At 45.9% G+C, this 142,215-nt stretch overlaps 4 protein-coding genes across 20 annotated transcripts in view; all 4 read left to right on the top strand.

The window, feature by feature from the left end:
* Mmp17 (matrix metallopeptidase 17) overlaps positions 1-24,053 on the top strand; it is a 39,382-nt gene extending 15,329 nt beyond the window's left edge. Inside the window, exons 4-10 of the mRNA XM_004668889.2 lie at positions 2,189-2,472; positions 3,084-3,260; positions 6,886-6,985; positions 13,352-13,434; positions 13,563-13,715; positions 21,153-21,410; positions 22,059-24,053. Coding sequence (XP_004668946.2) covers positions 2,189-2,472; positions 3,084-3,260; positions 6,886-6,985; positions 13,352-13,434; positions 13,563-13,715; positions 21,153-21,410; positions 22,059-22,351 — 1,348 coding nt within the window. The 3' untranslated portion in view covers positions 22,352-24,053. The remainder of the gene's footprint in view (positions 1-2,188; positions 2,473-3,083; positions 3,261-6,885; positions 6,986-13,351; positions 13,435-13,562; positions 13,716-21,152; positions 21,411-22,058) is intronic.
* A 35,573-nt stretch (positions 24,054-59,626) lies between these two features.
* Ulk1 (unc-51 like autophagy activating kinase 1) lies at positions 59,627-87,075 on the top strand. Its single transcript, XM_004668890.2, has 28 exons — positions 59,627-59,751; positions 60,128-60,220; positions 60,304-60,345; positions 70,044-70,076; positions 70,505-70,541; positions 73,546-73,719; positions 73,822-73,895; positions 74,251-74,352; positions 75,331-75,389; positions 75,473-75,555; positions 75,874-75,924; positions 76,281-76,369; positions 77,091-77,238; positions 77,750-77,804; positions 78,007-78,096; positions 78,423-78,548; positions 79,897-80,042; positions 80,202-80,288; positions 80,641-80,909; positions 81,619-81,812; positions 82,057-82,166; positions 82,253-82,396; positions 83,100-83,290; positions 83,454-83,626; positions 83,699-83,817; positions 84,182-84,339; positions 85,038-85,173; positions 85,267-87,075. Exons 1-28 carry the CDS (start codon positions 59,641-59,643, stop codon positions 85,320-85,322), a joined length of 3,150 nt encoding a protein of 1,049 aa, XP_004668947.1. The 5' UTR covers positions 59,627-59,640; the 3' UTR covers positions 85,323-87,075.
* A 17,072-nt stretch (positions 87,076-104,147) lies between these two features.
* Pus1 (pseudouridine synthase 1) lies at positions 104,148-118,110 on the top strand. 4 transcript variants are annotated; one of them, XM_045156658.1, is made up of 6 exons: positions 104,148-104,188; positions 104,711-104,918; positions 106,381-106,518; positions 110,966-111,068; positions 113,485-114,176; positions 117,803-118,110. In XM_045156658.1, the coding sequence occupies exons 2-6, from the start codon at positions 104,721-104,723 to the stop codon at positions 117,848-117,850; spliced, it is 1,179 nt and encodes a 392-aa protein (XP_045012593.1). In that variant the 5' UTR covers positions 104,148-104,188; positions 104,711-104,720; the 3' UTR covers positions 117,851-118,110. The 4 variants fall into 4 exon arrangements, with proteins under 4 accessions (XP_045012593.1, XP_045012592.1, XP_045012591.1 ...); XM_045156657.1 differs by having other exon boundaries at positions 104,181-104,233; XM_045156656.1 differs by lacking the exon at positions 104,148-104,188 and adding an exon at positions 104,195-104,488 and having other exon boundaries at positions 106,444-106,518.
* Positions 118,111-121,573: 3,463 nt separating this feature from the next.
* Positions 121,574-142,215, top strand: part of Ep400 (E1A binding protein p400) — a 209,566-nt gene continuing 188,924 nt past the window's right edge. For 7 of the 14 annotated variants that reach the window (XM_045156098.1, XM_045156097.1, XM_045156102.1 and 4 more), the window contains exon 1: positions 121,966-122,085. The gene's annotated coding sequence lies outside the window, so the exon portion shown is untranslated. Of the gene's footprint in view, positions 121,664-121,965; positions 122,086-142,215 lie in introns of those variants that run through there. The other 7 variants (XM_045156099.1, XM_045156101.1, XM_045156096.1 and 4 more) reach the window with 3 other exon arrangements.

Here is a 142,215-nt window from a genome sequence, read left to right as displayed (position 1 = left end):
GGTTCCCCAGGTCCCACGTTAGCCAGATGCACAAGGGGGCGCACGCGTCTGGAGTCCATTTGCAGTGGCTGGAGGCCCTGGTGCACCCATTCTCTGTCTTTCTCTCTGTCACTCTCAAAATAAATAAAATAAACAAAAAATATTTAAAAAATAGTTAAGGTGAAGAGTGATCAAGAAAGGCATTGATACTGATCTTTGACCTACACACAAATATGTATGTTCCCATAAACACTCAAAAAGTACTCATGCCAAGCAGGGTGTGGTGGCACACACCTTTAATCCCAGCCCTTAGGAAACAGAGGTAGGAGGATACATAGTGAATTCTAGGTCAGCCTGGGCTAGAGTGAAACCCTACCTCAAAAAAAGAAACGAAAACAAAAGTACTCATGCCAGGCAGGGAGACACACACCTTTAATCCCAGCACTTGGGGGGCAGAGGTAAGAGGATCACCATGAGTTTGAGGCCAACCTAGAGCAACAGAGTAAGTTACAGGTCAGCCTGGGATAGAGTAAGACACTGCCTAAAAAAAGGAGGAACTGGAGAGATAGTTTAGCCATTAAGGCACTTGTCTGCAAAGCCTAATGACCCATGTAAAGCCAAATGCACAAAGTGGCACATGGCATCTGGAATTCATTTGCAGCAGCTAGAAGCCCTGGTGTACCCTTTCTCCCTCTCTCTCTCTCTCTCTCTCTCTCTCTCTCTCTCTCTCTCTCTCTCTCTCTCTCTCTCTCTGCTTGCAAATAAATAAATATATTTTAAAAAATACTCAGGGAGCTGGATAGATGGCTTAGCAGTTAAGCACTTGCCTGTGAGGCCTAAGGACCCCAGTTTGAGGCTCAATTCCCCGGTATCCACATAAGCCAGATGCACAAGGTGGCACAAGCATCTGGAGTTTGTTTGCAGTGGCTGGAGGCCCTGGTACACCCATTCTTTCTCTCTCTCTGCCTCTTTTTCTGTCTGTTGCTCTCAAATAAATAAAATAAACAATTTTTTTTTTAATGATACTCAGGGCTGGAAAGATGACTTAGTAATTAAGAAGCCTAAGGACCCAGGTTCAATTCTCCAGGTCCCACATAAGCCAGATGCACAAGATGGCACATGCATCTGGAGTTTGTTTGCAGTGGCTGTAGGCCCTGGTGTGCCCATTCTCTCTCTTATCTCTCTCTCCCTCTCTCTGACTCTAATAAATAAATAAATAATTTAATAATAATTTACTTTTTTTTTCCATTTTTGTTGGTAGGGTTTCACTCTAGTCCAGACTGACCTGGAATTCACTATGTAGTCTCAGGGTGGCCTCAAACTCACAGAGATCCTCCTACCTCTGTCTCCCAAGTGCTAGGATTAATGGCATGCACCACCACACCCAGCTATTTATTTATTTGAGAGCAACAGACAGAGAAAGAGGCAGAGAGAGAGAATGGGTGTACCAGGGCCTACAGCCACTGCAAATGAACTCCAGATGCATGGGCCACCTTGTGCATCTGGCTTATGTGGGTCCTTGGGAATCAAGCCTCAAACCAGGGTCCTTAGGCTTCACAGGCAAATGCTTAACCGCTAAACAACCCCTCGAGCCCCTTAAAAAATATTTTAAAAAAGAAGATACTGGCTGATCCAGGCATGGTGGCGCACACCTTTAATCCCAGCACTCAGGTGGCAGAGGTAGGAGTATCGCTGTAAGTTCGAGGCCACCCTGAGACGACAGTGAATTCCAGGTCAGCCTGGACTAGTGTGAGACCCTACCTCAAAAAACCAAAAAAAAAAAAAAAAAAGATACTGACTGGATTTAAGGCTAACAATACCCATCTACTCCCTGCCTTAATGATGGCTGCAGAGGATGTGGTTCAATGGGACACTAATTGGCCCAGTACACTTGTACTGGCCACTTCCATAGTCCCTTGGGCCAGACCAGTTCAGAGGGGCCCTGACCAGTGTGTGGACTGTGATCCAGAATGCAAACAGACCTCAAGCACCTATGGGAAGCTGACACTGGTTTGTCACCTGAATACCCCTACCTCCATCTCTTTGTCTGTAAGATTAAGTTCCTGGGGTCTTTGTAGAGGCCTCAGACTTGCCTCCTGGGGTCAGGGGGAAGGCAGAAGATGGTGCAGCACCCAGGGCAGAAAGAGGCAATGCTTTATGCTCTGGGGACATCTGGACTCTACTCTGACCCCCCCCCCCCCAATCCTAGAGTGCGGACATTTCCACGAGACTCACCCCTGGGCCGGGACACAGTGCGTGCGCTCATGTATTACGCCCTCAAAGTCTGGAGTGATATCACACCCTTGAACTTCCATGAGGTGGCAGGCAACACAGCTGACATCCAAATCGACTTCTCCAAGGCCAACCACAATGATGACTACCCCTTCGATGGCCCTGGAGGCACCATAGCTCATGCCTTCTTCCCAGGAGATCACCACACTGCAGGAGACACCCACTTTGACGACGACGAGGCATGGACCTTCCGCTCCTCAGGTGAGAGTGGGACTGACTGAATAGTGGTTCTTCATGTCTAGGAAGCCTCCGCAGAGACCTCCCCCACACACCCCACAATGACCCAAGGAGCTGCCTTGATCTTGGAATAGCAAAACCCAGCCATAGCCCCCAGAACTAATCATAGTCTTGGGGCTTAAGTGGTGTACCCCTGCTCAGCTCCTGAGTTAACCAGCTCCTGCCCAACCATTCTGGTTACACCAGGTGACCTCTGCATCTATGGTCAGCATGGACAAGCCCTCACCTGTCCATGGGCATGTACTAGCTCGCTCCAGCTGGGCCCTGCATTGTGAACAGGAACCCAATACTCTCGTATAAAGGTTGGAGAAGTTCTGCAAATCCTGTGGAGTCTCCTTTGTGTCCCAAAACAAAAAGGGACAGATTCTTACAAGTAAGGGTGTATGAAACCTGGGCAAGTCCCTACAGGCTCTACAGAGCCTCCATAGGAGCCTAGCATGACTTCAGAGGCCCTATAGCTGGAACCCAAAGCCCAGCCAGGACTCATGCACCCCTTGGGCACCATTTCTGCATGGCAGCCTCACTGCTCATGAGCAGTCCCAGGTCCCCTACTCCTGTGACTCCTATGTCCCTAGATGCCCACGGAATGGACCTGTTTGCAGTGGCCGTCCATGAGTTTGGCCATGCCATTGGGCTGAACCATGTAGCTGCCTCCAGCTCCATCATGCAACCATACTACCAGGGCCCTGTGGGTGACCCACTGCGCTATGGACTCCCCTATGAGGACAGAGTGCGCATCTGGCAGCTCTATGGTGAGTGTCCTTGAAACCCTACATGGGCCACCTGGAGGATGAAGGCAGGAGGCTGTAATCTGCACTCACGCTCTTCATTTGGGACCATGAATGCACACATCTGCTGTCAGGAATGGAGTGATGAACAGGGGCCAGGGCATGCACACAGGCTTTCCCTCAGAACTAATCCCTGGACTACTTACAGCCTCTAGGAAGGTCCATCTATGTCTGCCAAGTGATTGCAGAGTCCTGGTGGCAGCAACTATGGCCTTGGCCTGTAGAGCACTGTGTGTGTGCTAAAGAAACTGACATCCTTATAATTATTAAACTGATTATTTTTCTTACCTCAAACAAAAAAAAGAAAGAAAGAAACTGTCCAATCTCTCAATCCCTGAGGGAGGAGCAACCATCCCCACCACAGACAAGAAAATAAAGGCCCTATGATGAAAGCAGCTTGCCCAGGGTAATCCCACAGTACATAGCCAAAACAGGAGCAAGGTCTAGCCCAGGAGCCCTCCTGCCAGAACCCATCAGGAAATAGGCAAAGGACACACTATCCCTACTCTGATTTGAATGTTGGTACCTGGGGAGGCACTTTTTGCCCCCTGATATCTGTATGGGTTTCTTTTTTCTTTTGCTTTCTTTCTCTCTCTCTTTCTTTCTTTCATTTTGTTTTGTTTTGTTTTGTTTTGTTTTGTTTCATTTTCCCAAGATAGGGTCTCACTCTAGCTCAGGCTAACCTGAAATTCATTAACTAGTTTCAGGCTGGCCTCAAACTCACAGTGATTCTCCTACCTCTATCTCACAGATGCTGGAATCAAAGGCGTACACCACCACACCTGGCTCACCTATATTAATTTATTTTGTTTGTTTGTTTTTTCAAGGTAGTGTCTCACTCCAGCCCAGGCTAACCTGGAATTCACTATGTAGTCTCAAAGTGACCTCAAACTCACAGCAATCCTCCTACCTCTGCTTCCCAAGTGCTTGGATTAAAGGCATGTGCCACCACACCTGGCTCACCTATGTTTTTAACCCACTGGAATTCTCCATCTCCAAGGACATTCTCTTGTGGGTTTTTTTTTTAAATAATTTTAATATATTTTATTTATTTATTTGAGAGAGAAAGAGGTACAGAGTAAGAGAGAGAATGGGTGCGCCAGGGCCTCCAGCTACTGTAAATGAACTCCAGAAGCATGCGCCCCCTTGTGCATCTGCTTTACATGGGTCCTGGAGAATCAAACTGGGATCCTTTGGCTTCACAGACAAGTGCCTTAACCATTTAGCCATCTTTCCACCCCTTGTTTTTTTTTAATATCTTATTTATTTACTTATTTGCAAACAGAAAGAGATAGAAGAGAGACAGAGAGAATGGGTACACCAGGGCCTCCTGCTGCTACAAGTGAACTCCAGACACATGCACCACTTTGTGCATCTGGCTGTACATGGGTAAAAGGTCATTAGGCTTTATAGGCAGGTGCCTTATTCCCTGAGCCATCTCTCCAGCCCTTCTCTAGTGTTTTAATAGTCACACACCTGTGCAGGAACTGCCCCTTCTAGGTCCAAAACTCTCTTAGCACCCACACCAGCTCTAAAGGAGACCTTGTATCTTTAATTTTTTAAGTTTATTTATTTGAGAGAGTCAAAGAGAGAAAGGGAGCGGGCACGCCAGGGTCTCCAGACACTGCAAACAAACTCCAGACACATGTGCCACCTTGTGCATCTGGCTTGCGTGGGCCCTGGGGAATCGAATCTGGGTCCTTTGGCTTTGCAGGCAAATGCCTTAACCACTAAGAAATCCCTCCAGCTCCCTTGTATCTTTAATAGCCCTCCCTGGGAAATCAAGAATCCACATTTGGGGTTGAGAGTTGGCTTAGTGATTAAGGCATTTGCCTGTGAAGCCTAAGAACCCAGGTTCGATTTTCCAGGTCTCACATAAGCCAGATGCACATGGTGGCACATGTATCCAGAGTTTGTTTACAATTCTGGCGCACCCATTTTCTCCCTCCCTCTCCCTTCCTCCCTGCCTCTCTCTCTCTGTCTCTAATAAATAAATAAACAAAAATAAAATCAGGGAAAAAAGAATTCACATTTTTTTAAATTTTTATGTATTTATTTATTTATTGGTTTTGCAAGGTAGGGTCTCACTAACTCAGGCTGACCTGGAATTCACTGTGTAGTCTCAGGGTGGCCTCAAGTTCACGGCAATCATCCTACCTCTGCTTCCCAAGTGCTGGGACCAAAGGTGTGTGCCACCATGCCTTGCTTAATTTTTTTTTAATTTTTGTTTTTATTTTTATTTATTCAAAAGAGACAGAGAGAGAATGGGTGCACCAGGGCCTCCAGCCACTGTAAACAAACTCCAAATGCATGCACTACCTTGTGCATCTGGCTCGCATGAGTCCTGGAGAATTGGGCCTCAAACTAGGGTTCTTGGGCATCACAGGCAAGCACTTAACCACTAAGCCATCTCTCCAACCCCAGAATTTTTTTGTTTATTTTTATTTATTTATTTGATAGTGACACAGAGAGAAAGAGGCAGATAGGGAGAGAAGAGAGAGAGTGGGCATGCCAGGGCCTCCAGCCACTGCAAACGAACTCCAGACGCATGTACCCCCTTGTGCATCTGGCTAACGTGGGTCCTGGGGAATCGAGCCTCAAACCAGGATCCTTAGGCTTCACAGCAAGCACTTAACTGCTAAGCCATTTCTCCAGCCCCCAGAATATTTTTTTAATGAGAGAAAGCAAAAGATAAAGGAGAAAGAATTGGCACACCAGGGCCTCCAGCCACTGCATTTGAACTCCAGATACATGTACCACTTTGTGTGCATGTACAACCTTGTGCATTTGCATCACCTTGTGCATCTGGCTTACATGGGACCTGAAGAGTCAAACATTAGTCTTTAGGCTTCACAGGCAAGCACCTTAACAGCTAAACCATTTCTCCAGCCCAAGTATCCATTTTCTATTTCTGAGGATAGCCTGTGGCAGATGCTTTGTTCAATGTGGGGCCATCTTTGGCAGGCCTTTTTGCCAAGTGTTCTCTGGTAGTCAGACATGGCTCCTTTCTAAAGCTGAATGAACATAGCTACCACTCCCATCAGTGGCTTACTCTTACTTCAGACTCTTATGGATGTTCCACACAAGTCCTTGCTACTGTATCTTCTCCCCCTCTCCCTTTGCCCCCCCACACACACAGGATCTCACTCTAGCTGAGGCTAACTTTAGAACTCACCCTGTAACCCCAGGCTGGCCTTGAACTTAGGATGATCCTCCTACCTCAATCTCCCCAGTGCTGTGATTAAGGGCATGTACCATCACACCTGGCTACAAAGTCCTTTCTGGATTGCCTGGCCTCTGACCTTGTGGGTGCCCACCCAGGAGTTGGGTCATGAGGTTTCTTAACACTCTCACTGTGCTTTAGGGATATCCATACAGTTCATAGACATGCTGTGATGGTTGGTATTTCCTACCTGGATGTCCCTTCATGAAAAGGATACCATGCCATTTCCTCCAGCAGGACAGGGGATGCTGGGTGCCCACTAGCCCCTCAGTTTAGTCTGTCTGTCTCCAGAGTTCCTGGTGGGATGGCCTGGTGGGATGAAAAGGGGCATGTCCCAGGTTCAATGCCATTTTCCTATCTCTACAGGTGTGCGGGAGTCTGTTTCTCCCACGGCACAGCTGGACACCCCAGAGCCTGAGGAGCCGCCCCTCCTGCCAGCACCCCCAGACAATCGGTCCAGCACCCTGTAAGCCAGGGTCTTCATCACCACACACTGGTCTGCCTGCCCCTATAGAATGCTGCCTTTCAGGCCCATGGTACCCAGGGTCCTGAGAAAAGTGCTGCTGTGTGTGTGCTCTGACAAGGCCAAGAAAAAGGGGGTGGAGAGGGAACCTCCTCCTGTAGGTTCCTGAATGCTGGAAGACTGAGTAGTGGCAGCTGCTCTATCACCCCATGGATTCTCTGGGGACATAGAGGACCAGACATCTTGTCTCAACATCAGTGCCTTGGTACGGCAGTTTGTAGCCTGTCCCCAGGACTTGGGCTTACAACATGGTGGCTGAATTCCTTCAGACAGGGAATGTTCTGAGAGCTAAGCACAGTCAGAACCCCATCACCAGCTGTGGCTTTTTGTTACCCAGCCCTGAAGTCAAACCTGCCTCTGCCCCTTGTCCCTGAGCCCACACCCTCACTGCAGCACTGCCACCTGGTTATCTCACTCATTGACCCCTGTGATAGGGCCTCCTTAGTTTATTTGGTTTGGTTTTGGTGTCCAGGATATTGGCCCAGCATTTCTAGCTGCTGTACACCATGACTTGCCTTTGCCATCAAGACATATTACTCCAGCATTCTCTGTTCTTTTCTGCTGATTGTTGAGACAAGGTCTCTGTCACTCCATAGCCCAGGCTATCCTGGAACTCACTATTAGCTCAGACTAGCCCCAAATTCCTGGTAATCCTGCCTCAGGCTCCCAAGTGCTGGGATTATAGGATTACAAACATGGACCAACATGCTCAGCCCTAGTTGTTTCTTATCTGTAGAGGGTTGAAGGAGTATGGAGGGGGGGTTAGGGTTTTGTGCATGCTAGAAAAGTGAGTGATACTCTCAATTTTAGGTTAGTTGGCTCTGGTTTGGGTTAGTTCTTTAAAAAAAGTTGAAGGTGGGCTGGAGAAATGGCTTAGTGTTTAAGGTGCTTGCCTGCTAAGCCAAAGGACCCAGGTTTGATTCTCCAGGCCCAATGTAAGCCAGATGCACAAGGAGGCACATGCATCTAGAGTTCATTTGCAGCAGTTGGAGGCCCTAGTGCACCCATTCTTTCTCTCTCTCTCCCTGCCTATTTCTTTCTCTCTAATAAATAAAAAATAAATAAAATTATAAAAAGAAAAGAAATTGAATGACTGGAGAGATGGCTTAGAAGTTAAGGCGTTTACCTATGAAGCCTAGGGATCCAGGTTCGGACCACATAAGCCAGATGCCCAAGGTGACACATGCATCTGGAGATTGTTTGCAATGGCTAAAGGCCCTGGCACACTCATTTTCTCTCTTTCTCTCTCACACACACATACACATAAATAAATAAAAATAAAATATTTTTTTAATTGTATTTATTTGAGAGAGAGTGAATATGGGCACGTAAGGCCTCTTGCTGCTACAAATGAACTCCAGATGTAGGCACCACTGGGTGTATCTGGCTTTACATGGGAATTGAACCTGGGATGGTAAGTAGGTGCCTGTAACAACTGAGCTATTGTCCCAACCCTGGCTTCGGTTTTATTTTTGTTTTCCAGGGCTTCACTCAAGCCCACGCTGTCTGAGAATTCACTATGTAGTCTTCTGGTGACCTTGAACTCAAGGTGATCCTCCTACCTCTGCCTCCTGAGTGCTGGGATTGAAGGCATGCACCACCACTCCAGGTTCTGGGTTAGTTCTTTTGAGACATGCCTCACTATGTAGCCCTGGCTTATTGGAACTCATGAATGAAACCCAGGCTGACCACCTGGAACTTGTAGATCTTCCTGCCTCTATCTCTCTGCTGCTCTGATGACAGTCCTTTAAGACTATGCTTGGATTTTTTTTCTAGATAGGGTTTTTCTCTAGCCCAGGCTGACCTGGAATTCACTATGTCGTCTCTTTGCTGTTCTAAAGGCTTCCTGTATTTGTATTGGCATTACTTTTCCTATTTGGGGAAGTTTTCTTCTATAATTTTGTTGAAAATATTTGTTATGCCTTTTGGAGTGAAATTCTTCTCCTTCTACTATGCCCTGAATTCTTATGTTTGATCTCTTCATAGTGTCCCAAATGTCTTGAAATTCCCATTCGTGCCTTCCTATTAGTTTGTCTTTCTCTTTGTTGGACTGTATTAGATCTGCCACCTGGTCTTCTAGTTTAGATATTCTGTCCTCTCCTTGATCCATCCTACTAGTGCGACTTTCTACAGAGTTTGCTATTTGACTTACTCTGTTTTTCATTTCTAATATTTCTGACTGGTACTCTCATTATTTCTATTTCGTTATTCATGTCTTGTATTGACTTCCTTATTTCATTAAGTTGGTTTCCTATATTCCCCTTCAGGAGTTGGTTTTCTTCTTTGATTTCTTTGAGTACAGATATAATATTTTTTTTTGAATGTGAAGCAAGGTTTTATTGGGTAAAAAGAAAGAAAGAGAAGAAAGCTGGTGCATCAGGTCTGCATCCCAGAGTTCGGCATCTCAAGATGCAGCCCTGATCTCTTCACAGTGTCAGCTTTTATTGGAAATAACCATATGATGTCTATAGTAGATTGGGAGTTAAACCACAAAATTACATACTGTTAAGCAAGGGGGGTGCTATTACAAGAAGTCACAAGGTTACATAGATCACATAGGCAGAACTGAGGCAAGAAGCATTCTATGCTATGTAATCACAAAGATATTTAGAAACAAAGAGATACAGAGAGGTCATCGTACATTGCACAGAGGGATCAGCCCACCTTTCACATTCCATTTTCCATTTCCCCCTCTGGTCTGACACTAAGTCAAATCCTTGACTCGTGAAGAACAGTGTCTAGGGTGTTTTCATCTAAGGAGGTGTATTGTGTCCACCATACCATGAGCTTAACAGAATTTATTCTACTCTTTATATATCTACTTACAGCATTAATAATATAGGGTCCTAAGGTAAGGCCTAAGAGCAGTAGTATCAGGGGGCCAGCAATAGAAGAGACAAGGGAAGTTAGCCATGGAGACCAACTAAACACAGACTGAAACCAATTACTACTGGCTTGTCTCTGAAGTTCTCCTTCTTTGAGATTTTCTCTAACTAAAGCCAGTGTATTTCAGATTATTCCTGACTGATTGGCATAAAAGTAACAAGTCTTACCTAAAGCCATACATAGGCCCCCTTGTTTCATAAAAAGTAAGTCTAAGCCTTTTATATTTTGTCCCTTCCACTTTCATGGCTGTTGGAGTGGTTAGGATGACCTGGTGGGGGCCCTTCCAACTTCCCAATATGGAATCTCTTTTTTTTTAATTTTTAAATTTTTATTAACATTTTCCATGATTATAAAAAAATATATCCCATGGTAATTCCCTCCCTCCCCCCTGACACTTTCCCCTTTGTAAGTATAATAATTTTTTAAAATCATTGTTCAGGCATTTCATCTAAAACAGTCTCACTGAGGGTAATTTCTGATAGATTTATTGTTTTGGTGGGATTGTATTGTCTTGATTTTTTGTGTTTCTTGTATTATAATGTAGAGATTTTTGCATCTTGATTTAATTTGATGCTTGGGTTTTCTGATTATCTGCAATGTTCCGAGCCATGTAAATCCGACTTTATATATCTCCAGGGTAGAGGTATAAGGTGCCAAGTGTAGCTCTTGTACTCCAAGAGAAGCAACAGGTGACCCTAAGTGTTGAGTTTGCCTGCTCTTCAAATATTCTAGTAGACTGGATGGGGCAAATTCTAAAATTCAACTAAGCAATATACACATTCAATCCAAGCAAGCACAGAGTATTTATGCAAGAGTAGAGATTAAAACAGATAATCTAATAAAGCCCAAGTCCCTATGAGTGAGTGTTGCCCCACACCTTTAATCCTGTCAACTGGAAGGTTGAGATTTCTGGTCTGAAAATGGGTTCCAGGTCAGCCTGGGTCTGAATTAGACCCTGCCCCCAATAATGACAGGTGAAAGAGACAAAGGTCCTCTAAATCAGGGAACATCAAAGGCAACAACAATCAATACCAAAATACAACTTATTTTAGAATGATAAAGCCAACCAAGAATATGTAACACATAACCTGTTCTGACATGGAGAGAGAGATCAGCACTTCCAGTGCAGGCCTGTGTACCTGCCTTTGTGTCAGTAGGCCCTGTTACCTTTGGGATGGCTTCCATTCTCACCCATGCCGAGTGCCAACCTCGATCCCTCTCTGTTTAGCTGTAGATCTAGTATTTTGATGGACTGTGCTGGTTACTGTGCAGACGGGGTAAATGAGTTCTCCAGAGGTTCACAGCACTGACAGCTGGGGAATGAGAGGCTACACAAGATGCCTGGAGTTGTACCAGAGCTGCTCAACTTGTTCCATTTGTGTTCTCCTTCAGCAACTGTTCAGCTGGTCCCTCTGTCTTCTCCTTCAGGTTTCTTGACTTTGCAAGGAGGCTGATGTGAGTGGAAAGTCCCTCTACCTGGTTTCTGCTCCTGTGCCGCTAGGGCAGGCCGGTGCTCAGGCTGGGGCCGCTGGCGCCTCAGTGGGATTCTGGCCAGTTTCCTCCTTTCTGGAAGATCTTGGTCTCACCTGCTTCTCTGTTATGGTTGATAATAATTTATACACCTTCACTTTTTTGGTAAAAGTGTATTTTTCTGCTTTTTCCCTCCCTAGGCTGCTTTGGCATGGTTACTATGCTGCCATGTTACTGAGACCGGGGGTTGTTTTTTCCATTATGTAGTCTCAGGGTGTCCTTGAACTCTTGGCAATCCCCCTACCTCTACTTCCAGAGTGCTGGGATTGAAGGTGTGTGCCACCAAATCTGAGGCGCTCCCCCTCTCTCAATCTCTCTCTCTCTCTCTTTTTCTTTTCTTTTCTTTTTTTATTTTATTTTATTTATTTATTTTTGGGGGGGGGATTTGAGGTATGGTCTCACTCTGGCCCAGGCTGACCGAGAATTCACTATGTAGTCTCAGGGTGGCCTTGAACTCATGGTGATCCTCCTACCTCTGCCTCTGCCTCCCAAGTGCTGGATTAAAGGTGTGCACCACCACGCCTGGCCTTTATTCTTTTTTTATATACAATATTTTTATTTGAGAGACAGTGAGTATCTGCACACAAGGGCCTCCTGCTATTGCAAGTAAACTTCAGTCACCTGTGCCATAGTGTGCATCTGGATTTACATGGGCACTGGGGAATCGAACATAGCATATCAGGCTTTGCAAGCAAGTACTTTTAATCACTGAGCCATTCTCCAGCCCCTTTTTTGTTGTCCTTATGCACTTCTTTAAGGACTAGATAACAAGACCAGGTTACAAACTCAAAGGTGTATCTTTATTCCCTTTCCCCTTCTCTTCCCTCACCCTCTCCCTCTCTCCTTCGCTCTCTCTCTCTCCTTTCCTTTGTATGTATGGACATGCCACAGCATTTGTTTGGAGGTCAGAGGACAACCTCCAGGTATCTCTGCTCTTCCACCTTCTTTGAGACTGGGTCTCAAATGAACATAAGATTAACTGGCCTGTGAGCTTCGGGTTCTCCTGACTCTGCCTCCCATTGTCACAGGCATGTTGGGACAATGGATCCATGTTCCACGGTGTGTCCCTTTATGAGTACTGGGGAGGATCAGCCACATCAACAGGCTTGCAGGCTAGCATCTTTAACCATTGAACTATCTCCCAACTCCAGGAGTCATTTTCCTTCCTACTGACCCCTGCCCAGTCCTCACTGGATGGATACTTGTGTACATCCCCTATAGGAGGGTTCTGTGCTAAGACAAAGCATGAGTGCCCAAGTGCATGTGTAAGCTCATCCATGCACACACTGCCTGTTGATGTGCAGTTGATGTCCTGTGAGGCCTTCTTGTATGAGCCCAAGGACTGCCTACTTCTCATTGAAAACTGAGTGTCCCACGCTAAGACCACAAATATTTTATTTTATTTTATTTATTTGAGAGGAGAGAGAGAGAGATTGGGCACATCAGGGTTTTTAGCCACTGCAAATAAACTCCAGATGCATATGCCACCTAGTGCATATGGCTTTACGTGGGTACTGGTATATCAAACCTGGGTCCTTAGGCTTTGCAGGCAAGTGCTGTAACTGCTAAGCCATTTCTCCAGTCCTGTTAGTTCATTTTTATTTATTTGGGGGGGGCAGGATTAGCAAGGATCTTTAGCCACTGAGCCGTCTCCCCAGCCCTTGTGTGTGTGTTTTTCAAGAGAGGCTCACATAGCCCAGGCTATGCAGCTGAGCCCTGTTAGGCTATCATTCTCTATTTTTTTTTTTCCTGGCAGACACTGCATACTACAATGATGCAGGAATACTATAGCTCCTTCTAGGATGCCCATCCCCATGGTTCTGGGGGTGCAGCTCAACTAACTGCTCAGGTTGGGTGCACAGCCTCCCAGCCCACCAGTTTTCTGCCCTGCAGGCCTCGAAAGGATGTGCCTCACAGATGCACAGCCCATTTTGATGCTGTGGCCCAGATCCGTGGCGAGGCTTTCTTCTTCAAAGGTAATCCTGGGATCCTGTGGTATAGAAGAACACCCCAAACACACAAGCACACACACACCAGTCCAGACCAGCCCCTGAAGCGACTTTCCCTTCTGTTCCCCACCCTACTCCCTCCCCTCCACCCCAAGGCAAGTACTTCTGGCGGCTGACTCGAGACCGGCACCTGGTGTCCCTGCAACCAGCTCAAATGCACCGCTTCTGGCGGGGTCTGCCACTGCACCTGGACAGTGTGGATGCTGTGTATGAGCGCACCAGTGATCACAAGATCGTCTTCTTTAAAGGTGAGGCCTCCTTTGTGTTCTGTAGCTTGCCTCTGACCTCCCTGGGGGCTCAAGGCCTGCCTCTGCCTCCCTGCACCCAGCCCGGTTCACCAGCAGCAGCTTCCACATCATGCTGACCCTGCATCTCCAAGCTGGCCCCAGGGTTTGCTCCACTGGCCAGAGGGAGCCCCTGGTTCATTGTGTACTCTGTGGATGTGTATTGAGTACCTACTGTCTACCTACTGGTCCTACGGGGTCCTTGCAGACACATGGAGGACAAAGAAAAGCAGTCACACCAATGATCAAGTTCACATGAGGCAGAAAAAGAAGGTGAGGATGAGCAACCGGAAGCACATGAATATGCTATAGAACAGTGTAGTAGACAGCCTCAGGTTCGCTGAGATGAACTTCCAAACCAGGCACAGTTAGGAAGAAAGAAATATTTATTGAAGCTTACAGATAGATCCAGGAGAAGTTCCATAATAGCAGAAAAAGCTGGCCTTACTTTCACAGATCCAAGCAGAGAGAAGCCACAAAGCAAAAAACCCAAAAGTCCACCACAGACAAGCCTGAAAGCCACACCACAAACAAACACACTTCAGGAACTCCAGACACTTTGCATATCTTTAGACTGGAAATGCAAATCTACCACCACACCTTAGGGCTGAACCCTAAAAGCTGCCCAGTGACAGGACACACGGCCTCCAGCCAGGTGGCTTCAGATCCAAACTACAAACTAATAAAACACTGAATAAATATATTGAGGGTCATCTATTCAAACTACCACAAACAGAAACTCCAAGAACAAAGTGAGAGCCAGGAAAACAGCCAGTGGAAAGCTCCTGAGGGAGAAACAGCCTTACTGTGTGCAAAGAAATAAGAAGTCAGCATGAGCCAGGCTTAATGGTGCACACCTTTAATCCCAGCACTTGGGAGGCAGAAGTAGGAGGATCACCGTGAGTTCAAGAGCACCCTGAGACTACAGAGTGAATTCCAGGTCATCCTGAGCTAGAGTGAGATCCTACCTCAAAAAAAAAAAAAAAAAAAAAAAAAAGAAGAAGAAGAGGGGCTGGAGAAATGGCTTAGCAGTTAAGGCATTTCCCTGCAAAGCCAAAGGACCTCAGTTCAATTCCCCAGGACCCACGTAAGCCAGATGCACAAGGGGGTGCAAGCGTCTAGAGCTCATTTGCAATGGCTGAAGACCCTGGCATACCCATTCTCTCTCTCTCTCTCTCTCTCCCCCCTCAATAAATAAATAGTAAATAAAGTTAAAATATTTTTAAAAATTATACTAAGTGAGGTAACCCAGGCCCAGAAAGCCAAGCGCCACATGTTCTCCCTCATATGTGGATCCTAGCTACAGATGATTGGGCTTCTGCATGAGAAGGAAAAAACTCAATAGCAGAGGCCAGTAAGTTAAAAAGGAGATATAAAGGGAAGAGAAAGGAAGGGAGGAGGGTACTTAATAGGTTGGTATTGTATATATGTTAGTAGGATGATTGAGATGGGGAGGGGATATGATGGAGAATGGAATTTCAAAGGGGAAAGCGGGGGGGAGGGTATTACCATGGGATTTTTTTTATAATCATGGAAAATGTTAATAAAAATTGAGAAAAAAAAAAAGGAGGAGGAGAAAGGAAGAAGAAAAGTACTGGTGGTGGCTAGAGAGATTGCTCATTGGTTAAAGGTACTTGCTTGCAAAGCCTAAAACCTGGGTTAAGTTTCACAGTACCCACATAAAACGAGATGCACAAAAATGGTGCATGCTGGAATCAGTTTGCAATGGCAAGAAACCCTGGAACACATGCTCTTTTCATTCTCTCTTTCCTTGCATATATATATATATATATCATTTGTTTGGTTGGCTTGGTTTTCCAGGCAGAGTTTCACTCTAGCTGCCCAGGCTGACTTGGAATACACTATGTAGTCTCAAGTTGGCCTCAAACGCACAGGAATCCTCCTACCTCTGTCACTCAAATGCTGGAATTAAAAGCATGTGACAGGCTGGAGAGATGGCTTAGCTGTTAAGCGCTTGCCTGTGAAGCCTAAGGACCCTGGTTAGGGGCTCAATTCCCCAGGACCCATGTTAGCCAGATGCACAAGGGGGCGCATGCATCTGGAGTTCATTTGCAATGGCTGGAGGCCCAGGCATGCTCATTCTCTCTCTCTCTCTCTCTCTCTCTCTCTCTCTCTCTCTCTCTCTCTCTCTCTCTGCTTCTTTCTTTCTCTGTCTGTCACTCTCAAATAAATAAAATCAACAAAAATAAAAATAAAAAAAAGCATGTGCCACCACACCAGGCTGTAAATAAAAAAAATTTTTTTTAAGTAAAAAGACTGGAGAGAGGGCTTAGCAGTTAAGGCACTTATCTGCAAAGCCAAAGGATCCAGGTTCAATTCCTCAGTACCCATGTAATCTAGATGCACAAGGTAGCACATGCATCTGGAGTTCATTTGCAGTGATTAGAGGGCCCAGTGCACCCAGTCTCTTTCTGTCTGTCTGCCTTGTTCTTTCTCTTTCTCAAATAATAAATACATAAATAAGTAAATAAAAGATTTAAAAATTATTTTTTATGTGGCCTGGAGAGATGGCTCAGTGGTTAAGGTGCTTTCCTGCAAAGCCAACGGACTTCAGTTCAATTCTCCAGTACCCACATAAGCTAGATGCACAAGGTGGCATATGCATCTGTAGTTCATTTGCAGTAGCTGGGAGCCCTGGCACGTCCATTCTGTCCCTCCCTCCCTCCCTCCCTTTCTCCTTCCCTCATCCTTTCCCTCTCTCAAATAATTTTTTTAAATTTTTTTATGTATTTGAGAGAGAGAGAAAAAATAGGTAGATAAAGAGAGAGAGAATGGATATGCAAGGCCTCTAACCACTACAAACAAACTCCAGATATATGTACCACCTTGTTCACCTGGCTTATATGGGTACTGGTGATTCAAACCTGGGCCCTTAGGCTTCACAGGCAAGCATTTTAACTGCTAAGCCATCTCTCCAGCGCCCAAAATGTTTGTTTGCAGTGGCCAGAGGCCATAGTACACTCATTCTCTCTCTCTCTCTTTCTCTCTCAGATAAATAAATAAAATATTTTAAAATTAAAGAAAAAACTCCAGACATGTGCCACCATGTGCATGTGGCTTTATGGGGGTACTGGAGAATCAAACCTAGGTTTGTTTGTTTGTAATAGGCTCTCATTCTAGCCCAGATTGACCTGAAACTCACTCTGTAGTCCCAAACTGGCCTTGAACTCACAGCAATGCTCATACCTCTGTCTCCCAAGTGCTGGGATTGAAGAAGGCATGTGCCACCATGCTCAGAGCAAAATAAAAAAGGGGAGGGATGGTAGGGGGGAGTTGAGAGGTAGGGTTTCACTCTAGCCCAGAATGACCTGACACTCACTATGTAGTCTCAGAGTGGCCTGAAACTCATAGCAGTCCTCCTACCTCTGCCTCCTGAGTTCTGGGATTAAAGATGTGTGCCACCACACTGGGGGAAAAAAAAAGTTTTTAAAAAAAATTTTAAAAAGGGGCTGGAGAAATGGCTCAGTAGTTAAAGCACTTGCCTGCAAAGCCTAAGCACCCAGGTGTGATTCCCCAGTATCCACATAAAGCCAAATGCCGTGGCGCATGTGTCTGGAGTTTGTTTCAGTGGCTAGATGCCATAGTACACTCATTCTCTTCTCTTCCAGCTTCCAGCCATGTCATTCCATTTTACGTGTCAACCGCATATGGTGTCTTCAGCAGTAGGGTCTTACCACTAACCTTTGGTGGGTCATCAAGTACTCTGACAGAGATCTATCTTTCTTTTAGGAAACCTTGTAGGTCCCTCTGATCAAAAGCTCATTTTGCATGATAGCCACGTGCTGGTAGTGAGAGTTACAGGTCAGTGCCTACTAAGAAAAGGAAGAAAAAGATAACTAATATAAAAGAGTTAGAAGAGAGAGAGCGAGAAGCTGTAGAAGATTAAGGTCAGTCTTCATCATACCTCTCCAGTATATTATGGCTCAGGTGTTCTCTCTAAGGGCCTGTTGAAGGTTCAACCATTTGGTCTGCCTTTTAGGATGTAGAATTTTATAGTACCATTGCCATTTGGGTCCAGATTTGTGTCTCATATCCCCTCCCTTGCCTTCCTCTCCCTCCCCACTCACCTTATTGTCTAGTCCTCGAGATGTTCGCTGGGTTTGTCAGCATCTTGGGTAGAGATTCAGGTTAGGTGCTGTAGATGAGTGAGACTATACAGCAATTATCTTTCTGTGATTAGGTAAGTTCACTGAGAATGATCTATTCCAGGTTCAACCATTTTTCCTCAAATTTCATTGTGTCATTCTTTGTTACTGCTGTGTAGAATTCCATTCTGTAGATATAATACATCTTAGTTATCCATTCTTCTAGTGATGGACATCTGGGTTGATTCCAGCTCTTAGCTATTAAATAAATAATATATTAAATAAGAAAAAGTCAGCAGCCTCACCAGGGGCCAGGAGGAGATGAGAGTGGAACATGGGGTCCACAGGCCCCTGGCAGTGACATCTGTCTAGGCCATCCCACTTTTTCCCCAGCACTGAAGAAAGCCTCCGAGCATTGGTCACTGGATTTGTATGTCAAATTTCTCTTGTATCCACATCTATATCAAGGGAAAGAAAGCCAGGCCAGTCATGGTAGCTTGTACCTATAATCTCCGCACTTGGAGGTTGAGGGTAGGAGGTTTGCCATGAATTTAAGGCTAGCCTGGGTTATATAGTGATACTCTCTGTCTCAAGAAAACAACAAATGTATTAGTTACTCTTCTCATTGCTGTGAATAAACACCTGACAGAAGCAATTTAAGTAAAGAATGTTTATTCTGGCTCAATTTGAGGGCACAGCCCACCATGGGGCAGGACTGTGCAGTAGCTGGTCACATGGTATCCACAATCAAGAAGCTCAGCTTGCTTTTTCTTTCTTCTTATTTATTTAGTTATGTATTTGAGAGAGAGAGAATAGGAACACCAGGGCCTCCAGCCACTGCAAATGAACTCTGGATGCTTGTGCCACCTTTTGCACCTGGCTTTATGTGGGTCCTGGGGAATAAAACCTAGATCCTTTGACTTTTCAGGCAAGCACTTTAACTGGTAAACCATCTCTCCAGCCCTTGCTTCTTCCCCCCACCCCTGAGGTAGGGTCTCACTCTAGCTCAGGCTGACCTGGAATTCACTATGTAGTCTCAGGGTAGCCTGAACTCATGGGGATCCTCTTACCTTTGACTTCCAAGGGCTGGGATTAAAAGTGAGCACCGGGAGCCGGGCGTGGTGGCGCATGCCTTTAATCCCGGCACTTGGGAAGCAGAGGTAGAAGGATCACCACAAGTTCGAGGCCACCCTGAGACTACACAGTGAATTCCAGGTCAGCCTGAGTAGAGTGAGACCCTACCTCAAAAAAAAAAAAAAATTAAAATGTCAAGTTTCTGGGCTGGAGAGATGGCGTAGCGGTTAAGCACTTGCCTGTGAAGCTTAAGGACCCCGGTTCGAGGCTCGGCTCCCCAGGTCCCACGTTAGCCAGATGCACAAGGGGGTGCACGCGTCTGGAGTTCGTTTGCAGAGGCTGGAAGCCCTGGCGCGCCCATTCTCTCTCTCTCCCTCTACCTGTCTTTCTCTCTGTGTCTGTCGCTCTCAAATAAATAAATAAAATTTAAAAAAAAAAGTGAGCACCGGGGCTAGAAAGACGAGTTAGTGGTTAAATCGTTTGCCTGCAAAGCTAAAGGATCCCTATTCAACTCTCCAGGACTCAGGTAAGCCAGATGCACAAGGGGCACATGCATCTGGAGTTTGTTTGCAGTGGCTGGCTGTAGACCCTGGCTCACCCATTCTCTCTCTCTCTCTGCCTCTTTCTCTCTCTCAAATAAATAAACAAATAAATTACATATATATATATATATATATATATATATATATATATATATATATATATATATATTATTTTTTTTGAGGTAGGGTCTCATTCTAGCCCAGACTAACCTGTTATTCACTATGTAGGCTCAGGGAGGCCTCAAATTCACAGTGATCCTTCTACCACTGCCTCCTGAGTGCTCAGATTAAAGGCATGCACCACCATGCCCGGCAAAATAAAATATATTTTAAAAGTGAGCACCACCACACCTGGCTTGCTTTTGCTTTTTAATATTTATTTATTTATTTATTTGAGAGAGAGGATGGCCATATCAGGGCCTCCTGCAAAAAACACACTCTAGATGCATGCGCTACTTTGTGCATTTGGCTTTACTTGGGTACTGGGGAATCAAATCTTGGTCATTAGGCTTTACAAGCAGGTGCCTTTAGCTACTGAGCCACTGCTCCAACCCTTTGGCCCACCTTTTTCCCTTTTTTCTCGAGGTAGAGTCTTGCTCTAGCCCAGGCTGACCTGGAATTTACAACTTAATCTCAGGGTGGCCTCCAACTCACTGTAATCCTCCTACTTCTGCCTCCCAAATGCTGGGATTAAAGGTGTTCACTAACACACCCAGCTCCTTCAGTTTATTTTTAAGAGACTCTCACAGACATGCTTAGAGGTTTGTCTTCTAGATGATACTAGATCCTGTCAAGTTAATACTAACAATCACAGAAGGGAAGGAGGGAGGAGAGGAGAGCTGAGAGGCAATCCAGGGCAGAGGGAAGGTATGAGGGTGTGAGTCTTCTGGGCCACCTCACAGTGGCAATGGGAATCTTTCTCTCATGCTATGGGATAGCAGGCTGGAATTAGTGTAAGCAGATGCCTTCCCTTTGTTCCCGGGACCTCTGCCTCTCCAGCAGTGTCTAGTCCCAGGGCCACTTCTCCCAACTTTTCATGTTCTGAGCCCTTCCTGTCTGGTGACATTTGCTAATGGCCTAGGCAAAGTAAAAATACAGGCTTTCTCCTTTATGTTACCATTACTCTGTGTAGTTACCTCAAATTCTTGAGGACTGACCAGAGGCTACATGAGCATCTTGTTCTCAGTTGGTTCCCACATACCGATGTCCCTGGATGGAGCGTGCCTGGTTCCCCAAGACTGCCTGGTCCAGCTGACACATCTTCCCTTATCCTTGCTCCCAATGAGCCAAAGCATTCTTCACTTACTTGCTTCTGTATAAAGTCTCACAAAGTTGTGCCCCCCCCACACTTATAGTCAGGGCTCTAACAGAATGCCATGTTAGTCTTTGCCTTATAGATGTCCCCTAACTCCTAAGAAGTGAGAGGTATCTTGGGGATAGTGACTGACTCAAAGTCTGTTTCCTGTTCCTTAGTGACCACCAAAGCAGGATCTGACTCACAGGAACTGGCTTCCTGAACAATCTATGCGAGCTTCACAGTAGGTGCTCAGTAAATGTCCAGAAGGGCTCTTCGGCATTGTGACTTGGGGTGACTGAATGGCACCCTTATTGGGTGAAGCTTAGAAACATTCAGGGGCAAGGCCCTTGCCCTTGCCCACAGCTCTTTCTCTCACCCCTAGGAGACAGATACTGGGTGTTTAAGGACAATAACGTAGAGGAAGGATACCCGCGGCCTGTCTCCGACTTCAGCCTCCCACCGGGCGGCATCGATGCAGTCTTCTCCTGGGCCCACAATGACAGGACTTATTTCTTTAAGGACCAACTCTACTGGCGCTACAATGATCACACACGGCGCATGGACCCTGGCTACCCCGCCCAGGGCCCCCTGTGGAAGGGTGTCCCCAGCATGCTGGATGACGCCATGCGCTGGTCCGATGGTGAGCGCTAGGTGGGGAAAAGCCAATCCAGCCTGTTTCCTCATCTGCAGAGCAGGGATCATAATGGGTTTGAGGGGAATTCCCTGAGCTGATGTACACCTTCTGATTGCCTGCCTTAGCTTTGAGGAGTTCTGGCCTTCCAGGAAGTTAGTGAACACCACATCTGTTTCCTGCTATGGACCACCCACCCTGGACTTATCACCTGTCCCCAGTCCTGCTTACTCACTGCTTCCTGCTTCCACCTGGCCATTACACTGGTAGTGTGCTGGAGTACTCTGCATAGATCCCCCTACACACACCCACACTCACTCTCTCTCTCTCTCTCTCTCTCTGTCTCCAAACCTCAGCCCAGCTGAGAGCTTTCCTGGGCATCATCCAGACCAGCTCCATCAGGCTAGGTTACAGAATCTTCCATCTTCAATGCTGCATCCCCAGTAGTAGAACAGCTATGAACTGGGCTGATGACAAGTAAACCCCAGCAAGGGAGAGGAGAGATCACCAGTGCATCCCACAGGCTTCCTCCCGCTGTCCAGGCATGGCTCAGACAGACCAGCTGTCTAAGATGTCCTGGGTCCTACCCACTCTACTGCTGTCCAGTGTGCAGTCTGTGACAGGCACAGGCTCAGCCTACCTCTTCTTATTTCACAGGTGCATCTTACTTCTTCCGTGGCCAGGAGTACTGGAAGGTACTGGATGGTGAGCTGGAGGTGGCACCTGGGTATCCACAGTCCACAGCCCGTGACTGGCTTGTGTGTGGGGAGCCACTGGTTGGTGCAAAAGATGCAGGTCCAGAGCCACAGAGCGGCAGCAGAGCACAGGATGGCCTGGCTGTGTGCTCCTGCACCTCAAATGCATGCAGATCTGCACTGCCATCTCTACTACTGCTGCTGCTGTCAGCATGGCAGCTGCTGTGGACTGAGGCCCCTGCCCAGGTGCCCTGAGGGCAGTGCTAACCTTGAGAGACCAAGCAGCCAGGGAGGGCAAGGATACACCAGCCACTGGACAGTAGGGGACACACCAAGTGGCCCAGCCATGAGAGAATAACCACCCCATCAGTAGAGTCCCTCTGCCTTTCCCTCCTGGAGCAGCCATGGAATGGCGCTTCTTCCATCTGCTCACCATGCCACTGCTGAACCTTGGGCGGCTAACCAGCCAAGTATGACTCACAGCCTTGGGATGCCTCACCTACTCTGGAGCAGCTCTGACACCTCATTCGGGCTGATGGGGAATGAAAACCATCCTCCCAGTGTCTACAGGGTCACTGTCCGTTTTATAGCTAGGAAAGTTAATGATCAATTAGGAGACAAGCACCTACCCAGATGTCTAAGCCAGTGCCACCTGTAGCAGCCTGCCTGTCTGTCCTCATGCTGGGGACCACTCATACTCAGGACCTGTCTGGAGGTGCACAGACACCCAGCAGAAGTCACCCCCCCCTGGCTCCCAGACAGGCAGGAAATGGAGGCTGTGTCCTGTCCCCTCTGCTCCCTCTTCCTACTCAGAGGGACTCATGGATCTCCCTAAGATAGCACTGGACAGGAGTGTGTCTGTGAAAACTTCCCTCAGCTGCCCTGCTGGTGCCTATGGCTGCAGCATGACATTCTGTGGAGCCCCTGACTGAGGCCCTGGGGGTGATATTCATAGCCATCCCCTCCCCCAACTGTGGATGGGGCTTCAAACACTTGTAGCAAAGATGTGGTTCAATTAGGTAAGGATAGCGTGGTGAGCCATGGGCCCGAGGTGGTGGCACCATGTGCATGACAGGTGGAACACAAGGGAACTGGCAGTGCTGCTTAGGGATCCTTAGGCCACGTCAGCACCTTCAGTGTCCCTAGGAGCTGTGTCACTGTCACCTCCTGGCCCTGTCCGGGACTTGGTAGAAGTAGGAACTGTGGAGGAGGGACCATTCTGAGTGACAGGCCTTTGAGAGATTGGTCCAGAAAAGCTCCCTGAGCAAGGAGGGAGGTGGATCCTGTGATGCAGTGATCTCAAAGAGGGAAACCCCATTGGGAAGAGCTAGCTAGTGCAAAGGTCTAGGAGTGAGATGCCTTCAGGCAGGGTCATCTGTGTGGGCTCCATGGCACAGTAAGGCACTGGGGTTCACTCCACAATACACATGGCAAGTTACTGATTCCACACATTCCTTCCCAGCTGACCTTGTCCCGTTTCACAGGTAAGAAAGACTTTTTACACACTTGGGTCATACTTTCCATACCTGGAGCTGGTGTCGTTCGCCTGATCCCAGGCTAGGCTTGAATGCTCAGAATGAGTGAGCAACCAAGGTCAACAGAAATCTAGCTCCTAGCAAGACCTGTGCTTTCCTCCCCTCCCCAAGCCTGGCTGCATCCTGCACCCACCTGCTTACCATCTTCTGGAGCTGGGCATAGGCTAGTGGGCTGATAGTCCCTAGACATCAGCCCCCCCCACCAAAAAAAAAAAAAACTGCCTTGTGTCAAGCACGTTCCTGTGGTGTCTTGTGTCCATCAGCCTGCAAAGTCCAGCCATCTCTTGCTGTAGGAGAGATGGCCTAGCCAAGGTTCTGAGGTCCTTTGTCATAGCACTAGAACCAGGCCTGCAGAATGGGCCGTCTGTCTGCTGGTATCTCACTCATTTTAAAGCCCAAACTAATAAAACTTTTCTACATTGGCTGGATTGCAGCTTGAGGTAGAGCATTTGCCTAGCATGTGAAAGATCTTGGGTTTGATATTCCCCCAAAATTATCCATACCTCACCCGCCTGAGGCAAGGAGGTACAAGAGGCACAGGCTTCTCTGGACCTCCGTCTCTGGGCAGCTCCCAGTGGGCTTGAGGCTGAGGGTCAGGCCAGTGCCACAGCACTGGTTTCGCAAGAGCTCTGCACCAACGATGGCAGCCAGAGCAAGGGGACATACACTACTGAGTCCCTCACGCCCATACATACATATTTTGTAACTTGATACACACTTGGTAACATACAAAAGAATAATAGAGGGCTGGAGGGATGGCTTAGTGGTTAAGGCATTTGCCTGTAAAGCCAAAGGACCCAGGTTCGATTACCCAGGACCCACGTTAGTCAGATGCACAAGGGGGTGCAAGCGTCTGGAGTTCGTTTACAGTGGCTGGAAGCCCTGACGCTCCCATTCTCTCTCTCTCCTTTGATAAATTAAAAAAATGTTTTTTTTTAAAAAAAAAAAAGAATGGCAATACCTGAGCACTATTTTATGCTTCCTACAAACAAAGACCCTTCAAGGCCCAGAGGGAAACTTAAGAATGTTGGAGCCAGGTATGATGGCACACACCTTTAAACCTAGCACAGGCAGAGATAGGAGGACCACTATGAGTTCAATCACACCCTGAGACTACATAGTGAATTCCAGGTCAGCCTAGGCTAGAGTGAGACCCTACCTCAAAAAAACAAAGAAAGGGCTGGAGAGATGGCTTAGCGGTTAAGCGCTTGCCTGTGAAACCTAAGGACCCCGGTTCAAGGCTCAGTTCCCCAGGTCCCACGTTAGCCAGATGCACAAGGGGGCGCACGCGTCTGGAGTTCGTTTGCAGAGGCTGGAAGCCCTGGCACGCCCATTCTCTCTCTCTCCCTCTATCTGTCTTTCTCCCTGTGTCTGTCGCTCTCAAATAAATAAATAAATAAAGTGAACAAAAAAAAATATTAAAAAAAAACAAAACAAAGAAAAAAAAGAGGCCACCTGGTTCTCAGCCCCCCTCCATTTTCCCCATTCATCCCAACCATGCCCCTTCCATGGAAGGCATCTATTCATTGCCACAAGGCTTGTTTGATTTCTCATCATCCATTTGACCTTGACTCCTCTCTATCCATGTCAGCCTGCCTGAAGTTTCCTGGCACCAAGTTTCTGGTTCACCAACAGGTGAACTGGTGGCTGATGTGAAACCTGTGGCCTTTCTAGACCATTTACCATTGAACCCACATTTCACAGGAGGCTCTTGTTTGTGGTTTAGCAGCTCCAGGATTAGCCTGTGATCCCTACATGGTCAACCACAGTGAGACCCTCAGGCGGTCAAAGTGCTCATGCCACTCAGTGCTCAGGACCCCCCTGAGGCTAGCCACAAAATCTGGCTTCTGGAGTTCTGTATGACCTTGTAAGCAAATATACGTGAGCAAGAAACTAACAAAACATGCCTATGCATGTGGCCATAGAGTCCAGGCAATGGCCACTCCAGCTCTCATTTTACAGGTGGAGAAAATAAGACACAGGGCCTTAGTCTGACCAACCTATGTATCCCTAAATTCTGGGAGCTGGGTCCTTTCAGGACCCTCTCCTTGTTGTGCTCTCCTGTGACCAAGAGAGGGAGCTCTAGGTCCTTTGACAAGACACCATCCTGGTTTTTTTTTGTTTGGTTTGGTTTGGTTTTCAAGGTGAGGTGTCACTATAGCCCAGGCTGACCTGGAATTCACTATGTAGTCTCAGGGTGGCCGTGAACTCATGACGATGCTCCTACCTCTGCCTTCTGAGTGCTGGGATTAAAGGTGTGCGTCCCCACACCCTGCTGACACCATCCTGTCCTAAAGGCTTATGTTCTCACCTAACCCTAAACACTTTCCAAAGACCCCACCTCCCAGGACTACCATTTTAGGGTCACCCTAAATGGTAAATTAATCGGGGGAGAGCAGTCCATTTGAGATGTGTGGGCCATAGCTCTGAGATACACAGCAAATGTACCAGGAATGGGACCAGAGCCACATACCTCAGCCTTCCCTGGGATACTTGGTCACTCCAAAGAACAGCCATAGTAATGGCTGATTCTGGGCACTGGCCATAGCCTCACCAAGATGCACTCCTCTGACTGCAGGGGAGGAGAGGCATCTACTTTGTCATTCCAGATGAGAAAACAGCCTGAGAGGCAGTGAGTAGAGAAGTCCAGGTGAGGCCAAGGCTGTGGATAATAGCAAGAAGCCTGACGAGCAGGCTAGGAGCTGCGCTGCAACAGTCTCCTAGCCACCTGATCCTGGGAAGGTGAGAGCTCAGTGGCAAGACAAAGGGCACTGGCAGTATCCTCCAGTGCTGCCCTCAAGGTGCCCTGTGATGTGTGGGCAGGGTTCACTCTGGGCCTCTGTCCTCAACTCAACTTGGTTCCTAATACCTATGCAATCCTTACCCTGATGTAAGTCCAGGAAGGCCAAGCAAGACCTGGCCACATCAGAAAACATAGGGAAAGAGTCCAGGAGACAGGCCCCAATGCCATCTGCCTGCTTTGCTCAAACCAGCTAGAAATATCAGGTTCCTTCCACCAGGACTGCAGGGTGCACACCAGAGTTCAGTGGCCGAAGTCATGGCTCCTCTGCTCCCCTCTCTGTCTCTCCCTGTTGTAATCTCTCTTTATCAGTCTCTCCCCTGCCACTGTCTGTCTTTGTCTCTGTCTCTCCTTGTGTCTGTCTCCCTTTCCATCTGTCTCACAGTGTCTTTTTTTAAAATATTTTTGTTTGTTTGTTTGAGAGAAAGAGAGGGAGGCAGATAGAGAGAGAATGGGTGCACCAAGCTCTGTAGCCACTACCAACAAACTCCAGACACATGTGCCACCTTGTGCATATGGCTTACATAGGTACTTGGGAATCTAACCTGGGTCCTTAGGCTTCTCAGGCAAGCACTTTAACTGCCAAGCCATCTCTCAAGCTCTGTCTCACTCTATCCATCTCCTTGCCCATCCCTGTTTGCCTCTCTCCTGTCTCATTCTCTTCTAGGATCTCCTGCTACAAAGCTGGCAGTCTCTGGCTTCTACATCCATTACTGCTCTCTGGGCTAAAGTCTCCACATGGCCTGGGCTTCCTCCCCACTGTGGGTAGGTGGCTGCCTGCATCCATAGCTTCCCTGACATTGAGTTGTTCACTCAACAAGCCAGACAGAACACAAGTAGTATCTAAAAGCATAAAAGTAGTATCTAAAAGCAGCTGGGAACTTTTCTTTCTACCTAAATAAATAGGTGAGGAGGCATTGTTCCAGTGCTAGATGTTATGGGCCCTCAAAGTTGGGGCAGGAGTAGAGACCCAGAGGCTCACAGCTCCTAGCTGTGAGAGTCAGGGGCCTACTCTTCAAGCAGTAGAAGGCAGAGTCTTACAGGACACTACTTAGGCTCATTGCTCTGGGCTTTAACCACCACAGGCCTCAGCACTTAGCAGTTACTCTAATCCTCAGCCTCCAGCCACAGTGACAAGCAGTTCCTGTTGCTCCTGAATAGGCCTCAGGCACTGGGATCCTCAGCTCCTACAGCAACTAGAATTAAGCTCTAGAATCTATGATAGCGAGACCCTCTGTGTATGACAGCAGCTAATATTATAGCCAAAGGTGTATGAGATCCTTGGCCTTTAAGGCGTGTTGCAGTCCAGTTCGCATTGCTGGTAAAAAATCACCCAACCAAGAGAAGCTTCTGGGAAAAAGAGATTTATTTTAGCTTACAGGCTCAAGGGGAAGCTCCACGATGGCAGGGGAAAACGTTGGCATGAGCAGAGGGTGGACATCACCCCCTAGCCAACATAAGGTGGACCACAGCAACAGGAGGGTGTGCCAAACACTGGCAAGGGGAAACTGGATATAACACCCATAAGCCCGCCCCCAACAATACACTCCCTCCAGGAGGCATTAATTCCCAAATCTCCATCAGCTGGGAACCTAACATTCAGAACACCTAAGTTTATGGATGACACCTGAATCAAACCATCACAGCATGATAGCTCCCAGGAACAAATTTTTGCAACTGGGACCCATAGTTTCTCCTCTCTGGCTCTTCCTGTAGCCTTCCATCTTTCTTGAGCTTCAGCTCTCTGCTATCTCTTGCCCCAGCTGCCTCCTCTTTGTCACTAGCTCAGCCTGCCCATCTACTGATAAAGGAAAAGGCTTTTATTGGGCCTAACAGTACAACATCAGATAGCTGCTCAAGAAGATGACTTTTCGCTGACTGGAAAAGTGAGCCAACAGACTAATGAAAATGGAGTGTGGCAGAGGTATTTACAGCAATCAATGCAGGCCTTCATGAAAATGAAGGACCCTGTTTGTACTAACCACAGACCTTATCTTGGCCCACTTGGGAAAGTGCTCCCATTCAGGCCCGGATGACGTGGCTACAGGGTCATCTAGAGTTCACTGAGTTTTTCTTGCTCACCGTGATGAATTCCAAGGACAGTGGGGCTGTCTGGAATGGTCATGACTAGAGCATGTCTTCAGTAGTGGTTGTAGGGTCTTCTATAGCTAGGCCTAGCTATAGGCTTGGTGTACCAAACAGTTGCCATGAGGACAGTTTGTGCCTGGTTACCCATAAAGGGGCTGCTTGCCTGACAGGTTCCCGCTTAAGACTACCAGGCACAGGGTAAGGCCTATTAAATGCCAGTTTTTGGTAGGTTTAAATTTTTGGGTTTTTTTTTTTTTGTTGTTGTTGTTGTTGTTCAGAGAAGGGGAGCAAGGGGGCAGTGGACTTTATTTTATTTATTTATTTATTTATTTTGGTTTTTCGAGGTAGGGTCTCACTCTGGCTCAGGCTGACCTGGAATTCACTCACTATGGAGTCTCAGGGTGACCTCAAACTCACGGTGATTCTCCTACCTCTGCCTCCCGAGTGCTGGGATTAAAGGCGTGTGCCACCACGCCCGGCAATATTTATTTATTTTTCAGGTGGGTCTCTCTGTAGTCCAGACTGACCTGGAATTCACTATGTACTCTCAGGCCTTGAACTCTCAGCAATCCTCCCACCTCTGCCATCTGAGAGCTGGGATTAAAGGCATGTGCCAGTACTCCTGGTTTAGAACTAACATTCCAATAGTACTTAGAATTTATGGCAGGTGAGATGGCACACATCTGTAATCCCAGCATTTAGGAGTCTGCAATAGGAGGATTGTCACAAATTAAAGGCCATCTTTTTTTTTGTTTTGTTTTGTTTTTTGTTTTTTAAGACAGGGTCTCACTCTAGCCCAGGCTGACCTGGAATTCACTATGGAGTCTCAGGGTGGCCTTGAACTCACGGGGATCCTCCTATCTCTGCCTCCCAAGTGCTGGGATTAAAGGCGTGCGCCACCACGCCCAGCTTAAGGCTATCTTGAGCTACAGAGTTCTAGGACTGCCTGGGCTGTAGAGTCAGATCCTTTCCCAAAACAACAACCTCATTCCCTCTTAACACAGCCAGAGGAGAAGACTCGTTCTTCACCTTGACGGGGCCCCAGGTGGCAGCCCTGTAGCAGATACTGCAGCCCTCACCAGTAAGCACAGACAGGGCCAGAGAGCTATATCACAAGGTGATCCATAGGGCTGGGGTATGAGGAAAAGTAAGCCTATAAACCGGGCATGATGTTACGAGCCTTTAGTCCCAGCACTCAGAAGCCAGAAGTAGGAGGATCGCCATGAATTCAAAGCCAGCCTGAGACTTCATAGTGAATTCCAGGTCGGCCTAGGCTAGAGCAAGACCCTACCTCAGGAAAACCAAAAAAAAAAAAAAAAAAAAAATAGTGAGCATGCAAAGGACTCAAAGTGTGACCTAGCCAAAGCCTGTGCTGGCCAGGGCTGAGAGCTCAACCTGGGACTAGACTGTCTAGTGTGGAATCCGGACCCAACACTATTAATGCTTAGGGAGGCAGCCTTTAGATTATATCATCCAGAGAGGCCATGGGGCCCACTCTGGCCCAACTGGACTCTGGCTACCATAGGCCACTTCCCTCCTCCTGGCCTCCCTTCTTGGCCTCTACAAGCATGAGCTCCACTTAAGCCCTAAAGTTGTAGTGCCCAATGACTCCATCCCTGTCTTTAGCCTCCCTTCTAGATCTGTCAAACAGCCTCTGGGGCTAGGAAAGCAGGTGGTGAATTTGCTGAGGGTCCCAGCCAGGCTGCAAGATAACTAATCCCAGCACTTAGGAGGTCCTGGCAGGAGGATCGCTTCTTGAGTATTCTGGGTTTTTTGGTTTGTTTGTTTGTTTACACAAGGCCTCAATCTAGCCCAGGCTGACCTGGAGCTCACTCTGTAGCACAGACTGGCCTCAAATTTACTGCCATCTTCTTTCCTCAGCTGGGATTAAAAGCATGAGCCACCATGATAGGCTGTAATTGAGCTTTTTATTTATTCACCTTTCCTCCTTCCCTCCCTTCTCCCTCTCTTCTTTCCTTCCTTCCTTTCTTTTTTTTCTGAGATGAGATTTTGCTAATCAAACTCCAGACACATGCACCACATCATGCTTTACGTGGGTGCTGGGATTTTGAACCCAGGTTATTAGGCTTTGTAGGCAAGTACCTTAACTGCTAAGCCATCTCTACAGCCCCTTTTTTGGCTTTTTGAGACAGGGTCCCATATAGCTCAAGTTTGCTTTTTTATTTATTTTATTTTTTGTTTGTTTTGTTTTTGAGGTAGGATCTCACTCTATCTCAGGCTGACCTGGAATTCACTATGTAGTCTCAGTAGCCTCAAACTCCTAGCGATCCTCCTACCTCTGCCTCTCAAGTGCTGGGATTAAAGATGAGTGCCACCACGCCCAGCAAACTTGCCTTTTATTTTATTGAATTATTTGTAAGCAGAGAGATAGACAGAGACAATGCCAGGACTTCCAGACACTGCAAATGAACTTGAGATGTATGTGCCACTTTGCACATCTGGCTTTATGTGGGTACTGGGGAGTCAAACCCAAGTTTACATTTTTGCAGGCAAGCACCTTAACCGCTGAGCCATCTCTCCAACCCCCAAGCTTACCTTTAACTTGCTTTATAGCCAAAGATGACATTGAACTCCTCGTTCTCCTGTTTCCACTTCCAGAATGCTAAAATTTTAGGTGCATAACTTCATGCCTTGCTAACTCTTGTACCTCTTTTTTGTCTTGCTTTGCTTTACTGGTTGTTTAAAAATTATTTTTAGAAAAAAATTATTTTTCGGCCTGGCATGGTGGTGCACACCTTTAATCCCAACACTTTATATGGGTACTGGGGAATTGAATCTGGGTCATCAGGTTTTGCAAGCAAGCACCTTTAACCACTGAGCAATATTTCCAGCCCCAGGCTAATTTTTATTTTATTTTGTTCTGTTTTTTGAGGTAGGATTTCATTCTAGTCCAGGCTGACCTGGAATTCACTATGTAGTCTCAGGGTGGCCTCAAACTCACAATGATCATCCTACCTCTGCCTCCTGAGTGCTGGGATTAAAGGCATGTGCCACCACACCTGACTTGTGGCCCTTACATTTTTATGTTTATTATGTTATGTTGTATTATATTTATTTTTGGAACTCACAGTGATCCTCCTTATCTCAGCCACCCAAGTGCTAACCTACAGGTTTAGGTCACCATGCCTGGCTGACTTACATTCTTTCCACCACCTTTTCCACAATGGTCCCTGAGCCTTGGGAGGTGTGATAGAGATGTCTCTTTTAGTGCTGAACATTCAACTGTCAAATTTTCTCAGCTCTTTGGTGAGTTTTTGAGTCTTCTCAGTGATCACCACCATCTGAAAAGAGAAGCTTCTCTAACCAAAAATGAGAGTAGCATTAATATATGAACATAAACATAAATATTTAGACAGCAATATTTAGTGGGCATAATATATCCATTTAGCCAGACAATGGTAGTAGGTTCCTTTCTAGGGCTATGGCCTTCCCAGCCACAGATGTTTGACTAGATAATTCAGTAGCAGGCAAAAATTGCCCCCTGTGGAGGAGGCCTTAAATCCAGTCATAGAACAGTTGATTACCCCCATAACAGACATGTCACTATTGCACTAATAGCACATCTTACCCAGCTAGCCAGTTGTAGAGCATGCAGCATCCACTGCTAGTTAAGAATGGTGGTGACATTTCTCTCTCAGCAGACTGAATACCACTTTCCAGCACTATGACAACTAATCAGCAGCAAAAAGGCTTACAGTTCAGTTCCAACTTGATTTCTCAGTATTTACAACCAAAGCACATGACACTTTTTTCTTTTCTTTTTTTTTTTTTTTCTGAGGTAGGGTCTCACTCTAGCCCAGGCTGACCTGGAACTTACTATGGCATCTCAGGGTGGCCTTGAACTCATGGCGATCCTCCTACCTCTGCCTCCCAAGTGCTGGAAATAAAGCTGTGCACCACCACTCCTAGTTTGCATGTGGCACTTTTTAAAAAATATTTTTTATTTTATTTTTACTTATTTATTGAGATAATTAGAGAATAAGAATGGGTGTGCCAGTGCCTCTAGCCACTGCACACAAACTCCAGACACATGTGCCACCATGTGCAGCTGGTTTACATGGGTTCTGGGGAGTCAAACCTGGATCCTTAGGCTTCACAGGCAAGTACCTTAAACACTAAGCCATCTCTGCAGCCCAAAACATTTCTTTCTTTATTTATTCAATAGAGAGAGAAGCAGATATATATAAAGAGAATGGGTGCACCAGGATCTCAACTCACTGTGAACAAATTCCAGATGCATGTGCCACCTTATACATCTGGCTTTACATGGGTACTAGGGAATCAAACCTGAGTCCTTTGGCTTTGCAGACAAATACCCTAGCTGCTAAGCCATCACTCCAATCCCTGTATGTGGCACTTTAAAAAATAGGTTGTTAGCCGGGTGTGGTGGCGCATGCCTTTAATCCCAGCACTCGGGAGGCAGAGGTAGGAGGATTGCCAAGAGTTCAAGGCCACCCTGAGAGTACACAGTGAATTCCAAGTCAGCTTGAGCTAGAGTGAGACCCTACCTTGAAAAAAACAAACAAACAAAAAAATAGGTTCTTCCTGGCATGGTGTCATATACCTTTAATCCCAGCACTTGGAAGGCAGAGGTGGATCTAGGGAAATCGAATCTGGATCCCTTGGGTTTGTTGGCAAGCGCCTTAACCACAAAGCAATCTCCAGTGCACATCTTTTTTTCTTAATTATTTAATGTTTGTGTGCTGTGTTGGGCATTCCAGGGTCTCCTGTTGCAAATACCATACACTTAGGCCACTTGACATGGATATTTGGGGAATTGAATTTGAACTAGCAGGTTTCACAAACACCTTTAATGACTGAGTCATCATCCCAACCCTACACTCATCTTTCTGGGTAAGTGCTTTGCCACTGAGCTATATTCCCAGCCAACCTTTTTGTTTTGTTTTATTTTGGTTTTAGTTTTTCTAGATAGGGTCTTGTCCTGGAATTCACTATGTTGTTTTGTTATTGTTATTGTTCTGTTTTGTTTAAGTTCCCCCCCCCCCCAGGTTTTTTGTTTTGTTTTGTTTAGTTTTTGAGGTAGGGTCTTGCTCTAATCCAGGCTGGCCTAGAATTCATTCTGTAATTTTTTTTTTTTTTTGAGGTAGGGTCTCACTGTAGCCCAGGCTGACTTGGAATTCACTATGTAGTCTCAGGGTGGCCTTGAACTCACGGCAATCCTCCTACCTCTGCCTCCCGAGTGCTGGGATTAAAGGCATGCGCCACCACACCCAGCTCATTCTGTAATCTTAGGGTGGCCTCAAACTCATGGCGATCCTCCTACCTCTGCCTTCCAAATGCTGGGATTAAAGGCATGCACCACCATGCCCAGTCCTTTCTTCTTTTAATATAGTCCTTGAAGCCAGGTGGTGCACGTCTTTAATGCGAGCACTTGGGAGATAGAGGTAGGAGGATCACTGTGAGTTCCAGACTACATAGTGAGCCTCAGACTACATAGTGAATTCCAGGTAACCCTAGGCTAGAGAGTGAGATCCTACCTCAAAAAAGGAAAGGAAAGGAAAGAAAAGAAAAAGGAAATAGAAGAATAGCTCAGAAGCTCTCCAGCTCACCATACACACTGCATGGCACATGAACAGCCATGCTTACATCCATAACCCCCCCCCCACACACACACACACTTAAACAGAATACTGAAGTAAATAAACAAGAGGCAGTAGGATTGCTGCTGGGCTATTTAGTGAAATTCTGTCTCAATAAACAGAGAAACAAGCTATGTGTAATAGCTCTTGCCTCCTATCCCATAACTGAGTTTGAGGTCAGCTTGGGCTAGAATGAAATCATACCTCAAAAGGGGGATTATGCTGGTGTGATGCCTTAGCCATTAAGGTGCTGGGATTAAAGGCATGCCCAGCCCTAACTAAAAAAAAAAAAAAAAATTTTTTTTTGAGGTTGGGTCTCGCTCCAGCCCAGGCATTCATCATGTAGTCTCAGGGTGGCCTCGAACTCATGGTGATCCTCCTACCTCTGCCTCCCAAGTGCTGGGATTAAAGACATGCGCCACCATGCCCAGCAGTAAATAAGAATTCTTAAAGGTGGTTTTGGGGGGTGCTGGAGAGAAGGCTTAGCAGTTAAGTGCTTGCCTGTGAAGCCTAAGGACCCAGTTCGAGGCTTGGCTCCCCAGGTCCCACGTTAGCCAGATGCACAAGGGGGCGCACGCGTCTGGAGTTCGTTTGCAGAGGCTGGAAGCTCTGGCGCGCCCATTCTCTCTCTCTCCCTCTATCTGTCTTTCTCTCTGTGTCTGTCACTCTCAAATAAATAAATTTTTAAAAAAATTTTTAAAAAAGGTGGTTTTGGGGATGGGAGATAACTTGGAGGTTAATAAAGGCACTTGCTTGCAGAGCCTGCCATTCTGGGTTTGATTCCCCAGCACACATGAAAGCCAGACCCAAAGTGGTTCATGCATCTGTCATTTATTTGCACACATGTGCACACACCCACAAATAATTTAAAAGGAAAGAAGGAAAAAGGAATCTGGATGGGTAGGGTTGCACACACCTGTAATCTCAGTACTCAGGAAGCTGAGGCAAGATGATCTTGAGTTTGAAGCCAATCTGAGATTTTCTCTCTCTCTCTCTCTCTCTCTCTCTTTCCAAGATAGGGGTTCACTCTAGCACAGGCTGACCTGGATTTCACTCTGTAGTCCCATATTGGCCTCAAACTCACAGTGATCCTCCTACTTCTACCTCCCAAGTGCACCACCACACCCAGCTATTGAGGCCAATCTGACTACATAGCCAGTCTCTGCTTCTAAATAAATAAATAAAGAAGAAAGGCAGTTACATAAGCATCCATAAACAACATCTAGACTTAATCATTGTTAGCATTTTCCCAGGTTGGCTCTGTTTTCACTTTTCTGCAATAATTTTAAAACAAACCACAGACATCACAAATACATTCACATTTTGCAAGTCTCTCTGAGAACGAAGACATAATATCACTGTCATACTTCCCAATGATCCATTAATATCATTCAAATTGGCCTACGTGTTGTCCTAGCACTCTTTCAGAACTGTGAACTGCTTTCGGAAACCATCTAACTGCAGCAGCCCACCCTCCAATTCTTTGGCAAGGCCTTTAATTTAATGAATAGCAAGGGCCAACTGTCCTGTGATGGGTACTTTAAATCAAGTAGACCAAAGTGAAAAGACAGATTAGCAACTCCGCTAGATGGTTAGGGAGAGCTTCTTGGAGAGGGAACATCTGGGCTGAATTCTGATAGACACAAAAAGTTAGCTACACAAAGCTCTAGGAAAAGAACATACCCAGAAGGTATGAGGCACCAGCCTGGCATGTCTGTAAGGAGCTCCAGGCCCTCGCGGATGGGGCTGTGAGCAAGTGAGGATGCTTAGGAATTAAATCAGAGCACTAACAGGAGCTGGACCATGAAGGAGTCAAATGAGTGAATGAATAAACACTCACCCAGACATTCTGGTTGGGTCACTGCCGGATCCCTGAGTCACTGGTTGGGTGTGAGCTACATGTTTGGTCCTGCTCTAAGAGCTTGAACTTGGCAACTCCATCAATTCCAGGACAGCCCAGTGTTGTAGGTAGGTAGACATTAGCAGACTTGGAGGTCTTCAAAAGGAGAAATCTTACCTCCCTCATGATATGAAAGGAATGATGATGAATGTATCAGAGCTATGATTTCCTCACTTGGGAGTTATTCCAGACCAGGTGTGGTGGCATACGCCTTTAATCCCAGCACTCAGGAAGCTGAGGTAAGATAATCGCTGTGATCTTGAGTCCAGCCTGGAGCTACAGAGGTTTTCTGTTTTGCTTTTGTTTTTTGAGGTAAGGTCTCACTGTAGCTCAGGCTAACCTGGAATTTACTATGTAGTCTCAGGCTGCCCTGGAAGTCACAGCTATCCTCCTACTTCTGCCTCCTGAGTGCTGGGAGTAAAAGCGTGAGTCACCAAGCCTGGCCTGACCTGCAGAGTTCTAAGTCAGCCTGGGCTAGAGTGGGAAACTACCTCAAGAAAACAAAGTTAATCCAGAGACAATGGGCACACCAAGGCCTCTAGTCACTACAGATGAACTCTAAACACATGCACCACCTGGTGCATCTGGCTTTCATGTGTACTGGGGAATCAAACCTCAGTCCTTAGACTTTCAAGGCAAGCACCTTAACCACTAAGCCATCTCTCCAGCCCTCTGTCCCAATGTTTTTTTTTTGTTTTTTTTTTTTTTTTTGGTTTTCTGAGGTAGTGTCTTACTCTAGCTCAGGCTGACCTGGAATTCACTATATAGTCTTATGATGGCCTTGAACTCATGGCAATCCTCTTACCGCTGCCTCCCAAATGCTGGGATTAAATGTGCACCACTACTCCTGGGCTGGCCCACTTCTGATCTTTTTCTTTCTTTCTTCCTTTTTTGAGGTAGGGTCTTACTTTAGTCCAGGCCGACCTGGACCTGGAACTCACTATGTAACCCAATTTGGCTTAAAATTCACCATGATCTTCCTACGTTAGCCTCCTGAGTGCTGAGATTAAAGGTGTTGGCCAAGGAGACAGACACTGAGGGTACTCAAAACGTACCAAAGCAGAAATCCAGAAGCTACTATAGTAAAGTAGACTTAAAACACACTCACCACAGCTCAGAGAATTTTGCAGAAGGTTGGGGGGGGTCAGAAAAATTGTAAGAGCCACAGGGTGTGGCCCCTCCCACAGTGTCTGACTGCTGTTCTCACAACTCCATGATGAATACTAGCAGTCCCACAGAAGAGGACCCTTAGTGGAATGGGGCCATGGAAGAGAGAAGTGATGTTACTAACACATGATCTGTCCATTCAAAGATTCTACTTAATAAAAAAAGGAGGGCTGTGTCTTCCCAAAGGAAACGACTTGGCCAGTATGGCCCTGGCTCATCCTAACCGAAAACACCAATGAGCTATAAGGCTACTCCTGGGTCCCTAAAGTCTCTGTTGCAGTCAAGTTCACATTATTGGTAGAAATCACACAACCAAGAGCAGCTTGTGGGGGAAAACGAGGTTTATTTTGGCTTACAGGCTCAAGGGAAACCTCCATGATGGCAGGGAAAATGAGGACATGAGCAGCGGTAGACATCACCCTCACCAACATCAGGTAGACAATAGCAACAGGAGAATGTGCCAAACACTGGCATGGGGAAACTGGCTATAACACCCATGGGCCTGCTGCAAATAACACGCTGCCTGCAGGAGTCTTTAGTTTCCAATTGCCATCATTTGTGGAGACTAGCATTCAGTATACCTAAGTTTATGGGGGACACCTAATCAAACCACCACAGTCTCCTTTGGAAAGCCATTAGTGACCTCCAAAATTAATCCTTAATTAAATTTTGGCTATCTGCTTAGTCTTAAACACTCAGAAACGTATAACCAAAGATAAAGGGATACCTCAAATATATGAATAGCCTATTAAGTAATACAAGAACTTTCCAAGAAGGGAAACAAACAAGGCCTTAAGACATGTTGTTCCCAGTTCTAATAGTTCTCATTCTATAATAAGGAAAAATAACCATAGATGTCAAAAGGATTATTTTGAAATATGGAATATATATAGAGAGATAATTCCGACCAAAGATCACTTAATTCAAAAGATTTCCTTACACTGGGAACAATGGTAAATCTCTTCGAACTTTGCCAGGACATCCTTAAACAAGTCCTGAGACCAAAAATATATTTGTACAGCCTCTAATGGCACCCAATGGCTCTGGTACCAACCTTTGTCCCTGGCTACCCTCAGGACAAATTTGAAAATGTACACTCTGGAAGGCTATTATACAAAATATGGCATCAATGTTAAATGTTTTGTATATGTTTCTGATAACTGCGCTAATATCTTCTCTGTTTTAGAAGCCATACAGAAACAGATTTAGGCCATTTCAGACACTACTGTGCCATCTGATGAACAATTCTGGGAGAAAATCTCAGCTATCTGATGTACAAATGATCCTGAGACAATCCAACTCCAGCTACCTGGGTTTCCTCGAATGCTCCCTAAGGCCTAGAAGTCCATAAGAAGGATAACCCTAAATCCAACCAGTTTGCTGTATGCTCACTTCTCATTAACTCCTTACTTTTGTTCTTTCTCCCCAACATTCTCTTCTAAGACTATCTTCCTGCACTCATCAATACACTCCAAAGGTCCTTTAGAATAGTTCCCCTCTCTGGAAGAAGCTTTCTAACTGCCACAACTTTGTGCCCCATTCATTCAGCAGGAAGTAGTTAACAATCTGACAAGTCTAATAGCAGTTAGTGTCTTCTCATGAGAAGGGGGAACTAAAGGGCGTAAAGTTAGGGTGAGTGGATCCCTGAAGGTTAAAAAGGTGGGCAGGAAAGTTTTTCTTATCTCTTGCCTAGTTCTAAAGAACTGTTTTTCTTGGGATAGAGGTTTTTCATAGCATTTAAATACTATGGTTGGTCAAATTCAGCCCCTGGAGTTTATCTCTGAGACAGCCCCTAGCCCTAACCAAAAGACAGCACTCCACCCTAAGGTTATAAATACCTTTGCAAGGGGAGGGCAGGCTCTCTGGCTCTTTGATCACTTAGGATTTTAGCTGTGGGTGGTTTTTTCCCTTGGCTGGCCAGGCCCAGCTGGGAGGCCCCAGCCCTCACTCTCTGCATGGGTCCTTTATCCTCTCCAGCTCCCCACGTGGCAGGAGCTCCATGAACTTTCTTTTCTCTTTTCACACTTTTTCCCCCAGATCCCTATCTGGTCACATGGACTCCTGAGCTACATGTGGCCCACATGGTTTTGGGATCCATGTACTGTACTTCTCTTCATCCTGTAGTCCCAGGATGTGCTGGGATTAAAGGCATGTACCACTATACCTGTTTTTTTTTTTTTTTTAATTTTTTTTTGGTTCATTTTTTATTTATTTATTTGAGAGCGACAGACAGAGAGAGAAAGACAGATGGAGGGAAAGAGAGAGAGAATGGGCGCGCCAGGGCTTCCAGCCTCTGCAAACGAACTCCAGACGCGTGCGCCCCCTTGTGCATCTGGCTAACGTGGGACCTGGGGAACCGAGCCTCGAACCGGGGTCCTTAGGCTTCACAGGCAAGCGCTTAACCGCTAAGCCATCTCTCCAGCCCTATACCTGATTTTTTGTTGTTTGTTTGTTTGTTTTTTTGTGTTTTACACAATAGATGGTTTTAGTCCCAAGTTATTTTCTTTTAAGGCAAGACAAAAGAATAGAAAAATAAGCTGGGTGTGGTGGCACACACCTTTAATCCCAGCACTCTGGAGGTAGAGGTAGGAGGATCACTGTAAATTCAAGGACAGTTTGGGACTACATAGTACATTCCAGCTCATCCTGGGCTCGAGTGAAACCCTACCTCAAAAGCCAATGGGGTTATAGAGATGGCTTAACAGTTAAGTTTCTTGCTTGAGAAGCCAAAGGACCCAGGTTCAATTCCCCAGTACCCATGTAAGCAAGATGCACAAGGTGATGCATGTATCTGGAGTTTGTTTGCAGGGGCTAGAGTCCTTGGTGTGCCCAGTCTCTCTCTATAATAAATTAATAAGTTTATTTATTTAAATTAAAATAAAATCTCTAGATAAATAAATAACATTAAAAACAAATAAACAAAAATGTTGTGATCTTCCTGCCTTCACCTCCTGAATACACCACCACACTTGGTTATATCCTGTATTTTGAGGAACTCAGTACAAAGGCCCAGTTGTCACCAAGTGGAGGTCATGAAGAGGGAATATGGTGCTGTCCAGTTATGGGGTCTTGGGCTGGTACAGGAGGTAAATGATAATGGCTTGGACTCAATGGCTCTGAAGATGGAGGATTGAACTGAGGGGCAGAATATAAGTGGTTGACTGGGTGCTAAGTAGGAGGAAAGTGGCTGGTGAGGACACTGACTAGGTGTGGCCTCGGCCATGGGGCTATTCACTGAGACTGGAGAACAGTTTGCTAGGTGGGAAGACAAGATATCTGAGAGTTCTGGCTTTGGAGCTGAAGGCCTGGAGGATTCCCTGGACTACTCTATGGTGCTGTAACATGCTCTGTAGCATGCCCATAAGAGCTGCTACCTGCCCATCATGGCTCTGCATATCTTTTTGTATTTTTATTTTTATCTTTTTTTGTTTTATTTTTATTTATTTATTTGAGAGCAACAGACAGAGAGAGAAAGAGGCAGGCAGAGAGAGAGAGAGAGAGTGGGCATGCCAGGGCCTCCAGCCACTGCAAACGAACTCCAGATGCCTGCACCCCCTTGTGCATTCGGCTTATGTGGGTCCTGGGTAATCGATCCTCCAACCAGGGTCCTCCGGCTTCACAGGCAAGCGCTTAAACACTAAGCCATTTCTCCAGCCCCTTTTTTATTTTTTTTTAAGATGCAAAACAAGAACACTATAATATTGGCCAGTCATACATTAAAAACGTAGAATACAAACCGGGGGTGGTGGTGCATGCCTTTAATTCCAGCACTCAGGTGGCAGAGGTAGGAGGATCTCCATGAGTTTGAGACCACCTGAGACTACATAGTGAATTCCAGGTCAGCCTGGATGAGAGTGAGACCCTACCTCAAAAAAAAGAAGAAGAAAAAAAAAAGCATAGCATACAGAAAGTTGCTCTAGTAATAATTTCAATCTTTCAGCCTCTTAATGCTGCTTTCACACACCTGGCAAACAAGACAAAACTAGGAGGTTCTTGACAGTTATTTTTTTAAAGTATTTTGTTTATTTGACAGAGAAGAGAGAGAGAGAGAGAGAAGAGGAGAGAGAGAGAATGGGTGCGCCAGGGCCTCCAGCCACTGCTAATGAACTCCAGACATTTGTGCATCTGGCTAATGTGGGTCCTTTGGCTTTGCAGGCAAATACCTTAACTGCTAAGCCATCCCTCCAGACCATTTTGGTTTTTTATTACACACCAGACATGAACTAATCAGATCAGAATGATTACCTACACTCTCTTTAAAAAAAAGGAAATACTGGCTGGAGAGATGGCTTAGCAGTTAAGGCACTTGCCTGTAAAGCCAAAGAACCTAGGTTTGACTCCCCAGGACCCACAAAAGCCAGATGCACAAGGGGCGCACACATCTGGAGTTTGTTTGCGTGGCTGGAGGCCCTGGTGCACCCATTCTCTCTCTTTCTCTACCTGCCTATGTCTGAATCTCTCTCAAATAAATAAACAAAAAATAAATTTTTACAAAAAGAAATATATTTATATTTCTTCCAGAAGGTACTGGAATTACTTTGGGACAAAGTAAAAATCAACCATTGGAAGCTAATTCTCCAAAACTAGTAGTGATGTTCAGGTTAAGATAACGTGTCTGTACAGCTTTCATCCTAAATAATCAGCAACATTTTTTTGAAGGGGGGACCAAAAAAAAAAAAGTCAGAGATGTATTCCTTTTTGAACTTGGAAAAGTTAATTTATTTTAACCTCTATGCCAGTCTAAGGTAAAACTACACTAATTGTTCTAGTACAAAGATGAAGGAATCTATTATAAAATACAGCTTACTAACATTCCCACCAGGAACCATTTTGAATTTGAGAATAGAAGAGTCTTCAGGTTAGTGTTTGTCATGACAAAATAGGTGTTAATAACACACTGGACTTGAATTTCAGCATTTTTTTTAATGAACATAGGTTTATTAGTCGTTTTGGTGGAACTGTAGGTGATGAACCAGCTCTCAGATGTTCAGGCTGATCTTGACATAAGACTCTGGCTCACAGCCCAATGTAGACAGCAATGTTTATCTGCCACCACAGTTAATAGGCCCAGCACAACTTCAGATGAACCCTTGTACCTGCAGACTCCACAGCGACAGTGGGCTTGTCAGACTCAAGACAGATCAAGACTAGAGGAGAGCCCAAGAATGCAGGCCTCGGGTCAGCATGCCATCTCTGTGTAGACGTAGGCTCCAGAACTCAGTCACGTCCGGCGGGCTCCAGGTCAGCAGGACGCGCCACGGGGCCGCGCCGCAGTGCGGTCCGCGGGGCCCGGGGAGCCCGCGACTCGGGCCCATGGCGGAGGGCGGCTGCGAGGCGCCGGCAGCCACCTGCGCCGCGAGCCCGCCGCGCACAGAGCGAATTTCAGCATTTTTAATCCACAAGATGAATTCCAGATTATGTGGTATGTGGCCTATTGATGGACCATCTTTGAAATGTTTCCTGGAAAGAAAGCATACCCTTGTCACTGTCTTTTTTTTTTTTTTTTTGAGGTAGGGTCTCAATTCACTCTGAGTTCTCAGGGTGGCCTCGAACTCATGGGGATCCTCCTACCTTTGCCTCCCAAGTGTTACAATTAAAGGCATGCACCACCATGCCTGGCTTTCACTGTCACATTGGTTGGTTGGTTGTTTTTGTTTTTTTTTTTTTAATTTTAATTTTTATAAAATTTTTGTTTTTATTTTTATTTATTTATTTGAAAGCGATGGACACACACACACACACACACACACACATAGAGAGAGAGAGAGAGAGAGAGAGAGAGAGAGAGGCAGATAGAGAGACAGAGAGAATGGGCACGCCAGGGCCTCCCGCCTCTGCAAACAAACTCCAGACGCGTGCACCCCCTTGTGCATCTGGCTAACATGGGTCCTGGAGAATCAAGCCTTGAACCAGGGTCCTTAGGCTTCACAGGCAAGCGCTTAACCGCTAAGCCATCTCTCCACCCTTAATTTTTATTTTTTACTCATTTGCAAAAGAGAGAGAATAGATGTGCCAGGGCCTCTTGCTACTGCAGATGAACTCCAGATGCATGCATCACTTTATGCTTCTGGTTTTATGTAGGCATTAGTGAACTGAACCTGGGCCAGCAAGCCTTACAAAGCAAGTGCCATTTCCCCAACCCAAATAAATACTTTTTAATAATTTTTTTACTTATATACTTGTTTATTTATTTGAGAGAGAGACAGGTAGACAGACACAGGTAGAGTGAGTATGGAGGCACCAGAGCTTCCTGCTGCTGCAAGTGAACTTCCGATGCATGCACACATTTGTGCATCTGGCTGTATGTGGGTACTGGGGTATCAAACCCAGGCCATCAGGCATTGTAAGCAAGCACCTTTAACCATTGAGCCATCTCTCCAGCTCTTATAAGAAATATTTTTATTTTTTTGTTTTGTTTGTTTCTTTTCTAATTTTAATTTTTTTGTTTATGATTGGTTGGGTTTTTTTTTGTTTGTTTGGTTGATTTTTTGATAGAGTCTCCCTCTAGCTCAGGCTGAACCTGGAATTCACTAGGTAGTCTCGGGGTAGGCTCGAACTCACAACAATCCTCCTACCTCTGTGTTCTGAGTGCTGGGATTAAAGGTGTGCACCACCATACCCGACTTACTTGTTTATTATTAACTTTATTTCAGAGAAAAAGAGGCAGATACAGAGAGAGAATGAGCATGCCAGAGCCTTCAGCCTCTGTAAATGAATTCCAGATGCATTTGCCACCTTGTGCATCTGGCTTACATGGGTCCTGGAGAATCGAACCTGGGTCCTTTGATGTCACAGGCAAACATATTAACTTTTTTGTTTTGTTTTGTTTTTTGTTTTTTGAGGTAGGGTCTCACTCTAGCCCAGGCTGACCTGGAATTCACTATGTAGTCTCAGGGTGACCTCGAACTCATGGTGATCCTCCTACCTCTGCCTCCCAAGTGCTGGGATTAAAGGCGTGCGCCACCAAGCCCGGCCATCTTAACTCCTAAACCATCTCTCCAGCGCTGAATTCTTTTGTTTTGTTTTGTTTTGTTTTGTTTTGTTTTGTTTTGTTTTGTAGGGTCTCACTCTAGCCCAGGTTGACCTCAAATTCCCTATGTACTCTCATAGTGGCCTCGAACTCACAGTGATCCTCTTACCTCTGCCTCCCAAGTGCTAAGAGTAAAATAGTGCGCCAGCATGTTCGGCTAGCCCTACCTTCTTTATTATCTCCTTTTCATAATAGACTTATGTTAACATTTAAAAAATTGACAAAGCTTTCAGGAAAATCTGGCTGGTAGCAGTGACAGAGAACAGATGGCCACCAGAAATCAGACCCAGGAAGGTGACTTACCCTACACAAATATGCTGAGAGTCACATATTTGGGACACTGAAGAATCCTTGACCCAATGTAAAGCCCAAGCTGCAGTTTATAGTAAAAATAATTACCACAGCATCCCATGCAAAGGAAAACACAAGCCTTAACCAGCTACAGACATGCTGAGTACTAAAAGGAATACATACATCTAGGGCTGGAGGGATGGCTTAGCAGTTAAGGCATTTGCCTGCAAAGCCAAAGGACCTAGGTTTGATTCCTCAGGACTCACATTAACCAAATGAACAAAGGGACACATGCATCTGGAATTCATTTGTAGTGGCCGGAGGCCCTAGCGCACACATTCATTCTCCTCTCTCTCTCTCTCCTTCTCTCTCTGTCAAATAATTTTTTTAATTAATTAATTTATTTATTTGAGAGCGACAGACACAGAGAGAAAGACAGATAGAGGGAGAGAGAGAGAATGGGCGCTCCAGGGCTTCCAGCCTCTGCGAACGAACTCCAGACGCGTGCGCCCCCTTGTGCATCTGGCTAACGTGGGACCTGGGGAACCGAGCCTCGAACTGGGGTCCTTAGGCTTCACAGGCAAGCGCTTAACCGCTAAGCCATCTCTCCAGCCCTCAAATAAATTTTTTAAAAAAGGGAATACATCCAAATCCTACAGTTCTTTGAAACAAAAAACACAAATAAGTTTTCCTAGAAACTTCACTGAAAGTCATTACAAATATTTTACAAAGCCAGGCATGGTGGCGCACGCCTTTAATCCCAGCACTAGGGAGGCAGAGGGAGGAGGATTGCCATGAGTTCGAGACCACCCTGAGAATCCATAGTGAATTCCAGGTCAGCCTGGGCTGGAGTAAGACCCTACCTCAAAAAACCAAAAGAAAAAAAAATATTTTACAACAGTTTAAAAACTGGTGATTTGTCTGTTTTGGTGGCAGTTTGGTCTATACAGTGAGATTGCCTCAAATTCTATTTTTTTCCCAATTTTTATTAACATTTTCCATGATTATAAAAAATATCCCATAGTTTTTATTTTTATTTTTTTTTATTAACAACTTCCATGATTATAAAAAATATCCCATAGTACCACCCTCCATCCCCCCACTTTCCCCTTTGAAACTCCATTCTTCCCATCTCAATCAGCCTCTCTTTTAATTTGATGTCATAATCTTTTCCTCCTATTTGATGGCTTTGTATAGGTAGTGTCAGGTACTGTGAAGTCATGGATATCTAGGCCATTTTGTGTCTAGGGGAAGCACATTATAAGGAGTCCTACCCTAACTATGGCTCTTACATTCTTTCAACTACCTCTTCCTCAAAAGACCCTGAGCCTTGAAAGGTGTGATAGAGATATTGCAGTACTGAGCACTCAAGTCACTTCTTTCCAGCACCATGATGTCCTCTGAGTCATCCTAAGGTCACTGCCATCTGAAAAGAGAAGATTCTCTACCAAAAGTGAGAATAGCATTAATATAAGGGTATGAACATTAAAAGAAGTGCTTACTGGGCAGTTTGGTGAGCATAGTATATACATTTAGCCAGACAACAGCAGACATTACACTCCTAGGGCTCATGACTACCCCTGTTTTACATTTTCAGTATCAGGGTTGTATTACCTCCCATGGAGCAGGCCTCCAATCCAATTACAGGGCAGTTGGTTTCCATCATGACAGATGTACCACTATTGCACCCATTGGATCATTTGGCCTGGCTGGCCAAATACAAGGCTCGCAATGTCCACTGTTGAGTATCTTCACTGCTGTTTTCTGTTTCTCCCATTGAGCTGCATGCAGAATGGCTTCTTCCAGCTTTTTGTCAGCTGGTCTACATGGAGGAGGTTATCAGCTCAGTTCCAGCAGGATTTCTCAATGGCTTTGCAGCCCAAGTATGTAGACTCTTCAGCAATAGGGTCTTACCATCTCTTCCTGGTAGGAAACCAAGGGCCTCAGCAATGGCCTGTAATGTTTTGGGGGCATCAGGGACCTCCCTGGCCAACAACTCACTGGAAGGTATCCCATCCCTGGCACTGAAATTTTTCTTTATTTTTATTTTATCAGCTCTAAAATTTTTCTAGCAACAATCTACGGTTCCTGAGTGTTCCATTGTCCAAAATCAAATTCTATTCTTTGAGTGTATATATGTATACATTGGTGTGTGTGCATGAGGAGTCCAGAGAACTTTGGGTGCCATTCTCTATTGGTCATCCATGACTTTATTGAAATGGAGTCTCTCCCTCAACCTGAAGCTGTGGTTTTATTTTTGGTCAGTGATCTCAGTTTCCACCTGACTGCACATTAGGGTTACAGATGTGCATGGCCACATTCAGCTTATGTGGGTTCAGGGCAGATGAATTCAGGTTGTCCCAGGCCCTCCTAGTTCCTCATGCACAGGTGGATGCACCCTTAACCACAGAGCCATCTATCTCCTCAGCCCATTTTTATTTTCTTAAGAACAAGTTTTTCCTTTGTAGTGTTATATGGAATTTGATATCCATAAAGAGTATTTAAGCCGGGCATGGTGGCACATGCCTTTAATCCCAGCACTTGGGAGGCAGAGGTAGGAGGATCACCATGAGTTTGAGGCCACCCTGAGACTTCATAGTGAATTCCAGGCGACCTGGGGTAGAGTGAGACCCTACCTCAAAAAAACAAACAAAAAAGTATTTAATAAATACTATCTATCATAAGTAATTTTTTCAGTTTTTATATATTTAATTTTTTGCTTATTTTTATTTATTTATTTGAGAGTGACAGACAGAGAGAGAAAGAGGGAGATAGAGAGAGAGAAAAAAAAAGGGCATGCCAGGGCCTCCAGCCACTGCAAACAAACTCCAAACGTGTGCATCCCCTTGTGCATCTGGCTAACATGGGTGCTGGGGTCCTTAGGCTTCACAGGCAAGCACTTAACCGCTAAGCCATCTCTCCAGCCTTTTTTTTTTTTTTTTTTTTTTTTTTGAGGTAGGGACTCACTGTAGCCCAGCTGACCTGGAATTCACTATGTAGTCCCAGGGTGGTCTAGAACTTACAGCGATCCTCCTACCTCTGCCTCCTGAGTGCTGGAATTAAAGGCGTGTGCCACCTCCCCAGACTCCAGCTTTGCTTTTTTCATTCTATTAAAAGAATAGTCTTTTTCAGACAATGGCAGCTAGCTGGTCACACTTAAATGATGTGTCCAATGGAACACTCAGGAGCCGTAGATTGTTGCTAGAAAATTTTCAGTGCCAGGGATGGGATACCTTCCAGTCAGTTGTTGGCCAGGGAGGTCCCTGATGGCCCCCCAAAACATTATAGGCCATTGCCGAGGCCCTTGGTTTCTCACCAGGAATAGATGGTAAGACCCTATTGCTGAAGACTCCACATACTTGGCTGCAAGGCCACTGAGAAATCCTGCTGGAACTAAGCTGATAACCTCCTCCATGTAGACCAGCTGATAGAAAGCTGGAAGAAGCCATTCTGCTTCAGTTCAATGGGAGAAAGAGAAATCACCAGTGAAGATACTCAATAGTGGACACTTCAAGCCTTATATTTGGCCAGCCAGGCCAAATGAGCCAATGGGTGCAATAGTGGCACGTCTCTTATGAGGGAAACCAACTGCCCTCTAATTGGACTGGAGGCCCACTCCATGGGAGGGAATACATCCCTGATACTGAAACTTAAAACAGGGGTAGTCATGAGACCTAGGGTTGTAACGTCTGCTGTTGTGTGGCTAAATATAGATACTATGCTTACCAAACTGACCAGTAAGCACTTCTCTTAATGTTCATACCCTCATATTAATGCTACTCTCACTTTTGGTAGAGAATCTTCTCTTTTCAGATGGCAGTGACCTTGGGACGACTCATGGTAATAGAAATAAATGACTGCAGTGCTCAGTACTGAAGTATCTCTATCACACCTTCCAAGGCTCAGGGTCTAATGTGGAAGAGGTGGCAGAAAGAATGTAAGAGCCAAAGTTAGGGTAGGACTCCTTACAACGTGCTTCCCCCAGACACAAAATGCCTGGATATCCATAACCTCACAGTGCCTGACATTACCTGCACAAGACCATCATAGAGGAGGAAAAGATCATGGCATCAAAATTAAAAGAGAGACTGATTGAGATGGGGAGGGGGTATGATGGAGAATGGAGTTTCAAAGGGGAAAGTGGGGGGGGGGGAGGGAAGGTATTACCATGGGGTATTTTTTATAATCATGGAAATTGTTAATAATGTGTCCAGTGGCCTCAGTCATATGTTAAGTTTAAACATTTTCCCAGTTCTACTTGTAAGTCATCTCATTTATCTTAGTGCTTAGGAACTGCATAGGCTTGTTTTAAACTTTCCTTTTTTTTTTTTTTCCTGGTTTATCAAGATAAGGTTTCACTCCAGCCCAGGATGGCCATCTGAAACTTATTCTGTAGCTCTTGACTGGCCTCAAATTCATGATGAACCTGCCATCTCAGCCTCCTGTGCTCTGGGAATAAAGGCATATGCCACCATGCCTGGCTTGTTTTAAACATTTTAAATATTTGAAATAAGTTACAGAATTTCCTAAGAGTAGAGGTATTCTGGTTAAGGAAAAATTAATAATACAAATGCAATGGATTAGCTATTCTTACCATTATTTCTGCAGGCAAACCCTTTTATAGTGAAATCTGTTGGAAATTCAAGTGTCCCTTTTTTTCCTTTTTTTTTCCGAGGTAGGGTCTCACTCTGGCCCAGGCTGACCTGGAATTAACTATGTAGTCTCAGGGTGGCCTTGAACTCATGACAGTCCTCCTACCTCTGCCTCCTGAGTGCTGGGATTAAAGGTGTGCACCACCACGCCCGGCCCAGTGTCCCTTTTTCAAGATACTGCAAATAGCGACATAAAGACCCCCAACAATCTATTTTTTTGTTTGTTTGTTTGGTTGGTTGGTTGGTTTAGTTTTCTGAGGTAGGGTTTCTATAGCTCAGGCTGACCTGAAATTCAGTGAATTCAGGGTGCCCTCAAACTCACAGCAATCCTCCTACTTCTGCCTTGAGAGTGCTGGGATTAAAGGCATGCACCACCATGCCTGGCAGTCCAGTTTTATTTCTGTCCAGCATGCTGGGTGCCAATGATCAGATATAAGCACATGTTCATATAAGCAACAAGATTACAGTCAACAGACTCTGAAATTTGAAAATGGCAGACATAATGAGGCCGGCAGTGCCCTAGCCATATCATCCTTCCAGGCCAATGGCAGAAGCTGCATACCTTTAAGATGTCCCACCATGCTCATGACTATCAAATCAGCTAGGACTGGCTTCTATATGCGTCAAGCTGAGTCACCTGGGAAGTGTCAAAGGCCTATAGCATCCTTCTAAGGATAGCTGCATGCTCACAGGCCAGTGTGGCACCCACACAAGAGCTGCTGACATTCATGGATGACAACCCTCTGACCTTTGCACCCCCCCCAACTCTCTCCATGCCATGCCATGCATCACCCTGGGGTGGGGAGTCACCAGCTGAGTACCTTCTTCCACTTAGGGCTGGTAGGGACTCTTACACTGTTGGGCAATGGTGCTCAATGAAAGCAACTTTGCCAGGTGTAGTGCACATGCCTTTAATCCCAGTATTTAGGAGGCAGAGGTAAGAGGACCCCTGTGAGCTTGAACCCAGCCTTGGACTACAGAGTGAGTTCCAGGTCAGCCTGGGATAGAGTTCAAAGCTTTCTAAGTCCCTTCTCCTGACCTTCCCTGCCTGCCCTGGCTCTCCTGCTTTTTTATAGAGCTGAGATTCAGATGACCTAAAATTAAGCATTGTAGGGTCTGGCAAGATGGCTTAGTCAGCAAAGTGCTAAGCATTGTAGGGCTGGAAACATGGCTCAGTCAGTAAAGCGCTTGCCATGTAAGCATGAGGACCCGAGCTCAGATCCCTAGCACCCATGTAAAAGCCAAGTGTGTCTATATCTGGGCATGGTGGCACGTACCTTTAATCACTTTAAGCACTCAAAGGCAGAGGTAGGAGGATCCCCTGAGTTTAAGGCCACCTTGATACTGGAGTATGTAGTGTGAAGACTATAGTGGATTCCAGCTCAGCCTGGGATACAGCAAGACCCTACCTTGAAAAACAAAAATAAAATATATATGGCTATAGAAATGGCTTAGCAGTTAAAGTACTTACCTGCAAAGAAGCTTAAAGACCCAGGCTCAATTCTCCAGAACCCACATAAACCAGATGCACATGGTAGTACATGCATCTGGAGTTAGTTTGCAGTAGCTAGAGGCCCTGGCATGCCCATTTTCTCTCTCTCCCTTTCATAAAATGATAAAAATAAAAGTTGGGGGCTGGGCATGGTGGCACACGCCTTTATTCCCAGCACTTGGGAGGCATAGGTAGAAGGATTGCTGTGAGTTGAAGGCCATTTTGGGACTATATAGTGAATTCCAGGTCAGCCTGAGTTAGAGTGAGAAACCTACCTCAGAAAACAAAAAGTCAATTGTTATGGCACACACCTGAAATCCCAGCAATGGGGAACCATAGACCAGGAAATCTCTAGGATTTGCTGGCTACCTTATAGTAGTCCAAATTGGTGAGCCCTTGGTTCAGTGAGGCCCATCTTCTCTTTTTAAAATTTATTTTATTTAATTTATTTATTTATTTATTTATTGAGGTAGGGGCTCACTCAAGCCCAGGCTGACCTGGAATTCACTGTGTAGTCTCAGGGTGGCCTAGAACTCACAGCGATTCTCCTACCTCTGCCTCCTGAGTGCTGGGATTAAAGGCATGTGCCACCACGCCTGGCTCTATGCCTGGCTTTTTATGTGGGTGCTGGAGATTGAACTCAAACCCTCATGCTTATGCAGCAAGTGAGCCATCTCTCCAGCCCCAAACCACAAAATTTAACTAATGCTTTCAGTGACTCAGGAGTATTATTTATTTTTTAATTAGTTTATTATTTTTTATTAATAACTTCTATGATTGTAAACAATATCCCATGGTAATGCCTTCCCTCCCTCCCCCCACTTTCCCCTCTGAAACTCCATTCTCTATCAGATCCCCTCCTCCTCTTAATCAGTCTCTCTTTTATTTTGATGTCATGATCTTTTCCTTCTACTATGATGGTCTTGTGTAGGTAGTGTTAGGCACTGTGAGGTCATGGATATCCAGGCCATTTTGTGTCTGGGGGAGCACGTATGTAAGGCGTCCTGCCCTTCCTTTGGCTCTTACATTCTTTCCACCACCTCTTCCACATTAGATGCTGAGCCTTGGAAGAGATATTGCAGTGCTGAGCACTCCTCTGTCACTTCTTCCCAACACCATGATGCCTTCTGAGTCATCCCAAGGTCACTGCCATCTGAAAAGAGAAGATTCTCTACCAAAAGTGAGAGTAGCATTAATATAAGGGTATGAACATTAAAAGAAGTGCTTACTGGGCAGTATGGTAAGCATAGTATATACATTTAACCAGACAGTAGCAGACATTACACCCCTAGGTCCTATGACTACCCCTGTTTTAAGTTTTCAGTATCCGGGATGTATTCCCTCCCATGGAGCAGGCCTCCAGTTCAATTACAGGGCAGTTTGTTTCCACCATGACAGATGTGCCACTATTGCACCCATTAGATCATTTGGCCTGGCTGGCCAAATACAAGGCTCGCAATGTCCACTGTTGAGTATCTTCACTGGTGTTTTCTGTTTCTCCCATTGAGCTGCATGCAGAATGGCTTCTTCCAGCTTTCTGTCAGCTGGTCTACATGGAGGAGGTTATCAGCTCAGTTCCAGCAGGATTTCTCAGTGGCCTTGCAGCCCAAGTATGTGGAGTCTTCAACAATAGGGTCTTATAATCTCTTCCTGGTGGGAAACCAAGGGCCTTGGCAATGGCCTATAATGTTTTGGGGGCATCAGGGCCATTCTTAACAAATAACCTAGAGAGCAGTTTAGAAAGATGCCCAGTATTGACCTCTGTCCCTCCACAGGTACTTGTATGTCTGTGCACATGTGCCCACACATATACAAACACATACACAGATCCACATACACACAACACATACCCATACAAATATGTCAGTAAATATTAACTATTGTAAAGTGACATCTCATGGTGCTGTGCCACTCCCTTGTGAAGCATGTCATCAGCTCATAAGGAGATTTCTTACTAGTTTTTTTTTGGTTTCTCGAGGTAAGGTCTTTCTCTAGCATAGGCTGATCTGAAATTCACTATGTATTCTCAGGGGGCCCTTGAACTCACAGTGATCCTTAAACTTCAATTTTCCAAGTGCTGGGATTAAAGATTTGTGCCCCCAAGCCCAGCACAGAGAGAATATGGGTACATGAGGACTTTAAATTTTTTTTTTATATTTTATTACTTATTTGAAAGAGAAAGAGGCAGGGAGAGAGAGAGATTGAGAGAGAGAGTACTGAACCCCAGATGCATGTGCCACCCTGTGTGCTTACATGGGTCCTGGGGAATGGAACCTAGGTCCTTTGGCTTTGCAGGCAAGTACCTTAACCATTAAGCCACCTCTCTATTCCATACATCAGGGCTTTTTATCTCCTGCAAACAAACTCCAAATGTATGCAGCACTTTGTGCATCTGGCTATTATGCAGGCACTGGAGAATCAAACTTTGGACTTTGGTCATTAGGCTTTATGGGTAAGTGCCTTAACCACTGACCCATCTCTACAGGCCTTTTTTTTTGGTTTTTCAAGGTAGGGTTTCACTGTAGCTCAGGCTGACCTGGAATTCACTACATAGTCTCAGGGTGTCCTAGAACTAACAGCGATCCTCCTACCTCTGCCTCCCAAGTACTAGAAGTAAAGGTGTGTGCCACCAGGCCTGGAATTCACTATGTGGACTCAGGGTGACCTTGAACTCATGGCAGTGCTCCTACCTCTGCCTCCTGAGGGCTGGGATTATAGCTGTGTGCCACCACGCCCTGCTTTTTTTTTTTTTTTTTTTTTTTTTGAGGCAGGGTCTCACTCTAGTCCAGGCTGGCCTTGAACTCAAGGCAATCAATCTTCCTGTCTCAGCTTCCTGAGTGTGCTGAGATTAAAGGCTAGAGCCACCAAGCCTAGTTTGTTTGTTTGTGAGGTGGTGTCTCTCTCTGGACCAGGCTGATCTGGAATTCACTATGTATTCTCAGGTTGGCCTTGAGCTCACTGTGATCCTCCTGTCTCTGTCTCCCTAGGTTTGGGATCAAAGATGTGTGCTACACCATGAGGTTTATTTCTGATAGATTTTTCAGGGTCCAGATTGATTGTTAAGATCCTTCTGGGATCATAGACATACTCCACAATTCCACCTCAGTTTTTTTTTTTTTTTTTTTTTTTTTTTGGACGTAGGATCTCTAGCTCAAGCTGACCTGGAATTTACTATGTGAGCCTGGAGCTCATGGCGATCCTTTTACCTCTGCTTGCTGAGTGCTGGGATTAAAGGGCGGCCCCAGTTTAAATTTTTTTTTTCTTAATTTAACGCTGGGTGTGGTGGCACATGCCTTTAATACCAGCACTCAGGAGGTAGAGGTAGGAGATTGCTGTGAGTTTGAGGCCAGCCTGAGACTACATAGTGAATTCCAGGTCAACCTGGGCTAGAGTGAAACTCTCCCTCAAAAATTTAAAAAAAAAAATGAAAAATGAAAAATGCCTAATTTATTTACTTAAGAAAGAATTGGTATGCCAGGGCCTCTAGTCATTGCAAATGAATTCCAAACGCATGAACCACCTAGTGCATCTGGCTTTATGTGGGCACTGGGAAATTGAACCTGGGTCCTTAGGCTTTGCAGCAAAGTGCCTTAACCACTGTGCCTTCTCTTGTTAATTTTTTTTTTTTTGAGGGGGTTGAAGTAGGGTCTTACTCTGCTCCTGGAAAACTATATAGACTCAGGGTAGCCTTGAAACTCATGGTGATCCTACCTCTGCCTCCTGAGTACTGGGATTAAAGCTGTGTGCCACCACACCCAGCTCCTTTTTTTAATTTTTGAGAGGCAGGTGATTGGCTTGCCAGAGACTTTTACCACTGTTTATGAAATCCAGATATATGCACCACTTTGTGTATGTGGCTTTAGAGCTGAGCGTGTATTCGGGAGGATGAGATAGGAGGATCTCTGTAAATTCGAGGCGGCCCTGAGACTGCATAGTGAATTCCAGGTCAGCCTGGGCTAGAGTGAGATGCTACCTCAAAAAAAAAAAAACACAACAAAAAACAGTCACCCTATGTATCTGGCTTTAGTGGGTACTGGGGAACTGAACCTGGAGCAGCAGGCTTTGCAAGAAAGTGCCTTTACCCAGTAAGCAAGCTCCCCAGCTCCTTGTCTATTTATTTATTTTGAAACTTTTAACTGGCAGCATCTTTTTATCTCATTTTCCTGAGTGCCAGTTTGTTTTTGAAGCAGGGTCCCAATTTAGCTTTGTGTGTGTGTGTGTGTGTGTGTTTCAAGGTAGGATCTCACTGTAGCTCAGGCTGACCTAGAATTCACTATGTAGTCTCAGGGTGACCTTGAACTCCTACCTCTGCCTCTCAAGTGCTGGGATTAAAGGCATGTGCCACCACACCTGGCCCAACCTAGCTTTGAACTCACAATTGATCCTCCTGCCTCAACCTCCGCAGTGCTGGTGATTCAGGATTTTGGGGTTCAGGAGGGGTCCCCCAGCATGTATTGACTCATGTTTGGGGTTCTATTCTACCTTTTTATTATTACTATAATTTTTGGTTTTTCGAAGTAGGGTTTCACTCTAGTCCAGGCTGACCTGGAATTCACTAGTAGTCTTAGGGTGGCCTCGAACTCATGATGATCCTCTTACCTCTGCCTCCCAAATGCTGGGATTAAAGGTGTGCGCCACCATACCTGGCTTGTTCTACCTTTCGTAAAGAATTATTATGGACTGGAGAGATGGCTTAGCGGTTAAGCGCTTGCCTGTGAAGTCTGAGGACCCCGGTTCGAGGCCTGATTCCCCAGGACCTAAGTTAGCCAGATGCATAAGGGGGCGCACGCGTCTGGAGTTCGTTTGCAGTGGCTGGAGGCCCTGGCGCACCCATTCTCTCTCTCTCTGTCTATTTGCCTCTCTCTCTCTCTCTCTCTCTCTCTCTCTCTGTCACTCTCAAATAAATAAATAAAAATGAACAAAAAATAATTTAAAGAAAAAAAAGAATTATTAAAGACAGATTCAAGAAGGATAAATTATGCATTACTAGTTTATTTGTGGAAAGTCACAAACTGTGGGGTTTTAAAAGGGGGACTGGGATTTAAGAGAAAAAAAAAAGAAATCGAGACCTTTAAAAGAGAGATTAGGATAAAGCTGCAAGCACATAGAAAGTAGAATCTAGGAACTTTTGTCATGTGTTTTTATTTTTTATTTTATTTATTTATTTATTTTGGTTTTTCGAGGTAGGGTCTCACTCTAGCCCAAGCTGACCTGGAATTCACTCTGTATTCTCAGGGTGGCCTCAAACTCATGGTCATCCTCCTACCTCTGCCTCCTGAGTGCTGGGATTAAGGCATGCGCCACCACACCTGGCTATGTCATGTGTTTTTAGAGAAGGTATTAAGAGGACAAATGGAGTGACTCTATCTCAAACAAAATAAAACAAAACAAAATAAGAAAAACAAAACAAAACAAAAACAATAGGCCCAGGCCAGGCATGGAGGCGCACACCTTTAATCCCAGCACTTGAGAGGCGGAGGTCATAGTGAATTCCAGGTCAGCCTGGGCTAGAGTGAAACCTTACCTCAAACAAACAAAACAACAATAACAATACCACCATCATCACCACCACCACCACCACCACCAACAACAACAACAAAAGACCACAAGACAAAATAAAGAGGGACATGCATGTCTTTCTGGGACTTCAGAATTCAAATGCTGCTGCTGGTTTTTTCTCCTTTTATAGGGCTTTCCAATTATGACCATGGTGAACTGTCAGGGCTTGCTGAATGGTGTATCATTTACCACTCACATGGGCTCATAATGTTTCAGGTTGTCAGTTCTGACCAGCCAACCTAAAGAGGGACTTGTGGCCTACAGGCTTTCCAGTCCTCAAAGATAACCTGGATCAGGGTGGAGACCAAGTTTAGGCAGGTTAGCTAGGTAGGATTTCCAGGAATCCACTCTTATCTTTGCTTATTTCCCTATTAGTGGCACTTCATGTAGATGGTGCTGAAGATAAACCCAGGGCCTCACACATGCTGGGCAAGCACACTACTCCAAGCCACATTCTTTTTTGTTGTTTTTTCTTCGTTGAAGGTAGGGGGTCACTGTAGCCCAGGCTGACCTGGGCTTCAGTCTACAATTCCAGGCTGGTCTCAAACTCACAGTGATCCTCCTACCTTGACTTTGGAATGCTGAGATTAAAGGTGTGGGCCACCATGCCCAGCTACACATTCTTTTTTTAAACTACAGTTTAATTTACTTACTTATTTATTTTTACTTATTTATTTGAGAGAAAGAGACAGTGAGAGAGAGAGAGAGAGAGAGAGAGCGAGCATGAGGGAGAGAGAATGGGCACAGCAGGGTCTCCTGCCACTGCAAAGGAATCCAGATGCATGAACCACTTTTACTACTTTGTACATCTGACTTTATGTGGGTACTGGGGAATTGAGCCCGGGCTGTCAGACATACTTTTTTTTTTTGAGATAGAGTTTCACTCTAGCCCAGGGTGACCTGGAATTCACTATGTAGTGTCAGAGGTTTCTTCTTAAAATAGTAGTCGTAGCAGAGCCAGGCATGGTGGTGCATGCCTTTAATCCCAGCACTCAGGAGGCAGAGAGGTAGGGGGATTGTTGTGAGTTCGAGGCCACCCTGAGAATACAGAGTGAATTCCAGATCAACCTGGGCTAGAGTGTGACTCTACCTTGAAAAACCAAAACCAAAAAAAAGAAAGAAAAGAAACCTGGGGGTTGGAGGGATGGACCAGTGGCTAAAGGCACTTGCTTGCAAAGCCTGAAAGCCTGACAGCCTGGGTTTCATTACCCAGTACCCATGTAGAGCCAGATGGACAAAGTGCATGTGTCCAGAATTCATTTGCAGCAGCAGGAAGCCCTGCTGCTCTCATACACACACTCTTCCTTTCTTAAATAAATAAAGAAAAATATTTGAAAAAAAAAAAAACAAAGAAAAGAAACCTGGAGTGGTGGGAGTTGGTATTGGAGGCACGTACCTGTAATCCCAATACTTAGGAGGTGGGGACCTGGGGGCAAGGAGAATCAAGAATTCAAGGACATCCTTTAATCCGAGTATTCGGGAGGCAGAGGTAGGAGGATTGCCATGAGTTGGAGGCCACCCTGAGACTACATAGTGAATTCAAGGACAGAGCTGGAGAGATGTTTTAGAGCTTAAGGTGCTTGCTGGTGAAGCCTAAGGACCCAGGTTTGATTTCCAGTGCACATGTAAGCTAGATGGACAAAGGAGCACAAGCATCTGGAGTTCATTTGTAGTGACTAGAGGTCCTGGCACGCCCATTCTGTCTTTCTGTATCGGCCTCTTTCTCTCCCTGTCAAATAAATAGTAAATAATAAAATATCTTAAAAAGAATACAGGGACATTCTTAGTTATTTGAGAATCTGTCTCAATAAAATAAAAGCCAAAATAAAAACAAACTGGGGAGATGGCCCATCAGTTAAAGACTCATGCCTTTAGTCCCAGCAATGTGGAGGCTGATTTAGGAGAATCACTGTGAGTTCGAGACCACTGTGAGATTACATAGTGAATTCCAGGTCAGTTAGGGCTAGAGCAAGACCCTACCTCAGCAAAAAAAGAAGCTGGATGTGGTGTTGCACACCTTTAATCCCAGCACTCGAGAGGCAGAGGTAAGAGGATCACTGTAAGCTCGAGGCCTCTGTGAGACTACATAGTGAATTCCAGGTCAGCCTGGACTAGAGTGATACCCTATCTTGAAAAAAAAATTAATTACAAAACAAAGCAAAAAAGTTAGAAAGAAAGCAGGAGCTAAAAGTATTATTAGCAGCACACTAGAATCAACTGAGCTAACCGGCCAGACAAGAGTAGGAGCTGAAAGTCTAATAGTCCAGTGGCAGACTGCTTTTCTCTGGGTGGTACTTCCCAGCCCTTAGGTAGAGGAGTCAGGAGGATAAGGAACAAATGAGGGTGTTCATATGTGTGTGAGTGCTGGTCCAGTTCCACTCTGATATCTTTTGGCTCCAGTCAGGGGCCTGGAACATGGATTGTCTAGGGCCTCTGGGATGTGGTTTGTGAGATTCTGCAGTGGCTGGAAGCCCTGGTGCACCTATTCTCTCTCACTTTGCCTCTTTCCCCTCTTTCAAATAAACGGTATCAGTGCGCCAGGGCATCCAGCCACTGTAAATGAATTCCAGATGCATGCGCCACTTTGTGCATCTGGCTTTTGTGGGTACTGGGGAATCCCAAAGGGTTAACAGGCGACTTGGGAGCCATCATATGGCAAAAGCTCGGTTTAGTCTTTAGGCGGCGAAAGACTGGCGCAGGCGTTATCCCAGGATGTGGTAGATGGAGGCGGAAGATCATTCTGAGCTACAAGTTGAGTTCGAGGCCAGCCAAGGCCATAAGACCCTCCCTCAATACTTCCCCACACCTCAGGGAGAAATCAAAAAAGCGAACTCGAGGACAGGGCATGGAGTGCGACCAAGGTTCGCGTGAGGTCGCAGGCTTCGGGGCCATCAGGTAACCTCCGCCCCCTCCCGGCCCGCGAAGACTGAGCACGCCCACCCCACCCACTCGCCGAGGTCCCGCCCCTCCGCCGGCTCCTCCACCTACGAGGTCCCGGCTCCGCTGGCCCCGCCCCGGCCCCGCCCCCGCCCAGTGCGGCTGCGCCGGCGACTCTGGCTCCAAGGCCCAAGCGCCTCGGCTCTTTTGTTTCCCCGCCTGGGTCGGAGCCGCGGTCTCAGTCCAGTCGGAGTCAGAGGAGGCGGAGTTGGAGTCGGAGCCTGGTCGAGCCGAATCGGAGTCGGAGTGGGTTCCGACTGTCAGCGCCGCGAGGGACGCCAAAAGAGCGCGCCGGCCTGCGGGGCTGGGACCCGGCCCGGGCCTGCCCCATGGGGCGCGCGGCCCCGGCGATGCGCCCGGCCCCGCGCCCCCGGCCCCGCGCGCGCGGCCTGCTCTCCGCCCGCGCCTGCGCCTGAGCCCCGCGCACCCGGGCCCGCCGCTTCCCGGCCCGCGCCCGCGGCTCCCCCGCGCCATGGAGCCGGGCCGCGGCGGCCTCGAGACCGTGGGCAAGTTCGAGTTCTCCCGCAAAGACCTGATCGGGCATGGCGCCTTCGCGGTGGTCTTCAAGGGGCGCCACCGCGAGGTAGGTGAAGCTCCCGTGAGGCCTGCCTGGCGGGGCCATAGTCCTTAACTCTAGCTTACGATTCCAGCCCGGACCCAACCCCATGATCCTGTATCCTGAACTCTGAAGAACCCTGTTCAGGACCCGAGCCTCGAAAACCCATTTGTTACTCTAGTCTTAACAAACCTCTCCACCCCAGCCTAGGACTTGTGTTTGGGGTCCTAGCCCTGGAAACTCAGTCTAGACTTGGGAACCTAGTCTGGAACCCCACCTAGATCACAGGCCCTGTCAAGAGCCGTGTCTGCTTGCCTCGGTACCTCCATTTCAGGCCCTTGGTGTGTCCCCAACCTGAGACAACTGGAGGTCCCAGGTCTGAAGGTCCATGTTTGGTTTTCAGAAGCACGACCTGGAGGTCGCCGTCAAGTGTATTAACAAGAAGAACCTCGCCAAGTCCCAGACACTACTGGGGAAGGAAATCAAAATCCTCAAGGTGAGCCAGGACCTGGAGCGACAGGGAGATGGTGGGCCACCTCACTCACCCTCACTTACGAGAAACTTGGATTTGTGTCCTAGGAACTAAAGCATGAAAACATCGTGGCGTTGTATGACTTCCAGGTAAGACCATGGGCAGATACTGCAGGTGGTGGTATGTGTGCCATGAGGAAGGGTAATGTCACCCTTACAGGTGATCCTGGGACTACAGGCCCTCGGTGGCCCACTGTTGGTGCTCCTGGTGGGCAGTGGATAACTTCAGGTTAGTGTGTGGTGTAGGAGGAGGTGGTGTCTGGCCTGCCCAGTTCCGAAGTCCTACAAGGCTCCTGAGACCCCATCTCTGGACCAGGTCTGGTCCAGTTTCTCCTGGGTTTTGGGCTCATAGTTTGTTCTGTTGTCTGAAAGAGAAGGGGGCCACAAGCCCTCCTGGTGGATCCCCTCAGGGGTTCTGTTGCTCTGTTCATGTATGATCTGGGGTCAGCATAGCCTAGCACTGGGTGACCAACCCTTTCCTCTTGTGTCTGACCTAGTGACCCTAACAGCCTAATGTCCTAGGCAGGCCCACCTGTCTGGGCTGGAGAGTTTGTTGACATTGCTCCAGTGGCCTGGCATTGGCCAGTCTCCTGCGTCAGAGGCTGGGAGGGGGAGGGGCTGCCGGAGGTTCCTTCTAGCCTCCTGTTGGGACTGGGCCTGCTGTACCCTACTACCGATGAAGTCTCTTCAGGACCTCACCCCAAACTGGCAAGCCAGCAGGTCTCTACATTGCTCCCCAGTGCTCTGAGCCCATCAGTGGTAGGTGCTGGAGGTCCTGGGGTCCTGGATGCCCAGAGTGGGGACCAGGAACCCAAGGTGCTGCTTTGCCAGGCCAAATGCTGACTAATGGTTTTGAAATCTGTTTACTGGGGCCACACCAGCCCTGGCTGAGGGAAGTTCCCAGCGGTTGCTGTGTTTTGGTAGCCTCCTCCCTCTCCCTCTCTTGCCCTCCCTCCTCCCCTTTCAGCTTTGCTGTGGCCTTGGGGTCTGTGACACGTCATGAGGTGACATGTGGGTAGGGCCTGTGTCCAGTGTGGCAGTACCTGGAAACCACTGGAGACATTGTGTTCTAGGTCCGGGAGGCTGCCCTTCCTGCTGCCTGTTTTCCTTCCTCTACCTTGTCCTATCTCTCTTTCTTCGACTCTTCTCCCTACCCTCCTCCACACCACCACAGCCTATGTACTTGTGGAATCCAGGGCAGATGGACAGCCTTGACATGCACAGGGATAGACCGGACACTCACTACCCCATGATCCCCTCAAGGCTCCTGCAGTCCCCTGCCTAGGCATTTTAAGGGTTGGCACTCTGGGACTGGACAGATAGTGGTTTGGGTACATTGCATACTTAGAATATGCTCCCCCTCTGATTTTCTTGTTCTACCCCATCCAGTTGGGCCACACACCTGACTGGGCATTTGCCACTTCCTCCAGTTGTTGGCAAGGCTGTGACTTCCTCTGCCCAGAGGATATGCTGAGAAATACCAGCTTGAGCGCTGCTAAGTCCAGGTCCCTTCTTCCCACAGTGTGAGGGTCATTGCCCTGTATACTTGACATTTTTGTTAGTGTTTGACACAGGGCCAGAAAAAGATAGGCCTTTGAAAATGAGTGGGGATGGGGAGATAGCTCAGTTGGTAAAGCGCCTGTCTTGTAAGTATGAGGACATGAGTTTGATCCCTGGACTCATGCATGTAAAAATGCAAGGAGTAATTCATACCTGTGACCCAGGCTTTAGAATGAGACAGGCAGATCTCTGGAGCTCACCAGTTAGGTAGTCTAGCCTATTTGGAGAGTTCTGTCCACTAAGAGACACTGTCTCAAAAGTGGTGGAACCCTGGCACGGTGGTGCAAACCTTTAATCTCAGCACTTGGGGAGGCCAAGGTAGTAGTATCTCCAAGGTGGGAGGAGGTAGGAGGATGGCTGGCCATGAGCTCGAGGCTACCTTGGGACTATATAGTGATTCCAGGTCAGCTTGAGCTAGAGCGAGCGAGACCCTACCTTAGAATAACAACCCCCCCCCCAAAGAAAAAAGAATTAAAAAAGATTACCTTCCATCCCTATGCAGGTGGAGCCCTACTGTCTTCTGTTGGGATGGTTTCTGGGTCACTATAAACAGAAGTTCTTTCTTCTCCACCACACTACTCCCCTCATGTTTTTTGTTTGTTCATTTTGTTTTGTTTTTCATTTGAGAACATGTCTTACTTGGAGAAGAGTGGAACTTCTGTTTGCTGTCACATACCACACCACTTTCCATATCAGAATTATACCTGGTTCCCTGCTAGAGTGGCCACCTGCAGGGTCAGTGGTTCTAAGCCAGGCTGCAAGAGAAATGGTCACCTGGGCCATATATGCTGACCTGCATATGCTGTTGTGTGTGTGGACTGCTATCCTATCAAGACCACAGGTTTAGATGTAGAGGGAAGTGTATTCTCTGGTTTTTGCTGTGTTGGTGGTTGTGGAGGTTATTTTTTGGTTTTTAAAATATTTATTTGAGAGAGAGAAAGAGGCAGTTAGGTAGGGCATTTTGGGTGCCCCAGGGCCTCCAGCTACCTCAAATGAACTTCAGACACATGCATTTCCTTGAGCATCTGGCTTACATGGGTCCTGGGGAATTGAACCTGGGTCCTTAGGCTTTGCAGGCAAGCGCCTTAACTGTAAAGCCATCTCTGCAGCCCTGTGGTAGCTACGTATGTCCATGTGGTACCTATGACATGATCATCCATGGTTCACTTAACCAACTTCGTCCTGAAGGACGCAGGCTATTCTAGGATTCTGGCAAGTCAAGATGTGGTCGTGTTTGTCTTTGGGCTCTTTGGCTGCACTGGAGTTGTAGGATGGATTCCTAGAAGTCAGAGCCCTGGGCAAAGGCATGTGTGTTGTATAGTCTGGGTGGCTGCTGCCAGTTGCCTTCCAGAAAGGCAATGCCAGTGGTCGCTTGGCAGCCAACTCCTGCAGTTGTATGCAGGTTGGCTTGACTTAGTGGTTAGACATGGACATGGTTGCACCAGTGGTTGTTTCCATGTTCTGAGTGGGACCCAGTAGCTTCTGAATGGTGGAAGTGGAAATGCCTCCTACTCTGGTATGTTTCCAGCATGATCTTAGTCTTTTTCTTCCTGAGGCTGGATGGGTTTATGAAGTTAGTCACCTGGGCCTGAGTCCTGGCTCTGTTGTGAGACCTGGGGCAAGTGTTCTTATCACTAAGGGATCTGTAATTATGATGGCAACTTGACTCTTACATCTGTGCCTGCTTGGTATTGAGTGCAGTATAAATGTTATTGACATGTAGGAACTCTCTATATTAAAGGAAACCAGTTCTTATGTGATAGGTTGCAAATTGTCCCCCCCACCTCATTTCTTTTTGTTTGCTTTTTGTTTGACAGTCTCTATAGTCCAGACTAGCTTGGGACTCAGTATGAAGTACAAGTTGGCTTCAAACTCCCAGCAATTGTCCTGTCTTAACCACCAAGTGCTAGGATTACAGGCATGTACCTTTATCCCCTTTTTATCTTGATTTTTTGGTTTGAGACAGGGTCTTACTATGTAGCTCAGGCTGGCCCCAGACCTGGGATAATTCCTACCTTAGTCCCCTGATTATTATAATTATAGGTTTGTACCACCACACCCATTTTATTAGCTACTCTTCTCCTTGTGTGACATACCTGACAGGAGCAAATCAAATCCACAAAGATCTACCCCGTGTACCTTCTCTGTCAGCCATGCCTCCTGACCCAGGTGTTCCAGATCCCCAGCTCCTACCCTCTGCTTGTGTTCAAGCCTGTGGGGCATGTTTTACATTCAGTTCCATTCCTCCTCTTTTCTTGGTGATGCTGGGGGCTTGTAGCAGACAGCTTCAGGTTCGCTGAGATGAACTTCCAGGCCAGGCACAGTTACAGAGGAAGGAATTTATTGAAGCTTACAGATACTGGGGAAGTTCCATAATGGCAGAAGCTGGCCTGCTTTCACAGGATCAAACAGAGAAGCACAAGCCTAAAAGTGAAAAGCCACATGGCACACCACACTTCAGGAACTCCAGCTAGGCACACTTTACATGTTTTGGATTGAAATCTGAAACCCACCATCACACCTTAAGATCCACCCAGTGACATTCTACCTCCAGCCAGGTGGCTGCAGATGCAAACTACAAACTAATAAAACACTGAATATATTGGGGGCCATCTATTCAAACTACCACAAGGTTGAACCCAGGACCTTGAGCATGTCAAACTGCTCTTTTAAGTCCACCCCAGTCTGTTTGGCAGCGAGGCACTTGGCCTTCATTAAGGGTGGGTGTGTGCTTTTAGCCTAATTTGCCTAGACTGGTTCTCACCCTGGGAGAGCAGGCAGTCCCAGAATCAGGATACTGGGCTGTGAACATAGGCCCAGTGCTTACCAGTGTCCCTGCCTTAGTGGTGGTGACCCCCTGGAGGCCAGTACATGTTCTGGCTTTTCCTTGCAACCTGGTTCCTTGCCAGGCTACCAGGTGACTCACCTGGATCTTGCAGACCTACCTATCCTGAGTCCCCTGCTGCCCAAGGCTTGGGCCCAGAAGGGCACAGTAGAAACTATTGATCTGGGCCTGTGATGGGGGCTTGGCTGCAGTGCCTTCCCAAACTAGATGAGGCAAGGCTGGTCATAGGAACCCTGTTGGCTGTGTAGCCCCTCCCTCCCCAGGGTCCAGGCAGGTCTGCACATTGTGTTTTATCATGTTTTTTTTTTTTTTTCCCCCCTTGGTTCTGCTGTTTATCTTCATTTGGCTTCCTGCCTCCCTCAACCTCCTTAGGTCTGGGATTACAAGTACCATGTTTGGCTTGCTTTTTTTTTTTTTTTTTTCCATTTATTTATTTATTTGAGAGTGGCAGAGAGAGAAAGACAGAGAGAGGGAGGGAGGGAGAGAGAATGGGCACGCCAGGGCCTCCAGCCACTGCAAACAAACTCCAGATGCATGCGCCCCCTTGTGTATCTGGCTAACATGGGTCCTGGGGAATGGAGCCTCGAACCGGGGTTCTTAGGCTTTACAGGCAAGCACTTAACAGCTAAGCTATCTCTCCAGCCCTATTTAGATATTTTTTAGGTAGGGTCTCGCTCTAGCCCAGGCTGACCTGAAATTCTCTATATAGTATCAGGTTGGTCTCAAACTCATGGTGATCTTCCTACCTCTGCCTTCCAAATGCTGGGATTATAAAGGTGTGTACCACCACACCTGGCTCTCATTGTTTATTTTCCCCCAGTCAGGGTAGTTGGTCCCTGATGTGCCAGGGGTGGGGGGGGGCACACGTATGTCCATTTGTAGTTATGCATGAAAAGTCTGATTCCCCCTCCCCTCCAAGGTAGGGTCTCACTCTAGCCTAGGCTGACCTGAAATTCACTATGTAGTCTCAAAGTGGCCTCGAACTCATGGTGATCCTCCTACCCCTGCCTTCTGAGTGCTGGGATTAAAGGCGTGCACCACCACACCCAGCTCCTTTTAAACTTATAAATAACAAAAGCATGGAGGGTGCAAAAAGCCCATGATGAAATGGGTGACAAAGCTGGTGGAGATGTAGGAGATGTGCCCCATGAGCCATCCCACCTTTCCTCCTTGCTCTTTGGTGTCATGAGTTGAACGCCTGTATGTCTTGCCTGTGAGCTTTATGGAAGTGGATTGTCAACCCTTCCATTTGGTGGAAGGGTACTCTGTTGCTGTGGGAAACAGGAGTCCCTTTTCCCAGGTTTTGTGGTATTATGGGGGAGATGTCTGGTGGCATTGTTGCTGTGGATGGATTTCAGAAGTGAGTGGTCGGCTCTGGGGAGGAATGTGAGGAGTTAGCTACTTGAGGGCACTATCTCCGAGTTCCTCCACACTGGCTATGTCCTTGTATTTCTGGGGTTTCTCAGGGGTCTGGCCATCCGCCTTGCCACATTTGGTGAAAAGCACTGGTCTCAGGGACTTGCCTGGGTGCCCTGGTGCCAGATTCCTGAATAGGCCAGCCTGGACCCAGGAGAAGTAACAATGGGAGGCTATGGATGGGGGAGGGTCTTCCTTCTCTCCTGAGCTGTGTGGGCTGGCCTCCCATCCTTTTTGGGAGCTGTCCATAAAATTCCAGCATCTGGGCTGGGCTTAGCTGTTAAGGCGCTTGACAGCAAAGTCAAAGGGCACAGTTTTGGTTCTACAGTATTCAGGTAAAGTCAGATGCACAAGTTTGTGCATGCATCTGGAATTCGTTTGTAGTGGCTAGAGGCCCTGTTGCAACCATTCTTTCTCTGCCTCTTTCTCTCAAATAAATATAATAAATAAAATATTTAAAAAATAGTATCTGCCATGGCCTTGCCATCTTCTGCAGCCCAGAATGTTGGCGCCTGAGGAGTTATGTGGATCAGGGTTCTTGCCTGTCTGCCTATCTGCTTGCCAGATCCAGCTTGGGATCACCAGACTAGAGTGAGGCTGGCAGAGGGTGGGGAGCTGGGATCCTATTAAACAAAGCATATCACTGTTGGGGTGGGGCAGCCTCCTACGTGCCTGGCTGCCCGTGCAGCTGCCCAAGACACTAACCTCTGGGGAGTAACCAGCTAAGGCTAGGCCCATCCCCAAGGATGCTAATTCTGTGTTCCTTCTGGAAGGTTTTGTTTCATCTTTGTGAGCCTTCATGCACAGGGAGGGAAAAACCCAAAACAGGTCTGGTCTACCTTCTGTGATTGGCCCCACTGGCTAACCTTTGCCCTGTTGAGGGCCTGGCACGTTCCCCATCAGGGCTCAGCCACCTCCCTGCCACCTCTGGTGGGTTGGGCTTCTGAAAACCTGCTCCTGAGCATACACTATACCTGCCAGGACCTTAGTGTTTTGGGTTATTTGTTAGGTAGACAGTCTTGACTCTTGAGGTTTCTGAGGGTCTGGCCAGTTTTCCCTATTCTTCCTGACTCCCAGAGCTTATAAAACCCAAATTGGGCTGAGCAGAGGCTGGGCAGATAAGTTTGTAGTCTGTCTTCTTCTGGGTGAACTCTTGGTGGACAGGGTAGCTGTAGCCACTGAGGCTGTACACTGGCCTTTTACTGCCTCTCCCTTCCTCCTCCCCCCACCAGAGAGCCACTTCCTAGAGGATAGTAATGTTGGGGGAAGATTGGGGACAGGCCTAGGTGGGCTATATCCTTTGGAATGTTCCCCACTGGGTGCCCAGAAGTTCTGTGGGCTTTGTGGTTTGGGCCTTGCTCCTCATCCCTGTGAGACTGGAGGAAGCATGGCTCTACTCTCCCAGGTGGGCATTGCAGTTCTAGACAGCAACTGGCTGTGTTGGCACAGGCTGGGAGATGGAGGATGGCATTTGAGCTTGCCTGCCTGGGTGGGCCCTGCCACTTGTAGTGCTGGGTGTGTCTCCTGGCATCAGCTTGATCATTTGTGAAATGCACTGGGGAGCATTCTAGGCCTGTCCTGCTGACTGCTGTGGGGCCCCAGGAGAAGCAGTTGGCATTGTGAAGAGCAGACCAGGGAGGATTTACTGGGGCGTAGCTCCTGACAGGAACTGATAGTGCTCTCACTTCAGGCGGAGAGTGTGGTGTGGGATACCACCTGCATGCTACATGCTGGGGTAGACTCCATCCATTCCTGCAGCCCCTCTGAGTACATTTTCAGGATTGTATTCTGGGAAAGGCTATGCGGGGCCCTGGCCAGAGACAGTGTGTGTATGGGTGCCAGTCTGTAGCATGAAGGACCTTTAGTCTTTGGGCAGCAGCTTTGCAGGAGGTGGCTTATTTCTGCATGTCTCCTAGACCTGCCCTCTATCCTTACCACTGTCTTGACTGAATGGGTAAGTTTTGGGCCAGTCATATTCCAAAGAGAAGTATCAGTGATGAGGAGAGAGGTCTGGGTCCCATCTGTCACCCTCTGGCTGTATCTGTCTCAGAGCAAGTGGCCCATCAGCCTTGATTGCCCAGGCTATTTCTAGGTCTTTATCTCTGTCACCTCCTGCTCTTCCCTAGCCCCTCTGCTGGCTTTTGCCCCTGACAGGTTGAAGAAGCTGTCCCTCTGTCCTACCCCTACTTCCTCCATTTTGGTTGACTGTACTCCTCCTAGTCTTAGGTCCTCTGAGCTTGGCCCCAGCAGCCCAGTGTGACTAGGGATTCTGCAGCAGTACTTGCCTCAGAGTTATCTCTTCCTTGCAGCTGGCCTAGAAGGTGAAAGCTGGAGGTGGGACCAGGCCAGGGCTCCCTGGTTTCTCACCTGCGGTGGAGCAGGCAAGATTTCAGGCAGGGACTTGAGTCTTGAGATGCACAGGTCCTAGGCAGTCCAGACCTTCTTGTATGGTTGGCTGCCTTGCCAGGCTGCACCCTGCCTGTGGAAATTTTGGAGCAAAGGTAGCACCTGAGGCGGCACAGCCTGGTTTGGCCATCCTGACCACACCCCTTAGTTTTTACTTCCCCTTTGGTACAGCTCTGGTGGCACAAGGATGGTGGCTTCTCACAGTAACTGAGACTGACAATCACTACAGGTGCCACTCAGATGCTTTGTGCCTGTCCCCACTAGGGGTATGCAGGCCCCTGTATATACAGTTATGTACCCTTAGGGGTACATACAGACATTGACCTTAGGGGCTGGGAGGCAGAGCAGGGGCAAGCATCCTTGGTACCTGAAGGCATGCTTGGGAATTGGGGCTGACTCTGAGGCAGGTAGCTGCTGGCCATTATTAAGGGGATTGAGAACCAGCACTTATCTGCCCTCATCTTGACACCAGCCTCTTTTTTTTTTTTTTTTTTGAGAAGTTCCCTTCCCCCTCTAGGAGTAGGTTCTTCCTGTTGTAAGAGCTTCAGGGCATGCCATTTGTCTTCCCCCTCTGTAGCTGGAATTGCTGTGAAGTCAGGTGTGGATTTTCCAGTGTTTAGGGACAGGATGGGGGGCGGTTGCTTCCTGCTGCAGGCTGTAGGAGGGGGCTTTTCTTCCTGTGGCTGCTTAGCTGGCAGGGCCCCCATGGATTTAAGGAAGATGCCTCCAGACAGAATCTCGGGCGTCTAGACCCAACCTAACAGGTTTGACACCCTGGGTCCCAGGTTCCTTGTCCAGGAAACATGTGAAGGTTAGTGTCTGTAAGAGCTAGAGATGTGCTTTGGGAGGCATCTGTTGAGAATCTGGCACCATCAGTTGGGTGCTCTGCCTGTATTAGTCTGGGCAGCCATTGGGGACACTTGCTCAGACAAACATACCAGGTGTCAGGTAAGGATCTGTTGGTGCTGAGGTCTAAGCAGAAAGCTGGCCTGGTCCTGCAGGCAGGAGGGCGGAGGCCCTAATGCCTCGGGATGAGGAGAGTCATCCTTAGCTGCTGGGGCTCCACAAGATGGGGTCTGGCCAGCTGGAGGCCTCCTGGCTACTGACTCAGCCTGGTAGCTCCAACCCATAATCTGTTGTGGATTCCAGAGCTGGGAGCTGGACAGTTCCTGGGACTAAGGGTCAAAGCCAGCTCCCCTTGGCCTAGAGTCATAGGCAGTGGGCCATGCACTTCCGGTCAACCTTTCCCCTTCCCAGAAGCTGGTAAAGATCCCGAGGCTTGAGGTCCAAGTTCCAGCCTTAAGTTGCCCTTGCTTTTGTTACTCAGGCCTACAGATGGACACGAAGCATCCAGCACCCATCTCCATAGCCCACATGGCTTTAGGTGTCCTGTCTTGAACCTACTGATAGTCTTGAGTGCCAGGACACTTAAGCCTGGCTGTGTCCAGTCTTTCTGAAGCCCTGTGGGTTAATGGCATGTCAAAGGAATCTGTGGTCACTCCCTGTATATCTAGATGGCACATCAGGCATGTCTTATCTCACAACCTTTTCTGTCTTGCAGGAAATGGCCAATTCTGTCTACCTGGTCATGGAGGTGAGTTTTGGGCAGGGTCAGTATTAGAATGAGGTAGACTTTTGTCACCTGGGGCCAGGGTAAGGACAGGGCCCAGAGTGAGGGACACTGGGGCTGGGGGTCAGGCACATACACCATTGACAATCTTTTTTGTCTGTTTTGTTTTTTGAGGTAGGGTCCCACTCTAGTGCAGGCTGACCTAGAATTAACTCTGTATTCTCAGGGTGCCCTCAAACTCAAGGCAATCCTCCTACCTCTGCCTCCCAAGTGCTGGGATTAAAGGCATGTGCCACCACCATGCTAGGCTATCATTGACATTCTTAGTTAGGATTGTAGGGATTCCTGGAATGGAGAGGCCCAAAGGCCCAGGGAATAAGTATAGGAGTCCAGGAAGGGCTGGGGAGTTGTTCCTGGTCATTCTCTGATGGTATGCTATTGGTCTTTTGCAGTACTGTAATGGTGGGGACCTGGCTGACTACCTGCACAGTGAGTAGGCACCGTTCAGCTGGGTACTTTGCCAGTCCAGGAGGTGGTCACATCCAGCTGCCCTATGCATGGTTGTAGCATTGATCATTCTTTTTTTGGAGGGGGCTCAGGGGGGTTGAGGTAGGGTCTTGCTCTAGCCAAGGCTTACTTGCCATCCATGATGTAGCCTAAGGTGGCCTCAAACTCACAGCAATCCTCCGAACCTCTGCCTCCTGAGTGCTGGAATTAAAGGCATACTCCACCATACCTGGCTTCAGATTCTTTTTTGTTTGTTTGTTTTGCGAGATAGGGTCTCACTCTAGTCCAGGTTGACCTGGAGTTCACTATGTAATCTCAAGGTGGCCTCAAACTCAGGCAATCTTCCTACGTCTGCCTCCTGGGTGCTGGGGTTAAAAAAGCATGCACCACCATGCCCAGCCCCAGATACTTTTTATCATCTGTCTGACTTCAGCTATTAATGGAGTACCTCCCACATGCTGTTTGCAGAATAGTCGAGCTCTGCTTTTCTGGTGTCAGGGAGGGCAGGGTTGACAGAACTTGGAAGCCATGTGGGTACGTTTGATTGTTGTGAAGTGCAGAAGAAGCCCTACCATCAGAGATCTTGCCTTCTGGCTCAGGCCTCCTTGTAGGGTGGGAACACTAGGAGCCTGAGTTCCTCCTAGAAGCCCACCACCTGATAGCACACTCCAGAGAGAGACAGACTTAATGAGTGCATTGTTTTCATTTCTTGGGACTTTCCCATGTGCTGTGACACTGGGCACGTACCTAGGCCAGGGACATGATTGCTTGTGACTGAGCCATCAGGGCCCATGCAGACTGGCTAGGGTTGGTCTGTATTACCTTTTTTTTTCTTTTTTTATCGAGGTAGGGTCTCACTCTAGCCCAGCCTGACCTGGAATTCACTATGGAGTCTCAGGATGGCCTCGAACTCATGGCAATCCTCATACCTCTGCCTCCCAAGTGCTAGGATTAAAGGCATGCGCCACCACGCCCGGTGGTCTGTATTACCTCAAATGAGGGGCAGCTATGGGGGAGGATGGTGGTGGCTCCAAGGCTCCTGGACCTGTGTTTAGTGGCTGGTCAGCTTACTGTCTGGATAGGCTCATGTGGCTGAGTTGTGCTGTGTTTGTCCAGTATTTGCTTTTGTCTCCTAGGGCAGCTACACTGCCTTCTGGACCCATGAACTTTAGTGTTAGGAAGTTCTAGCCAGTTTCCAGGCTCCACAGGTGTTAGCTTGGCCCTAGGCCAGCCTCAAGCAGCATCTGCCTGCAGGGGAGGGAAGGGTGAGGAAGTCTCAGTGCTTGTTTGCAGGACTGGTCAGCAGCATTGAGTGTCTGGGAGGTGCTCACAGGGTCCTTGTTGCATGTGTGTATCTAAGCCACCAGCTTGGACCTCTCTGGCTACTCACCTTCTGGGTAACTGGGCTGGAGTGAACTAATTTTCTGGATTAAAAAAAGAAGCTGTGTTGGGGGGAGGGGGTCGGGGAGGGTTGAAGGGGGGAAGCCGTTTGTGCTCCTCCAGATACAAAATGGCCTGAATATCCATGAACTCACGGTGTCTGACACTACCTACACAAGACCATCATACTAGGAGGAAAAGATGATGACATCAGAATAAGAGACTGATTGGGTGGGGGAGGGGATATGATGGAGAGTAAAGTTTCAAAGGGGAAAGTAGGGGGAGGGTGGGAATTACCATAGGATATTGTTTACAATCATGGAAGTTGTCAATAAAAAATTAATTAAAAAAAAGGTAGAAGCCGGGCGTGGTGGTGCACGCCTTTCATCCCAGCACTTGGGAGGCAGATGTAGGAGGATTGCCATGAGTTCAAGGCCACCCTTAGACTAACATAGTGAATTCCAGGTCAGCCTGGACTAGAGTGAGACTCTACCTAAAAAAAAAAAAAAAAAAGGTAGAAACAGCCGGGTGTGGTAGCACAGACCTTTAATCCCAGCACTCAGGAGGCAGAGGTAGGAGGATCACTGTAAATTCGAGCCACTGCAGGATTGCTTAGTAAATTCCAGGTCAGGCTGAGCTAGAGTGAAACCCTACCTTGTGAAACAAAACAACAAAAAAACCTAAACAAAAACAGAAAAACCCCCACAAAACTGGGACTTGGGTCTGGATTTTAGTCTGAGTTGTTTGGTCTGTGTTGGGGTATATATTTGCAAGAGTATGCCTGTCTCTTAAGGTATGCAGGCCTAGGTGTCCCTGCCTGTCAGGCCCTGGATGGGTAGTTGTCACCACACTTTTTCCATGGGGGCCAGAGCACCAGTAAGCACCTCCACCGATTGGCTGGTCATCTGTTATCTTTGCATCTGTCCCTGAGCCATTGCTGATGAGGCCTAGGCATTTGTTTGGCCCTGGGCACAGAGAACTTGGCCCGGCCTGTAGGTCATCTGTCTGGCCACTCTTTGGAGGCCACCATAGACCACGAAGCAGGTGGGTTATCCCAGAATGAGAGGCTGGGCCTGGTGCTTGTCTAAGAGTGAGGAAGAGGAGCTGGAGAGATGCCTTAGTGGTTAAGGTGCTTGCCTGCAAAGCCTAACGACTTGGGTTAGATTCCCTAGTAACCATGTAAAATCAGATGCACAAAGTGGCACATGCCTCTGGAGTTGATTTGCAGTGGCTGGAGGTCCTGGCACGCCTGTTCTCTATCCTTCCCTGCCACCCTACCTCCCTTACAATTAAATAAATAAAACTATTTTTTAAAAAAGAATGAGGCTGGGCATGGTAGTACTCGCCTTTAATTTCAACACACAAATTGCAGTTGAGTTCAAGACCAAGAACACCCAGAGACTACATATTGAATTCCAGGTCAGCCTGTGCTAGAGTGAGACCCTACCTCAAAAAACCAAAAAAAAAAAAAAAAAAAAAAAAAAAGGAAGAATCCTGTCAGGAGAATTGAGTTAGCAGTTTGGGGTGGCATGGAGAGTTACAACTGAGGGGCATATAGAAAGTAGAGTCCTTGTAGAATAGTGCCTGAGTCCCACTCTTGTTACAGCCATGCGCACGCTGAGTGAAGATACTGTCAGGCTGTTTCTGCAGCAGATTGCTGGTGCAATGCAGCTGCTGCACAGCAAGGGCATCATCCATCGTGACCTGAAGCCCCAGAACATCTTGCTGTCCAATCCTGGGGGCCGTCGCGCCAACCCCAGTAACATTCGAGTCAAGATTGGTGAGGCCTATTACTACAGAGGCTCCCTGGGGGACTGCAGCAGGGGTGCTTGTCCACTGCTAACCCCTGCTGAGGCTTTCTTGATCCATCTCTTTCCTGCAGCTGACTTTGGTTTTGCAAGATACCTCCAAAGCAACATGATGGCAGCCACACTGTGCGGCTCTCCCATGTACATGGTTTGTGCCTACCCATGGTCCAGGGCCACCTTCATTGATACCAGCAAACCTGAGTAGGGCCGAACTTAGCCCCTCACTAGAAGCCCCTAGCGAGCAGGGGTGTCAGCTCCTACTCTAGAGTTGATCCCCTCCTGTGGCCTTGTTTTGGGTAACAGCCATGTTAGTGGTACTATTTTGTTATGTGTGTACTGGTTGGTTTGTGCTTGGGTAGAGTGTATTGGTTGCCTGATATCATTGACTCACAGTGTTGACTTTGCTAAGATAATCTCTGATTGGCTAGTACCTGTTAGGGCTCATTGCTCCCTTGCATGTCTATTCTACACAGTTGGCTAACCTGAGTTCTGATGCCCTGCAGGCCCCTGAAGTCATCATGTCCCAACACTATGATGGGAAGGCTGACCTGTGGAGCATTGGCACCATTGTCTACCAGTGTCTAACTGGAAAGGCTCCATTCCAGGTGAGTGGGCCTTCTGGCCCTGGAGGGAGGGCCTCAAATTATGAGCCTTGGATAAGTGAATCCCCACAACCCTGGAGATTAAAAATAGTATTCCCAGCAGAACTGCCAGGTGGGAAATCAGTTTGAAGTTATAGTGCTGGTATTGGACAGGGGTGGCCTTTATGTAGCCTCTAGCTGACAGCTCATAACAGGAGCTCCCTGTGGGAATCACTTTGAGGTTATGGGTGCTGGGCTTGGACAGGGGTGGCCTTCATGTAGACTTTAGATGAAGCTCCTGATATACCTTCCCTGTGGCTCACTGAAGGGCAATGTTTCCTTAGTAGCAGTCCTGTAGCCTGTGGTCCCACCAAGCTCCCTCCGCCATCTAGATGCCTGCCACTTAGGCACTTCCCAACTGGAAGAGTGCCTCTTAACTGGGATAAGGTTGTACCCCCTCAGGTCACCTCTGTTTTTACCCCATCAGAGGTCACATAGATATGCTGGGTCCAGTCTTCTGACTGTTGCCCACCCTCATTCTGAATCATAGCTGTGAACCTGAGCATAGGTACATCCTATCTGGAGGGCTGTGTGTGTGTGTGACCTGGCAGGGCAGAGCTGGGGTGCTTGGGGCAACCCTAAGCTGACATGGCTCCCAGAAAAGCCCACACTGACTGCTCAGGACAGGGACTTCCCTGTCACTGGGATGTTGTTAACTTGTGTGTTTCTCAGCTCTGCAAAATCCATTCTCAGTGGAAGATGGTACCAAGCTCTTCGGATTCATGTAGCATTGCAGCCAGCCCTGCCTGGGCAGAGACTGTAGTGATTATCTGTGGCCTACCTGTTGCCCTGTTGTTACTCCTCATTGGGCACATGTGGGCATGACATGAGCTGACCAGTGGTCCTGGCTGAGGCTCAGACTGTGGTAGAGCTGAGTTGGTTAAGAATAGTACATGTCAGGATTGTATGTGAGCTAGCTTTCACATGGTCCTCTTCCCACAGGCCAGTAGCCCTCAGGACCTGCGCCTGTTCTATGAGAAGAACAAGACTCTGGTCCCCGTGTAAGCATCCCTCCACTTCCTTGGGCAGGTCCACCCTGGCACCACATGAGCCCCAGCTCAGCCTTGTCTTCTCTTGTTCCCAGCATCCCCCGGGAGACATCAGCCCCTCTGCGGCAGCTGCTCCTGGCTCTGCTGCAGCGCAATCATAAGGACCGCATGGATTTTGGTGAGTGGTAGCCGCATGGTCTCTGGTAGCATTTGTTTCCCCTCTGCTTGGGCGTGGGAATTGCCTTTGGCATGAGTGAGTTCCCCAGTTCCTGTGGGCCCTATCACTTGCCAGTCTTCGAGGCTACAGTACAACTGTAGGCTCTTCCCCTAGTAGTAGCAAGGTCCAGAGACCAACATCTGGGGTGTGGTGGAGGCATCCTGTGTGGCCTTGACTTTGTGCTTAGGTGGCTAGGGCATGGCTTTGACACCTAGGGCCCTGGGGTCAGGATGTTGGGTCTGAGTGAGGCTCCCTGAGAATTTGCCCCTATACTCACAGATGAATTCTTCCACCACCCTTTCCTGGATGCAAGTGCCTCCATCAAGAAGTGTGAGTCCACTGGGGGGTCCAGGACACATGACATGCTCTTTCAGGTCTGTAGGTGCTATATGCTGCCCTTAGGTGCTGGGTAGAGGGGCACAAGCAACACTTTAAGAAGATGGGGGTACCAAAGACTTTGGCACAGCTGGAGGTGCCAGTGCAGAATGGTGTCTGCCTCATGCCAGCTGTTTGTGACAATGGTGATGGCAGCTGTGATGGGAAATGTGGAGTGCTGACACAAATCATAGTCTTAGTGGGGTTGGCCAGGTCTGACCTGACCTAAGCTGTCGGGGTAGTTCTGCTGAGCAGTCAGGCAGTGTCAGAGTGTGAACCAGTCTGTACTCTGATCTACGTTCCTCTCACAGCCCCACCTGTGCCCGTGCCCTCATATCCAAGCTCGGGGTCCGGCAGCAGCTCCAGCAGCAGCTCTGCGTCCCACCTGGCCTCTCCACCGGTATGTCCCCTGCCTCTGTTTCTTAGTTGGTCATCACTGGACACTGAAGCATGCTTCTGCAAAAGCAGGTGTGGCCCAGGTCTGAGTCTCAGATGTCTCAAGGGTTTGGTAGAAACATGTAGCTTGTGTGTCTAGGGGCTGCCGCCTTTCATCCCAGTACATGCCTATGTGGGGCTGGAGCTCCTTCGGAGCTGGTTCTGAAAGTGATGACCTATAATGTCTGTATCTGGCTCTGGCTCAGTTCCATGAGCTCTGACTGATTAGGTGACGTTTTGTGACCTCTGTCCATTGGCAAAGGATGGCTATGCTGTGCTCATCATGTTAGAAGGCTGGCCCACAGTAGAGTTGCCCCTGTAGTTAGTGTCAACTGCTCTGAGGTTATGGACTGGGATTTTGCATGGCACCTGCTGGATACTAATGGATTCCGGATGGGGCTTCTTTAAGGGAACAACTCCACATCACTTTATGCAGAAATGGAGAAGCATGATGCAGAAGGGTGGGCTGTGGCATTGCCCCAGATGAGGTTCTTTATGATATGCTGGAAGCCACAGAACCCCAAGCAGTGTGTGTATATGAGGGAAAGTTCTGCTATGTTGGAGGAAGTGGCTAAGCCCTTTTTTATTCAACATCAGGAGCCCAGGGCATCACTGTAGCACCACATTCCTTGAAGAGAGATAGATTATCTTTAGACATAACTCACCAGCCTTTCTCTATTCTGTAGTCCCTAGGGGAGATGCCACAGTTGCAGAAGACACTTACCTCCCCAGCTGACACTGCTGGCTTCCTTCAGGGCTCCCGGGACTCAGGTGGCAGCAGCAAAGACTCCTGTGACACGGATGATTTTGTCATGGTCCCAGCACAGTTTTCAGGTCAGGCCCACTACATAGGCAAATAGCACTACAATGTTTGTTGGGAGATGTGTGGGAGTTGTGTCAGATAACCAACCGTGTGTGCACATGCATGTGAACATGGAGTCATCTGTGTGCATGAGCACAGGGTCCAGACCTGTCTTCCCTTTGGGTAGTTGGGTTGGGTTTTTGGAGCCCCAGTACCAGCCCAGCTTTTTGGGAATGCTGTCTTAGCCACAGGATATGCCTGGAGATAAGTCTTTGCACCCAGGTTCCTAGGTGAAAGAAGACAGGAGATATGCAAAATCCAGGTAGAGTGTATGCAGTGCACTCAGAGGCTCTGTCTGCTTCAGGCCTGGATGGTGTAGACCCTACACTCCACAAAGTGACCACACATGAGTGATTAACTGCCCTGCTTGAACCATACCCTCTGGGGAGAAAAGGGACATGGGACAGAGTGCATGGAGCCAGTCTGGTTGGGAGGGTCCAGAAGGGTTGAGGACACCTTCTCCAGATACTTTCTTCTCTACAGGTGACCTAGTAGCTGAGGTGGCCAAGCCTCCACCTGACAGTCTGCTGTGTAGCGGGTGAGCCCTCAGCTCTGCCCAGGGAGAAAGAGGGCTTCAGGAATGGCCAGCACCAGCTTTCCTCGTCCAGTTTTGGCCTGGAATGAGGCCCTTTGGGAAAGACAGAAGCCACTAGGCTAGGCTTCATGAAGGTCAGGGTGAGGGAGGTCTGGGGTATGGGAGTATCAGTGTAAAAGTGCCTGCCTGTTTCTCTTGCCACTAGGAGCTCACTGGTAGCCTCTGCTGGCCTGGAGAGCCATGGCCGCACCCCATCTCCCTCTCCCACCTGCAGCAGCTCTCCCAGCCCCTCGAGGTGAGCAAGGATGGGGCATCCTTGGCAGGGTCTGCTGTGTCCGGAAGCCTGGTGTTGATCTGACTGGCCAGAGAGAAGCACTAATGAGTTGTTCAGTGTCTTAGTTGGTGAAGAGACCAAATGAGGACCCTGCCTGTTTTCCTACATGGCCTACTTCAGGGTGGGGTGTTGTCAACAGCACTATCTGGAGACCACATGGCCATAGTGTGGGTGCAGTATGAAAGCCAGCTCTTTTCAAGTCTGGCTAGGGCCAGATTGTTGTGTGCCTTAAGGTGCATAGTGCTGGACTTCCCAGCATTTTCCATGGCCATCCTATCCCTTCACAGTCGAGTTGGCCCCTTCTCCAGCAGCAAGTATGGTGCTTCGGTCCCCATTCCCGTCCCCACGCAGGTACACAACTACCAGCGCATTGAGCAGAACCTGCAGTCACCTGCCCAGCATCAGACAGTGCGGTGAGTGTTCTCTGGCTCAAACAAGAGCTTCACCATGCTGAACACTTGTCATAGACTATCCTGTGGATAGTTATACAGGATCTAGAGGGTTTTTTGTTGTTGTTATTTTGAGGTAGGGTCTCATTCTAGCACAGGCTGACCTGGGACTCACTCTGTAGTTCCAGGCTGGCTTGGACTTCAAAATAGTCAGAGGTAGCCTTCCAAGTGCTGGAATGCAGGGGTTAAAGGCGTATTCCACACCCAGTTGAATTTTTTTTTTTTTTTTTTTGAGGTAGGGTCTTGCTCTAGCCTATGCTGACCTGGAATGCACTATGTAGTCTCAGGGTGGCCTTGAAATTAAGGTGATCCTCTTACCTCTGCCTTCTGAGTGCTGGGATTAAAGACGTGCACCATCATGCCCAGCTGAGATCTAGAGTTCTATTTTTTTTTCTTTTATTATTTTTTCAAGGTAAGGCTTTGGTCTAGCTAGCCCAGACTGACCTGGAATTCACTATGTAGTCTCAGGGTCTTACGGTAGCCTTGAAATCATGGCCATCCTCCTACCTTTGCCTCCCAGGTGCTGAGATTAAAGGCGTCTGCCACCACGCCTGGCTCTTAAATTTTTTTCTTTTATTTTTATTTATTTATTTGAGAGAAGGAAGGAGAGTGAGAAAGAGAGAGAAAGAGAATTGGCATGCCAGGGCTTCTAGCCACTGCAAACGAACTCCAGATACATGCACCCCTTGTGCATCTGGCTTACGTGGGTCCTGGGGAATCGAACCTGGGTTCTTTGGCTTTATAGACAAGTGCTTTAACTGCTAAGCAATCTCCTGCCCAAATTTATTTTATTTTATTTATTTGAAAGTGGGGGCAGGAAATGAAAATGGGTGCACCAGGGCCTCTAGCTAATATAAATGAGCTCTAGATGCATGTACCACCTGGGTACAAAGGAATCGAACCTGGGTCCTTAGTCTTCTCTAGCAAATGCCTTAACTGTTAAGCCATTTCTTTAGCTTTTGTTCTTTACATAATGACTGGGGCTCATGAGTTCACAAAGCTAAAGCTATAGTTCAGTGTTGGGCACTTGGCTAGTATGTTCATTGTTCAAGACCATGGATTCAACCCCCAGCTGCAGAAAAAAAAGGCTAAACACTGAAATAAGTCACTAGGGCAGGAGAGCACCTTTCCTGTCAGGCACAGAAGTCAGATCAGCTTAGCAATTGGAGGGACTATGAGCAGCGGATGAGGGAGTAATGATACTGGGAAGTCAGTACTGCAGTATAGCAAGGGAGTTGTTAAGTAACAACATGGTGGCCCTCACTGGGTGTAGCACATGGTGAGGTCTTATCTGTCCCTACCTTGTCTGCAGGTCCTCTGCCATCCGAAGGTCAGGTAGCACTAGCCCCCTAGGTTTTGCCAGAACCAGTCCATCACCCCCATCCCACGCTGATGGAGCCATCTTGACCAGGAAGTTGTCTTTGGGTGGTGGCCGGCCCTACACACCTTCTCCCCAAGGTGAGTTTGAGTGGGGACTGCTGAGCACACAGCCTCTGGTCTAGTATGCCCCACCCTCAGGGAAATGCATACTGAGGATAGAGGTGGGGTATGGAGACGTCTCCCGCCCCCCCCCCCCCAGTTTGTCCTGATATAATCTGGGATCCCTTTTCCTCCCAGTGGGAACCATACCCGAACGACCCAGCTGGAGCAGGGTACCGTCTCCACAAGGAGCAGAGATGAGAGCTGGCAAGTCTCCACGTCCAGGTACATTGAACACATAGCCCTGTGTCTGAGAGCTGTTATGGCTCCGCAGTTACAAGTAGAAACTACAAAATGCCAAGAAACTGATTTGTTTAGCACAAACCTGTCAGTTACTTTCCAGTGGTGCCTCTTAGCTCACACAGTCTGTTGCTCCCCATAGCTGAGCCCTTCTGTGCCTCTGACCTTGGAGACCCTGGCAGGGCTTAGTGGGGAGGCACTGAGTATGCTGAGTTTCAGGTCCACGGAGTGGCTGCCCTAGGGATCTTTAGTAGGGTGGTGGTTTGTTTGGTCTGTTTTCCAATATGCTTGACCGAGAGACCAAGGTTATTGCAGTGGGGCCTGTCCCTGTCCACAGGCTCCTCTGTGCCTGAGCACTCCCCACGCATCACTGGGCTGGGCTACCGCCTACACAGTGCCCCCAACTTGTCCGACCTTCACATCGTGCGCCCCAAACTGCCCAAGCCCCCGACGGATCCCCTGGGAGCTGCCTTCAGTCCACCCCAGGCCAGTACACCCCAGCCATGTCCAGGGATGCAGCCTTGCCGGCCACTTCGCGGTTCACCCAAGCTGCCTGAATTCCTGCAGCGGAGCCCCCTGCCTCCCATTCTGGGCTCACCCACGAAGGTAATGGCCAGGCTAACTTCTGGGGGTCATGGAGCTTTAGGGGTAGAGGAGTTGGAAATGACCAGGTCCCTGTGTGCTGTAGCCACCAGCTTGATTCTGATTCAGGCCAGGGAAGACGGGCTGGGAGGTCAAGAGGAGCTGGCTCCAAGGCCCAAGCTGCCAGCCCTGATGCCTGCACATTTCCCTCCATATGGCCTTACAAAACAAGGACTCCTGACTTGGTCCACAACTCTGTGGCCTGACCTCTTGTAGCTGGAGCTTGGGCCCCATGTCCTCTTTGCTTGACTGTGGCTGTTCCTCTGTGGGAATGTGGTATTCACAACAGTGTATGGGCCTGGTTTGAGTGTAGTAAGAATGGAGTCTCAGGCCAGACATAGTACAGGCCTGTAAGCCCCAGCCAGGAGGTTATGAATGTTGACACTAGCCTAGGCGACACAGTGAGATAGCCCAGTGTATATATATATATGTATGTAAACTGCAGATTACTATCTCAAAGAGATTCTTTGCTTTATTTTCTCTGTTGCAAAAAGGGGCTCCAAATAGCAGTTGCTGCTTTGTGTTAGAAGGGCCTGTGTGCATGTTGTGTGTATGCATACTCAAGAGTTGGCCTTGAGGGTGCACTGCCTTATTGGTCCCATGCCCACCCTCTGCACTATATTCACGTGCTGCCAGGCCAGTGGACATTATCAGTGCCACTTTTCCCTTCTAGGCTGGGCCCTCATTTGACTTCCCCAAGGCCCCCAGCTCCCAGAACCTGCTGACTCTATTGGCACGGCAGGGTGTAGTGATGACACCCCCTCGTAACCGCACACTGCCTGACCTCTCAGAGGCAGGGCCTTTCCAGGGACAGCAGCTGGGCTCTGGCCTGCGGTCTGCTGATGACAACAGGGGTCCCTTTGGCCGGTAAGTAGTATGGGAGAACTGTCCTGCCTTTGGCATTTGACCCAACACTGTCTTCTGCTGCTGTGGCTATCCTGTATCATGGGCATTGGGAACTTGGGGTCCAGCCTCAGTTGCCCTATCTGTAAGATGGAGTGAGCTAGAGGGCCAGTGAGCTGCTTATGCCTGAGCTGGAGCAAGTAAGAGTGGAGTCTAGACTGCTGAGCCCAGAGTCTTCCCTTGCTGCTGCACTCTCCCCTCCTTCCAGGTCCTTTAGCACCAGCCGCCTCACAGACCTCCTGCTTAAGGCTGCATTCGGGACACAGGCTTCAGACTCAGGCAGCACAGATAGCCTGCAGGAGAAGCCCATGGAGATTGGTATGTACCCTGGTCAGGCAGGGAACTAGGAGGGAGGTGGGCTTCAACTCAGCCTAGTTCAGGCCCTGAGCGCATCCTTCCTGTAGCACCCTCTGCTGGCTTTGGAGGGAACCTGCACCCGGGAGTTCGAGCTGCTGGGGCCAGCAGCCCTGCACCCGTGGTGTTCACTGTGGGCTCCCCACCCAGTGGGACCACGCCACCCCAGGGTCCCCGCACCAGGATGTTCTCAGGTAAGTGTCCTGTGGGGTGGAAGGAACATCCTAGTTTTGGTGTTTCATTTAGCTTAGGGCCAGGCAAAGTAACCTTCTCCCAAGGCCGGGATGCTTACCTTGATGTCCACTGGCCCTATAAAACCAAACTAAAACCTAGTGTGATGGTGCACACCTTTAATCCCAGCACTGGGGAGGCAGAGGTAGGAGGATCACTGAGTTTGAGGCAAGGCTGGGACTACAGAGAATTCAGAACTGCCTGGGCTACAGTGAGACCTTACCTTCAAAAAGACCTTCCCCTCCCAAAGTAAGTAAGATAAAATGGAATAAATAAACAAAACTAAACTATAGGCTGGAAGTCTTGGGCTCCAGCACAGACACAGGGTGGGAGTCCTGCTACCTCTGCACTGGGGCCAGTGACTGCCTTGTCTTCTTCCCCCATATCTACGTTCCCTAGCAGTTCCCCTCCTCCTGCATCCACATGTTTTCCCCTCCCTTCCTGCATCCACATGTTTTCTGTCACCCTTTCTAGGCAGATGTGGGTCCAATTACTGTGGAGCCCAGACCACTCTAGGGTGGGATCCCAGGGTTGTCTCTTTTGGGCATTGTTTCATCAGGATGATGCAAACCATCCTGATCTGGGGGGTGGAGTCTTGGAAGCCTGGGGATTACAGGTTGAGAAGCAGGACATGGCTGCCCATCCCTTACCAGTGCCTACCCACAGTGGGCTCCTCCAGCTCCTTGGGCTCTGCTGGTTCTTCTTCTGCCCGCCATCTGGTGCCTGGGCCTTGCAGTGAGGCTCCTGAGCTCAGTGTTCCAAGCCACTGCTGCAGCTTTGCTGACCCCCTTGCTGCCAATATGGAGGGAGGAGTGACCTTTGAGGCTCCTGACCTCCCTGAAGAAACCCTCATGGAGGTAAGGCTGACTGGAATACAGTATTGGTGGCTCCTCTGGCTTACATGCTTGTGCTTTGGTGGGGCGGGGGGGATGCATGCCTCTCTGGCAGATCGACCTTTTCCCTGCCCTGCTATTAGCATCCTCTGGCCCTGCCTGGGCCCTGACCTCTGATGCTCCCCAGCAAGAGCACACGGAGACCCTGCACAGTCTGCGCTTCACACTTGCATTCGTGCAGCAAGTTCTGGAGATTGCAACTCTGAAGGGCAGTGCCAGTGAGGCAGCTGGGGTGCCTGAGTACCAGCTTCAGGAGAGCATTGTGGCTGACCAGATCAGCCAGCTGAGCCGCGAGTGGGGGTAGGTGTCACCTGCCTGATGGGAGGGTAGCAGCTGGGTGTCCTTGACTCTTACCTGCCTGCTGTCCTCCAGCTTCGCAGAGCAGCTGGTGCTCTACCTGAAAGTGGCGGAGCTGCTGTCCTCAGGCCTACAAACAGCCATTGACCAGATACGAGCTGGCAAGCTCTGCTTGTCATCCACTGTGAAGCAGGGTAAGGGTTATGGGTTTGTGGAGGGGGTATCAGGTTTGAGAGAGGCAAGGCAAACTGGGAGAGAAGGGAGATGAGGTCATGTGGTCAGCTCAGGCCAGGCCAGAGAGCAGCTGAGAGGGCAAGTATACTGTACTTGGCCTTCTGCTCAGAGCACAGAGGACATGTGTTTAATTGGGACAGAGAGTCATTTGGGACATGACTTGGAGCTTTTTGCACAGGGCTGGGGAAAGCTCCTCCCATAATGTGTGCTCCCCAGCCCCCAAGGAGTGTGGCCTATTGCAGCGCTGAGCTACTGTGTCCACATAGTCCTCTTGTGGGCCTGAGCTAACTGATGCCCACCTCCCCAACATCCCCTCTACCCCAGTGGTGCGCAGGTTGAATGAGCTGTACAAGGCCAGTGTGATGTCCTGTCAGGGCCTCAGCCTGCGGCTGCAGCGCTTTTTCGTGGATAAGCAGCGACTGCTGGATGGTATCCATAGTGTCACCGCTGAACGGCTCATCCTCAGCCATGCAGTGCAAATGGTATGGGGCAGGCTTTAGGGGAGGCTCTGGGGGGCTTTTGGACAGTAGTATCTGGAGGTTTCTAGAGTTAGGTATGATGCCCTACCCAGCAAGTTGTAGGCTTTCCTTGTGAGCCGGCCTAGTGACGTGTTGCTTCACAGTTTCTCAGCACAAATGATGTCCAAGCCATGCCCTTCCTTCCCTGAGGCTCAGTTTCCCCAGCTTACACAAAAGAACCTGGTCTTAAGCCTCTTGGCAGGTCAGCTTCACACTCCCTGCTTTGCAGGAGGCAGTAACCCTATTTTGAGAACTCACACATTTAATTACACTAAGGAGATGCCTGAGGGCAAGCAAGTCCCTCCCCACCACCACCCCTTTTAGCCTCTGGCAGTAGTGACCATCAGCTACTGGTTGGTTTGATTGTCAACAGAAGTTGTAGGACTGACTGAGTGGGTTCTCTGTCACATTGCCAGCAGTGCCACTCTGACTCTTGGGATGGGGTTAATGGCAGTGGTCACAACATAGGTAAGCAGTTCACCTGACTCTTTACAGTATTACCAGCCATAATTCCCCATCTACCCCTTGGTGCAAGTGTTGGTCTAACTCTGCTCGTGTTCACTATGGGATAGCAGTCTCTGGGCCACCCACCTTGTAAGGTGTGCTGAGTGCCCACAGCCACAATGGCATCAGGCCTTGCCCAGTTCTATTCTCACCTGCAGGTGCAGTCGGCTGCTCTGGATGAGATGTTCCAGCACCATGAGAGCTGTGTGCCACGCTATCACAAGGCCCTGCTGCTGCTGGAGGGGCTCCAGCAAACGCTCACAGACCAGGCTGACATTGAGAACATTGCCAAATGTGAGAACCCATTTATAGCAGCCTGTTTCAGGGATGGGGTTATGGCCTCCTGCTTCATGCAATCTCCTTGGCCTTGTGCTTCCTCCCCTGTAGGCAAGCTGTGCATTGAGCGGAGACTGTCAGCTCTGCTGAGTGGCGTGTGTCCCTGATTGCTTGTCCACCTCCTGTGCCCTGGGAGCTGGACCCCATGCAACCATGTGGGGTGGTATCTGAGTACAGGCTGGACCATCTGCTTCGAAATGGATCTGATGGTGCTGAGCCCGCTGCCCTCAGGAGCTGGCAGGGATGCTGCATGGCTGGAGATGTGGCATTGGGAGACTGCTATTCTTTGCTAGCAGATGGACTGACTACAGGATAACAGGGACAGCTCCCTGGCCACCAAGGCAAGAATGTCTGAACTTGTCCTTTCCAGCTGCCTCTCTCAGCAAGCATGGTAGCAAGAGGTGGCAGGCAGGCAAGTGTGGGAACCTACCACTTGTGAGACACATTGCAGCCCTGAGGACAGGCAGGGCCCTGAGACTCTTGCTTTCTAAAGTCTGCAAGCCAAAGCGAGCTTTTCATCATGGCTCACTTGCCCTGTTGCTTGTCCAGGAAAAAGAGGTGTGGCCTTTTGGCTTCCCCATCTCTCTAGGAACTTCTCCCTCTGAGGCCACCCACCCAGCTTTGTAAGTCACCAGAGCACTTTATAGACAGAGACTGGAAAACCTGGACTGGCATTTGTGGCTGGGAACCTGCCTCCCATTCCTGGCTTTTGCCTTCTGAGTTGTGCAGACACAGACCATGTGTATGTGTATAAATAGCCCAATGTACGCTACCGCCTGTGTCTTGTTCTTGAGAGGAAGGCAACAGGCTTTCTTCCCAGGGAGACACAGTTCTCATGTTCAGTTGTTCTTTAAAGGACAGTCAGTATGAAGCACCAAGCTGTTGTAATGTTTCACACTTTGCTCCTAAAATGTGTCTTATTTCTTCTGCAGCTCACGTTTTCTTTAAAGAAGGAAACTTAGGTGTTTAAGAAGTTACTTTGGAACGTTGAAGGTGGGTGGGACATTGTCATGAATGCAGTGTTGAAGAGGATGGCACCAGCTGTGGGTTTTGGGTAGGATGATGCTGCCTCCTGCAGTGCTTATGTGAGAGTATGTGGGTGGTTGTCCCCCTCTGCCCTGCCCTGTTGGGTAGCAGAATGGGCAGTGCCCAGTTGCCATCCCTCACATGTGTTGGGCAGACAAGGATGAATTTTTGTGCAACAGGCAAAATAACATAAGCGACTCCCACCCTGCCCGTTGAGCTTTCTTTCCCATTAGTCTGACTCCTACACAGTGACTGTGAGGTCTGTCTTCCAGGTTCCAGGGTAGGATAAGCTGGACATTTGCTTAGCTTCCCTTGCTTGTCAGCTTCTGCCTTGGCTCAGCTCTGCCCATGCCCACTTCATATCCCTGAGTGTCCATGGGCAGATGTGGGTCTGAGGGTCTCCCACTAGGGTTCAGGGTAATATGCCACAGACACATAATCAAGTGGGATTTTCTTATAATACTTGAAATGTTGCCACTGTTTTTGGATGTATGAGAAAGATTACTAAGACTAGTTTCCTCTCTCCCCACACCTTCCCTTGCGCATGTAACATGTATTTATTGCTTTGTGGCTGACTGGATCCAGAGCCACTAGGGAGGCTGGTTCAGGATGGCCTTTGCCTAGTTCCTGGTCCCTCCTGGCTCGTGTGTGTGTGTGTGTGCGTGCGTGCGTGCGTGCGTGTGTGTGTGTACGTATGTATGTCTGTGTGTGTGTTGAGCCAAACCCGTTCTCTGAGGTAGAGCTCAGCACTGTCAATTTGAAATGAATTTTGTGTGAGTCACTCTTGGCATTTCACTGTCTTATCAGTTAAAGGAAATAAACATTTGAAATATTGATGTGGTGTCACTGCTCATCCTGGTTGGCTTGCCACTGTCTTTTTGGTCCTGTTCATTTCCTCACCCAGACTTGAGATTTGTCTGTTCAGGGTGTCCTATTTCCCTCAGATGAGGTGAGGAGCCCCATAAGGCTTCAGATAGCTGAGAGCAAACTCCAGGGTGGTTCAGAGACAGCTGATTAGACTTAGTGGGTGTACCAGGAAGTCAGTCTTGTCAGGTCAGAGGGGACCCAGAGTGGGTGATTGTGTTTTGCCATCTGCTGACACCAGCTTTTGGTTCTTGGGAAGTGTACCAGGAGGGAATTTTGGCATTGTGGACCTCCCGTTGTGATGAGAACATTTCACAAGCTCTATTTTCATGCTCCCCATCTCCTATATACTTTTTCAGGAGACACAGTCTTGAACTCATACTCAAATACTCTAATGTAGCCTGAGCTGAGTGCATAGCTGGGACTTTAGGGGCATGCCACCACACTGTTTATCTTCCTTGGTTTTACTTGTGGCCCTTTTTATAAGCAAATTAGAAGACATGACACAAGGGGATACACTTTTCTGTTGGTTGGTGAGGCTGACCACAATATTCACATATTCCACCTCCTCCCCTTTTTGTGGTTTTTCAAGGTAGGGTCTTAGCTCTGGCCCAAGAAGAACTGGAATTCACTTAAGTCTCAGGCTGAGGCTGGCCTCAAACTCAGTGATCCTCCTACCTCTACCTCTCATGTTGGGATTAAAGGCGTGTGTCACTAGACCCAGGGTTTGTTTTTTTTGTTTTGTCACCAACTGCTTTTAACTGCTGAGTCATGTCCAGCCCTCAGAAAGGTATTTTTTGGAAATATTTAGTTTTATTCATTTATTTTAGAGAGAGGAATGGGAGCCCTAGGGCCTCTGGCCACCCCAAACAAACTCTGGACACATGCCAACTTGTGCATCTGGCTTATGTGGTTCTGAGGAGTCGTACATGGGTCCTTAGGCTTCCCTTAACCGCAAAACCATCTCTAGCCTTTTTTTTTTTTTTTGCATGGGGGAGGGGGAGTTGTGGTAGGGTCTTGTTCTAACCCAGGCTGATATGGAATTCATTATCTCAGGATAGCCTTGTACTCAGGGCCTACCTATGCCTCCTAAGTGCTAGGATTAAAGGCATGCACCACCACACCTGGCTGGTTTTGTCTTTGAAAATTTTTATTTATTTGTAAGGAAAGAAAGAGAAAAAGCAGGAACTTCCAGTTAAGATGGCGGCGTAGGTACCACGCCAAAGCAGCCTAGGGAGGAAAAAGACCAAAAAAACTCAGCAAAATACACGCTTTTACTAAAAAGTGAGGTGTATAGGAAATTGAAGCAGCAGCGGAGAAGTAGAAGAGTTATAGAGTATCCAGAGCCTGCACAGGCGGGAAAAGCGGCTATGGCAGCTCGGCCAACCACCGCGGCCGCGGTGCAGCAGAAAGCCGCCAGACTTGGCTCGAGCCGCAGGAAAAGCCAGGTGTGGGATTTTCCCCTCACACCGCGCTCTCCGCAACTTGGGAAACGTGAGGGGAGAGCGGCAGCGAGCAACGGAGGAGCAGACCGCGAGGTAGAAGAACACGTGGAGCAGCGAGAGAACCAGAGCAGCCGCGGCTCCCTCCCCTCCCCCACCGCCTGAACCCAGCTCCAGCGAACAGAGCAGCAGCCCGGGACCCGGCCATGCCAACTTGGGCTGACAGAGGGACCCAAGCAGGAGCAGAGTTCGGGAGCAACATCAGCGGCTCCAGCACCAGTACCAGCAGCCCCAGCAGCAGCAGACCCAGGAGCGGCAGCAGCGGCAGATCCCGCAGCAGCAGCTTCAGGGGGAGCAACGGCAGTGGACACAGCAGCAGCAGCTTCAGCAGCAGTGGTGGCTCCAGCAGTGGCAGCTACAGCAGCAGCAGAGGCAGCAGCAGCGTCTCAGTTTGCCCTGTAGGAAAAGCAAGTGCCCAGCTCCAGAAATCAGAACAGCAGCCCGACGACCCAGGCAGCAACTTGACTGAGACCAAAATCACCCAAGGTAACTGGGATTGCACCAGGGAAGGGTCTCACTTGGTCACAAGCTGACTTGGATCCCTCAACAGACCAGAAATCTAAACCTCTTTGTTGATAGAGGATCTGGTCATTATAATAACTACTCTTGCATACATACTCGTGGCTGTTTTTGATTGAATGTGTACAGTGTTTAGTTAAATTTTAGAATCTACCTGTATTTTATTCCACTCAGCCTGCTTGAATACTCCTATAGCAGGGAAACTCAACCCCTAAGAACATCTTTGTAGATACACACCTAACACCTTAAGGTCCTATCCTGAAAATATATTACATCAAATCAATTGATACAGCTAAGAATAAACAGCTAGCTAGAAAATCCAAGCATTAACTTAATCCAAGATGCAAAAATATATACATTATAACACAAGAAATACTAAAAAGCAAGACGATATAAATCCACCTAAAAGTATTAATGCATCAGAAATGTCCTCCAGTGAGAAAGAGTTAGAGGAAATGCCTGAGAAAGAGTTCAAAAGAATAATTATAAATATGTTCAAAGAGGTCAAAGAACACATGAAAACAATCAAAGAAGAAATCAAAGAGGAAATCAAAGAGGAATTCAAAGGAATCAAAGAAGAGGCAGGACACCAATTTAATGAAATAAAGAAGGCAATACAAGAAATAAATAGGGAAATAGAAATAATAAAAAAACCAGTCAGAATTACTAGCAATGAAGAACACAGTTAATGAAATAAAAAACTCTGTAGAAAATCTCACCAGTAGGATGGATGAGGGAGAGGACAGAATATCTAAGCTAGAAGACCAGGTGGCAGACCTAATGCAGTCCAACAAAGAGAAAGACAAACTTATAGAAAAGTATGAGTGGGAATTTCAAGATATTCGGGACACTATGAAAAGATCCAATATAAGAATTCAGGGCATAGTAGAAGGAGAAGAACTCCACTCCAGAGGCATAGTAGGCATCTTCAACAAAATCATAGAGGAAAATTTCCCCCAAATTGGGAAAGAGGTGCCAATACAGATACAGGAAGCCTTTAGAACCCCAGCCAGACAAAATGCAGAAAGAACCTCTCCTCGCCATATTATAATCAAACTTCCAAACACACACACCAAAGAAAAAATATTGAAAGCAGTTAGAGAGAAAAATCAAGTTCCCTACAAAAGCAAGCCCATCAGGATTACAGCAGATTATTCAACACAAACTTTTAAAGCCAGAAGGGCTTGGAGTGATATATTCCAAGTTCTGAAAGATAACAACTGTCAACCAAGGTTACTTTATCCTGCAAAGTTATCCATTCAAATAGATGGAGAAATAAAGACATTCCATGACAAAAGCAGGTTAAAGGAGTATTTGAAGACAAAACCAGCTCTACAGAAAATACTTGATAGAATCCTCCATGCTGAAGAAAAGGAAAAGTACACATATATGGAACCTAGAAGAAACAAGCTATACTCAAATACCAGTTAACAGAAGAGAGCACAGGTAGAACCAGAAACACACACACACAAAAAAATGGCAAACATAAATACACACCTTTCAATAATATCTCTTAATATCAACGGTCACAATGCCCCAACGAAAAGACATAGATTTGCAGACTGGGTTAAAAAGCAGGATCCTACAATTTGTTGTCTCCAAGAAACTCACCTTTCTACAAAGGATAGACATTATCTTAGGGTGAAAGGTTGGAAGACGGTGTTTCAAGCAAATGGGCCTAGAAAACAAGCAGGGGTTGCTATCCTAATATCAGACAGGGTAGACTTTAGTCCGACGTTAGTCAAGAAAGATAAGGAAGGTCAATTTATACTAATTAAGGGCACACTCCAACAAGAGGACATTACAATCCTAAACATATATGCACCTAACATGGGGACTCCCAAATTCGTCAAACACACACTATTAGAACTAAGGTCACAGATAACAACAAACACAGTGGTGGTGGGTGACTTTAACACCCCACTCTCATCAATTGACAGGTCATCCAGGGAAAGAATAAACAGAGAGGCATCTGGACTAAATGAGGTCATAGAAGGAATGGACCTAACAGATATATACAGGACATTTCATCCAAAGGCTGCAGAATATACATTCTTTTCAGCAGCACATGGAACATTCTCTAAAATAGACCATATATTAGGACACAAAGCAAATCTTAACAAATTCAGGAAAATTGAAATAATTCCTTGCATTCTATCTGACCACAATGGAATTAAACTACAAATCAGTAGCAAGAAAGGCTATAGAGCATACACAAAATCATGGAAACTAAACAATACACTACTAAATGATGAGTGGGTCAATGAAGAAAAAAGGAAATCAAAAAATTTATAGAGTCAAATGATAATGAGAACACAACATACCAAAATCTCTGGGACACAATGAAGGCAGTTCTAAGAGGTAAATTTATAGCCTTAAGTGCCTATATTAAGAAATTAGAAAGGTCGCAAGTAAACGACCTAATGCTTCGCCTTAAAGCCTTGGAAAAAGAAGAACAAGGCAAACCAAAAATCATTAGACGGGAAGAAATAATAAAGATTAGGGCAGAGATTAATGAAATAGAAACAAAAAGAACAATCCAAAGAATTAATGAAACAAAGAGTTGGTTCTTTGAAAGGATAAACAAAATTGATAAACCCTTAGCAAATCTGGCCAAAAGAAAGAGAGAAGAGACACAAATTAATAAAATCAGAGATGAACAAGGTAACATCACAACAGATTCCAGAGAAATTCAAAAAATCATAGGGACATACTATAAAAGCATATACTCCACAAAGTATGAAAATCTGAAAGAAATGGATGATTTCCTTGATCTATATGACCTACCTAAATTAAATCAAAATGAGATTAATCACTTAAATAGACCTATAACAAACATGGAGATCCGAACAGTTATCAATAATCTCCCAACTAAAAAAAGCCCAGGCCCGGAGGATTCACTGCTGAATTTTACCAGACTTTTAAGGAAGAGCTAACACCATTGCTTCTTAAGCTGTTCCAGGAAATAGAAAAAGAAGGAATTCTACCAAACTCTTTCTATGAGGCCAGCATCACCCTCATACCAAAACCAGGCAAAGATAGAACAAAAAAAGAAAATTACAGACCAATCTCCCTCATGAACATAGATGCAAAAATTCTCAACAAAATATTGGCAAACAGAATACAAGAGTATATCAAAAAGATCATTCACCCTGACCAAGTAGGCTTTATCCCAGAGATGCAGGGATGGTTCAATATACACAAATCTATAAATGTAATACATTACATAAACGGATTGAAGGACAAAAATCACATGATCATCTCATTAGATGCAGAGAAAGCATTTGACAAAATCCAACATCCCTTCATGATAAAAGTACTACAGAGACTGGGAATAGAAGGAACATATCTCAATATAATAAAGGCTATTTATGACAAGCCTACAGCCAACATATTACTAAATGGGGAAAAACTGGAAGCTTTTCCACTAAAATCAGGAACAAGACAAGGGTGTCCACTGTCCCCACTTCTATTTTATATAGTTTTGGAAGTCTTAGCCATAGCAATAAGGCAAGAGACACACATAAAAGGGATACAAATTGGAAAGGGAGAAATCAAGTTATCATTATTTGCAGATGACATGATTCTATACATAAAGGACCCTAAAGACTCTACTAGCAAGCTGTTAGAGCTGATCAAAACCTACAGCAATGTAGCAGGATACAAAATAAATACACAGAAATCAGTAGCCTTCATATATGCTAACAACAAACACACAGAGGATGAAATCAGAGAATCACTCCCATTCACAATTGCATCAAAAAAAAATAAAATACCTTGGAATAAACCTAACCAAGGACGTCAAGAATCTATACAATGAGAACTTTAAAACACTCAAGCGAGAAATTGCAGAAGACACTAGAAAGTGGAGAAACATCCCTTGTTCCTGGATTGGAAGAATCAATATCGTGAAAATGGTAATCTTACCTAAAGCAATCTACACATTTAATGCAATCCCTATCAAAATTCCAAAGGCTTTCTTCATGGAAATAGAAAAAACAATCCAAAAATTCATTTGGAATCACAAAAAACCTCGAATATCTAAAATAATACTGAGCAACAAAAAAGAGGCTGGTGGTATCACCATACCTGATTTTAACCTATACTACAGAGCCATAGTAACAAAAACAGCATGGTACTGGCACAAAAACAGACATGTAGATCAGTGGAACAGAATAGAGGACCCAGATGTAAGCCCAAGTAGCTATAGCCACCTGATATTCGATAAAAATGCCAAAAATACTCATTGGAGAAAAGACAACCTCCTCAGCTAATGGTGTTGGGAAAACTGGATATATACCTGCAGAAGGATGAAAATAGATTCTTCTCTCTCGCCATGCACAAGAATTAAGTTCAAATGGATTAAAGACCTTAACATCAGACCGGAAACTCTGAAACTGCTAGAGGAAAAAGTAGGGGAAACCTTTCAACATATTGGTCTTGGCAAAGACTTTCTGAATTCAACCCCAATTGCTCAGGCAATAAAACCACAGATTAACCACTGGGACCTAATGAAATTACAAAGATTTTGCATTGCAAAGGACACAGTGAAAAAAGCAAAGAGGCAACCTACAGAATGGGAAAAAATCTTCGCCAGCTATATATCTGATAGAGGATTAATATCTAGGATATACAAAGAACTCAAAAAGTTAAATAATAAGGAATCAAACAACCCAATCAAAAAATGGGCTATGGAGCTAAATAGAGAGTTCTCAAAGGAAGAAATACGAATGGCACATAAGCATCTAAAAAAATGTTCTGCGTCACTAATCATCAGGGAAATGCAGATTAAAACTACATTGAGCCGGGCATGGTGGCGCACGCCTTTAATCCCAGCACTCGGGAGGCAGAGGTAGGAGGATCGCCGTGAGTTCGAGGCCACCCTGAGACTACATAGTGAATTCCAGGTCAGCTTGAGCCAGAGTGAGACCCTACCTCAAAAAAAAAAAAAAAAAAAAAAAAACCAAAAAAAACTACATTGAGATTCCATCTCACTCTTGTCAGATTGGCCACCATCATGAAAACAAATGATCATAAATGTTGGCGGGGATGTGGAAAAAAAGGAACCCTTCTGCACTGCTGGTGGGAATGCAATCTGGTCCAGCCATTGTGGAAAACAGTGTGGAGGTTCCTAAAACAGCTAGAGATTGATCTACCATATGACCCAGCTATAGCACTCCTAGGCATATATCCAAAGGACTCATCTCATTTCCTTAGAAGTACGTGCTCAACCATGTTTATTGCTGCTCAATTTTTAATAGCTGGGAAATGGAACCAGCCTAGATGTCCCTCAACAGATGAGTGGATAATGAAGATGTGGCACATTTATACAATGGAGTTCTACTCAGTGGTAAAGAAAAATGAAGTTATGAAATTTGCAGAAAAATGGATGGACCTGGAAAGTATTATACTAAGTCAGGTAACCCAGGCCCAGAAAGCCAAGCGCCACATGTTCTCCCTCATATGGGGATCCTAGCTACAGATGACTGGGCTTCTGTGTGAGAATGAAAATACTTAGTAGCAGAGGCCAGTAAGTTGAAAAGGAGACATAAAGGGTGGAGAAAGGAAGGGAGGAGGATACTTATTAGGTTGATATTGTATATATGTAATTACAATGATTGTAATGGGGAGGTAATATGATTGAGAATGGAATTTCAAACGGGAAAGTGTGGGGGTGGGGAGGGAGGGAATTACCATGGGATATATTTTATAATCATGGAAAATGTTAATAAAAATTAAAAAAAATAAAATAAAAAAATAAATCATTCTTCCAACTCAAAAAAAAAAAAAAAAAAGAGAAAAAGCAAATGGGCCCACCATGGCGTCTAGTCACTGCAAATGATCTCCAGATACATGTGCCACTTTGGGCATCTGGGTTTACCTGGGTCCTAGAGAATTGAACCTGGGTCCTTAGGCTTTGTAGGTAAGTGTCTTAATCATTTAGCCATCTCTTCAGCCCCTGAGATTGGCTGGCCTCTAACTTGCTGTGTAGCTGAGCATGATCCTGCTGCTTCTACCTTCCAAATGTTGAGATTGCATGTGTGCGCCACCATGCCTGGTTCTCTTTTGCCCACTTTCTGTATTTTAATATGAATTAATTAATTTGTGTAAGAAAGAGAGAGGGAGAATGGGTGTGCGAGGGCCTCCAGCCATTGCAAACGAATTCCAGACACTTGCGCCACTTTGTGCATCTGGCTTATGTGGGTCCTGAGGAATCAAACCTGGGTCCTTTGGCTTTGTAGACTAGCACCGATTTGATTTTAAATAGGTGCTGTTTTTATTAAATTCCCTAAAACGTTGTTAAACATGATACTGAAAAAAAAGTTCATTGAGAAGATGAAGTGGAATATAGAAGTTGGATCCCTACCTAGGAAGGCTGGACCTGTTGTTCTCTGACACAAGAAAAACTAATGCCAAGACACTATGGTATTCTGTGGAGTGTGCCACCACAGCCGGATTTATTTTTATTTATCTGAGAGAATGGGTATGCTAGGGCCTCTAGCCATTACAAATGAACTCCATGTGTTTGCCCCACCTTGTGCACCTGGCTTTTGAAAATTGAACCTGGTTCCTTTGGATTTGTAGGCAAGTGCCTTAACTACTAAGCCATTCTGCTAGCTCCCAAGATTTTTTTGTTTTTTAAGGTAGGGTCTCACTCTACTTCAGGCTGACCTCAAACTCATGGTGACCCTCCTTTCCTTTGCCTCCCAAGTGCTGGAAATAAAGGCATGGTCTCACTGTAGCCTTGACTGATGGTGGGACTCAACTGTGTAGCCCAGGCTATATCTAATTCATTGTGATTCTCTGACCACGTGGCCTTGAACTCATGGTGATCCTTCTACCTCTGCTTCCCAAGTTACTGTAGTTCACCCTGTTGGGATGAACCTCCAAAGTAGACACTGCTTATGGGAGGAATGACATTTATTTCAGACTTCCATATCCAGGGGAAGTTCATAATGGCAGAAGTTGGCCCTCTTTACCAAATCCACACAGGGAAAAACCACTTACACCACAAGCAAACACACTCTGGGAACTCCAGATAAGGCCCAAGCACTCTGCATGCTTTATTCTGGAATTGAGATCCACTTCCAATACCACCTTCAATAATGCCTTAGGGCCGAACCTCAGGGTCCGCCCACAGTGACATTTGGAAATTCAGATTACACACTTTACTAAAACATTTAAAGGAGCTGAAGAGATGACTTAGTGGTTAAGGTGATTGCCTGTGAAGAATAAGGACCCAGCTTCGATTTTCCAGGTCCCATGTAAACCAGATGCACATGATGGTACATGTGTCTGGAGTTAGTTTTGCAGTGGCTAGAGGCCCTGGTGCACCCATTCCCTCCTTTCTCCCTCTCCTCTCTGTCTCAAATAAAAATAAACATTTAAGAAAATCATTTGAAGGTTCTGGTGAGACGGCTGAGCAGTTAAGGCACTTGCCTGCTAACCCTAAGGATTCAGGTTTGATTCCCCAGTACCAGTGTAAAGCCAGATACACAGGGTGGCACGTTCTATCTACCACTCTCAGCAAAGAAATAAAAACGGGGGAGGGAGGGTATTACCATGGGATACTTTTTATAATCAAGGGAAATGTTAATAAAAATTGAGAAAAAAAAAAAACATTTGAATCAATTGGGAACATAAATTCAAACTACCACACAAGTGTTGGGATTAAAGGTGTGCATCAGTCCCCTTGTGTATCTGGCTTATGTGGGTCCTGGAGAATCAAACCAGGATCCTTTGGCCTTTGCAGGCATATGCCTCAACTGCTAAGCCATCTCTCCAGCCCTACTTTTCTTTTTTTTAAATTTTTTGTTCATTTTTATTTATGTATTTGAGAGTGACAAGAGACAGAAAGAGGCAGATAGAGAGAATGGGTGCGCCAGGGCTTCCAGCCACTGCAAACAAACTCCAGGTGCGTGCGCCCCCTTGTGCATCTGGCTAATGTGGGTCCTGAGGAATCGAGCCTCGAACCAGGGTCCGTAGGCTTCGCAGGCAAGTGCTTAACCACTAAGCCATCTCTCCAAGGCCTCCAGCCCTACTTTTCAAGTTAGAGTTTTTGTTTTTTTTTTTTCCCCAAGGTAGTATATCACTCAGCTCAGGTTGACCTGAGATTCACTATGTGGCCTCGAATTCATCGCGATACTCCTAATTGTCTCCATAGTGCTGGGATTAAAGGCGTGCACCACCGTGCCTGGCTAATCTTAAACTTTTGACATCCTCCAACTTCAGCCTCTTCAGTACTGGAATTACAGGCTTGTACTGCCAGTCCTAGGCAACACAACATATTAAGAGATGTGCCACCATCACAGAGTACTGTCCTGTAGCTCTTATGCTACCTGCTCATCCTCCCTACTCCTAGAAACCCTTAGTAGCTCTTGTGTCTGCAGTTTGTGCTTTTCCAGGATATCAGAATTGGAATCCAGTAGCTTATTATCCATTAGTCCACTGCTGTGTGAACATCTCTTCCCAGGAGCTGAAGAGAAGGCTGAGCCTGGAAGAGGTAGAACCCATGGAAGGACTGTCCCATCCAAAAGTACTGTTGTGGCCTTACAACTTAATGGCGCCAGCCTCTGGTGCTGTACTGTCACACAAATGGGATCCCTGGGCACCTATCCTGATCCTTCTAACCTCAATTTATCCTACACAGAATGGAGATGTCATCAATATAGAATAGGAGCAAGGTCCTTTTTATAGGTAGTCAGCCATGGACAGAAGTCCAAGGAGATGCCAGTTTGCCTACCCTGGCAAGACTGGAACCAGCATCTGAACCAGTCTCATGCCTCTTCAAGTTTTACAGAGCTTATCATATCTGTGTGTTGGCCACTCCTGAGTTAGCCTCTTGAGCCACCAACCTTAAATACCTGAACCTGATGATGAGGCTCATCTTAATTGGATGTTTGGTCCACATACATCTCATAGACCACATGTGAAGTTCTCATTCTTCTGGCCCCATTGGTAAGCTCTCCTTTCTTTCAGGCTAGCTGGAAAAGGGGTAGGATTTCTTTTCGCCTGGGGATTTTCCTTCTTTCTTTCTATATGTGGGTTTTTTTTTTAATTTTTAAAAATAACATTTATTTTTGGTTTTTTAAGATAGGGCTTCACACTAGCCCAGGTTGATCTGGAATTCACTCTGTAATCTCAGGGTGGCCTCAAACTAAGCAATCCTCCTACCTCTGCCTGCTGAGTGCTGGGGTTAAAGGTGTGTGCTACGATGCCCAGCTTAATGTTGTTTTTTTTAATTTTAGAGACAGAATTGGCATGCCAGGGCCTCAGCCACTGCAGTCAAACTCCAGACATTTGCACCACCTAGTGGGCATGTATGACCTTGTACTTGCCTCACGTTTGTGCATCTGGCTTACATAGGATCTGGAGAGTGGAATATGGGTCCTTAGACTTGGCAGGCAAGCACCTTAACTGCTAAGCCATCTCTCCACCCCTGCTTATTTATTTATTTGAGAGAGAAAGAGGCAGAGAGAATGGGCACATTCTCTGGCCACTGAAAACAAACTTCAGACATACGTGCCACCTTGTGCATCTGGCTTTATGTGGGTCTTGGGGAATCAAATTTCAGTCCTTAGGGTTTGCATGCAAGTGCCTTCACTGCTGAGCCATCTCTCCAGTCCTGGACATGTGTTTTGTATTTGATGCTTTCCTTCTTTTTTACATGTGTGATCTAAGTTCTGAGTCCCTTATTCTGTGTGGTCTCGAACATAGAGCAATCCTTTTACCTTGGCCTCTGAGTGCTGAGATTAAAAGTGTATGCCACTACACCTGGCCCCTTTTGTGTCTTTGGCTTGGGCTTCCTGGTAGGATCCTAACTGTTGCTAAACAAACTTCATAATTCATAATTTACCCTTCACATTTCCTTTTTTTTTTTTTTTTTTTTTTTTTTTGAGGTAGGGCCTCATGTTTCACTCTAGCTCAGGCTGACCTGGGATTTACTATGTAGTCTCAGAGTGACCTCAAACTCAAAATGATCCTCCTACCTCTGCCTTGTAAGTGCTGGGATTAAAGGCATTTGCCACTTGGCACATCTGGCTAAGTCTACATTTTCAATTTGTTACTCTTGATAAGTAGTCAAAAGTTGGGGTCCAAATGCCTGGGTATCAACTGCATCTTTATGGATCCAAAATCCTGTCTCACCATCTAAAAATTCAGGAGGCTTGTAAAGAAACACAGGTTTAAGATGAGTGTTGTGGTACATGTCTTTAATCCCAGCACTCTGGAGGTAGAAGAGAAAGATTACTGTGAGTTTGAGGCCACCCTGAGACTACATAGTGAATGCCAGGTCAGCCTGGGCCAAAGTGAGAGCCTACCTCAAAAAACAAAAAACACCAAAAAAGTAAACATAGTTTTAGACAATTCTAGGCTCAGTAAGGTAGCATGTATATAGATCTCGCTTTTAATATCTTATTTTTACTTATTTATTTGAGAGAGAGAGAAGCAGATAGAGAGAATGGGCATGCCAGGGCCTGCAGCCACTGCTGCAAGCACCACCATGTACATCTGGCTCTGTGTTGGTACTGGGGAATCAAACCTGTGTCCTTAGGCTTTTCAGGTAGGTGCCTTAACTGTTAAGCCATCTCCCCAGCCCTAGACCTCTCTTCTATGATACACCTGCCATCTGGCTGGTCTGACATGTCAAGGTGTTACAGGAGATAATTAAGTCAGTGAGTGAAATCAGGCAAAAATCTTCAGGGTTGGAGGGATGGCTTAGCAGTTAAAGCACTTGCTTGCAAAGCCAAAGGACACAGGTTCAACTTTTCAGGACCCACATTAGCCAGATGAACAAGGGAAGTTTGCTTGCAGGGGCTGGAGGCCCTGGCACGCCCATTCTCTCTCTCTCTCTCTGTCAAATAAATAAAAAAAATATATTTAAAAAATCAGCTTCAGCTAACTTAAAAGAAGAAGTCTTAAAGAAGAGACTTGATGGAAAAGAATCCTTGACTTCAGAAGATGCGCATCCAGTTAATTTAACGGTTGGACTTAAATCACAGCTGTTACAAAATAGAAACTGATTTATAGTTTAAATATACATTGGAAGTATAACATTGTCTCAAGGTCTACACATGTCTAAATGCCTTAGCTTCATGTAATGTATGTAGGTAAGGCAAGTATGCTTGAATTTTTTTCTTGGTAGATACAAAGTTGTAAAATATTTGGAAAGAACAAAGAACAAGATTTGGGAAGCCATTTTGATTTTCTTTGAATAATCTTTCAAGTATTAAATAAATGACAATTATAACTTTAGTTAACATACCGTGATTTTGATGTATTTTTAGTGTGCACAATCTAATAACAACCAAATATCTTGTTTAAAAAAAAATCAACTTCAGAGAAAGGGAGTATTCATGTGTGGACCTCTGGTAGCTAATGCCAGAAAGACAGAGGACCTAAAGTCAGATTGTGCTGGACTTATATGCCTTTTACAGTCCTTTGAGTAATTCTGTGGTTAGAGAGGGGAGAGATTTACCTCCATAAGTGCAGGGTTCTGTCAAATAAGATTAAGTACAGGCATCTGTCTCCTGAGATAAGATAGTTATATATTGTCCAAAGAGGTCAGGCTCAGAGTCACAGAATTCTTGTTAGCTACGATCATAGGACTCTCCCCCGCTGCAGTTTCAGAGGAGGGAAGTGCAACATTGCTTCACTGAAAGTCCTAGGTATGTTTACATTTCTTTCTCTCTCTCCTCTTTTTTCTTTCTTTTTTGGCTTTTCGAGGTAGGGTCTCACTCTGGCTCAGGCTGACCTGGAATTCACTATGTGGTCTCAGGGTGGCCTTGAATTCTGGCAATTTAAAAAAAAAATTTTATTTATTTGAAAGCGATGGACAGAGAGAGAGGAAAAGAGGCAGATAGATAGAGAGAATGGGCACACCAGGGCCTCTGGCCACTGCAAACGAACTCCAGATGCGTGCACCCCTTGTGTATCTGGCTAACGTGCGTTTGGGGAATTGAGCTTCGAACCGGGTCCTTAGGCTTCACAGGCAAGTGCTTAACCGCTAAGCCATCTCTCCAGCCCTGGTGATTCTTTTACCTCTGCTGGCATTAAAGGCATGTCCCACCACGCCCAGCAAATTTACATTTTTTATAAATACATTGATTATAATCCATCTCAAATAATATAAGCTAGAAACACTAGATATATGGTATTTCTTCAAAAGGGTGGATACAGGCCTGCTCTTGGCTGGAGGGCAAATGGGCCTGACTCCCATGGTTTTATCATCCAGGGTTCCCTATACGTACAATAATCAGTACAGCAAGAGATCTGGGTCTGCTGTTGAACCCTGCCTGAGATTCTGTCTCATAGCATTGAATTTCCTAGTTCACATGGTAAGGCTGGCTGGCTGCCTATGCTGGGAGTGGAAACTGGCTTTTCCCAATGGCACAATGGAGTCTCTTGAGTGGACCTGGCTACATCTGATTTTCTAGGTAAGACTATTTGTCCAGGAACTTGTCCACTTGCCTCACATGGAATACTCCCACAGAAGGATGGGGCCACACCTCCTGAACCACAAAGGGCATCATGTTGGGCCCTCGAGCTCACCACCAAGACCTTTTCTTGGCTCGCTAGGTCTATCTCATTTCTGTCATTTTTCAGTCATCAGGCATCCTGTGGTTTCTCTAATGGCAGTCTTCAGGTATGGCACCTTTGGTCCTGTTGACTCCATCTGCAGGAATGAGCAAGTGCTGAAAAAGACCTGCCACAGACTGGTATGCTGGTGCTCTAGGGCCTTTGCTCTGCTTCTGTAGTATGCCTGGAACACACTTACCTTGGATACACAGGTGGCTCCCTTCTACCCCACATTCAAGCTGAGTGACGGCCCTCAAAGTAGTCTGTGCCCTGATCCTTTAAGCCTGTATGTGGTTTTACACAGCTGATTAAGCTGGGGATCTAAATAAGAAACTATCTTGGGCCAGTTAGGTGGATGTGGTGGTCCCTCAAGCCTTTAGAAGGGAAAGGAGGGGGACCCGGGATGTAGCTCCATTGGCATAGTATTTGCCCCAGCACTTCATAAAACCTGGAGTGTTAAGCCAAGTAAAGGCAGAGGTAGGATGATCCCTGTGAGTTCCAGGCCAGCTTGGAAATACAGAGCTCCAAGTCAGTCTGGGCTAGAATGAGACTCTACCTTGAAAAAAAAAAAATAGCCCAAAACAACAACAACAAAACAACCCCCCTAGCAAACAAACAAACAAAAAAAACCCATAAAACAAACTCAGTAGTGTTGGCACACTCAGGAGTTGGAGGCAGGAAATTCAGAAGTTCAAGGCCAACTTGGAAACTCTGTCTTAAAACAAGGCCGGGCATGGTGGTGCACACCTTTAATCCCAGCACTTGGGAGGCATAAGTAGAAGGATTGCCTTGAGTTTGGAGGTTGCCTTGAGACTACATAGTGAATTCCAGGTCAGCCTGAGCTATAGTGAGACCCTACCTTGAAAAACCAATAAATAAATAAAAGTACATTTTTCTAAAAAGGAAGGACAGATTCAGGGATAGAAACAAATTGGCTAAACTTTTCTGGAAGTAAAAAGTGAAATGTGATGTGGGGAGTTGGAGAGATGGCTCAGTGGTTAAGGCATCTGCTTGCAAAGCCTGAGGGCCTTGGTTTGATTCCCTAGTACCCACATAAAGCCAGATGCACAAAATGGTACATGTATCTGGAGTGTGTTTGCAGCTGCAAGAGGCCCTGGTGTGCCCATTCTCTCTTTTACCCCCCTCTTCTTGCAAATAAAATAATATTTTTTTAAAGTGATGTGGGCTGAGTGTGTGTAAAGTGAATGTAGCAGTCAGAAAATGGGGACCTCAGTCATGGAGAAGAAATTGGGCCTCTGCACCAGTGGCTGCTTGCCCAGAGATCATGCCAGAAGTGCAAAAGTATACAGTAATCTTTGGCAAAATATGTGAAGTCAGGTGTGGTGGCTTATGTTTGTAATTCCAGAAGTTGGGAGGCTGAAACAGGATGGCTGTTTCAGGCCATTTGGCTACAGTTATATAGTTACATATACATTATATTATATATTATATATATACATATATAGTTATATAGGTCAGCGTTGGCTAGGTTACAAAGTACTGTTTCCAGAGCTAGGCATGGTGGCACACACTTAATTCCAGCATTCGGTAGGAGGATCGCCGTGAGTTCGAGGCCACCCTGAGACTACATAGTGAATTCCAGGTCAGCCTGAGGGAGCCTACCTTGAAAAAAAAAAAAGTACTGTCTCCAGTCAGTGAATGAATGAATGAATCAAACAAACAAAACAAAGAGAAATGGGAAAACCAAGCATAGTGGTGCATAATACCAGCTCTAAAAAAAAAAAAACTGTCCTAGAATTACAAGTTTGAGGCCAACTAACTGGTCTACATAGTAAATTCCAGGCTAGCCAGGGCTACAAAGCAAGACCTTATTTCAAGAAGAAAAAGAAACATGGAGCTAGACCTGTGACTCAGTCATATATGTGCCCAGTTTTGTCTGTGTTAACAGGACAAGACAGAACCATACCCATGACTTCATGGGATTAAACAGGCTAGTGCCAGATGACTGGAGCGGCACCTGGCATAGTAACTGCGATGCAAAGGCCTGAGGCTTTGTTGATTCACACACAACAGTAGTGGGAGCACCAAGAGAAACTTAGCTCCCAGTGCAAGTGCTGCTGCTGTGAGCCTTCCAGCAAGACGCATAACGTCTCTATTCCTCCATTCTCAGTAACGCTTTCTTGTTGGGGATGGAGGTGGGTGCAAGGATTGAACGAGTTACCTGTGCGTGAGTGGTTACGATTACTTGATGATTCCGAGAATTCACCCGCTGGTGCATTCACAGTCTACACATTTTAATGAAACGGTCCGACTGGGCAGCGCCAATCTTTTTGTGTGCCTGGAATTTGGCCACACAGTTTTGTTCTAGAGCTGCGTCTGGACCAGCTAGGAGCTAGGTCTGATAAACCCCACCCCCCGAAAATGCCGGGCCCTTTCCAAGAATTTTGTCTGCTTTCGGCCACCGTTAGCGTTCGCCGGCTTCCGCCTTCCCCCACGTGGTCGGCCTTCCCTGGGTCCAAGGCGCCGTGAGTGGGTCGGGCGGGAAGTCCTTCGGTCCCTACGCGCGTCAGGTGGCGCGGCTTACCGGGATACCCGGCGGGGTTGGGCGGGGCAGGAGTCATAGGTCACTATAGGGGTCAGAAGGACCCTTGGTCCGATCCAGGGCGCTGGTGGGCCTGAGGAGGTCGGAGGTCAGAGTTCGGCAGGGCTCCGGGAGGTCCGGGGCCGGTGGTCAATGTGCTACGCATGGGCTTCCCCTGCCTACGGGCCGCGCTGCTGAGAACCTGGGGACGGTGGACGGCGCGCCCTGGCCCGCCAGCTTCCTGGTAAAGACCTGGCGGCCCGCTGCCCAGGATGCCCACTTATGCCTGCCTCTACCCTGCCCTGCGGTGTCCATTGCTGCTCAGCCCTGGCCCCGCAGATTACCCTGTTCCCACTCTGCTCTTAGGCAAAGATCCTAAGGAAGGCCCGGGCCAGCGAGTTGGAGCTTTCTCAGCAGTCTCCCATGACCTTTACCCAACTTGTTAACTTGTCTTATGTCCTTTCAGCTTTTCCTCCATGGCTGGGAATGATGCATCACCAGCGCTGACCTCACATCAGGACAGAAAAGTCCGTGGTGCCTGGGTCTGGGAAGAGACGCAGCATCCCCCCAAGAGGCTCAGGGGCGGTGAGGATGAGGAATCCCCACGCAAGCTGCCCAAGCGCAAAATTGTGCTGCTCATGGCCTACTCCGGCAAGGGCTACCATGGCATGCAGGTGAGTGGGCTGCTGGTGGCCTACTCCGGCAAGGGCTATCTATCACTGCATCCAGGCGAGGAGAGTTGTTCTGGCCTATTTGGGCAAGTACTGCCATGACAAGAGATGAGGGAGCTTTACCTGGACAGTGCCTGCCTGCCTGAGTCAACGCCTAATTCTCCAATGCTGCTCAGGCCACTCAGGAAGTAGCAAAAACAGACCTGTACTGGGAAAGACTTGGGTGGCCACACCTGTCTGGGCCAGCTCTGTTGCTGATCCCTGTGTGACTGTGGGAGTGGTTGAGTCTTGGCTAGCCTCATCATTCAGGTAGCATTTGCACACTATCATGTGAGACAGGCAGGACTGACTGAGACTAGGGACTGTGGGTAGTGCCCAGAATGCCTGGAAGGGTTAGCAAGTGCTGCCTGCCTAGCAATATGTTGAGGGGCAGCTGTGCTCAGTTCAAGAACATTGGGGTCCCTGGGACAAGAACATTGGGCCCTCTGGATTTTCTGTCTATAGCTGACCAACTTACCTCTGATGGAAGGTATCCTGACTGGTGTGGGGTGATTTTTGTTCCTTTTTGTCATTTCTGCTGCTACATTGTACCCCCCTTTTTATTTTTTTGAGGTAGGGTTTCACTGTAGCCCAGGCTGACCTAGAATTCATTATGTAGTCTCAGGCTGGCCTTGAACTCACAGTGATCCTCCTATTTTGGCATTCTGAGCACTGGGATTAAATGCTGTGAGTGTACAAGTAAAACAAAGGGTCAAGAAAATCATACCTGGCCAGGCCTTGTAGGAATTTTGAGGTCAAATAACAATAGTGCCACAGTTCATGCCCTATTTTACTTTAAAATTTTTTAAAAACTATTTTTTAATAGATAAAGAGGCATATATATATATAGAGAGAGAGAGAGAGGGAGGGAGGGAGGGGAGGGAGAGAGATAAGGGGTGTGTGGGTGTGTGTGTGTGTGTGTGTGTGTGTGTGTGTATACCAAGGCCTCTAGCCACTGCAAATGAACTTCAGATGCATGTGCCACTATGTGCGTCTGATTCTGTTTTGGGGATCAGCAGGATGTTGCTGTCATGGGGTTCTCAGGCTCTGAATCATGGTTAGGGAAGGCTGAGAGGTGCAGCATCAGAGATGGTTCCAGAAGCAGTGCTCTTTTTCCTGGCATGCATGTATCCCAGCATGCTGCACAGGCTGATGATGGGAGGTGAAGGGTTTAGAAAGAGTCCTGGTTGACAGTGTCACCTGGCAGAGGACAGTGCAAGGATGAGGGAGTTGGCCCCAGCTCTGGGTGTCACAGGCACAAGGGGTTCAGGGCAGGGCTGGTGCTGCTCTACTGTATAGTGACTCCCTCTTGTGGTTGCTTTGTCCTGCCTGTGGTGTGGACAGGCCCGCTGCAGGGTGTGTGCACACCATCCAGGGCCTGATAGGGACACTGATGAAAACAATGGATCTGTTCTCCTTTCTTCAGAGGAATGTGGGGTCCTCGCAGTTTAGGACAATTGAAGATGACTTAGTGTCCGCCCTCATCCAGGCAGGCTGTATCCCTGAAAACCATGGCACAGACATGAGGAAGATGTCCTTCCAGCGATGCGCCCGGACAGATAAGGTATGTGCCCTGACCAGCTGCAGCTACTAGTAATGTTGGCCCCTGCCATCTTAGGGTTGGCCTATTAGAGGGCTGGGTGCAGAGACTAACGGAAAGAACACTTTTCTGTGTGCAGAGCCAGGAGCATGGCCCATACAGCTGGGGCTGGAGTATGAATGGGCTGCATCAAAACTTATCCTTGCTTCCCTTTGCTTTTCCTCAGACAGTTTGTCCTCTCAGTCCTGTCCTCAGGCAGACTGGACTGAACAGCTCCTGCAGGCATCACATGCCATCACTGCTATAGAGACAGCTCCAATGAAGCAGATAGGACTGTTGGTACAGACACAAGCACAGTTGTTTTTGTTTAGGAAAGTGTTGGGCTCTGAAAGGCCTAGGCGTGAGGCCTAGTGGAACTTCCTGAGCCTAGCTAAAGTTTGGTGACCTGTCTCTGGCCAGCTAGGACTCAGCAAGATGCCTAATAATGGCTTCTGGCCTGGCACTTTCGAATAGCAATTGTAATTACCATTTCAATAGTTAAAGTTTACTATTGGCCCTTACCTCTTCCCCTATCTTAAAATCCCTGCTTTCGTCCCCAACATGATATAGGCAACTGCTCAGAGTAATAAAGCAAGTTGTTTCTGCGAGTTCCTGCATCGAAAAGACTCCCAACTCAGTGTGGTTTTTCTTCAGTGGCCAGGAGGAGTCTGGGTCGTCCAACGCTCATCATCCTCCTCAACCCCTAGGGAGGAACCAGCAGGCCTGGTCCTTCCCTCGGCACTACCTACCTACCTGGGAAGGAGCCCAGCAGGAAAGCACATTGGTTTTCTTTTTTTTTTTTTTTTGAGGTAGGGGGTAGGGTCTCACTCTAGCCTAGGCTGACCTGGCTGGCCTTGAACTCACAGCGATTCTCTCTAGTGCTGTGATTAAAGGTGTGTGCCACCGCATCCAACTGATATGTTTTTGATTTTCAACTAACATGGCTAAAGAGATGATTTATTATATACACATTACCTTGCCCACAACTGAGACAGCAGTAGTCCAGAATGTCACTAGTCCAGGGCAAAGTTTAACAGATACTGTTTCGGCTTTAAGCAAGGCAGGCCTATTACAGGTGGGCTTGGTGATTGGATAGTGATGGCCATTCTAGTTTATTGAGGGGCAAATTGTTGACAATAGCTTGCAGTCCAGCAGCTCATTACCAGGCCTCCAGCCTCTAGCATCCCTTATGTCTATTCCTGTAGTCTTCAGGGACCTTTGCCTGCTTCATCCTATGCATTTATTTCTTCTTCCACTCTGCTGTTGGGATGGTGGGATTTTTGGCAGTCATGTTCAAGAAGGAGATGGAGGGATGGTTTGGAGATTAAGGTGCTTGCCTGCAAAGACAAAGGACCCAGGTTTGATTCCCCAAGACCCATGTAAGCCAGATGCACAAGGTGGCATATGCATCTGGAGCTTGTTTGCAGCAGCTGGAGGCCCTGGTGCACCCATTCTCTCTTTCTCTCTCTCTCAAATAGATAAATACATATTTTTTTTAAAAGGAGATGGAGATAAGTAAGGAGGTTAATTTTCATCTTTTTTCCTTTTTTTCTGAGTCATGGTCTCATTCTAGCTCAGGCTGACCTGGAACTCACTCTAACTCCAGGCTGGCCTTGAACTCACATTGAAACTCCTACCTCTGCCTCTTAAGTGCTGGAATGAAGGGCATATGCCATCATGCCTGGATGAGTGAGGTTAGTCTTAATGATTTGATTGAATTATCTAAGAGTAACCAAGATATGCTTATTCCATTTCATGGTCACTGTGAGCATCTACCAGTGGGACCATCTTCAGTCTCCCTGTGGGGAAATCTTAAGTCTTTTTTTTTTTAATTTTTATTAAAATTTTCCATGATTATAAAATATATCCCATGGTAATTCCCTCCCTCCCCACCCCCACACTTTCCCATTTGAAATTCCATTCTCCATCATATTACCTCCCCATTACAATCATTGTAATTACATATATACAATATCAACCTATTAAGTATCCTCCTCCCTTCCTTTCTCTACCCTTTATGTCTCCTTTTTAACTTACTGGCCTCTGCTACTAAGTATTTTCATTCTCACGCAGAAGCCCAGTCATCTGTAGCTAGGATCCACATATGAAATCTTAAGTCTCTGAAGTCAGTGTCACTAAAAGGCTGCTTTCCAATAGGTTGGCTGCATGTGGCTGGTGGCACAGCCTATGTACTCTGAATCACTGAGAGAGACCTGGTGTCTCTGACTGGTTTGAGTATCCGTCCTGGACCCAGTCCTTTGCTGGGATAATGGCACTTGGGGTACATTCCTGGGCCTGAGGCAGAAAGAACCACATGGCTGGGCTTAGGTAGGGTGACTCCTCATGACTGGTCTGTTATCTTCTGTGAGCCCATGGGGGTGACAGGACGTCAAAGGATTTAGCTATTCTGTAGCACACAGAAACCATGATGGGGGCTTGATGTGGTGACTCAAGCCTGTAATCCCAGAACTTGGGAGTATGAGCCATGAAGATCCCAATTTTGAAACTAACCTAGACTATAGAGTAAGTTCAAGGCCAGCCTGGACGATATAGACCCCATTTTAAAACAGAACAACAAAAACACCAGGATCATTGGTACACACCTGTAATTTCAGCACTCTGAAGGCTGAAACAGGAGGATTGCCACAAATTCAAGGACATCCTGGTCTACATATTGAGTTCTAGGCCAGCCAGGGCTACATAGTGAGCCCCACTCTCAAAAAAAGTATCCCCCAAAACAACAGTACAAGGAGAATAAGACACTGCCTTGACCATGCTAGGAGATGTGTACAGGGCCAATCTTAGCTGCTGAGGGCACTGCAGAGCTGTCTTGGTCAATTTTGTTTTAATTTAATTAATAGTTTTATTTATATGAGAGAGAAGAGGCAGACAGAGTGAGTGTAGGTGCACCAGGGCATTCTGCCACTGCAGACAGATGAACTCCAGTTGCATGCACCACTTTGTGCATCTGGCTTTCCGTGAGTACTGGGAACTTAACCTGGCTATCAAGCTTTGTAAGCAAGTACCTTTAACCACTGAGCCACCTCTCTAGTCCCTGTCCTGGTCATTTAAAAATATTTTTATTTAATTTTTATAATTTTTATTTATTTGAGAGAGAAGGAGAGAATGGGCATGCCAGCACCTCCAGCCACTGCAAACACATTCCAGATGCATGCGTCACCTTGTGCATTTGTCTTTAGTGTGTCCTGGGGAATTGAGTCTGGGTCCTTTGGCTTTGCAGGCAAGTGCCTTAACTGCTAAGCCATCTCTCCAGCCCTGTCCTGATCATTTTTTAAGTTGGGCACATAATCGTGTCCCCAAAAGTCCCTTTATGGTCTGTGTAGATTCCTTTCTTTTGTGCCCCTATGATAACCACTGTAGTAAAGCAGAGGCCATTCCTGCTGCATTCACTTTGCATCTTCTGTGGGTTTCATTTCCTGCCTGCCCAGGGTTGTTCCTGTGTAACTTGTGTTGAGCTCTGATGTCATCTGCTGAGTTCTGCAATCCTCAGACATTTCCATGACACTATCCTTACATCTTTTTTTTTCTTCACAAAATAATTTTAAATACTTTGTGCCTGGGTAGCAGCATCTGGCACTGTGACATTCCTATACATACATGAGCATTTCATCCAAGTACAAATGTTATAAGCGGAGTAATGTAACCAATTGCTTATACAAAGGTAAATAGACACTGTATGTTATTTTTCTTGAATCATTTTTGCTGTATAGCAAATTGCAATTACATGTCAGTATTATGTTACTGATTCATAGAATACACTTTGAACTGTGAGATATGTCAGTTCCCCATGAGAGAGCTTAACATGTAAATCTCAAAAATTTGAGTTATTTTTTATTTTTATTTTTTTAGCTGCCATGGATGGGAAAGACAAAGTCCCTAAAACCTTATAGTGAGAGAGACACACACACAGAGAGGGGAAATGGACAGTCCAGGGCCTCTAGCTACTGCAAACAACTCCAGACACATGCACCACCATGTGTATCTGGCTTACATGGGTCCTGGGGAATCGAACCAGGCTCCTTTGGCTTTGCAGGCAAATGTCTTAACCATTAAGGCATCCCTCCAGCCCACATATTTATTTATTTTTATTTTACTTGTTTGAGAGAGAGAATGGGTACACCAGGGCCTTCAGCTGCTGCAAAGGAAGTCTAGACACATGCGTCACCATGCATCTGACTTACATGGGTCCTGGGGAATTGAACCTGTCTTTGCAGGCAAGTACTTTAACCACTAAGCCATCTCTTCAGCCCTATCTTTACATCTTGTCACCCTTACAGGGGTACCCCAGAGCAAAGCTCTGCTTGTAGAGTTGGAGTGTTTTGGGCCACCACCTCAGGAACAGGGCACCAGGAGTGTGCTGAAGGGCTCAGTGCCTAGTCTACCTCTCCTCTTCATTCTGCTTTCTTTGCAGGGTGTGTCTGCAGCTGGCCAGGTAGTATCCCTAAAGGTGTGGCTGATTGATGACATACTGAACAAGATCAACAGCCACCTTCCATCCCATATTCGGATTCTGGGTAAGCCTCTTTGTGTGGATGACCTTGCACAGACCCAAGGCCAAGCCTGCCTTGTCACCTATGACCAAGTCCTTGGGGAGTGGAGTAGGAACCTTGGGGCATCATCTAGAGGTGGGGTGGCTGTAAATGTTTTCATGGAATTCAGTGTTGCCAGTTCTTCAGAATTGGTCAGCTGAGTGTGTTAGAATTCGGGATTGTCCAGAATACAACAAAGAGAGAAGAGCCAACCTCAACAGCACAGGCTTTAATGGAGTATACTTAGGGGCAGCCTTTTCCTGCAGGAAATGAGAATGGTGGCCCCCTTGAGTGGGTGATTGGGGAATTTAAGGAGTTAGACTTCAGAACAACCAAAGATGGGGGAAGGGGGTACAGTTAAACAAACTTTAGGTTGTCTCTATTTGCTGTTTGGGATTGAATAGTGGGAAGATAGAGCCTCTTTTGCTCTTTTGTTTACTGATCACCTGTTGAGAGGGGATTAGGGTTTCCTAGGTGGCCTGATAACTCCCTGGCCATCTTTAAGATTGTAAATTTTACGGTCCAAAAGATTTTTTCCAGCAAGGTGTGATTCATAAATCCCTCAGGGTACACTCTGAGGGCCCCCAGCTGTATTGCTCTGTTACTCTGGGGATCTTTCTCATCAGCTGTAACTATGAACATCCAGATCGATGGCTAAAGAGGGCTGGCAATGCTGTTTTATAGCAGGAGTAGTAAATGGGATGTTTTTAGGCTTTTTTTTTTTTTTTTTTTTTTTTGAGGTAGGGTTCACTCTAGCCTAGGCTGACCTGGTTGGTATACACTATGTAATCTCAAGGTAGCTTTGAATTTATGGCAATCCTCTTACCTCTGCTGGGATTAAAGGTGTGTGCCACCACGACCGGCTGTACCTTTGCTCTTTTGTTTTGTTTTGTTTTGCCACCATGCCCAGCCCCCCAATTTTTTGAGGCAGTATTTATGTATTCCACACAGTCTTCAACCTTGAAATCCTCTTGCCTCAGGCTTGTGAGTGCTGAGATTACAGATATATGCTACCATACCTGGGTAGTACAGTGCAGTTTTATTTTTATTATGTGTGACCTTTATTTATCTTAGAATTCCCTACTGAGCACTGTTGTCTTTGATGTATCTTGCTGATCATCTCTATGCATGATATAATTTTTCCCTTCAGTGCTGAGGCCTGAACCCAGGACCTTGTTCTTGCTAGGCAAGTGCTTATCCTCTGAGCTAAATCCCCAACACCTTCAGGAAGGATATTTTAGTTCCAGTTTTGTTCAATGGCCAGTGTTCCTGGTAGCAAGATGCAGCTGGCAGTGGTGTCCATAAGTCATCTGCAGGACTTTCTGCGTTTTTATTGTAGTTATGTCTGCAAACCATGACATTCCCCTCCTCCACCTTCGTGGCTGGCTATATCTAAATTTTCTTTTCTTTTCTTTTTTTAAAAATTTTATTTGAGAGAGAGGGAGAGAAAGGCAGATAGAGAAAGTGAGGATGGGCATGGTAGGGTCTTCAGCCACTGCAAATGAACTCCAGCTGCATGGCTTACATGGGTCCTGGGGGATTGAACCTGGGTCCTTTGGCTTCACAGGCAAGCAGCTTACCCACTAAGCCATCCCTCCAGCCCTATCTAGGTTTTCTTGATGTTAAAAACAGCTACAGTGCTGGAAAGGTGGCTTAGTGGTTAAAGGTGCTTGCCTGCAAAGCCTAAGTACTCAAGTTTGATTCCTTAAGACCCAGGTAAAGCCAGATGCACAAGGTGGCACATGAGTTTGGAGTTTGTTTGCAGTGGCTACAGGCCCTGGCATGTCCATTCTCTCTTTTTTTAAAAAAAATATTTTTATGTATTTGCAAGCAGAGAGACAGACAGAATAGTCATACTAGTGCCTCTAGTTGCTGCATACTAACCTCAGATGCATGTGCCACTTTGTACATCTGTCTTTACCTGGTTACTGGAGAATTGAACCCAGGTCGTTAGCTTTTGCAAGCAAGTGTCTCAATCACTGAGGCATCTCTCCAGCTCATGTGCATTCTCTATCTGCCTCTCCTTTTTCTTTCTCTTAAATAAATAAGGGGGCTGGGGAGAACAGTGCTATAGTAGTATCTGTAGAAAGCCTTCCAGCATGTAAGTCTCTGGGTCCTTTCTACTTAATTCAGGAGAGTATTGCCTTCGGGCCTGGTAAAAGTTTGTATGGGATCATATCTGGTGCTTAGGTGTATAAGGATTTAGTTCTCCATACTTCTGCCATGTGCAGTCTTGGCAGACCTTTAGGTCTTTTGGGTTTCATTCTGAGGTTTGGCATCTTGTGGATTTAGAGTCAGATTGGGTGTCTGTCCTGGGTAAGCAGTGCCAGTCATACCCTCAGGCCACTCCTGCCTTTGATGCATTTCTGCTTACTTGGGTTTCTTACATGCTGCTCTCTAGGACTGAAGAGGGTCACAGGTGGGTTCAACTCTAAGAACAAGTGCGATGCCAGAACCTACTGCTACATGTTGCCCACCTTTGCTTTTGCCCACAAAGACAAAGATGTGCAGGATGAGCGCTACCGTCTGAGCACGGATACCCTTCAACAAGTCAACCGGCTCTTGTCCTGCTACAAGGGCACCCATAACTTCCACAACTTTACTTCGCAGAAGGGGCCACGGGAGCCCAGTGCACGGCGCTACATCCTGGAAATGTACTGCGAGGAGCCCTTCGAACGTGAGGGTCTGGAGTTTGCTGTGATCAAGGTGAAGGGCCAGAGTTTTATGATGCACCAGATCAGGAAGATGGTTGGCCTGGTGGTAGCCATTGTAAAGGGGTACGCCCCTGAAAGTGTGCTGGAGCGCAGCTGGGGTGAAGAGAAGGTGGATATACCAAAGGCTCCAGGGCTTGGTCTTGTCTTGGAGAGGGTGCACTTTGAGAAGTACAACCAGCGCTTTGGCAATGATGGTCTACATGAGCCCTTGGACTGGGCACAGGAGGAGGGGAAAGTAGCCGCTTTCAAGGAGCAGCACATCTACCCCACCATTGTTAGCACTGAGCGGGATGAACGGTCCATGGCCCAGTGGCTGAGCACCTTGCCTATCCATGACTTCAGCGCCACTGTGCTAATGGCATCCAGCCCAAGTGCCAAGGTAGGACACAGTCATGAGGTACTGGCCTGCGGTGTGTGCTGTTTGCATGCATATGCATGGTAAAGCTGGGCAGGATGCATGCTTTTCTTCAGTTCCAGTGTATAGCAATAAAGCTGCTGCCCAGAGGTTTCATTTCCCCAAAATTACATAGGGGCCAGGTATGGGTCTGTATGGTCAATGCCTTGAGGTTTATGCTTGGGCTACCTCCTACTTCCTGTCCCTATTCCATGTTCTGTGACTCCACAAGGCTGTTGCTGAGCTGGAGTAGCCAGGCTGTCTTCTAGGTATGACTCACTGCAAGCAAGCCTTGGGTTAAGGCTGCTGAGCTGTTAGTGTCTGGCTCGTTGTAGTGGATGTGCACTGTGTGTGCCCTGTCCACTCAGTGCAGTTCATTCTTGTGTTTCTAACAACCTTCCTTGTGATTTTAATGTTTTTACTTATTTGCAAGCAGAGGGAGAGGGAGAGAGAGAGAAGAGAGAAGAGAGACAGACAGAGGTGTGCCAGGGCCTCCACAAACTATAGATGTATGCTCCACTTTGTGTATTTGGCTTTAATGTAAGTACTGGGGAATTGAACTTGGGTTATTAGGCTTTGCAGGCAGGCGCCTTAACCGCTAAGCTATCTCTCCAGCCTTCTTTTTAGTTATTTTTTCGTTTTTTTTTTTTTTTTTTTTTCTGAGGTAGGGTCTCACTGTAGCCCAGGCCGACGTGGAATTTACTTTAGTTTCAGCGTGGCCTTGAACTCATAGTAATCTTACCTCTGCCTCCCAAGTGCTGGGATTAAAGGCATGTGCCACCACACCTGGCTTTGGTTTTACTTTTTGTTTTTAAGGAAAGGGTTTATTTTGGGTTACAGAATCTAGAGGACGCTCCATGATGGCAGGGGGTGGACATCACCTCTTGGCCAGCATCAGGTGGACAACAGTACAAGGAGAATGTGTCAAACACTGGCAATTAGAAGCTGGCTATAGCACCCATAAACCCGCTCCCAACAATACACTGCCTGCAGGAGGCTTCAGTTCCCAAACTGCCACTAGCTGAGGACCTAGCATTCAGAATTCATAAGTTTATGGGGGAAACCTGAATCCAAACCATCACATTCTGCCCCTGATTCCCATAAACTGTAATGCATACATGATGTAAAATGCAATGCATTCAGTCCAACTTTAAAAGTCTACACAGTTTTTATCAATCCCAGTGATGTTAAAACATGTCCATAATCCAAGGTCTTTTTTTTTTTTTTTTTTTTTGGTTAATTGAGGTAGGGTTTCACACTGGCCCAGACCGATTTGGAATTCACTATGGAGTCTCAGGATGGCCTCGAACTCACACTGATCCTCCTGCCTCTGTTTCTCAAGTGCTGGGACCAAAGGCATACACCACCACACCCAGCTTAGTCTTTTTTTTTTTTTTTTTTTTATTTATTTATTTGAGAGCGACAGACACAGAGAGAAAGACAGATAGAGGGAGAGAGAGAGAATGGGCGCGCCAGGGCTTCCAGCCTCTGCAAACGAACTCCAGACACGTGCGCCCCCTTGTGCATCTGGCTAACGTGGGACCTGGGGAACCGAGCCTCGAACCGGGGTCCTTAGGCTTCACAGGCAAGCGCTTAACCGCTAAGCCATCTCTCCAGCCCCCAGCTTAGTCTTTTAACTGAGCTGTAATACCAAAAAATCCATAATAGCACAGAATATACCTTTGCACCACAAAAAATAACATTGGGCATAGCAAAGAAATATTCAACCAATACAAGATTTAAAACAAACAGGGGAGGGCTGGAGAGATGGCTTAGTGGTTAAGGCATTTGCCTGTGAAGCGTAAGGACCCCAGTTCAATTCTCCAGGATCCTCATAAGCCAGAGGTACAAGGGGGTGCATGTGTCTTGAATTCCTTTGCAGTGGCTACAGGCCCTGGCGTGCCTATTCTCTCTCTTATCTGCATCTTTCTCTCTCAAATAAATAAAATACTTTAAAACAAACAGGACAGACATCAAACTCTCTAGCTCCAAGTTGGACAACTCTAGCCAGTTTCCAAGTCCAGTAATTCTAACCAGTGACAAGTCTCTGGAGTTCCAATTCCACCTCTCCAGCTAGGCTACTTACAGTCCCAGAAAACTTCATCTGGTGATGGCAGCTGTCCTTGGCAGCCATCCCATAGTCCTGGCATCTCCACTGGGTCTCCATTGCAACCTATGGTTCATCCTCATGGCTCCATCAGTCCTCCATGCAGGTAATCCAGCAAGCTGCTTCACACTGCCTATGGCCATTTCCAAAATACAAAAACTGTTGCAAATTCAGTGACCTTTGTTTCTTGTTCCATATGGTACCAGGTGGGCTACCAATTTGTTAATGGGAGGGGGGTGATAAAGCAGACTTTGAAGAATGGGATACTCCTTCAGTATTCAAACCCCTTCAAAAGAGTGCATTCTTGTTATCCTAATGCAGATCATCTGGCCCAATGTCATGGTTGTAATCTCAGACAATTGCAGTTTCTGCCCAACCTTTTTTTTTTTCTGTACCATATCCTTCTGCTCACACCAGTCCATTTAAATTTTTTTTTAAATTGTTTTTATTTTTTTTTTATTTGAGAGTGACAGAGAAAGAGGCAGAGAGAGAGAGAGAGCGTGCACATATGCGCTAGGGCCTCCAGCCACACTGCAAACAAACTCCAGACATGTGCACCCCCTTGTGCATCTGGCTAATGTGGGTCCTGGGGAGTCGAGCCTCAAACCGGGGTCCTTAGGCTTCACAGGCAAGCGCTTAACCGCTAAGCCATCTCTCCAACCCACACCAGTCCATTTTTATGCAATACAACTCTGCACACATTTCCAGGACACAGGCATAACAGTAAGCTTCTTACACAAACTGCTTCTAGCGCTTCTAGCTTAGTCTAGGCGAAGCTTTCTTCCCCTTATAAGCCAGACCTCACAGTCTATAGTTCTTACTGTGTTCAGGTCTTTTTACTCTGACCAGAATAGTCCATCATGCTGTACTTCTAGCATTGAAAGGCAATGGTCTCAAATTTGCCCACATTCCTCCTGCAAAGCAGTTCCAAAAGGGCCAAAAGGCACACAGGTTTCTAGCAGCAACAACCCATTTTTGGTACCAATTATACTGTTGCAGCCAGGCTTGCACTGCTGTTAGAAAACACTTGACCAAGAACAGCTTGTGGAGGAAAGGGTTTATTTTGGCTTACAGAATCAATGGGGACCTCTATGATGACAGGGGAGAGACAATGGCATGAGCAGAGGGTGAACATTACCTCCTGGCCAACATCAAGTGGACAATAGCACCAGGAATGTGTGCCCTTGTTTTCCTTTTTTTATTTTTTAGAAGAATTCATTTGTGTGTATGTATGTGTGCATGCCACAGTCTCTTGCCACTACAAATGAATTTCAGATACAAGTACAACTTTACATACTAGAGAATCATCCAGGGTGGGGAGGATTTGCAAGCCAGCCGTTTGAACTGATGAGTCATCATCCTAGTCCCATATAGGCTTGCTTCCTTCCTCAGCTCAACCTAAGGGTTTGGCACTGTGCCCAGAGACTCATCTCTACAAGAACAGGAGGACCTACACTTGGCATGTGGCCCCACAATTCTTGTCCTGTCTGCCCCTCTCCTGCAGGTCCCTAGTTCCCTGGAAGGCAGTGAAGGGGATGGAGACACCGACTGAGGCCACAGGAGCTGCCACTGCTGTGACGCTGCAGTCTTAGTACCTACCTGTCACTCAGGACATGGGAGCCAAGAATTCTGGGGCCTACCTGTGGGTTTGGCTTGGCTTCACAATCTCAGGATCTTGAATTTTCATCCCAGGAATGACCTGCATCTAATAATCTATTTTCAGCCCATGCATTGTGTGTGCACACTTGCATGAAAGGACACTTTTTAAAAAGTGATTTTCATATTAAATAAATGTAACTTTTGCTTAGAAAATCTGTCTCTTTTTTGGGGGAGGGTTCGAGAGATGATTTGAACATTGCTGTGTTAGGGATAGACAATTGTGTCACAGCCAGGGCCCCACCATTGGGGGGCGGTGTTTGGCAGGGCACAGAGAAGGGTCAGCTCAGGAGTATAGAGTTAGGGCAGGAAGCAGGATAAGGACCTGTGTTAGTTTATGCTGCCAGTATAGCTTGGACCCTCTGCCATTAGTGTCTTCTTGGCACTGCTATATCCTGGCCTCCCCTTAGAGTCCACAGTCCAGTCTACCTGTATTTGTCTCCTTGAACCCTGGCTTTGGTTTCAGCCAACTGCTTGCTTACTCCTGGGCTTCCTCTAGCAGCCTGTACTTCCTTGCTCCACCCTTCTTCACCTTCTCAGTATTGTTGTCTCAGCATGAGGCTGTTCCTAGCCTCATGCTGGGTGGAGTGGTGAGATGGAGCTGTGGTTCTTTCACTTTTTGACCCAGAGCACATTCCTCCCATCCTGTTAAAGTGTAAATTCTGCAGCCCAGCTATCATGTGGCCACACTGAATTTGGGCTTGGAGTTTCTCCTCAGTGTACTACTTCTGCTAATGCCTTAACACTAGACATTGGAATGAGCTTCATACTTTTTTTTTTTTTGTTATTGTTTTGTTTTTGAGGTAGGGTCTCACTCTAGTTCAGGCTGACCCAGAATTCACTATGTAGTGTCAGGGTGGACTTGAACTCACAGCGATCCTTCTACCTCTGCCTCCCAAGTGCTGAGATTAAAGGCATGTGCCATCACGCTCAGCCTTCATACCATTTTAACTGTCACGGGAAACTTTTCTTCTGAGGAGACACAAACACATGTCTTCACCTCCATAGGGCTCAGATGGCAGACCAAAGTAAGACTGCACCTCTATACCAGTTGGGTGAGTCAATGTGTTTATTCGGGTTTACTTAATACTATGGAGAAGAGTTGCTTATGGGAAGGTGGAACACCCAAAGCAGGCACCTTGATGGGGCTCCCAGTGTCAAGGTTACTTCCTTGGATGTTCCTCCCTTAGCTATGGGGACCCCAGAGCAGCTGCACCATGTAGTCTCATCCCATTGGCTACTTCAAGGAGCTCCTGAGCTCCATCTGTGGGGGTGATTCCAACATAGGGAGCTTTGTTAAAGTAGCTTCTTTGGGGTTGTCTCCATGCTCTGTAAGTCCTCACCCCAAGACTGAGGGAAGAGCATTGGTGGGGGTAATCCCAACAAAGTGAGCCCCACTGAAATGATGTTCTGGGGTCTCCATACTCTTGGATATGACCAAGGAGAGGTCTTCATTCAGGCTGGGATGAAACTTTAAGGTAGGGTCTCACTCTAGCCCAGGCTGACCTGGAATTCACTATGTAATTTCAGTGTGGCCTTGAACTTACAGCAATCCTCTAACCTCTGCCTCTCAAGTGCTGAGATAAAAGGTGTGTGCTACCATGCCCGGCTGCATTTTAAAATATTTTATTTTTATTTATTTGAAAGAAAGGGAGAGAGAATGGGCACACCAGGGCCTACAGCTACTGCTAACCCATCCCAGATGCATAAGCTGCCTTGTGCATCTGGCTTATGTGGGTCCTGGGGAATCAAGCCTAGGTTCTTCAGCTTTGCAGGCAAGCACCTTAACCACTTAGCCATCTCTCCAGCCCCTTGGCTGCATTTTAAATTTTTTCTTTTTGTGTTTTCAAGGATGGGTCTTACTGTAGCTCAGCGTAACCTGGAATTCACTATGTAGTCTCAGGGAGGCTTGGAACTGACAATGGTTCTACCTCTGCCTCCTGAGTGCTGAGATTAAAGGCGTGCACTATCATGTCCCGCTTTTTGAAAATATTTAGGCTGGAGAGATTGGCTTAGCTGTTAAAAGGCACTTGCTTTCTTAGTGATGGAGATAGACATTGAGGACACCTACCAAACCAGAGATTTCAGAGGTTCCTAAATGCCCATCACTTAAGTAGACTTAAAATGCTCCTGGCATGGCTCAGGGAATTTTGTGGAAGAGGGGGTGAAAAGATTGTTAGAGTCACAAGTTTGCACTTAAAATTTTTTCTTTTTTTAAAAATATATTTTTTTTTGTTTATTTTTTATTTATTTGAAAGCGACAGAGAGAAGGCAGCAGAGAGAGAGAGAGAGAATGGGCACACCAGGGCCTCCAGTCACTGCAAATGAACTCCAGACGCATGTGCCCCTTGTGCATCTGGCTAACGTGGGTCCTGGGGAATCGAGCCTCGAACCGGGGTCCTTAGGTTTCACAGGCAAGCGCTTAACCGCTAAGCCATCTCTCCAGCTCTTCTTCTTCTTTTTTTTTTTTTAAGGTAGGGTCTTACTCTAGCCCAGGCTGACCTGGAATTCATTATGTAGTCTCAGGGTAGCCTGGAACTCACAGAGATCCTCCTACCTCTGCCTCCCGAGTGCTGGGATTAAAGGCGTGTGCCACCACGCCCAGCTAAGTTGGCACATTTTGCACAGAGACATTGCCTCTCCTCTCCGTAATGCATGACCCACAATCCCCATGGGGTTGACCTGACTCCCCAAGGAGAAGGGAGTCTTCAGAAAAGGGACAGGGAGGAGAGAAAGGGTGGTACCAACATGTGCTGTTTGCATACTAAATATGTCCATATATAATTTTAAAAAAGGCGCTTGCCTGCAAAACCAAAGGGCTCAAGTTATGCTTCTTTCTCTAATAAATAATAAAGTATTAAATATTTTACTTAATTACTTGTAAGCAGAGATACAAAGAGAGAGAGAATGAATATGGGTACATGAGGGCCTCTAGCCACTGCAAACGAACTCCAGATGCATGGCCACTTTGTGCATCTGGCTTTCAGTGGGTCCTGAGGAATTGAATCCCGATCATCCGGGTCCTTCGGCTCTGGAGGCAAGTGCCTTAGCTGCTGAGCCATGTCTCCAGCCTCTACATTTGCATTTTTCTCTCTTAATGATGCTGTATGTAACTGATAAAGGGAAAAATAAAAGATGCTGCATGTGTTTTCACACCTCTGCTCGCCCTATCTCGGCTTCCTGTTACCCACAGCTCCTCCAGGCTTTATGCCTTGATAGCAGACCCTCCTAGTACCCACCGGACGCAGCTGAGTCCCCACTCGCCGAGTCTGTCCCAGCTTCCCGCAGGCCTCCTGTCACACTGCCTGGGACCAGTTTATCTAAAGTCTGCACGAACTCGCCCTAATGCGATCTCTCCAAAGAGTGCCCTTACAGCTCGGCCCACCCCAATCTCATTCAGCCCTGCTCCAATCCCACCTAGGGGGCCAGCGCTAAGTTCCGCTCCCAATCGCTGTCCGGGCTGGGCCTGAAGCCGCCTCATTTTTTCAGTATTCTCTGTGCCTCTCACCTTTCAGCGTCCAGGCTGCCTGGTTTCCAGCGCCCTCGAGAGGTGGTAAGAAGCTACAGCTGCAAGACAGACCCTGCAGGTCCCTCCCCGCTTGCCGTAGTCGTCGCTTCTTTCGCCTGTGGACCCGGATGTGCCGAGCGGCTGCGGCGCGCTTGAGCCTCCCGCCGTTGGGACCCCGCGGTGCTCGGCTAGAGGTCCAGGGTGAGCGGGACCGTGGTGGTGGGTCGGGAAGTCGGGCGGAGTCCGGGAGGCCGAGAGGCAGCTTGCGGAGGCGTTCTGGTCGGCCGCCCTCGCCTACGCCGCCCGCGTCGCGTTGGGACCAGGCCGCGGCGGCGCTTTGTAGTGGGCGGGTGGTGTGCAGCTGGGCCTCGGCGCGTGGGCCGTGCGTCTGGAGAGCCTTCGGGCGCGCGGCCCCTGCAGCTTCGGAACGCTCTGGGAGGCAGGGCTCCTCGCTAACGCCCGCGGAACCGTCGTCCGTGGCTGTGCCTCGCTGTCGCGCCGGCCGGGTCTGAGGTGAGCGGCTTCCTCCGAGAAGTGAGAGGACGCAGCGGAACCCCAGGGACCCAGCGAGCCCCAGGCCGGGCGCCGTGCGAACCCCGTTGTCCCTACGGCTCCTCCCACAGGTCTGTTTCAGGTAGCTACAGCCGCTAGCACTGCGATGTCTAATTATGGGTCCTGGTCATCCCCACCTGGATGGTTTATTTTGCGTGTTCTGATGTTAGATGTGTAACACAATCGTTATCGTAAATTTATGCATAAGTAGAGAGGAGAGAGGATATGAAGCCTCTTCACTGAAAACAAACTCTAGATCACTTTGTGCATCTGGCTTTTCGTGGGTACTGGGGAATTGAACCCGGGCCTTCAGGCTTTGCATCACAGCCATTTCTCCAGCCCCCAAATTCTTAAATTATTTTGTGGTACTCAGAAAAAGCAAACAAAACAAAACAAAACAAAAAACAAAAAAAACTGCCACCCCCCCCAAAATCGTTAACGATTTAGGTTTACTTTTTCCTTTTTTTTTTTTTGGTTTAAAATGAAAAGGGGGGTATGGCTTAGCGGTTAAGGCATTTGGCTGTAAAGCCTATGGACCCGGGTTCAGTCCCTAGTTACCCACTAAAGGCAGCTGCACAAGTGGTGCGTGCAACTGGAGGTCATTTGCAGTGACTGAGGCCCTCGAGCACCCATTCTCTATCTGCTCCCATAACTAAATAAAATTATATATATATACACACACACACACACACACACACACACGTACGTATGTACGTACATACATACATACATACATATACATGCACGTCAGGACCTCTAGCTAGCCACTGCAAATGGATTCCAGATGCCTGCACTACTTTGTGCATCTGACTTTAAGTGGGAACTGGGAGATCAACTCTATTAGGTTTTGCAGACAAGTGCCTTAACTGTTTAACCATCTCTTCAGCCCTGTTTTGCCTTTTTCTCCTAAGTACTTTTTGTTGTTGTTATTTTTCAAGGTAGGGTCTTACTCTCTCTAGCCCATGCTGACCTAGAATTCACTATGTATTCTCAGGCTGGCCTCACACAGCAATCCTACCTCTTGCCTCTTTTTTTTTTTTTTTTTTTTTTTTTAATTTGGAGATATTTATTACTAGTACATAACTTACTCTATCCCAGTTATTAACCGGAACATTATCTCTTACAGTCACCATTTCTTACATCCTTACATTCACTGTAAACTTCCCACAGTTATCGAAAACATGGTTTGGAAGCTTTGACACTCTTACAGACTGGAATATTTAAATTTCTTTCTAAATATTCCCATCTATGTCTTGTACCTCTTGCCTCTTGCCTGCTGGGATTAAAGGCAAATGCCACCATGCCTGGCTTTTCAGGATTTTACTTTTTTAGTTTTATTTATTTATTTGAGAGAGAGAATGTATGGATTTACCAGGGCCTCTCACCCCTGCAAATGAACTCCAGACACATGCACCACTTTGTGTATCTGGTTTATGTGGGTACTGTGGAATCTAATCTGGGTCAGTAGGCTTTACAAGCAAGTGTTTTAACTGCTATGCCATCTCCAGCCCTGTTTTTAATTTTAATTTAATTAATATTTGAGAGAGAGAGAGAGAGAGAGAGAGAATGAATGAATGAATGAATGAATGAATGAATGTGGGTCTGAAGAGATGGCTTAGCAGTTAAGGGACTTGCCTGTAGAGTCTAAGAATCCAAGTTTGATTCCCTAATACCCATGTAAGCCAGATGCACAAGGTGATGCAAACATCTAGAGTTCATTTGCAGTGGCTGGAAGCCCTGGTGTGCCCATTCTCTCTCTCGCTCTCTCTGCCTCTTTTCTCAGGTCTCTCTCAAATAAATAAATAATTTCAAAAAATGATTAAAAGAAGAGAGAGCTGGGAGCTGGGCATGGTGGCACACACCTTTAATCCCAGCACTTGGGAGGCAGAGAGAGGAGGATCGCTGTAAATTCAAGGTTACCCTGAGACTACAGAGTGAATTTCAGGTCAGCCTGAGCTAGAGTGAGACCCTATCTCGAAGAAGAAGGAAAAAAGAGGGAGGTAGGGAGGGAAAGAATGGGTGTGCCAGGGCCTCTAGCCACTGTAAATGAACTCCAGACACATGTGTGACTTTGTGCATCTTGCTTTTGTGGGTACTGGGTAATTGAACCTTGGTCCTTCATCTTTGCAGGCAAGCTTCTTAATTGTTAAACCATCTCCAGTTCTAATATATATTTTAATTTTAAACATTTTATTTATTTATTTGAAACAGAGAGAGGGAGAGAGAGATGGAGAGTGAGAATGGAGCACCAGGGCCTCCTGGCCACTGCTAACGAATCCAGACACATGCACCACCCTGTGCATCTGGCTTATGTGGGACCTGAAGAATCGAACCTGGGTCCTTAGGCTTCAGAGGCATGTATTTATTGGTGAGAGAGAGAATGGGTGTGCCAGGGCCTTCAGCCACTTCAAATGAACTCCAGACACATGACTGCACATGTGTGACATTGCCCACTTGCATTGCTGTGCATCTGGCTTACATGGGACCTGGAGATTCGAACATGAGTTTTTAGGCTTCGCAGGCAAGTGTCTTAAGCACTAAGCCATCTCTCCAGACCAGCATCTTAAATTTTGATCAACCCTCTTTCGAACTTCTTTTACTAAATCCCCTCCCCTGACCTCACTTAGGCCATTGCATTCCCAGGAATTTCTTCATTTACTTAGATATATACAATACCTTCCCCTTTCCTTCCTCTCTTAAAGCTATTTTCTAGCTTGATGGCCTCTGCTACTGACTTACTCTAAGTCACATACATTTTGTAGCTAGGATCCACATATAAGAGAAAACATGCAGTGTTTAGCTTTCTAGGCCTGGGTTACCTCACTTATTATAATCCTTTCGGCATATAGTCCTTTCTCTGCAAGTTTCATAGTTTTCTTTTTCTTTTTTTTTGGTGTTTCGAGGTAGGGTCTCACTCTGGTCCAGGCTGACCTGGAATTAACTCTGTAGTCTTAGGGTAGCCTTGAACTCACGGCGATCCTCCTACCACTGCCTCCCAAGTGCTGGGATTAAAGGCGTGCGCCACCATGCCCAGCAATAGTTTTATTTTTCTTTATCACTGAACACAACTGTATTTTATAAATGTTCCACATCTTAATTATCCATCAGCTGAGGATTATCTAGTTTGGTTCCATTTCCTAGCTGTTGTTAATAGAGCTGCAGTAAATGTTGATGAGCAAGTATCTCTAAGGTAGTGACTACAGTCTTTGCCAAGGAGTGGTATAGCGGGGTCATATGGTAAATCTATTTTTGGTTGTCTCAGGAACCTCCACACTGATTTCCATGATAGCTGTACCAATTTCCATTCCCACCAACAGTGTAGAAGGGTTCCTGTTTTTCCATATCTTCACTAGCATTTATTATCCTTTTTTTTTTTTTTTTTTTTTTTTTGAGGTAGGGTCTTGCTCTAACCCAAGCTGACCTGGAATTTACTATGTGGTCTCAGGGTGGCCTCAAACTCATGGCTATCCTCCTACCTCTGCCTCCTGAGTGCTGGGGTTAAAGGCGTGCGCCACCATTCCTGGCTGTTTTCTTGATGATAGCCATGCTGAAAGGAGTGAGGTTGACTCTCAAAGTAGTTTTAGTTTACATTTCCCTGATGGTTAAGTTAGCTGAACATGTTTTTTTTTTTTTTTTTCCAATTTTTTATTTAAAAACTTCCATAATTACAGAGGATAAACCATGGTAATTCCCCACCACACACTTTGTCTTTGCAATTCCACTCCATCATACCCCCTCCCCCTCTCAATTAGTCTGTCTTTTTATTTTTATGTTATCATCTTTTCCTCCTATTATGAAAGTCCTCTGAGGTAGTGTGAGGCACTGCAAGGACATCAGTATTCAGGGTATTTGGTGTCTGGAAGAGTGCATTGTAAGCAATCCTACCCTTATTTTTGTTGCTCAAATTTGTTTTAGATATTTGAGATTTTTTTGTGCTTCCAAATGAATTTTAGTTATGTTATTTTTTATTTCTGTGAAGAATACCATTGGAATTTTGATAGTGATTACATTAAATGTGCAGATTACTTTTGATAAGATTGCCATTTTCACAATATTGATCTTCCAATCCTAGGACATGGGAGGCTTTTCCATTTCTGAATGCCTTCTGCAATTTCTCTCTTGAGTATTTTAGAGTTTTTTTTTTTTTTTTTTTTTTTTTTTTGGTTTTTCGAGGTAGGGTCTCACTCTGGCCCAGACTGACCTGGAATTCACTATGGAGTCTCAGGGTAGCCTTGAACTCATGGCGATCCTCCTACCTCTGCCTCTCAAGTGCTGGGATTAAAGGTGTGCACCACCACGCCTGGCTATTTAATTTAATTAATTAATTAATTATTTTTTTTTTACTTGGGAATTTTTTAAATTTTTATTATATTTTTTTAATTTTTAAATTTTTATTAACATTTTCCATGATTATAAAAAATATATGCCTGGCTATTTTAAAATTTTCATTGTAGAGATCCTTTACTTCCTTGGTTAGGGTTATTCAAAGGTACTTTATTATTTTTTTTGATGCAATTATGAATGGGAGTGATTCTCTGATTTCATCCTCAGCATGTTTGTTGTTAGCATGTAGGAAGGCTGCTGATTTTTGTATGTTTATTTTGTATTCTATATGTGTTTAGCAGCTGTAACAGTTTGCTGGTAGAGTCTTCATGGGCCTTTATATGTAGAATCATATCATCTGCAAATAGGGGATAATAATTCGATTTCTTTCCTTTTTTTTTGTACTTCTGGTTTTATCTTTGTTCTCTTGTGTTAACTAGTATTTGAGTATTGTTTGTTTTTTCCAGGTACCTTATATGTGTGCTTTTTCTTTCTCTTCAGCATGGAGGATCCTTTCAAGTATTTTCTGTAGAGCTGGTTTTATCTTCAAATACTCCTTTAGCCTGCTTTTGTCATGGAATGTCCTTATTTCTCTGTCTATTTGAATGGATAGCTGTGCAGGATAAAATAACCTTGGTTGACAGTTGTTATGTTATTTTAAATTTTTATTAACATTTTCCATGATTATAAAAAAATATCCCATGGTAATTCCCTCCCTCCCCCCTGACACTTACCCCTTTGAGATTCCAAACTCTATCATATTACCTCCTCATCTCAATCATTGTACTTATATATATACAATATCAACCTGTTAAGTACCCTCTCCCTTCCTTTCTCTTCCCTTTATGTCTCCTTTTTAACTTACTGGCCTCTGCTACTAAGTATTTTCATTCTCACACAGAAGCCCAGTCATCTGTAGCTAGGATCCACATATGAGAGAGAACATGTGGCGCTTGGCTTTCTGGGCCTGGGTTACCTGACTTAGTATAATACTTTCCAGGTCCATCCATTTTTCTGCAAATTTCATAACTTCATTTTTCTTTACCGCTTAGTAGAACTCCATTGTATAAATGTGCCACATTTTCATTATCCACTCATCAGTTGAAGGACATCTAGGCTGGTTCTATTTCCCAGCTATTATAAATTGAGCAGCAATAAACATGGTTGAGCATGTACTTCTAAGGAAATTAGATGAGTCCTTAGGATATATGCCCAGGAGTGCTATAGCTGGGTCATATGGTAGATCAATCTTTAGCTGTTTTAGGAACCTCCACACTGATTTCCACAATGGCTGGACCAGATTGCATTCCCACCAGCAGTGTAGAAGGGTTCCTGTTTTTCCACATCCCCGCCAACATTTATGATCATTTGTTTTCATGATGGTAGCCAATCTGACAGGAGTGAGATGGAATCTCAATGTAGTTTTAATCTGCATTTCCCTGATGACTAGTGACATAGAACATTTTTTAGATACTTATATGCCATTCGTATTTCTTCCTTTGAGAATGCTCTATTTAGCTCCGTAGCCCATTTTTTGATTGGCTTGTTTGATTCCTTATTATTTAACTTTTTGAGTTCTTTGTATATCCTAGATATTAATCCTCTATCAGATATATAGCTGGCGAAGATTTTTTCCTATTCTGTAGGTTGCCTCTATGCTTTTTTTCACTGTGTTCTTTGCAGTGCAAAATCTTTGTAATTTCATGAGGTCCCAGTGATTAATCTGTGGTTTTATTTATTTATTTATTTATTTATTTATTTATTTATTTGAGAGCGACAGACACAGAGAGAAAGACAGATAGAGGGAGAGAGAGAGAATGGGCGTGCCAGGGCTTCCAACCTCTGCAAACGAACTCCAGATGCGTGCGCCCCCTTGTGCATCTGGCTAACGTGGGACCTGGGGAACCAAGCCTTGAACCGGGGTCCGTAGGCTTCACAGGCAAGCGCTTAACCGCTAAGCCATCTCTCCAGCCCAATCTGTGATTTTTTTTCCTGAGCAATTGGGGTTGTATTCAGAAAGTCTTTGCCAAGACCAATATGTTGAAGGGTTTCCCCTCCTTTTTCCTCTAGCAGTTCCAGAGTTTCAGGTCTGATGTTAAGGTCTTTAATCCATTTGGACTTAATTCTTGTGCATGGCGAGAGAGAAGAATCTATTTTCATCCTTCTGCAGGTATATATCCAGTTTTCCCAACACCATTTGCTGAAGAGGTTGTCTTTTCTCCAGTGAGTATTTTTGGCATTTTTATCGAATGTCAGGTGGCTATAGCTACCTAGGCTCATCTGGGTCCTCTATTCTGTCCCACTGATCTACATGTCTGTTTTTGTGCCAGTACCATGCTGTTTTTGTTACTATGGCTCTGTAGTATAGGTTAAAATCAGGTATGGTGATACGACCAGCCTTATTTTTGTTGCTCAGTATTATTTTATATTTGAGGTTTTCTGTAATTCCAACTTAATTTTTGGATTGTTTTTTCTATTTCCATGAAGAATGCCTTTGGAATTTTGATAGGGATTGCATTAAATGTGTAGATTGCTTTAGGTAAGATTGCACAATATTGATTCTTCCAATCCAGGACCAAGGGATGTTTCTCCACTTTCTAGTGTCTTCTGCAATTTCTCGCTTGAGTGTTTTAAAGTTCTCATTGTAGAGATTCTTTACTTCCTTGGTTAGGTTAGGTTAGGTTAGGTTGATTCTAAGGTACTTTATAGACTTATAGTACTATATTAAATAAAAGTACGGACAGTGGACACCCTTGTCTTGTTCCTGATTTTAGTGAAAAAGCTTCCACTTTTCCCCCATTTAGTAATATGTTGGCTGTAGGCTTGTCATAAATAGCTTTTATTATATTGAGATATGTTCCTTCTATTCCCAGTCTCTGTAGGACTTTTTTTTTTTTAAATATTTTTTTAATTTTTATTTATTTATTTATTTGAGAGCGACAGACACAGAGAGAAAGACAAATAGAGGGAGAGAGAGAGAATGGGTGCGCCAGGGCCTCCAGCCTCTGCAAACGAACTCCAGACGCGTGCGCCCCCTTGTGCATCTGGCTAACGTGGGACCTGGGGAACCGAGCCTCGAACCGGGGTCCTTAGGCTTCACAGGCAAGCGCTTAACTGCTAAGCCATCTCTCCAGCCCTCTGTAGGACTTTTATCATGAAGGGATGTTGGATTTTGTCAAATGCTTTCTCTGCGTCCTATGAGATGATCATGTGATTTTTGTGCTTCCACCCATTTATATAATGTATTATATTTATACATTTGTGTATATTGAACCATCCCTGCATCTCTGGGATAAAGCTTACTAGGTCAGGGTGAATGATCTTTCTGATATATTCTTGTATTCTGTTTGCCAATATTTTATTGAGAATTTTTGCATCTATGTTCATGAGGGAGATTGGTCTGTAATTTTCTTTTTTTGTTCTATCTTTGCCTGGTTTTGGTATGAGGGTGATGCTGGCCTCATAGAAGGAGTTTGGTAGAATTCCTTCTTTTTCTATTTCCTGGAAAAGCTTAAGAAGCAATGGTATTAGCTCTTCCTTAAAGGTCTGGTAAAATTCAGCAGTGAATCCTTCTGGGCCTGGGCTTTTTTTAGTTGGGAGATGTTTGATAACTGTTCGGATCTCCATGTTTGTTATAGGTCTATTTAAGTGATTAATCTCATTTTGATTTAATTTAGGTAGGTCATATAAATCAAGGAAATCATCCATTTCTTTCAGATTTTCATACTTTGTGGAGTATATGCTTTTATAGTATGTCCCTATGATTTTTTGATTTCTCTGGAATCTGTTGTGATGTTACCTTTTTCATCTCTGATTTTATTAATTTGTGTCTCTTCTCTCTTTCTTTTGGTCAGATTTGCTAAGGGTTGATCAATCTTGTTTATCCTTTCAAAGAACCAACTCTTTGTTTCATTAATTCTTTGAATTTTTTTTTTTTGTTTCTATTTCATTAATTTCTGCCCTAATCTTTATTATTTCTTCCCGTCTAATGATTTTTGGTTTGCCTTGTTCTTCTCTTTCTAAGGCTTTAAGGTGAAGCATTAGGTTGTTTACTTGCCACCTTTCTAATTTCTTAATATAGGCACTTAAGGCTTTAAATTTCCCTCTTAGAACTGCCTTCATTCTGTCCCAGAGATTTTGATATGTCGTGTTCTCATTATCGTTTGACTCTATAAATTTTTTGATTTCCTTCTTGATTTCTTCATTGACCCATTCATCATTTAGTAGTGTATTGTTTAGTTTCCATGATTTTGTGTATGCTCTATAGCCTTTCTTGCTACTGATTTGAAGTTTAATTCCATTGTGTTCAGATAGAATGCAAGGAATTATTTCAAGTTTCCCGAATTTGTTAAGATTTGCTTTGTGTCCTAATATATGGTCTATTTTAGAGAATGATCCATGTGCTGCTGGAAAGAATGTATATTCTGCAGCCTTTGGATGAAATGTCCTGTATATATCTGTTGGGCCCATTCCTTCTATGACCTCATTTAGTCCAGATGCCTCTCTGTTTATTATTTCCCTGGATGACCTGTCAATTGATGAGAGTGGGGTGTTAAAGTCACCCACCACCACTGTGTTTGGTGTTATCTGTGACCTTAGTTCTAATAGTGTTTGTTTGACGAATTTGGGAGCCCCCATGTTAGGTGCATATATGTTTAGGAGTGTAATGTCCTCCTGTTGGAGTGTGCCCTTAATCAATATAAAGTGACCTTCCTTATCTTTCTTGACTAACATTGGACTAAAGTCTACCTTGTCCGATATTAGGATAGCAACCCCTGCTTGTTTTCTAGGCCCATTTGCTTGAAACACCGTCTTCCAACCTTTCACCCTAAGATAATGTCTATCCTTTGTAGAAAGGTGAGTTTCTTGGAGACAACAAATTGTAGGATCCTGGATTTTAACCCAGTCTGCAAACCTATGTTTTTTCGTTGGGGCATTGAGGCTGTTGATATTAAGAGATATTATTGAAAGGTGTGTATTTTTTTTTGCCATTTTTTTTTTTCGTGGTTCTGGTTTTACCTGCGTTTTCTTGTGTTAACTAGTATTTGAGTATTGCTTATTTTTTTCTAGGTTCCCCATGTGTGTGCTTTTCCTTTTCTTCAGCATGGAGGATTCTATCATGTATTTTCTTTAGAGCTGGTTTTGTCTTCAAATATTCCTTTAACCTGCTTTTGTCATGAAATGTCCTTATTTCTTCATCTATTTGAATGGATAGCTTTGCAGGATAAAGTAACCTTGGTTGACAGTTATCATCTTTCAGAACTTGGATTATATCACTCCAAGCCCTTCTGGCTTTTAAAGTTTGTGTTGAATAATCTGCTGTAATCCTGATGGGCTTGCCTTTGTAGGTAACTTGATTTTTCTCTCTAACTGCTTTCAATATTTTCTCTTTGGTTTGTGTGTTTGGAATTTTGATTATAATATGGCGAGGAGAGATTCTTTCCAGGTTTTGTCTGGCTGGGGTTCTAAAGGCTTCCTGTATCTGCATTAGCACTCTTTCCCAATTTGGGGGAAATTTTCTCCTATGCCTTTGGAGTAGAATTCTCCTTCTACTGTGCCCTGAGTTCTTATATTTGATGTTTTCATAGTGTCCCGAATATCTTGACATTTCCACTCATACTTTTCTATAAGTTTGTGTTTTTCTTTGTTGGACTGTATTAGATCTGCCACCTGGTCTTCTAGCTTAGATATTCTGTCCTCTTCTTCATCCATTCTACTGGTGAGATTTTCTACAGAGTTTTTTATTTCATTAACTGTGTTTTTCATTGCTAGTAATTCTGACTGGTTTTTCTTTATTATTTCTGTTTTCTTATTTATGTCTTGTATTGCCTTCTTTATTTCATGAAATTGGTATCCTGCATCTTCTTTGATTCCTTTGATTCCCTCTTTCATTCCTTTGATTTCTTCTTTGACTTCTTTGAACATATTTATAAACATTCTTTTGAAATCTTTCTCAGGCATTTTCTCTAATTCGTTCTCACTGGAGGTCATTTTTGATGCATTAATACTTTTAGGTGGATTTATATTATCTTGATTTTTGGTGTTTCTTGTGTTATAATGTATATATTTTTGCATCTTGGATTAATTTAATGCTTGTATTTTCTAGTTAGCTGCAGTATTATGAGATGTATCAATCAATCTGATGTTATATATCTTCAGGGTAGGAGCTTAAGGTGCTAGGTGTGGCTCTCAAGACTCTCAGAGTATCTACAAAAGTGACACTAGGTGCTGGGTTTACCTGATATGAGAGTATTCAAGTAGGCTGGGTGGAACAAAGGCATATAGGCAGATTCTTAAATTTAACTAAACAGTGTACACTTTCAATGAAAAACAGCAGGGTATTTATGCAAGAGCAGGTATTATGACAACCAGATCCTCTGTCTGTCCCTTAGGCTATGTGGTGCCCCACCCACACCCTTAATCCTGACAACAAGGAGGTTAAGATTTCTGGTCTGTTGAGGGTTCCAAGTCAGCTTGTGACCAAGTGAGATCCTTCCCTAAGGTATAACAGAAGAGGAAACAAAGCCATTATAAATTAAGAAGCAACAAATAACAAGCCCACAATATAGCTTATTTAAGAAAGGCAAATCTATCTGGGCGTGGTGGTGCACGTCTTTAATCCCAGCACCCGGGAGGCAGAGGTAGAGGATTGCTGTGAGTTTGAGGCCACCCTGAGACTCCATAGTGAATTCCAGGTCAGCCTTGGCTAGAGTGAGACTGTACCTTGAGAAACCAAAAAAAAAAAAAAAAAAAAAAACAAAGAAAGAAAGAAAGGCAAATCTGACCATCTATCAGTTTTCATATATAATTTATACTGATATGGAAGGTGCAATTAGCACTTCCAGTTCAGGCCTATATACCAGGTTTATTAGGCGGGTACTGACCTCTTGTAATCCCAGTTACCTTTTGGGAGTATTTTGTTATCATTTATGCTGTGAGACTTCTTGGGTGTCTTTTTGGTGCATTGTTGGTTCAAGTAGACTTGGTGGGTCGCTGGATCACTGCTCTGTTCACCAGTGCTGGGTGCTGTGATCTTCCTCCCGCTTGCTTGCTGGCACTTGCACTGGCAGTGGGGGAGGGGAGGTTGTGGATGGTGGATCCAGTTCTCTGGCTGGTCCACATGATGCTCTACCTTGTGATCTGCTCCTCCGTTGTTCACTGCCATTCTCCCTTCACGTTTCTTGAGTTTTTGAATAGCTCCAGTGTGAGTGGAAAATGCCCTCACCTGGCATCTGCAGCTCAAGCCTATCCTGGCAGCTGACCTGGTGCCACCGCTTCTGCAAGCCTATCTGTGCTCTGGATCTCTCCTACTTCTCTGCTGAAGTTTTAATTTCTTATACACCTTACTTTTTTGTAAAAGTGTGTATTTTGTTAGGGTTTTTTTTTTTTTTTCTTTTCTTTTTCTCCCCTAGGCTGCTTTGGCGTGGTAGCTATGCACCATCTTAACCGGAAGTCCCTTTTTTTTTATGTTTGGTTTTTCAGATGGGGGTCTCACTGTAGCCCAGGCTGACCTGAAATTCACTAGGGTGGCCTTGAACTCCTGGCAATCTTCCTACGTCTATCTCCTGAGTGCTGGGATTTAAATTTAAGGTGTGCACCACCATGCTTGGCTTTCCCTTTCCAATTTGTATCCCTTTTGTGTGTGTCTCTTGCCTTACACTATGGCTAAAACTTCTAGTACAATATTAATGTGCAAAGAGTAGACACCCTTGCTTTGTTCCTGATTTTAGTGGAAAAGCTTCGATTTTTTTTCTCCACTTAGTATTATGTTGGCTATAGGTTTGTCATAAATAGTTTATTATGTTAAGATATGTTCCTTCTATTCCCAGTTTCTGTAGGACTTTAATCATGAAGGGATGTTAGATTTTTGTCAAATGCTTTTTATGCATCTAATGAGATGATTATGTGATTTTTGTCCTTCAGTCCATTTATTGTATTACATTTATCAATTTGCTTATGTTGAACCATCCTTGCATCTTTAGGATAAAGCCTACTTGATCAGGGTGGATGATCTTTCTGATATATTCTTGTATTGTGTTTGCCAGTATTTTGTTGAGAATTTTTGCATCTATGTTCATGAGGGAGATAAGTTTGTAATTTTCTTTTTTTCTATTTTTGTCTGGTTTTGGTATCAGGGTGATGCTGGTTTCATAGGAGTTTGGTAGGATTCCTTCCTTTTCTATTTTATGAAAAAGCATTGGTGTTAGTTCTTCCTTAAAGGTCTGGAAAATTCACAAGTGAATCCATCTGGTCCTGGACTTTTTTGGGGAGATTTTTTTATAATTGCTTAGATCTCTGTACTTGTTATAGGTCTATTTAAGTCATTAATCTCATCTTGACTTAATTTAGGTAGGTCATACAAATCAAGGAAATCATGTATTTCTTTCAGATTTTCAAACTTAAGTGGAATATTTGTTTTTAAAGTATGTTCCTGTGATTTTCTGAATTTCTGTGATATCTGTAATAGTGGTGCCTTTTTCATCTCTAATTTTATTAATTTGTGTCTCTTTTCTTTTCTTTTCTTTTCTTTTTCCCTCCCTCCCTCCCTCCCTCCCTCCCTTCTTTTTTTCTTTCTTCTTTCTTTTTTGGTTTTTCAAGGTAAGGTCTCACTCTAACCCAGCCTGACCTGGAATTCAGTATGTAGTGTCAAGGTGGCCTGGAATTCATGGTGATCCTCCTAAGTGCTGAGATTAAGGATGTGCACCACCACACCTGGCTCTTCTCCCTTTTTGGTCAGGTTTGCTAAGAATTTATCAATGTTTTTTATACTTTCAAAGACCCAACTCTTTTCTTTCATTGATTGTTTTCATTTTATTTTATTTTTTGTTTCTATTTCATTAATTTCTGCCCTAATCTTTATTATTTCTTTCTGTCTATAGGGTTTTGGTTTGCCTTGTCCCTCTTTTTCCAAGGCCTTAAGGTGGAGCATTAAGTTGTTTACTTGTGACCTTTTTTTTTTTTTTTGAGGTAGGGTCTCACTCCAGTCCAGGCTGACCTGGAATTCACTATGTAGTCTGGCTTGGAACTCATAGTGATTCACCTACCTCTGCCTCCCAGGTGCTGGTATTAAAGGTGTGCACCAGCACTCCTGCCTACTTGTGATCTTTCCAATTTCATAATATAGGCACTTAAAGCTATAATTTTCCCCCTTAGGATTCCCTTTATTGTGTCCCAGTGGTTTTGGTATGTTGTGTTCTCATTTTCATTTGAGTCTATGAATTTTTGATTTCTTCATTGACCCATTGATTATTTAGTGTTATATTGTTTACCTTTCATGATCTTGTGTTTGCTCTTTAGCTTTTCTTGCCATTGATTTGTGATTAGATAGAGTGCAAGGAATTATTTCAATTTTCCTGTATTTATTAAAATATGCTTTGTGTTTTATATATGGTCTATTTTAGAGAATGTTCCATGTGCTGCTGAAAAGAACGTGTATTCTAAGCCAGGCATGGTGGTGCATGCCTTTAAACCCAGCACTTGGGAGGCAGAGGTAGGAGGATTGCTGTGAGCTTGAGGGTATCCAGAGACTCCATAGTGAATTCCACTCTCCCTCAAAAAACAAAAACAAAACAAACAAACAAAAAAAAAGAATGTGTATTCTGCAGCATTTGGGTGAAATGGTCTGTAGGTATCTGTTAGTTCCATTTGTTCTATGATCTCATTTAATGTGGATGTCTCTCTGTTTATTTTTTGGGGGAATGACCTGTAAATTGATGGGAGTGGGTTGTTGAAGTCAGCCACTACAACTGTGTTTGGTGTTATCTGTTACCTTAGAGCCAGGCATGGTGGCACATGCCTTTAATCCTAGCATTCGGGAGGCAGAAGTAGGAGGGTCCATGTGAGTTCAAGGCTACCCTGAGATTACATAGTTAATTCCAGGTCACCCTGGGCCAGAGTGAAACCCTACCTCAGAACCCCCCCCCCCAAAAAAAAAAAATTGTTACCTTAGTTGTAGTGTTTTTTTGATGAAATTGGGAGCCCCCATGTTAGGTATATACATGGTTAAGGATTGTAATGTCGTCCTGTTGGAGTGTTCCTTTAAGCAAGAGAAAATGACTTCCCTTTATCTTTCCTAACTAATATTGGTCTGAAGTTACTCTGTCAGATATTGGGATAGTGATGCCTGCTTTTTTTTTTTTTTTTGAATTTAATCTTTTTTTAAATTTGTTTGAGAGTGACAGAGAAAGAGAGAGATTGAGGATGGGCGCGCCAGGGTCTCCAGGCACTGCAAACGAACTCCATACGTGTACGCCCCCTTGTGCATCTGGCTAACATGGGTCCTGGGGAATTGAGCCTTGAACCGGGGTCCTTAGGCTTCACAGGCAAGCACTTAACCGCTAAGCCATCTCTCCAGCTCAAATTTATTCTGTTTTTATATTAGTTGTGGACACAGTGTGTACACAGCCATGTTGGTATTATCATTAGCCTCCTTCCTGTCATACCCCCTCCACAGGGACCGTCCTCCTTGGGAATTGTGGGTCTTGCACTGTGGGGTTAGCTATCAGTTATGGGGAGGAGGCAATGTCTCTATGCATAATGTCCCAACTTATAGCTCTAACAATATCTTCCCTCCCCCACGAATTTCCCTGAGCTATTTTAGGTTTGTTTTAGGTCTACTTCAATGATGAGATCTTGGGAGCCTCTGTGTCTCTGGATCTCTGATTTGGTAGGAGTGGAGTGTTCTCTGTGTCTATCTCCTTCACCCTGTGCTGGTACCAGGTTCACCAAGAAAGGAGCACTCTTGCTCAGTTCCCCAATTACTTTGTGGTTTCAGCTGGGGCCCTGGTGAGGTGTGAAGGGCTGATTCTCTCCTCAGGTTCTGTGTCCATCTTTCCTTTCCAGGGAGGTGCCCTGAGTTAGGCAACTGCAATCTTGACTGGAAGTCCCCCCAGTTCAAACTTTTGCAAGTAAGTGCCTTTAACTACTGAGCAATCCTCACATCCTCAGTTCAAATTGCTTTGTTTATTTTTATTTATTATTATTTTTTGAGGTAAGATTTAACTCTCTCTGACTTGGAATTCAATAAGTAGTCTCAGCGTGGTCTTGAACTCACAGTGATCCACCTACCTCCGCTGGGATTAAAGACATGCGCCGCCATGCCTGGCTTGTTTTTTTGGTATTTAATATTTATTTATTTGAGAGAGAGAGAAAGAGGCATATATAGAGAGAATGGGTGCACCAGGCCTCTGTCCACTGCAACAAGCTCCAGATGCACACGCCACCCTGTGCCTCTGGATTTACATGGGTACTGGGGAATCAAACTAAGGTCTTTAGGCTTTGCAGGCCAGCACCTTGACCACTGAGCCACCATCTCTCCAGGCCCCAAGCACTTTATTTTAAGGACTTGGGTTTAATTCTTCAGCAACCCTGTAAAGTCAGATGAAAAATGTAGACCATGCCTCTGGCATTGATGTTCAGTGGCAAGAGTCCTAAGGCTACCAACCCCTGCAAATAATGAAAATATTTCAGGCTGGGGAGATGGCTCAGTAGTTAAAGCCACTTGCTTGCGAAGTCTAATGATCCAGGCTCGGTTAGCCAGTACCCACATAAAGCCAGATGAGCAAAGTGGCATACGTTTCTGGAGTTCATTTGCGGCTCCTAGAGGCCCGGGTGCACCCATTAACGCCTGCTTTTTTTTATAGGTTCATTTGCTTGAAACAGTGTTTTCCAATCTTTTACCCTAAGATAGTGTTCATTTTTGGTGGAAAGATGAGTTTCTTGGAGGCAACAAGTCATTCCTCTGAGTACTGGGATTTGTGCCACCATGCCTGCCTTTTTTTTTTCGTTTCTTTTGTTAAATGTGTGTGTGTGTATACATATACATATATATAATTATATATAATATATATATTATATATTATTATATAATGATATTATATATAATATATTATATAATATATAATTATATAATAATATATATAATTACATATATATAATAATATATATAATTTTTTTTTTTTAAGGCAGGGTCTCCCTCTAGCCCAGGCTGACCTGGAGTTCACTATGTAGTCTTAGGGTGGCCTCAAACTCACAGTGATCCTCTTACCTCTGCCTCCCGAGTGCTGGGATTAAAGGCATGTGCCACCATGTCCGGCTTAATGTATAATTTTTTTTTATTGACAAATTCTACACTTAACAATAAATCATGATAATTCCATCCCTTCCCTCACTTACCCCTTCACAACTCCACTTACCATCATATCTCCTCTCTTTCCATTAGTCTCTATTTTATTTTGATGTCATCGTCTTTTCCTCCTATTTATTAGGGTCTTGTGAAGGTACTGCTAGGCACTGCAAGGTTGTGGTTATCAAGGCCAATTTCTTCCTGGACCCTTACATTGTAAGCAGTTCTACCCTTACTTTGGCTCTTACTGTTTTTTTTTCTTTCTTTTTTTTTGTTTTTAATTTTTATTAACATTTTCCATGATTATAAAAAAAAATCCCAGGGTAATTCCTTCCCTCCCCCCCACACTTTCCCCTTTGAAATTCCATTCTCCATCATATTACCTCCCCATCTCAATCATTGTACTTACATATATACAATATCAACCTATTAAGTACTCTCCTCCCTTCTAGTTTTTCTTTTTTTAAGGTAGGGTCTCACTCTAGTCCATGCTGGCCTGGTATTCACTGTGTAATCTCAGGGTGGCCTTGAACTCATGGTGATCCTCCTACTTTTGCCTCTCAAGTGCTGGGATGAAAGGGGTGTGCCACTATGCCCGGCTTCTCTTTTATTTTGATGTCATCATCTTTTCCTCCTATTATGATGGTCTTGTGTCGGGCTTAGCAAGTTCATGGATATCTAGGCCATTTTGTGTATAGAGGAGCATGTTGTAAGGAGTCCTACCTTTCCTTTGGCTGGCTCTTACATTCTTGCCACCACTTCTTCCTCAGTGGACCCTGATCCTTGGAGGGTGTGATAAAGACGTTTCAGTGCTAGACACTCCTTCATTATTTCTTCTCAACACTGTGTTGCCTTTGGGGTCATTCCAGTGGTCATTGCGACTGAAAAGAGAAGCTTCTGTAACCAAAAGTGAGAGTAGTGTTAATGTATATATGAACATTAAATATAGTGCTTACAGGGCAGTTTGGTGAACATAATATATGCATTTAGCCAGACAAGAGCTGGCTTTATACCCCTAAGGCGCATGACCTCCACTGTGATAGACTTTTCATTAGGTTTTAAGTACTAAGCATGTATTCCCTCCCATATAGCTGGCCTCCAGTCCAATTAAAGAGCAGTTGGTTTCCTCTAGAACAGACATGCCACTATTGCACTCGTTTGGTCATTTGCTTTGTCTGGCCAAACTTGAGGCTTCTGGTGTCCACTGTTTTTATTGCTGATGACTTCTGTCTCCCATAGGGCTGCATGCAGTACAGCTTTTAGTCAGTTGGCCTAAAGGGAAAAGGTATCCCATCCTTGGCAATGAACATTTTCTAGTAACAGTCTATGGCTTCTGGATGTGCCACTACCCAAGAAAGTAGACTTTCATATGTCTTATTCAGAATAACTTGAATTTTGATTGACCCTTCCCTTGGTTTTGCTTAGGCCATTTCACTCCTTGTAATCTGTTTTTCTATTTACATATATACAACACCATCCTCTTAAGTCCTTTCCTCTCCTCCATCTCTTCTTTCTAGCTTACAGGCCTCTGCTACTGATTTTTGGTTCCAGCTCACACGCAATTCTAAACATTTGTAGCTAGGGTCCATATATGAGAGAGAACATGCAATGTTTGGCTTTTTGGGTCTGGGTTACCTCACTTACTATAATCCTTTCCTGATCCATTTTGCTGTAAATTTTATTGTTCTTTACTGCTGAGTAGAACTCCATTTTGTAAATGAACCCCATCTTTATTACCTATTCATCTGTTGAGGGACATCTAGGCTGGTTCCATTTTCTAGCTATTGTGAATAGAGCACTAATAAACATGACTGTGCAAGTATCTCTAAGGTAGTGAGAAGAATCCTTGGGATATGTACTTAGTAGTGCTATAGCTGGATCATATGGTAAATCTATTTTTAGTTGTCTCAAGAACCTCCATACTGATTTCCACAATGTCTGTATCAGACTACATTCTCACCAACAGTGTAGAAGGGCTCCCCTTTTCCCACATCCTTGCCAACATTTATTATGATTTGTTTTCTTGATGATAGCCATTCTTACAGGAGTGAACTGGAATCTCAAAATAGTTTTAATTTGCATTTCCCTGATGGCTAAGAAAGAAGACCACTTTTTTAAGGTGTTTATATGCTATCTGTATTTCTTCTTTTGAGAGCTCTTATTTAGTTCGATAGTCCCCCCTACCTTTAAAAATTTTTTTTGGTTTTCAGAAATAGGTTCTCATGCTAGCTCAGGCTAACTTGGGTTGGTGATCTTCCTACATTTGCCTCCTTAGATGTAGGATTTGTGAGTGACCAGGATCACAGAGACTACTCTGAGGCAAAGATAGAAGCTTTTATTTGGGAAAAACAGGAGCTGCCAAGACTGACTCTCAAGAGAGGAACACAGTCAACTTTGAGATTACAGATAGTGGTTACATAGAATTCTTCAGTTGGGGGAAAGTGAGGAAGGGCAAAAGAACTCCTAAGTGTGAGACCAGAACATTGACTGAGAGATAAGGGGGCAGGAAACCTAGACCTGGGGCATTATTAGGCAAGGGAAGGATGATGGCTGGGTGATTCCTTGAGGAATGTGGATGACCCACTTCCTTTGTATATGTTGCCCTCCTCCTGCTGTGATTCCATTTTGTCCTGATCTAATATTCCAGCCTTTTGTTAATGATAAGAGAGGAAGGTTAATTTTTTCATGCTAACCATAAGGGTGATGAGTTCTTATGGGAGAGGCTGGATTATACAGTCGATGGGTCTCTCTTCAGGGCAGGTGATGAAGCAGTTTCATGGTAGGTAGAGGTGGCAGCATGGTGAGATTGATAGTGCCAGTGTAGCATGTTGTTACAACTTGGTCCTGAGAAGGTGAGGGACGTGGGCTCTGTGCATCCCATGAGAAGACAGAAGGGAGAATAAAGGAGCTTCTTACTCTGTCAATAGCTATGACATCAAAACGCCAGGTGTGCTGGGTGTGGTGGTGTACTTCTTTAATCCTCTGGAGGCAGAAGTAGGAGGATTGCCATGAGTTTGAGGCCACCCTGAGATTACCTAGTGAATTCCAGGTCAGCGTGGGCTAGAGTGAGACCCTACCTTGAAAAACCAAAAAACAAACAAAAAAATGCTAGGTGTAAAGGGAGGATTAGCATTTAGAGGTGAGAGATAGAGGGCAAGAGGAGGCAGAGGGGCATTTTGGGATCAGTGGAAGAGTAGGAACACAAGAGAACTTAAGTTTGAGAGTGCCCATTGGGGTGGCAGTGTACTTATCCCTGGATGAAATAGAGTAAGGGCTAAGGAAGGAGAGGTTCAGAGGAATAGCTCTGATTCTGGCTAAGGTAAGTGGAAGGAGCTTTGGTTAGGTTAGGTGAAGTTAATCTGGGACAGGCAGAGGCAGAAGGCTTGAGTTAATGTTAGAGTCTAATTTGTAAGTCAGCATCAGATAGGGGAGCCTATTAGTCTGAATCATTATTTATGTTGTATATTTTTCTCACTGGGTGATTAAGACCATGTAGGCTGCCAGAATTAACTGTGTATTTTGGAGGAGGAGTTCTATGACTCTCAGCATTGTCATCTGTTAGGATAAATCAAGCCTGTGCTGATCAAGTGTCTCTCCCTCTTTTGGGAAGCCTAGAGGACTGAGTTCCTCCTATGTGACTCTCCTGTTGCAGATACACTGACTTGGAATTCATTTCTGGGTCCCCACATCCTGTCTGATCAAGAAGACAAGTAATTTACCAGAGGCTAGAAGTTCAAGTGTCCCATAATTTCCT

The sequence above is a fragment of the Jaculus jaculus genome, chromosome 8 (assembly GCF_020740685.1).
Source record: "Jaculus jaculus isolate mJacJac1 chromosome 8, mJacJac1.mat.Y.cur, whole genome shotgun sequence".
NCBI classification, from domain to species: Eukaryota; Metazoa; Chordata; class Mammalia; order Rodentia; family Dipodidae; genus Jaculus; species Jaculus jaculus.
The sequence above is the reverse complement of the archived record's forward strand: the minus strand, read 5'-3'. Positions and strand labels throughout refer to the sequence as shown.

Excerpts from the sequence above, each read along its gene's own strand:
- Ulk1 (XM_004668890.2), top strand. The coding sequence starts at position 59,641 with ATGGAGCCGGGCCGCGGCGGCCTCGAGACCGTGGGCAAGTTCGAGTTC. Across the intron at positions 78,549-79,896 it reads GCCCAGCATCAGACAGTGCG|GTCCTCTGCCATCCGAAGGT; the intron begins GTGAGTGTTCTC and ends CCTTGTCTGCAG. Across the intron at positions 85,174-85,266 it reads CATTGAGAACATTGCCAAAT|GCAAGCTGTGCATTGAGCGG; the intron begins GTGAGAACCCAT and ends CCTCCCCTGTAG.
- Pus1 (XM_004668870.2), top strand. The coding sequence starts at position 104,409 with ATGGGCTTCCCCTGCCTACGGGCCGCGCTGCTGAGAACCTGGGGACGG. Across the intron at positions 111,069-113,484 it reads ATCCCATATTCGGATTCTGG|GACTGAAGAGGGTCACAGGT; the intron begins GTAAGCCTCTTT and ends GCTGCTCTCTAG. Across the intron at positions 114,177-117,802 it reads CATCCAGCCCAAGTGCCAAG|GTCCCTAGTTCCCTGGAAGG; the intron begins GTAGGACACAGT and ends CCTCTCCTGCAG.